We start from the raw sequence: 144,179 nt of genomic DNA on the forward strand, positions 1-144,179 counted from the left end.
GCCCCGCATAGTGCTCCGTACTGTATACAGGGCCCCGCATAGTGCTCCGTACTGTATACACGGCACTGCATAGTGCTCCGTACTGTATACATGGCCCCGCATAGTGCTCCGTACTGTATACAGGGCCGCGCAAAGTGCTCCGTACTGTATACACGGCCCCTCATAGTGCTCCATACTGTATACATTGCCCCACATGGTGCTCCACACAGTATACATGGCCCCACATAGTCCTCCATACAGTATAATGGGCCCCACATACTCCTCCATACAGAATAATGTCCCCACATAGTCCTCCATACAGTATAATGGGCCCCACATACTCCTCCATACAGTATAATGGGCCCCACATAGTCCTCCATACAGTATAATGTGCCCTACATAGTCCTCCATACAGTATAATGGCCCCACATCGTCCTCCATACAGTATAATGGTCCCACATAGTCCTCCATACAGTATACAGGGCCCCACATAGTCCTCCATACAGAATAATGGGCCCCACACAGTCCTCCATACAGTATAATGGCCACAAAGACTCCTCCATATAGTATAATGGCCACAAAGAGTCCTCCATACAGTATACATGGCCTCACATAGTCCTCCATATAGCAAAATGGGCCCCACATAGTGCTCCATACAGTATAATGGGCCCCACATAATGCTCCATACAGTATAAAGGGCCCCACATAGTGCTCCATACAGTATAAAGGCCCCACATAGTGCTCCATACAGAATAATGGGCCCCACATAGTCCTCCATACAGAATAATGGGCCCCACATAGTCCTCCATACAGTATAATGGCACCACATAGTCCTCCACACAGTATAATGGGCCCTACATAGTGCTCCGTACTGTATACATGGCCCCACATGGTGCTCCACACAGTATACATGGCCTGCATAGTCCTCCGTACTGTATACATGGCCCTGCATAGTCCTCCGTACTGTATACATGGCCCCGCATAGTGCTCCGTACTGTATACAGGGCCCCTCATAGTGCTCCGTACTGTATACACGGCCCCTCATAGTGCTCCGTACTGTATACATGGCCCCACATGGTGCTCCACACAGTATACATGGCCCGCATAGTCCTCCGTACTGTATACATGGCCCTGCAAAGTCCTTCGTAATGTATACATGGCCACGCATAGTGCTCCGTACTGTATACAGGGCCCCGCATAGTGCTCCGTACTGTATACACGGCACTGCATAGTGCTCCGTACTGTATACATGGCCCCGCATAGTGCTCCGTACTGTATACAGGGCCCCGCATAGTGCTCCGTACTGTATACACGGCCCCTCATAGTGCTCCATACTGTATACATTGCCCCACATGGTGCTCCACACAGTATACATGGCCCCACATAGTCCTCCATACAGTATAATGGGCCCCACATACTCCTCCATACAGAATAATGTCCCCACATAGTCCTCCATACAGTATAATGGGCCCCACATACTCCTCCATACAGTATAATGGGCCCCACATAGTCCTCCATTCAGTAAAATGGGCCCTACATAGTCCTCCATACAGTATAATGGCCCCACATCGTCCTCCATACAGTATAATGGTCCCACATAGTCCTCCATACAGTATACAGGGCCCCACATAGTCCTCCATACAGAATAATGGGCCCCACACAGTCCTCCATACAGTATAATGGGCCCCACATACTCCTCCATACAGAATAATGTCCCCACATAGTCCTCCATACAGTATAATGGGCCCCACATACTCCTCCATACAGTATAATGGGCCCCACATAGTCCTCCATTCAGTAAAATGGGCCCTACATAGTCCTCCATACAGTATAATGGCCCCACATCGTCCTCCATACAGTATAATGGTCCCACATAGTCCTCCATACAGTATACAGGGCCCCACATAGTCCTCCATACAGAATAATGGGCCCCACATAGTCCTCCATATAGTATAATGGCACCACATAGTCCTCCACACAGTATAATGGGCCCTACATAGTGCTCCGTACTGTATACATGGCCCCACATGGTGCTCCACACAGTATACATGGCCTGCATAGTCCTCCGTACTGTATACATGGCCCTGCATAGTCCTCCGTACTGTATACATGGCCCCGCATAGTGCTCCGTACTGTATACAGGGCCCCTCATAGTGCTCCGTACTGTATACACGGCCCCTCATAGTGCTCCGTACTGTATACATGGCCCCACATGGTGCTCCACACAGTATGCATGGCCCGCATAGTCCTCCGTACTGTATACATGGCCCTGCAAAGTCCTTCGTAATGTATACATGGCCACGCATAGTGCTCCGTACTGTATACAGGGCCCCGCATAGTGCTCCGTACTGTATACACGGCACTGCATAGTGCTCCGTACTGTATACATGGCCCCGCATAGTGCTCCGTACTGTATACAGGGCCCCGCATAGTGCTCCGTACTGTATACACGGCCCCTCATAGTGCTCCATACTGTATACATTGCCCCACATGGTGCTCCACACAGTATACATGGCCCCACATAGTCCTCCATACAGTATAATGGGCCCCACATACTCCTCCATACAGAATAATGTCCCCACATAGTCCTCCATACAGTATAATGGGCCCCACATACTCCTCCATACAGTATAATGGGCCCCACATAGTCCTCCATTCAGTAAAATGGGCCCTACATAGTCCTCCATACAGTATAATGGCCCCACATCGTCCTCCATACAGTATAATGGCCCCACATCGTCCTCCATACAGTATAATGGTCCCACATAGTCCTCCATACAGTATACAGGGCCCCACATAGTCCTCCATACAGAATAATGGGCCCCACACAGTCCTCCATACAGTATAATGGCCACAAAGACTCCTCCATATAGTATAATGGCCACAAAGAGTCCTCCATACAGTATACATGGCCTCACATAGTCCTCCAAATAGTATAATGGGCCCCACATAGTGCTCCATACAGTATAATGGGCCCCACATAATGCTCCATACAGTATAAAGGGCCCCACATAGTGCTCCATACAGTATAAAGGCCCCACATAGTGCTCCATACAGAATAATGGGCCCCACATAGTCCTCCATACAGAATAATGGGCCCCACATAGTCCTCCATACAGTATAATGGGCCCCATATAGTCCTCCATACAGTATAATGGGCCCTACATAGTGCTCCGTACTGTATACATGGCCCCACATGGTGCTCCACACAGTATACATGGCCTGCATAGTCCTCCGTACTGTATACATGGCCCTGCATAGTCCTCCGTACTGTATACATGGCCCCGCATAGTGCTCCGTACTGTATACAGGGCCCCTCATAGTGCTCCTTACTGTATACACGGCCCCTCATATTGCTCCGTACTGTATACATGGCCCCACATGGTGTTCCACACAGTATACATGGCCCGCATAGTCCTCTGTACTGTATACATGGCCTGGCATAGTCCTTCGTAATGTATACATGGCCCCGCATAGTGCTCCGTACTGTATACAGGGCCCCGCATAGTGCTCCGTACTGTATACACGGCACTGCATAGTGCTCCGTACTGTATACAGGGCCCCTCATAGTGCTCCGTACTGTATACACGGCCCCTCATAGTGCTCCGTACTGTATACATGGCCCCACATGGTGCTCCACACAGTATACATGGCCCGCATAGTCCTCCGTACTGTATACATGGCCCTGCATAGTCCTTCGTAATGTATACATGGCCCCGCATAGTGCTCCGTACTGTATACAGGGCCCCGCATAGTGCTCCGTACTGTATACACGGCCCCGCATAGTGCTCCGTACTGTATACAGGGCCCCGCATAGCGCTCCGTACTGTATACAGGGCCCCACATAGTGCTCCGTACTGTATACACGGCCCCTCATAGTGCTCCATACTGTATACATTGCCCCACATGGTGCTCCACACAGTATACATGGCCCCATATAGTCCTCCATACTTTATAATGGGCCCCACATACTCCTCCATACAGAATAATGTCCCCACATAGTCCTCCATACAGTATAATGGGCCCCACATAGTCCTCCATACAGTATAATGGCCCTACATACTCCTCCATACAGTATAATGGGCCCCACATAGTCCTCCATACAGTATAATGGGCCCCACATAGTCCTCCATACAGAATAATGGGCCCCACATAGTCCTCCATACAGAATAATGGCCCTACATACTCCTCCATACAGTATAATGGGCCCCACATAGTCCTCCATACAGTATAAAGGGCCCTACATAGTCCTCCATACAGTATAATGGTCCCACATCGTCCTCCATACAGTATAATGGTCCCACATAGTCCTCCATACAGTATAATTGGCCCCACATAGTCCTCCATACAGTATAATGGCCCCACAAAGTCCTCCATACAGTATAATGGCCCCACATAGTCCTCCATACAGTATAATGGCCCCACATACTCCTCCATACAGTATAATGGGCCCCACATAGTCCTCCATACAGTATACATGGCCCCACATGATGCTCCACACTGTATACATGGCCCGGCATATTGCTCCGTACTGTATACATGGCTCCGCATAGTGCTCCGTACTGTATTTGACGCGCCCCCTGGGCCGTGGGGTACCCGGTGCCGGGCCGGTAGATGCCGGGGGATGTCTCAGTGGCGGTGACCCGGTCCGTGATCCAGGGCGGTCAATAAAAGGGGTTATGGATAGGGGATTTATAGTGTTTTTATACAGTTCGTGACGCCACCTGTGGAATGCGGCTAAAGGGAGCCGCCGCTGCGGAGCAGGTCCTCTGGAGCTGATGTTACTGCAGCAGGGATGGTGTGGCTCTCCACAGGTAGAGCTTAGTTCCAGGGCAGTGTGGATGTTGCAGGTTGTGCTGGGCGTTGTAGTTCAGGGGTTGATGGTGCAGCAAGAAACACAGAGACAAGGAAGTACAGTCCCAGGGTCTTTACTGGTGCTGATTAGACAAGCCGGGACTAGGGTACTGGCTAGAAGTGGAAGTCCGGGCAGCCTGGAAGCAAGTAAAGAATCCTCCTTGCCAGGTGAAGTTGGAGGCCTTCCCTTTCCACTAATCTCTTTGGCCCTGCTGCTTGTAGCTGTGCTGTGGCCCTCGTCCCTGAGTGCAACGTTTCTGTGCTCACCCGTATGGCAGGCAGCTCGGGCCTTGCTGGTGCGTCGCTCCCTCGTGGCGGTGCTGGGCCCTGCGGTGCTGCTGAGCCTCCGGGCGTCTGATGGGCCAGGAGACCTGCAATCTCCTGCCCTCCGGTTTCTGCGGCTGGGCCTTCAGTGCCCCACAACCTCGGACTCCGGTGTCCGGTTCTTCTGTGCGGTACTTCTGGGGTGAGCTGCCGCACAGCTCCAGTCCCCAGCTCTTCTCTCCTCGACGTCCTCTCTTCAACCCCTCACACTAAGACTGACTAACCCCGCCCCCAGATCCCAGTTGCCAAGGGGAGTGGCTCCCCTTGCTGGTCTGGAGCCAGGAAAGTGTTGCATGTTTAGTATCCCTGACTAGGGGACCCCTGCTTGCTTCCAGGCATGGCATTACCTCTTTTGAGGGAGGCAATGCCACTGTGGCAACCGGACCCCTGGGGTGCCACATATTCATGGCCCCACATGGTCCTCCACACAGTATACATGGCCCCGCAGAGGAGAGTGGCTGCGGCAGTATTAAGGCGATGGCTGACGGCCGGGTGGCCCAAAACCTCTGCTGGAGGACCGGCCTGGGGGGCATTTGCCCCTCTGCCGCCCAGCCTGCCCCTGCACATAACACACAGGTATAATGGCTGCTGGGCTTCTCCTCACCTCCATGTTTGCATTAGGTCACTGATCCCCTCACACTCTCCGGTCAGCTCTGCCCCTTCTCTTCCCTCGCTCTCACCTCATTGGCTGCTCTGCAGACATTTTCCTCTTCTCAGTCAGAGCAAGAAATGGCGGCTGCTGTCATCTTCTCCTCACAGTTATCTCTCCACCTTGTGAGTGACTACAACCTCCTCCTGGCAGCAGGCACTGACTCCTGGCAGCCGGCACTGACTCCTCTGTCACATCCCCCAGTGCTGTATCCTGTGTGTAATGTTACTGTGCAGAAATATTCAGTTTGGCGCTTTTTTAGCTGTCATGCATCAGGGGAAGAAATCTACCTGAGCCACGAACCGGACTGGAGTATATATCGGCCTTACAGGGAACGTGTCATGTCCGAAAACACTCTGATGTGTAAATATATATACAGTCATGGGCGAAAGAGTTGGCACCCTTGAAATTGTTCCAGAAAATTAAGTATTTCTCAGTTGCAATTCCACATGTTTTGTTATACACATGTTTATTTCCTCTGTGTGTATTGGAACAACACAAAAAAAAACAGAGAAAAAAAGGCAAATTGGACATAATTTCACACCAAACCCCAAAAATGGGCCAGACAAAATTGCTGACACCTTTCCAAACTTGTGGGTAAACAACTTTGTTTCAAGCATGTGATGCTACCTCAAACTCACCTGTGGCAAGTAACATGTGTGGGAAATATGAAAATCACACCTGAAACTAAATTAAAAAGGGAGAAGTTGACTCAATCTTGTATTGTGTGTCTGTGTGTGCCACACTAAGCATGAAGAACAGAAAGATGAGGGAAAAAAAGTCCCATCTCCAGAGATCTTGATGTTCCTTTGTCCACGGTGCGCAACATAATCAAGACGTTTACAACCCATGGCACTGTAGCTAATCTCCCTGGACATTAACGGCAGAAAAAAATGGATGAAAGGTTGCAACGCAGCATAGTACGGATGGTGGATAAGCAGCCCTAATCAAGTTTCAAAGAAATTCAAGATATCCTGTGGGTTCAGGGTGCATCAGTGTCAGCGCGAACTATCCGTCAACATTTAAATGAGACCCAGGAGGACCCGACTGCTGAGACAGAGACATGAAAAAGCTAGACTGGGAAAGCATCTTGTGGACAGATAATATAGAGTTTTTTGGTAAAGCAGATCATTCTACTGTTTACCAAAAACGGTATGAGGCCTACAAGGATGAGAACAATATAGAGCTTTTTGGTATAGCACATGATTGTACTGTTTACTGAAAACGGAATGAGGCCGGAAAGAACACAGTATCTACAGTTAACTATGGAGGAGGTTCAAAGATGTTTTCGGGTTGCATGTGGAGGCTAATGTAGAGGAATTCACCATGGGGGTATCATACTGTGTTTAGGGGGCACTTTTATTGGCATCATACTTTATGGCGGTAATGAAATAGGAATCTAGGACTTCAGCAGGAGGAAAATTACTATGCAAAGGCTGGAAAGTTGTGAGATCTGCTCTTCTGTGACCCCGACAAAAATTAAATTTTTGTTTTTCTTTTTTTTTGAGGGGGTGGGGGCAATTAGAACTTCTGTTATGGGGCTTTATGATTTCTATGTACGCCCTTGTATATATGAGTTTTTTAACAGCTGAAGAGCTGGTGGGAGGCTGTGCACATATCTCCTTCCCACTGTGTGGTTCAGTGGGTAAATATGGAACCTTTGGATTCATTCAGTGTTTGGTGTGTCTGGACATGAGATCTCCAGACCTGTGCTCGTGTTAAAAAGAACTGAACTGTGTGTTTTTTTCCCAGAGTGGGCGGATCCCTGCAGCCACACAGACTGTACTGTATGCTATTTTGTTTTTCCCATTATGCCAGAAGGGCTGTGTTTATTTACTTAATTCTGCACTGGTTTATGTAGTAAGTTTTTAAAGTGTACAAGTAATACAGGAATCACCAGTAACATTATACACAGGAGCTCTGTATGTAGTGCATAGTGTACAGGTAATACAGGGATCACCAGTGACATTATACACAGGAGCTCTGTATATAGTGTCAGTGTACAGGTAATACAGAGATCACCAGTGACATTATACACAGGAGTTCTGTATATAGTGTCAGTGTACAGGTAATACAGGGATCACCAGTGACATTATACACAGGAGCTCTGTATATAGTATCAGTGTACAGGTGATACAGGGATCACCAGTGACATTATACACAGGAGCTCTGTATATCGTATCAGTGTACAGGTGATACAGGGATCACCAGTGACATTATACACAGGAGCTCTGTACGTAGTGTATAGTGTACAGGTAATACAGGGATCACCAGTGACATTATGCACAGGAGCTCTGTATATAGTGTCAGTGTACAGGTAATACAGAGATCACCAGTGACATTATACACAGGAGTTCTGTATATAGTGTCAGTGTACAGGTAATACAGGGATCACCAGTGACATTATACACAGGAGCTCTGTATATAGTGTCAGTGTACAGGTAATACAGAGATGACCAGCGACATTATACAAATGAGCTCTGTATATAGTTTCAGTGTACAGGTAATACAGGGATCACCAGTGACATTATACACAGGAGCTCTGTATATAGTGTCAGTGTACAGGAAATACAGAGATCACCAGTGACATTATACACAGGAGTTCTGTATATAGTGTCAGTGTACAGGTAATACAGAGATCACCAGTGACATTATACACAGGAGTTCTGTATATAGTGTCAGTGTACAGGTAATACAGTCATCACCAGTGACATTATACACAGGAGCTCTGTATATAGTATCAGTGTACAGGTAATACAGGGATCACCAGTGACATTATACACAGGAGCTCTGTATATAGTATCAATGTACAGGTAATACAGGGATCATCAGTGACATTATACACAGGAGCACTGTATATAGTGTCAGTGTACAGGTAATACAGGGATCACCAGTGACATTATACACAGGAGCTCTGTATATAGTGTCAGTGTACAGGTAATACAGGGATCACCAGTGACATAGACAGGAGCTCTGTATATAGTGTCAGTGTACAGGTAATACAGGGATCACCAGTGACATTATACACAGGAGCTCTGTATATAGTGTCAGTGTACAGGTAATACAGGTATCACCAGTGACATTATACACAGGAGCTCTATATATAGTGTATAGTGTACAGGTAATACAGAGATCACCAGTGACATTATACACAGGAGCTCTGTATATAGTGTCAGTGTACAGGTAATACAGGGATCACCAGTGACATTATACACAGGAGCTCTGTATATAATGTCAGTGTACAGGTAATACAGGGATCACCAGTGACATTATACACAGGAGCTCTGTATATAGTATCAGTGTACAGGTAATACAGGGATCATCAGTGACATTATACACAGGAGCACTGTATATAGTCTCAGTGTACAGGTAATACAGGGATCACCAGTGACATTATACACAGGAGCTCTGTATATAGTGTCAGTGTACAGGTAATACAGGGATCACCAGTGACATTATACACAGGAGCTCTGTATATAGTGTCAGTGTACAGGTAATACAGGGATCACCAGTGACATAGACAGGAGCTCTGTATATAGTGTCAGTGTACAGGTAATACAGGGATCACCAGTGACATTATACACAGGAGCTCTGTATATAGTGTCAGTGTACAGGTAATACAGGGATCACCAGTGACATTATACACAGGAGCTCTATATATAGTGTATAGTGTACAGGTAATACAGAGATCACCAGTGACATTATACACAGGAGCTCTGTATATAGTGTCAGTGTACAGGTAATACAGGGATCACCAGTGACATTATACACAGGAGCTCTGTATATAGTGTCAGTGTACAGGTAATACAGGGATCACCAGTGACATAGACAGGAGCTCTGTATATAGTGTCAGTGTACAGGTAATACAGGGATCACCAGTGACATTATACACAGGAGCTCTGTATATAGTGTCAGTGTACAGGTAATACAGGGATCACCAGTGACATTATACACAGGAGCTCTATATATAGTGTATAGTGTACAGGTAATACAGAGATCACCAGTGACATTATACACAGGAGCTCTGTATATAGTGTCAGTGTACAGGTAATACAGTGATCACCAGTGACATTATACACAGGAGCTCTATATATAGTGTATAGTGTACAGGTAATACAGGGATCACCAGTGACATTATACATAGGAGCTCTGTATATAGTGTCAGTGTAAGGTAATACAGAGATCACCAGTGACATTATACACAGGAGCTCGGTATGTAGTGTCAGTGTATAGGTAATACAGGGATCACCAGTGACATTATACACAGGAGCTCTGTATATAGTGTCAGTGTACAGGTAATACAGAGATCACCAGTGACATTATACACAGGAGTTCTGTATATAGTGTCAGTGTACAGGTAATACAGAGATCACCAGTGACATTATACACAGGAGTTCTGTATATAGTGTCAGTGTACAGGTAATACAGTCATCACCAGTGACATTATACACAGGAGCTCTGTATATAGTATCAGTATACAGGTAATACAGGGATCACCAGTGACATTATACACAGGAGCTCTGTATATAGTATCAGTGTACAGGTAATACAGGGATCATCAGTGACATTATACACAGGAGCACTGTATATAGTCTCAGTGTACAGGTAATACAGGGATCACCAGTGACATTATACACAGGAGCTCTGTATATAGTGTCAGTGTACAGGTAATACAGGGATCACCAGTGACATTATACACAGGAGCTCTGTATATAGTGTCAGTGTACAGGTAATACAGGGATCACCAGTGACATAGACAGGAGCTCTGTATATAGTGTCAGTGTACAGGTAATACAGGGATCACCAGTGACATTATACACAGGAGCTCTGTATATAGTGTCAGTGTACAGGTAATACAGGGATCACCAGTGACATTATACACAGGAGCTCTATATATAGTGTATAGTGTACAGGTAATACAGAGATCACCAGTGACATTATACACAGGAGCTCTGTATATAGTGTCAGTGTACAGGTAATTCAGGGATCACCAGTGACATTATACAAAGGAGCTCTGTATATAGTGTCAGTGTACAGGTAATACAGGGATCACCAGTGACATTATACACAGGAGCTCTGTATATAGTATCAGTGTACAGGTAATACAGGGATCATCAGTGACATTATACACAGGAGCACTGTATATAGTCTCAGTGTACAGGTAATACAGGGATCACCAGTGACATTATACACAGGAGCTCTGTATATAGTGTCAGTGTACAGGTAATACAGGGATCACCAGTGACATTATACACAGGAGCTCTGTATATAGTGTCAGTGTACAGGTAATACAGGGATCACCAGTGACATAGACAGGAGCTCTGTATATAGTGTCAGTGTACAGGTAATACAGGGATCACCAGTGACATTATACACAGGAGCTCTGTATATAGTGTCAGTGTACAGGTAATACAGGGATCACCAGTGACATTATACACAGGAGCTCTATATATAGTGTATAGTGTACAGGTAATACAGAGATCACCAGTGACATTATACACAGGAGCTCTGTATATAGTGTCAGTGTACAGGTAATACAGGGATCACCAGTGACATTATACACAGGAGCTCTGTATATAGTGTCAGTGTACAGGTAATACAGGGATCACCAGTGACATAGACAGAAGCTCTGTATATAGTGTCAGTGTACAGGTAATACAGGGATCACCAGTGACATTATACACAGGAGCTCTGTATATAGTGTCAGTGTACAGGTAATACAGGGATCACCAGTGACATTATACACAGGAGCTCTGTATATAGTGTCAGTGTACAGGTAATACAGGGATCACCAGTGACATTATACACAGGAGCTCTATATATAGTGTATAGTGTACAGGTAATACAGAGATCACCAGTGACATTATACACAGGAGCTCTGTATATAGTGTCAGTGTACAGGTAATACAGTGATCACCAGTGACATTATACACAGGAGCTCTATATATAGTGTATAGTGTACAGGTAATACAGGGATCACCAGTGACATTATACATAGGAGCTCTGTATATAGTGTCAGTGTAAGGTAATACAGAGATCACCAGTGACATTATACACAGGAGCTCGGTATGTAGTGTCAGTGTATAGGTAATACAGGGATCACCAGTGACATTATACACAGGAGCTCTGTATATAGTATCAGTGTACAGGTGATACAGGGATCACCAGTGACATTATACACAGGAGCTCTGTATATAGTGTCAGTGAACAGGAAATACAGGGATCACCAGTCACATTATACACAGGAGCTCTGTATATAGTGTCAGTGAACAGGAAATACAGGGATCACCAGTGACATTATACACAGGAGCTCTGTATATAGTGTCAGTGTACAGGTAATACAGAGATCACCAGTGACATTATACACAGGAGCTCGGTATGTAGTGTCAGTGTACAGGTAATACAGTGATCACCAGTTACATTATACACAGGAGCTCTGTATATAGTGTCAGTGTACAGGTAATACAGGGATCACCAGTGACATTATACACAGGAGCTCTGTATATAGTGTCAGTGTACAGGTAATACAGTGATCATCAGTTACATTATACACAGGAGCTCGGTATGTAGTGTATAGTGTACAGGTAATACAGTGATCACCAGTTACATTATACACAGGAGCTCGGTATGTAGTGTATAGTGTACAGGTAATACAGGGATCACCAGTGACATTATGCACAGGAACTCTGTATATAGTATCAGTGTACAGGTAATACAGGGATCACCAGTGACATTATACACAGGAGCTCTGTATATAGTGTCAGTGTACAGGTAATACAGGGATCACCAGTGACATTATGCACAGGAGCTCTGTATATACAGTGTTTCTGGTGTCCTTCGACAGCTCTTTGGTGTCTTCACCATAGTGGAGTTTGGAGTGTGACTGTTTGAGGTTGCGAAAAGGTGTCTTTTATACTGATAACAAGTTCAAACAGGTGCCAGTACTACAGGTAATGAGTGGAGGACAGAGGAGCCTCTTAAAGAAGTTACAGGTCTGTGAGAGACAGAAATCTTGCTTGTTTGTAGGTGACCAAATACCACCAAAATTTGAAAAAAATTTCTTTCCAAATCAGACATTGTGATTTTCAGGATTTGTTTCTCATTTTGTCTCTCACAGTTGAGGTCTACCTATGATGTCAATTACAGGCCTCTCTCATATTTTTAAGTGGGAGAACTTGCACAATTGGTGGCTGAGTAAATACTTTTTTTCCCCACTGTAGTGTCAGTATACAGGTAGTACAGTGATCACCGGTGACATTATACACAGGAGCTCTATATATAGTGTCAGTGTACCGGTAATACAGTGATCACCAGTGACATTATACACAGGAGCTCTGTATATAGTGTCAGCATACAGGTAATACAGTGATCACCAGTGACATTATACACAGGAGCTCTATATATAGTGTCAGTGTACCGGTAATACAGTGATCACCAGTGACATTATACACAAGCTCTGTATATACAGTAATGTCAGTGTACAGATAATACAGGGATCACCAGTAACATTAAACACAGGAGCTCTGTATATAGTGTCAGTGTACAGGTAATACAGGGATCACCATTGACATTATATATAGGAACTCTGTATATAGTGTCAGTGTACAGATAATTCAGGGATCATCAGTAACATTATGCACAGGAGCTCTGTATATAAAGTACAGGTAATACGGTGGTCACCAGTGCCAGGCACAGGAGCTCTGTATATACTATATAGTGTAAGTGTACATGTAATACACTGACTCACCAGTGATGTCTCTAGGTGAAGTCCTTCATCTTCGCTTTTCTTCTTCATCTGGCACAGACCGCCATCACTTCTTCCAGCCAGGACTCGTCTCTGCAGAAAATAACACAGTTATCAATAGCTGATCGCTTCTAAAACACATTCCCCACTTTTTCTCGACTTCTACACTACACCAGATGAAGAAAAAAGCAACATAGTGCCGCCCTGCACAGTAACAGGACCTCCCTTTTGTTCCTCCCCCCATGGAAAACAGTTTCCTAAAAAGAAAATTATATTACAGAAGTAATAATGTCCCTAATTGGACCCTAAAGTAATTATGTTCCCCACTTTCCACCATAAACTAATAATGTATGTTTCTCAATCTGGCCCCCAAAACAGTAATTAAGTCCCCCAGCCTGGACCCCATGTCCCTTGTCCAGCCTGGTCCCCCCACATCCCTTGTCCAACCTGGCTCCCCACCAGGGCCGGCGTCAGCACCCGGCGCACCCGGGCAAGTGCCAGGGCCCTGAGTAGGCCCACTCGCCGACGGGCACCCCACCGCACTATGGGACCCGTGAGCAGAGGAGAGCGGTGTCAGCGCCTGCTCCCCCCTGTTTGCTCAGGGCCCCGGCAGCCGGCAAAACAACACTTACCTCTCACCGTGCCTCCGCAGCAGCTCTGGTCTCTTCCGTGTCCTCTGACTGTGACGTCTCAGGTCAGAGGGCACGGTGACGTCTTTACACCGCGCCCTCTCCGGTGGGGTGACATAATGCATGGGGCATTATAAGGGGGGTGACATCCGGCATGGGGCATTATGTGGGGGGAACAGCCTGCGTGGGGCATTATGTGGGGGGAACAGTCTGCATGAGGCATTATGTGGGGGGAACAGCTTGCATGGAGCATTATGTGGGGGCACAGCCTGCATGGAGTGTTATATGGGGGCCAGTATTCTGCATGGAGCATTATATGTGGGCCAGTATTCTGCATAGAGCGTTATATGGGGGCCAGTATCCTGTATGGAGCGTTATATGGGGGCCATTATCCTGTATGGAGCATTTTATGGGGGCCAGTATTCTGTATGGAGCGATTCGTCTGTTTCTGAGCCATTGTGGAATTTACAATAGATATCGGTCATGTAATGTAAGAAGTGAAATCTTTGGCATTGTACTATATATATATATATATATATATATATATATATATATATATATAATGTCTCTGCTGTATCTGTGCATCATGAATCGTGGTATATGTTAAAGGGACCCACTGAGACTCTTTCGCCCAGGGCCCACAAAAACCTGGAGCCGGCCCTGCTCCCCACATCCCTTGTCCAGCTTGGCCCCCCATGTGTCCATCCTGGCCCTCCCCCCATATATCCATGCAGGCCCCAATGTGTCCAGCCTGCATCCCTCATATATCCATGCTGGCCCCCATGTATCCAGCCTGCCCCCCCATATATCCAGCCTGGCCCCAATGTGTCCACCCTGCCCCTCCATATATACATCCTGGCCCTGATGTGTCCACCCTGCGCCTCCATATATCCATCTTGGCCCCTATGTGTCCAGCCTGCCCCCCCATACATCCATCCTGGCTCCCATGTGTCCAGTTTGCCCCCTATATATCCCTCCTGGCCCCATGTGTCCAGCCTGTCCCCATATATTTATCCTGACCCCCATGTGTCCAGCCTGCCCCCCCACATATTCATCCTGGCCTCCATGTGTCCAACCTTCCCTCCCATATATCCATGATGGCCTCCATGTGTCCATCACCCCCCCCATGTGTGAAGAATATTCCAGAATAATCACATGTGCCCTAGTTGTCAGGTTTCCAGGCACAGCGTAACCTGACTCCCAGCTGTAAGAGACAAAGGAGGGGGGCTTCAGTGTGAGTGTCCCTCTGTAGCTGTGAGCTGAGCCGACAGGCAGGCTCCCTGCCATGAAACTTTCCTTTGTTCACTAACATGTGCGGTTTTGCTAAGGTACTATATTTCAATACCGAGTTGTGGGAGAATTATATGTCCCAGCTCTTCACAAAATGGATTTTCTAGCTCAGCGGGAGATAGCGAATGCCAGACTGCATCCTAGCGTGTAGGGACGAGGAGATACACGTCCCAGCCTTTTGGAACCTCCTAAAACCAGTGTGTCTGGTTTCCACACATAGCTGGGGCCCGGCCGGGTCCGTTGACACCAGAACCGGTTCCCTGGGACCTTCCAGTAAGAAGCTATGGGCCACTTTAGTTCTTGGAGTCCCTTAGCTATGAAGGAAGGAACGGGGGGGGGAGACGACTTGGGGTTGAGCTGGGGCTGGGAGTGGGAGTTCCCAGAGAGTTTTAAGGGCTCTGCTGCCAAAAGCCTATTGTCTTTTCCTGGGGTAGCTTGTGACATCAGGTCCTGTGGGAGAAGTCCAGCAACCAAGCAGGACCCACAACCTTCCCCATGTGGCCGCCCTTCACCCAAGCCATGCTTTCCATCTACTGGTAACTGACTTTAAGATCTATTATGCTTGATGTACCATGCTTTTGTATTTGTAACTCTGACCACTGTATATGTATAACCCTTATTTATATAGTAGATTGTTTAGTGAACCCTTATGGCGATTAAATATATAATTTAATCTTGGGCTGTTCTTGTATCTCGATCCGCGAACCCTACGTCTGTTGTTCGGTCCAATGAATGCGCTACCGGGCTGGTTTCTAGCCCAATATAAGTCTGTTATATCAAATAGAAACTGATGGCAGCTCTATCCAGGCCGACAAGGCTCTGCTTCACTGGAGTAGTGAAAGAGCCTGTCAGCCTGTTAGAAGTGTGGGAGAGTGTGGAGCCACGTCAGCGTCTGAGTGGACCACCTTGTCCCACTCCCTGGTGCCGCTCTGTACCCATGTGGACAGGAGGTGATGATGTAGAACTGTGCCGATCTGTCCTTATGCGTCCTTGAGGGGGTGTGGAACGTCACGTTGGTGCAAAGGGTAGATCCGTATCACGTGCTCCATCTGACGTAGTGTGACGTGAGGCGGGGTGTGGATCCACCGGAAGAAGCGGCGACAGCGGGATTCTGCGGGGTCACCTGGTGCTGTTTCTTCACATCATGTGTCCAGCCTGCCCCCCATGTGTCTACCTGCCCCCCATATGTCCATTCTACCCCCCATGTGTCCAACCTGCCCCCCATATATCGGTGCTGGCCGCCCATGTGTCCAGCCTACCACCCCCATATATCTATGCTGCCCCCCCCCCATATATCCATGCTGGCACCCCACGACCTAGCAGAGGCCGGCGGCTGACTTGAGTGAGCACGTTGCAGCCGGCGCATGACAGTGACGTCATACGCCGGCGATGTCAGTTTCATCGAGACATACGACGTGGTGGTTCAGGTAATGAACGCTGTGTGCGCATGTCCCTGCATATGCTCTGTCTGCGCTTTTAAAGGGCCCGTGCCCTTAAAATCCGCAGGCTTTTGTTTAAAAAATTCTTCTTCCCCCTCTCGTCTACAGCAAGCGCCCACCAGGGATTTCCCAGATACTCCGCCAGGCCAGTCCGGCCCTGTTGTTGCTAAATAAAATGTACTTACAAAAACTAAAGGTTCTTAGCGCATAAATTGGCCAATTCATGTATGCCCATCAGCCATGCAAAGGTCCCCATCCTCACTCCCAAGAAGGGAATGGGAATAGGGACCCATCAAAAGGAGGTCGCCTTTCCGAGTTTTCATGTCTTTTCCATTAAACAAAAGTAAAATATTTCCTATCACGTCACATCTGTGACTAATGACACTTCTAAGCAGTGGCCCTTCAGCATTTTTAGAGTTGATTGCGGCACTAAATATACGTATCTTCATCCAGAGAGCGTATTCCTGGACATATCACAGCTCCGTAGTTGTCTTTTAGGGAGTTGTAATAAGGATTTGTTCGCTCAGATTTCACAGTGCACGATCAGGGACGCCAGCTCTGCAATTCTGCCCCCAGCTAGGGTCAGACCTGTCAATCAAAAAAGGAGGAGGAGGAGCCTCTATCTTCTCGTGTCTGACATCTACTGGTGGAAAACTGAAACTTCTTATACCAATGAGTGCAGACAGTCCGGCCTTCTCCTCAGTGTTTGTGATCTGAGTGCTGTCCACGTTTTCCAACTGATGAAGGTCGATGCTGTGTCAGACACCAAGGATCATGCTGGTCGGCTGAGAGACCTAGTGAGTGACCAAATCCTGCGGAGGATGACGAGAGCTGGAAGATGGCTGACAGCGGTGGTGTAGAGGCAGTGTAATAGTAAGGCACTAGAGGGCTGTCCAGTCACAAGATACTGAGGATTATCAGTATTAGATTGTTGGGAGTCCAACACCCGACAGCCCTACCGACAACCCTGTACAAATCCCACAGCAGTGCTGCTGGAGCACAAGTCGCTGTATAGCATACCTGCTGGTAAGACACGCAGAGCATCGCAGCTATGATAAAAAGATGTTATAAAATGCAGACATCGCAGCTATGATGGAAAGATGTTATAAAATGCAGAGCAGCGCAGCTTTGATGGAAAGATGTTATAAAATGCAGATCACTGCAGCTATGATGGAAAGATGATATAAAATGCAGAGCGTCGCAGCTATGATGGAAAGATGTTATAAAATGCAGAGCATTGCAGCTATGATAGAAATGTTATAAAATGCAGAGCATTGCAGCTATGATAGAAATGTTATAAAATGCAGAGCATTGCAGCTATGATAGAAATGTTATAAAATGCAGAGCATTGCAGCTATGATAAAAAGATGTTATAAAATGCAGAGCATCGCAGCTATGATAGAAAGATGTTATAAAATGCAGAGCATTGCAGCTATGATAGAAAGATGTTATAAAATGCAGAGCATCGCAGCTATGATAGAAAGATGTTATAAAATGCAGAGCATTGCAGTTTTCGGGGTAAGGGATCTGTTGTCGCAGACCTATCTGCGTACCCATACTGAACCCGGTCCACCCTCAGTGTCTACAATGAGAATGTAAACATCAGAACTGCACTGCGGAGCAATAGAAGAAGGCCTACGGGTCTGACGAATAACACTTTACACCATGTGAACGGCCGGGCGTGTGTGCGACACTTACCTGGGGAAGGTATGGCACCAGCATGTTCTATTGGAAGAAGACAAGATGGCAGAGGCAGCGTGATGGGTCGTGTGGTTGTACTGCTGGACATGGACCATAATCAGAGTCAGCAGAAACCCTGAAATCTATAATATCGGACGACAGCACGTCGCGTGTTCCTTTAATCTGCCTGCCAGAGTTCTCCGCACGTGTATAGGAGCAGAGACTGTACTCATCTTTGCTCTTTTATTTACCTCGTTGAGTACAGACAGAATAAAACAACGTTTCTACCATACAGGTCGTCCTTCATGTAATAGGTACAAATAGATAATTGGCATATATAAATAAGTCACAGTCTTGTATAGAAAGGGCACTGGGGTGACAGAGGGAGACCTCTTCCTCTGTCAGCCACTTAGGTGGCGATGATCATGGAATTGGATAGATTAAGTTGTCAGGACCATGGGAAGCGCCAATCTAGCTTGGCTGACAGTGTTCACACCTTACATCTGTCACTAATTTTACAATGCAGCCCCACAAAAGTTCTTGTGTATCGGACTTAGCCCCTCAGTAACCACCCTAGAAAGGGCATGCCAGAAGTCACCAGGGTTTTAAGATTGTGCACACAAGAGACCAGATGAGGTTTTGTCTGTTGCTATTGCTGTTTATACGTAGGAGGGGAATATGGTGTTTCACCTGCTGCTGACAGATTATTATTATTATTATTATTATTATTATTTTAAACCCCGGACAACTATGGACAGGCTGTTTAGCTCGACATTTTTAGACAATGTTTTTTGCTTTTTTGGGCGGTATACCAGAAAAAAAGTTGATACGGTTGTCAACTCTGATCACAGATGGAAATCTTTCTTGTTTCTTCAGTAAGATATCTTCATGTTGGGTTTGTAGCCTTCAAGTTTTCTTATTTCTTCCTCCTCCTCTTCAGAAAATTCGTTGCTCCATATGCTAGAAGAGAAGAAGACCCCTCAGTATTAGTGGCTGTGACTTGTGGAGAAATTATTTTACACATCTCAGATTAGTCAGTGAGATGGCGAGTCTGTACAATCTTGTATTTTTCTAGAACTGTTGGCATTGGGAGATTTATTATTACAATGACAACATTTTCCTAAAGGTCACATAGACATTCATTATAGTTGCTACCGTTTTTTCCCCAAAAAACAGACCTACCCTGAGAATAAGCCAAAGCATGATTTTCAGAATTTTTGAGGATGCTCGGAATGTGCCGTACATCAAATATAAGACCTAGTTACACTTTATTAAAAAAAAGTCAATTTAAATGGTGTCTCGGCAGCTGTACATGCAAAAATGTAGAATTAATTGGCAATAGAAGGCAGAAGGACAGATGGATCCTTCACCAAGGAAAGCAGACACCCCAAAGGAATCCCACTCAAAGGACACCACCAAACCCGAAACAATAAAGGTTGGCAAGTCCCAGGCTCTCATACACAGATTGGACAGTCCCGCTAACGTCACTCCACTCTCGAGCCTATTATATTAGAGTGTTGTGGCTGCTTCCGGTCAACCGCTACACTTGACTACAGTGGAACACCGAAGACAAGGGACCTGACGGCACGTAACGCACCTGTGGCAGGGGTGACACCTGCAGGACTGCCCGATCTGTGTGTGAAAGCCCGGCATTTGCCAACCCTTTCTGTTTTGGGTCTCATGTGGTCTTTTGAGTGTGGTTCTTTGGGGGTATCTGTTTTTCTTGGTGAAGGGTTTATCCACTATTTACAACGGTACAGTATCGTATGTAAATAGATGAACACCAAATATACTGTACCGTACTGATATTTTGATCCCCAGAAAACATAACAAAATAAGACATCCCCTGAAAATAAGCCCTAATGCATCTTTTGGGCAAAGATTAATAGAAGACCCCGTTTTATTTTCGGGGAAACAGGGTAGTTGAGTCTGGGTCTTCTTGGCGACAACATTCTCGCTGCACTGTGCACACTGCATGTATGGAGTGGACTCAGGAGGTGAATCTGCTCCATGCAGCACCGGCGCTTGCTGTGGTATACAGCTGGCACCCAAGGGTATGTTATGCTGGTTAAATAGTTACTCTCATTATGTGTGTTCAGGAATGAACCGCTCCTCAGCCTCCCAGGTTCCTGCTCTCCTGTAGGCGGTGCGCTCTTGATGATTAATAGCTCAGACCACCGCATGGCTGTGCCGCTGCTCCGGACTGTGCACTATCCATGGTGCAAGCAGAGGCAGCATTGGGTCTGAAGCCTTGGAGGAGCGCAGAGTCCCTGAAGTTGACCGAATCCCATGATCTGACCGAGGAGGTGCATGCATGATCTGTATCAAGGACATTGTAAGTGCTGCGCTCCCTTGACCAGTGACCCGGAAAATGAGTACCAAAGTATAAAAATAAAGATACGTGAATGGGGCGCTCATCACTTAGCATTAAAATTTGTTTATTGCAATTCATTAGAAAACAGGATGTGAGCCAAAAATGGTTAATAGCCATTTCATGAAAAAAATCAGGCTTCCCCTGAGCCTCAGAGGGGTGAGTGCTCCATTCTTCTATCTTTTTCTTCTGGTGAGCATTACCCATACGATGTGGTTGCAATTGAGTCTATGAAGTCGTATATGATTACCGCCTTGTTGTGCACAGTGTGAACAGTATCACTCCATCTCAGTCCTGTACACGTCTCTTATACTCGCACGTCTCTGTCCAGTACACGTCTCTTATACTCGCACGTCTCCATCCTGTACACGTCTCTTATACTCACACGTCTCCGTCCTGTACACGTCTCTTATACTGGCACGTCTCCATCCTGTACACGTCTCTTATACTCGCACGTCTCCATCCTGTACACGTCTCTTATACTCGCACGTCTCCGTCCTGTACACGTCTCTTATACTCGCACGTCTCCGTCCTGTACACGTCTCTTATACTCGCACGTCTCCGTCCTGTACACGTCTCTTATACTCGCACGTCTCCGTCCTGTACACGTCTCTTATACTCGCACGTCTCCATCCTGTACACGTCTCTTATACTCGCACGTCTCCATCCTGTACACGTCTCTTATACTTGCACGTCTCCATCCTGTACACGTCTCTTATACTCGTGCGTCTCTGTCCAGTACACGTCTCTTATACTCGCACGTCTCCATCCTGTACACGTCTCTTATACTCGCACGTCTCCGTCCTGTACACGTCTCTTATACTCGCACGTCTCCGTCCTGTACACGTCTCTTATACTCGCACGTCTCCATCCTGTACACGTCTCTTATACTCGCGCGTCTCTGTCCAGTACACGTCTCTTATACTCGCACGTCTCCTCCTGTACACGTCTCTTATACTCGCACGTCTCCATCCTGTACACGTCTCTTATACTCGCACGTCTCCGTCCTGTACACATCTCTTATACTCACACGTCTCCATCCTGTACACATCTCTTATACTCGTGTGGTGCCCCTGAGGGTTCGACCGCAACAGGGATGCTGCACTTCTGTAGTGGAGTGTAGTGTTCCTCCTCTGAGGTAAGAACAGTGTGATGGTCAGGACCCAACTTCCACATCCAACACCACACTTCTCCACCATAGGGGGCTAGAATGCACTAGGTGCTGACTCTACTGGAATCGGGAGACTGGGGAACCAAGAGTTAAGGGAACCATTTAGTGGGTGAGGGTGGAGGACTTTAGTGACACTTAATAATTCATAATTAATACCCAGCCATCTTGGTCTTTGGTCCTTTGTCCCTTTTTCCTTTTCGACTTATGATGGTTCTTTGACTGTGCTACTGTGACCTCCTACCCTGGACGCGGATCCTGTGTGGGCCCGCATCGGATGGAGACACAGCCCTTGTACCTTGGCCTTGGGGCGAGGGGCAGGCTGCAGATAATGAATGTCTCAGCCAGGTCAGGGTCCATGACCAAGAAGGCCCGGAGCTTTAGAGTGTAACTCCACCGCAAATGGATTCCAGGCAGGATGCAGACGGAGCGGTATACGCCACCTGTCCTCGCTATGCTGATCTATTCAGAGGGAGTCCGGCTGCAAGAGGGGTACTGGCCCCCGACACCCGACCTGGCTACTCCACGTCCTGGTCGGGAAAGCCCGGTATTCCCTGAGGATCCCACCGGGTAACAGAAGGGGCGGAGCTGCCACCCGTGCCCTTTTTCTGAGAGGAGTTCAGAGGGAGACCCGGCCTATTTACACACACAGACAGGAAAGGACTCGGTCTGTAGTTTAGGAACACTCTGGTGCGGGGTCCTGATCGAACACTGGACTTACTCGGAGATTGTCGGATCCCCGACCCTGGTGACCGCAGAACTCCGCGAGGAGCAGGGAGTCGCCTTCCTTCTGCCATCTCTTATGTGAGTAAAGCCTTGGAAGTTCACCCTTATGGCCTCCGGACTCTTTATTCTGCGCCACACTGCACTATGCAGAGACTTCCTTTACTACTATCCCCTACTCCCTTCCATCCTGTCTCTCTGCCCTGAGGCCTTGCTCCGCCTGTGGGGAGTAGTAACAACGATGGCCGCCATACCACCATGCCTCAGCGGACTGCAGCGGCGCTGGTGGCCTTCACCAGGTGCCACAGGTGGCGTAGTCGAAATCAGCCACTCAACCCGGATAAGCCCGTACCATCCTTTTTTAATTGTGATGGCCCTGGGCACGGAGCAGGTCCGGGCCACGGCTGCACCCCAACTCTCCATCAAAGGACCCGACTCCGAGTCCCCCATCTCCCAGGGTAAAAAGGGGCTTTCGAGTAGAGGCGTCACAAACTTGGCGTAGTCGACAGGATCGCGTGCCCGCAGCAAAGGAAGGAATTACCCATTGCTACCAGGTACTGTGTGCCTTACACCTTTGACTTTCGTTTTTCACTTAAAATGGCGCCCGCCCAAGAAGAACAGGCGCCATAGTGCTGTGAAAAGACGGTCTTCAAACACCTCCCATTGTGGGCTGGGCTCCCGCATGGTGCCAAAAGTGCGATCTGCCCCTTCCATCAGAGACTGTCCGCGGGGTAATGCCCGTCAAACCGGATGGGCTGAATGAAGGCGGGCCTGTCAGCAGGCCGCACAGGAACCGCCCCGAAAGAGGAGGAAGGAGAAAAGTAACATGGTGCAGCCATTGCAGTTGGAGGTTGGCAATCTTCGGGAGCAGACATGGACGCTTCTGGAGCGCAACCTACCGAGCCTTCTGAACCCGGTTCAGGTCCTTCACCCGGCAGGGAGCGAGGCGGCAAGATCTTAACAGCGGGAGAATTGGAGTTTCTTCACCAGGAAGCCCCGGGTCTTATGCGGAGACAGATAGAGGCCCAGGAGGCGGCGACGGCTGCGTGGCGGGAAGAAATATTGCTGCGCATCCGGGCCCGCCGCCAAGGAGCTGAAGCCCAGGCAGACGCGGTGACAGAGGTCGCGAGCGGCCCAGAGGCGGGTGAGTGTGCTTCCCCTGCCCCAGCTGCTGAGCCTACCGTACTCATGCTGGACCTCATGACCGAATATCTCCGGCCTGGCGCGGTCACCTGGCAGCAGGTCTTTGCTCCGGAGCTGCAAGAGGCAGCTATCGGTGGGGACCTGCGATGCCGCCCTACTCTCAAATCAGACGTACCTGAAGCTGCAGAGGTGTCCACCGGCTCCAACCCGGACTGGTCCACACTTGCAGAGGACCCGCAGCAGCCTCTAATGACACCGCCTCCTGCACCGACAGTCACCTGGCCGGAGGCCGAGGAGTGGGCCTCGGACAACCAGGGGGGGGACCTGATGGGCTTCCCCCAGGAGACCCGGGCTGAAGCACAGAGGAGGAGTGAGCGGTGCCGTGAACAGATCCTCCAACTCGCTCGGGAGCAACGCCAGAGGGAGGTTCGCTGCGAGTGCCTCGAGGTGAGGGCCAAAGCTGCCAAGTCCCGGGTCCGACAGGAGGAGGCAACCCGTCCCAGTCCCCGTGTGGAAGGGCAAGTCGTCCGCTTCCACCATGAGGCGGGGTGGGGATTCATCAGGAGTCCCCAGTACCAGGACGACATCTTTGTACGCCGGCGGGATGACGAGCCGCGCTTGTAGAAGGGACACCCTGGCCAGAACCTCTTCCCGGGCGATGTAGTCACTTACTCTCGCCACCATGGGGTGCGAGGGTGGTACGCCCTGGATGTTCACAAAGTGTCCGGGAGCGACGCCCCCTCGCGCTCAGCCTCAGGGGATCGGTCAGCCTCCGTCGGGAGGAACGAGCCTTTTCCCAGGAGGGAACCCGAGATCTAAGCAGCCCCGGCGGTTGTAACCTGTTAAAAAGTTAAAATGTTGACATTTATGTTTTGATTTTTCTATCCCTGGTTTCTGGAGACATTGGTCCCTGCGGACTGGCAGCAGACAGACTCCCTTCCTGTATATAGTTTGCATCTCTTTAGGTGCTCCATATTGGTTTTATATAAAGCCGCGTATATAATTCTACCTCAGACCTCAGAAGAAAAACCTGTCAGGGTGGTTCTCTTGGAGGTCCAACTCGGGATCTACATGCCCTGCAGCCACCCCAGGGCCCATGTTGGGGGTTTGGGACAGGTCCCTCACACTTCTGAACTGACTCTTCGTCCTTACACTTTAACCCGTCTGTCTGCATATTAATGTCTCTGGAAAATGCTAGCACTTTTATAATTTTATACTTTTGCACTTTTATAATGTTATGTCATGTTTGCAACGTTTAAGAAAAAGTGCCTCCCATAAAGGGAAGATAGTTTGTTGTTAAAATATAAAAGAAAACTTTGTAGGTGTTACTCTTTTGCAGCCCACGGACGTGCTGTGTTATACCAGGGGGGAATGTGGCGCCCCTGAGGGTTCGAACGCCTCAGGGATGCTGCACTTCTGTAGTGGAGTGTAGTGTTCCTCCTCTGAGGTAAGAACAGTGTGATGGTCAGGGCCCAACTTCCACATCCAACACCACACTTCTCCACCAGAGGGGGCTAGAATGCGCTAGGTGCTGCCCCTACTGGAATCGGGAGACTGGGGAACCAAGAGTTAGGGGAACCATTTAGTGGGTGAGGGTGGAGGACTCACATTTTAGTGACATTTAATAATTCATATTTAATACCCAGCCATCTTGGTCTTTGGTCCTTTGTCCCTTTTTCCTTTTCGTCTTATGATGGTTCTTTGACTGTGCTACTGTGACCTCCTACCCTGGACGCGGATCCTGTGTGGGCCCGCATCGGATGGAGACACAGCCCTCGTACCTTGGCCTTGGGTCGAGGGGCAGGCTGCAGATAATGAATGTCTCAGCCCGGTCAGGGACCATGACCAAGAAGGCCCGGAGCTTTAGAGTGTAGCTCCACCGCAAATGGATCCCAGGGAGGATGCAGACGGAGCGGTGTACGCCACCTGTCCTCGCCAACCTGATATATTCAGAGGGAGTCCGGCTGCAAGAGGGGTACTGGCCCCCGACACCCGACCTTGCTACTCCACGTCCTGGTCGGGAAAGCCCGGTAGGCCCTGAGGATCCCACCGGGTAACGGAAGGAGCGGAGCTGCCTCCCGTGCCCTTTTTCTGAGAGGAGTTCAGAGGGAGACCTGGCCTATTTACACACACAGACAGGAAAGGACTCGGTCTGTAGTTTAGGAACACTCTGGTGTGGGGTCCTGATCGAACACTGGACTTACTCGGAGGTTGTCGGATCCCCGACCCTGGTGACCGCAGAACTCCGCGAGGAGCAGGGAGTCGCCTTCCTTCTGCCATCTCTTATGTGAATAAAGCCTTGGAAGTTCACCCCTATGGCCTCCGGACTCTTTATTCTGCGCCACACTGCACTATGCAGAGACTTCCTTTACTACTATCCCCCTTCCATCCTGTCTCTCTGCCCTGAGGCCCTGCTCCGCCTGTGGGGAGTAGTAACAACGATGGCAGCCATACCACCATGCCTCAGCGGACTGCAGCGGCGCTGGTGGCCTTCACCAGTTGCCACAGGTGGCGTAGTCGAAATCAGCCACTCAACCCGGATAAGCCCGTACCATCCTTTTTTAATTGTGACGGCCCTGGGCACGGAGCGGGTCCGGGCCATGGCTGCACCCCAACTCTCCATCAAAGGACCCGACTCCGAGTCCCCCATCTCCCAGGGTAAAAAGGGGCTTTCGAGTAGAGGCGTCACACTCGCACGTCTCTGTCCTGTACACGTCTCTTATACTCGCACGTCCCCATACTGTACACGTCTCTCACCGTAATTCCTTTATCCTGCAGTCTGGACTGGACAGAGCCTCCATCAAGTCACTGAAGTAAGGACCAGACAGACGGTTATCAGACAGGACAAGTGTCTTCAGAGACCGATTATTGTTTATTGCAGACATCAGGTGGATGCAGGCCGTGTCGGGTAGATCATTACCAGCCAAACTGTTGGAAGAGGAGAAGATATAGGTGACCAGTTCAAAGAGTATATCCCAGCTTTCAGTAAAATCCACAAATGTCATCACTAGAATTCATTTCCTTTGCGTGTGATGTAAAAAATAAGGGGGCCCTCACCTATCAAGAAAATTGGTGTTTACATAGAAGTAGATATATTAAATTATGGTATAAATTTTCCTAAGGCTTCATTCAGACAGACATAATTTATATGGCCGCAAGACCCAGGCTCTATAGTTTTCAAGTGAATCTACATAGATCATTATAGAACCGCGGGGTCAGTGTAATATCTTCTGTCTCCCTGTACCAAGTCTCCATCCTCTACATTCTCTGTTTGTCTAGTTGCCATCCGGCCTCTACAGCCTTCGGTACTCCAACCTCACTACATCAACGTCATCTGTCTGTGCTATGACGGCTCGTTCTGCCCGTGCTACGACGGCTCGTTCTGCCCGTGCTACGACGGCTCGTTTTGCCCGTGCTACGACGGCTCGTTTTGCCCGTGCTACGACGGCTCGTTCTGCCCGTGCTACGACGGCTCGTTCTGCCCGTGCTACGACGGCTCGTTCTGCCCGTGCTACGACGGCTCGTTCTGCCCGTGCTACGACGGCTCGTTCTGCCCGTGCTACGACGGCTCGTTCTGCCCATGCTACGACGGCTCGTTCTGCCCAAGGCTTTGAGGACTCACCTCACCAGATTAGACACAACACCAGGACTCTGTTTAAATTTACACCAGCACATATCCATAGGCTTTAATAGCCAAAATTTAGAGAAATGTTCCCAACTCATATTTCACCTGTATGCTTCATCCAGGTGGTGTTATTCTTTTGGAACTAGAATTACAGTGTCTGTCACCCCCAGAATGTGATTTCAACTATTTATACAGTCTTATAGCGGGACTTAGCCCCTAAAATAACCTCAGACCTGCAACACAGATTTTACTTTTTTAGTTGGACAGAAAAATGCTTTAGAGGGCTCGTCGGTGCACCCTTGGTGTGGCCAAAGGCTCAGTTCACTATTCCTTCACCTGAATCAACAAAGCCACGCACCTCCTCTTAGCGTCTCTGACAGCGCTCCCTGGCCCAGCGTCAGCTCTGCATGAATTCAGTCTTCGGTCCTGGACTGACACTGCAGGAGTTGAGCTGTGGTGCTCATACAGTGACAGTGCAGGGCGCTCTCATCCCTTTCTCCATTCGCTATTGTGTGATCCATGTGCAGTGAACAGGCACTACAGACAGAGAAGGATGAGAGCGTGCCACCATAGCCGTGTTATCCATTCTGCTAATGATCTAACAACATCCTCCATAGTCTAAACTTACCATCTCCAAGACTTTTCTCGTGCTGCACCAGCTGTCTAGAATGTGATACCCCAGACAATCGGGGTTATTTCCAGTGTAGCATGTGTTTTCTGACAAATTGTAACCAGGGTCATTTCTGGTATGGTTTCTATATGTTGCCTCTGGTTTGTAAAGTGCTGGTGTATATGTTGGCTCTATATAGAGTATTACTATTCTGACATTTCTTACATCCTCCGTTACACAACGTAGAGGAGTGATGTGAGGAGAGGAGACAGTCAGAAGACAGTCAGATATTATTAGAGACATCACATAAAAGTAGAATAAGATCCATGTTTAACCTTGTGCCCACATGTCCTGTACACTTCTCATATACTCACTCCAGTTTTTTTATCACGCAGGTTGGAAGAGCCGCCATCAGGTCACTGAAGTGAGGACCAGACAGGTGGTTATTATACAAGATGAGGGTCTTCAGGGACTGGTTATTCCTTATTCCAGATGCCAACTGGGTGCAGGAAGTGTTTGGTAGATTATTCCTATCCAATCTGTAGGTAGAGAAAACGTAATGTGGATGACACATCTACATAGCGGTTGTAGGAAATACGTAGAGTGTGAATGTGGAGGAAAAATGTTCCGACTGTGAGAAATATTGGACCCGGTGAGGAACATTAGAACATTCATTTATTAAAGTGATTATCCAGTGAATGGATAGATGATAACTTGCTGATCGATGGGGACATGCACCGATCAGCGGTTTAGGGAATTATTATCCTCGTTACAAAATGGCTCGTCAGTTCGGACACATGACAGCCATGCCAATTCATTCTATATAAGTCTGCCAGAAAAAAGCTGAGCGCAGCACTCGGCAGCCCCTCAGGAAATGGGAGCGAGGCCGCACCAATCTAAGTAGGTCCCAGCGGACCCCGCTGATCAACAAGTTATCACCCATTTTTTTGATAAGTGATAATTGCTTGCACCAGATAACTAATTTAAGGATGGGAGTTTGAAACATACTTTAGTGTAGAAGATACTTTACATATAATAGTTTTTTTTATCTACTGTATAACTTTTACAATTCTCTAATTTTGAATATACTTTTGCACGTAGGTATCAGTTTCTTCTCTTCCCTCTCATCGGGTGATGTGTCTTCGCTTCTTCAAGGGCTGTTTTTTTGCATAATGAAGTGACTTTTTCATTTTACTATTTTTGTGCTGCGTTCTGTAACCCTGCCTCTCTGCGACTTCAGGACGCAGATTTGATGTTTACATGGTGGTAACTTTGGAATACTTTTAAAGTGACTGTGAAGATTTTTTCTGATACCTTGTTGTGATGATACATCTTATAATCTTAATCAGCCAGACGTTTAGATTTGTTAATCCAAGAGAAATACACTATTATCTTTGTGTTGAATTGTAAATGTATGTGTATTTCTGTGGCTGGTCAAGAAGGACAGACCAGTATTTGTATAACTCTGATTATTGTCTCCTCGTGGGTCATATATTTGTTAATATGCTAATGACTTATTATACTAAGCTAGCTAGATGTTTATTTACAAAAGCCCCCTACTATTCCAACTATGTAAATAGATTAGCTCAAACAATGAGACCTGAGCCCTGTGAGTAATGCCCTCCCTAACCCTTGTCCTGTGGATGTGTACTTAAAAAGGACATATGGTTTTGTAGCAGTCAGACTTGAATCAAGGAGAATCAAAAAGACATTTACAAGGAGAAACAAAGATCAGACTCTCGTCACACCATCAGCTTGATAGTATGGCTTTACCCAAAGAGACACCGAATTGGATTCTACATTATTCCAGCCCAAGGGTGTATGGCCCTGACTGAAAAGATACGGATCTGCTCCACTGACCATCAGAGAGCCCATGGATACATTTGGGAAGACCAGGTTGGGACGATGAAGTCACCGGGCCCTATGGATATGTTGTTTGGGGTTGCCAGGTGGGACCCTCTGGTCACCAGGAACCCATGAAGACATTCGGAGAAGCCAGATTGGGACCAGCTGGTCATCTGGCTCCATGTAAACTCTTGGAGAGGTTAGGGTGGGACCCTTGGGTCTCCTGGCCTTGTACCTCGATGGACTGCTAGCTTACTAAGCTTCCTGCTACCTTCTATCTGTGGGGGCCCGCCAGAATCGTGGCACCACTGGTTGAGATAGTTGGCCCTGGAAGTCCCAAAGTCACAGCTGTTCTATCCCAGGCGGGCGGAGAAGGAAGGGTGAGACTGTAATGCTGTACCATCTTGGGTATTTGCTGGGACTGGTCTATGTGTTTATTGTCCGTTTTGTGGATCAATAAAGTATTTTCACACTGTTTTACCCTCACTCTGTGCTGTTTGAGTAATACTACGCCCATGGAAGACCCGGGTCTTCACACTTGTATTTTATGGTAATACAAAAATTAGGTTGATATGATCAAGATTATTAAATGAGAAATTGAAAATTTCACAAAAATACTGAAAAATAAGGCAATTTTCAAAATGTGAAATGTTATTCCCTTAAAACAGATAATGAACTATTTTCCTGATATTTACTGTACATGTGGCTTACATTGGCATTGTTTTTATACTTTTACATTTTGGTGACATTAGATATCTGGTAAGTTTGGCATACATTTTTTAAAGCTTTTTAAAGTTTACAAGAAACATTATTTATTTTTTTTAATTAGGGACAAATTTACTTCTTAAGTGGCTTTGAGAGGCCGATACAATAGTGGCCCCCACAGAACACCCCATCTGACACAGGGCGTTCTTTAAAGGGGCTGTTTCCTTTTTCGAAAGCTTTTCTGCAGCCAGAGACCGGAGCAGCGCTGGAGACTTACCGGGAGGATAAGAAAAAGAGGTTGCTGTTTTACCACAAGCTGAGATTTTGGAGAAAAGTTTTCTTGGAGGAGACAACCCTTTTAAATATTCAAAGGAGAAATTATGATGTTTCTTAACCCTCCATGTTTTTCACAGTAATTAAAACAATGTGAACTAAAAATTTAAACATTTCAATTTTATTAAATTTTATTCTATTTTTCTGTAACACAGCGGACCAAACCCGAAGAAACACGACTCAATAGCGTTACATTAGTTTGAAAGACATCCCATCGGGTGCTACTGGACTCACACGAGGGCCTCATAAATCATGGAGAACCTTTTGGGGCCTTCTTTTTATTAGGATTTTCTGCAGACGCCATTTCAAGTTGACTTGTGCTGGATACTAAAGTTAAGTTTATTGTCCACCAATTTCCTCCAAAACTGTTTCAGTGGCAGTTTTACCCAGTTTTTTACTTTTTAGAATAGATTTGCCATCTTTATTTCCTTGGAATATATCTGACCCCCATGTGATTGACTACAGGAACCTGACTGATGTACTGGAATGAGATCCTCAGAGCCACTGTCCCCAATGTGTCTCCATGTGATGCGGCTCCTCCGGGTCTCTGATCAGACTCCATGTATAAAAGTGGAATAGCAATAATAATAGCAAAAGATGACATTTCTTACATCTCCATAACATGTCATAGTGAAGTGATAGAAGAAGACACAGTCGACATTAGAAGATACATCACATAACAACGAGCAGTCAGTAGATTATCCATGTATATCTTGTCCTCAAATGTTTCCGTCCTGTACACGTCTCTTACACCCGCACGTCTCCATCCTGTACACGTCTCTTATACTCGCACGTCTCCATCCTGTACATGTCTCTTATACTCGCACGTCTCCATCCTGTACATGTCTCTTATACTCGCACGTCTCCATCCTGTACACGTCTCTTACACCCGCACGTCTCCATCCTGTACACGTCTCTTATACTCGCACGTCTCCATCCTGTACACGTCTCTTATACTCGCACGTCTCCATCCTGTACACGTCTCTTATACCCGCACGTCTCCCTCCTGTACACGTCTCTTATACTCGCACGTCTCCGTTCTGTACACGTCTCTTATACTCGCACGTCTCCATCCTGTAGACGTCTCTTATACTCGCACGTCTCCATCCCGTAGACGTCTCTCATACTCACACGTCTCCATCCCGTACACGTCTCTTATACTCACACGTCTCCGTCCTGTACAGGTCTCTTATACTCGCACGTCTCCGTCCTGTACACGTCTCTTATACTCGCATGTCTCCGTCCTGTACACGTCTCTTATACTCGCACGTCTCTGTCCTGTACACGTCTCTTATACTCGCACGTCTCCGTCCTGTACACGTCTCTTATACTCGCACGTCTCCATCCTGTACACGTCTCTTATACTCGCACGTCTCCATCCTGTACACGTCTCTTATACTCGCACGTCTCCGTCCTGTACACGTCTCTTATACTCGCACGTCTCCATCCTGTACACGTCTCTTATACTCGCACGTCTCCATCCTGTACACGTCTCTTATACTCGCACGTCTCCGTCCTGTACACGTCTCTTATACTCGCACGTCTCCATCCTGTACACGGCTCTTACACTTGCACGTCTCCATCCTGTACACGGCTCTTATACTCGCACGTCTCTGTCCTGTACACGTCTCTTATACTCGCACGTCTCCGTCCTGTACACATCTCTTATACTCGCACGTCTCCGTCCTGTACACATCTCTTATACTCGCACGTCTCCATCCTGTACACGTCTCTTATACTCGCACGTCTCCGTCCTGTACACGTCTCTTATACTCGCACGTCTCCATCCTGTACACGTCTCTTATACTCGCACGTCTCCGTCCTGTACACGTCTCTTATACTCGCACGTCTCTGTCCTGTACACGTCACTTTTACTTACTCTAATTCCTCTATCCTGCATTCTGGACTGGACAGAGCCTCCATCAGGTCACTGAAGTGATCACCGAAAAGTCGGTTATTAGACAGGACAAGTTTCTTCAGGGACCGGTTATTTCTTATAACAGACGCCAGCTGAATGCAGGCAGTGTCGGGTAGATCATTACTGGACAAACTGTAAGAATAAAATAAGATGTTGGTGTCATATCTACAGAGTATAAACCATAATTGAGTTCTCTTGTGTGATAGGTGTCATGAGTCAAGTGACCTAAGTGTCAAAAAGACCAGCAAAGGTTCTGAGGAATATTAGACGGTGGTATCATGACACGTGATCAAACTTGGGATAATTCAGTTTTTGAAAAGCAAAAGCTTAGTGATTATGTTATTACTATGGGGAAATGTAAGACTGGACAGTGCTGAGTCCTTTGTAATGATCTCTTTATACCTAGGCCTGCATTGATTGTCCTTTTCTCGGCACATGACATCAGTGGTCTGATGTTATTGGTGTTGATACGTCCCTTATAAAGCCAGTTGGATCATTCTTAATGATTGCTGATAGCAGCAGGGAGAGCAGAAAAGTGATTGGGTTTAGTGTCTGAAGTGTATATGGGCATTCTGGCATTAAATCCAGTGGTTTCATAAAGAAGAGTCAAGCTCCATCTACTTACCATAATATAAGCAAATATTGAACCAGTTTGTCAAACAAGGTGTGAGAAAGAATTAGTGCAACACAAAGGGAAGAGGGAAAGGGAGCCCAGACCCTAGGGAAAGGGGGGGGGAGTGGAGACCTCCTAGGTTGATCTAGCGTCACCCTGTCTCCCCTAACGTCCCTGTATTGGCTCTTCACCAATCGCCGCACGCGTGCGTCACCCTGTCTTTCCCTGGCGTATAGCTAAGGCTAGGGAAGGGAGGAGATGAGCACTAATCGATCTCCACTAAACACTATAGACAACAAGGGTGGACAAACATGGGAAATAGCTTAGCTTTAGACGAATCCAGACAAATGCGCACATGTCCTCAAGCTCCAGAGAGGACAAAGTACTGCTCTTGCTAAAGCCTTCACATGTAGTAATGAATATCGCCGGTACCTCCCTCCAGCAGGTATTTATACACCCAGGCAGGGTGCTAATTAGTCAGAGGGAGGTAACCGCTGGGTCCTAGAGACAGCCTCTAAGAAGTTGTCTGTAATGCCAAACGTAGAGATCTCCTGCAACCAACTGCAGGGCGACTGTCTGTCACCTCTGACACACCCGTGACACTGTTGGGTCCAGAACTTGAATGTAATTGCAGTCATGACTTTGTGCTGTTATATATAGCACCATCTAGAGTTGCATTATCAGGTCGCTGCAAGACCAGAACGGCGGTGTCGGCTATGTAACCTAACTTTTCCTTTAGCCTTCTGGTGCAAGTCTTGGCTGTAGCAATGTATGTTGCAGAGAAGAACACCGTATTTATGAGAGGTCTCAGCTATTTTCACAGGCCTGTAGATCTCACCCTCAGAAAGACTGTAGTGTAGGAAAATGCATTCTCCGTGAACGTTTGAAAATCCCTGATAGTCTCTTCAAGGGCAGAGATGCACAAAGTCTGGGAGAAGACTGAAATTCAGCTTCCATTGCCTGAACGATCAACGTGCAACAGACGAGCGTGGACAGACCGCACCACAGGTCCAAAGGATGACAAAGGAGACCAATTAAGCAGATAATGGCTCCATAAGAAGAAATCAAGCCAAGTATGGGCTGCGTGAAACGGAGAGTGGTAAGTGTAGGCCACAATCCCTGGATGCAAACCTCTATCGGTAGCAAAGCACAGAAGAAAGAGCCTTCATGCAAAATTACACTTGGTGGCTTCCACCTGAAGATGCATCCGATGAAGCTGAAATTGCCTCTTATCGCGACAAACACCTCTGAAAACTCATTTAGCTGAAACTAATGAATTTTGCTTGTTAATATCTAGTCCTAGCTGCGGAGATAGAACATAATGTCAAATATTTAAAGTACATCAATATTTTGGGAAAAGGAAGAATATCGTTTTCTTATGCATGCGATAAAGCACTTAAACGGGTTTTCCAACGAACAAATAACATTTTAATCAATAGATCTTGGCATAATAATAAGTTTCACAATTGGATTTATTAAGAAAAACAAATGTCCCTGTGCTGAGATAATCTTATAAATGTGCCTCTGCTGTGTACTGTGTAATGCCTGTGTCTGACCGTGCAGGAACATGGTCTGATCATACCACAGCTCCTGGACAGGAGCCAGAGTTACCAGCAGGTGGGAGACAATCATCAGTGCTCCTGTGTGGCAACCGCTGAATACTGATGTGGCCGTGTACTAAGGTCCATGGAAATGGTTTGCTCATCTCTAATATATTTGTGTATTACTATGTCATTTTTGGTCCTACGTGTAGTATGTTTGCTGATAAATGTGATGCGACTCCTCCTGGTCACTGATCAGACGGTATATACAATAGCAGAATAGTAATAATAGCAGGAGATGACATTTCTTACATCTCATTAAATGTCATAGAGAAGTGATGTGAGGAGACGAGACAGTCAGACATTAGCAGAGATGTCACATAACAAGGAGCAGTCAGAAGATTATTTCATAATCATAACAACGGTGCGGAGCAGAAAATATAATAAATCCATGTATAATTTGTACAGGTCTTTGTCCTATACACGTCTCTGATACTCGCACATCTCCATCCTGTACACGTCTCTTATACTCGCACATCTCCGTCCTGTACACGTCTCTTATACTCGCATGTCTCCGTCCTGTACACGTCTCTTATACTCGCACATCTCCATCCTGTACACGTCTCTTATACTCGCATGTCTCTGTCCTGTACACGTCTCTTATACTCGCATGTCTCTGTCCTGTACACGTCTCTTATACTCGCACGTCTCCGTCCTGTACACGTCTCTTATACTCGCACGTCTCCGTCCTGTACACGTCTCTTATACTCGCACGTCTCCGTCCTGTACACGTCTGTTATACCCGCACGTCTCCATCCTGTACACGTCTCTTATACTCGCATGTCTCCATCCTGTACACGTCTCTTATACTCGCACGTCTCCGTCCTGTACACGTCTCTTATACTCGCACGTCTCCGTCCTGTACACGTCTTATACTCGCACGTCTCCAACCTGTACACGTCTCTTATACTCGCACGTCTCCGTCCTGTACACGTCTCTTATACTCGCACGTCTCCATCCTGTACACGTCTCTTATACTCGCACGTCTCCGTCCTGTACACGTCTCTTATACTCGCACGTCTCCGTCCTGTACACGTCTCTTATACTCGCATGTCTCCGTCCTGTACACGTCTCTTATACTCGCATGTCTCCGTCCTGTACACGTCTCTTATACTCGCACGTCTCCATCCTGTACACGTCTCTTATACTCGCATGTCTCCGTCCTGTACACGTCTCTTATACTCGCACGTCTCTGTCTTGTACACATCTTTTATACTCGCACGTATCCGTCCTGTACACGTCTCTTATACTCGCACGTCTCCTCCTGTACACGTCTCTTATACTCGCATGTCTCCGTCCTGTACACGTCTCTTATACTCGCACGTATCCGTCCTGTACACGTCTCTTATACCCGCACGTCTCCATCCTGTACACGTCTCTTATACTCGCACGTCTCCATCCTGTACACGTCTCTTATACTCGCACGTCTCCATCCTGTACATGTCTCTTATACTCGCACGTCTCCGTCCTGTACACGTCTCTTATACTCGCACGTCTCCATCCTGTACATGTCTCTTATACTCACACGTCTCCGTCCTGTACACGTCTCTTATACTCGCACGTCTCCATCCTGTACATGTCTCTTATACTCACACGTCTCCGTCCTGTACACGTCTCTTATACTCGCACGTCTCCGTCCTGTACACGTCTGTTATACTCGCACGTCTCCGTCCTGTACACGTCTCTTATACTCGCACGTCTCCGTCCTGTACACGTCTGTTATACCCGCACGTCTCCATCCTGTACACGTCTCTTATACTCGCATGTCTCCATCCTGTACACGTCTCTTATACTCGCACGTCTCCGTCCTGTACACGTCTCTTATACTCGCACGTCTCCGTCCTGTACACGTCTTATACTCGCACGTCTCCAACCTGTACACGTCTCTTATACTCGCACGTCTCCGTCCTGTACACGTCTCTTATACTCGCACGTCTCCATCCTGTACACGTCTCTTATACTCGCACGTCTCCGTCCTGTACACGTCTCTTATACTCGCATGTCTCCGTCCTGTACACGTCTCTTATACTCGCATGTCTCCGTCCTGTACACGTCTCTTATACTCGCACGTCTCCGTCCTGTACACGTCTCTTATACTCGCATGTCTCCGTCCTGTACACGTCTCTTATACTCGCACGTCTCCATCCTGTACACGTCTCTTATACTCGCATGTCTCCGTCCTGTACACGTCTCTTATACTCGCACGTCTCCATCCTGTACACGTCTCTTATACTCGCATGTCTCCGTCCTGTACACGTCTCTTATACTCGCACGTCTCTGTCTTGTACACATCTTTTATACTCGCACGTATCCGTCCTGTACACGTCTCTTATACTCGCACGTCTCCTCCTGTACACGTCTCTTATACTCGCATGTCTCCGTCCTGTACACGTCTCTTATACTCGCACGTATCCGTCCTGTACACGTCTCTTATACCCGCACGTCTCCATCCTGTACACGTCTCTTATACTCGCACGTCTCCATCCTGTACACGTCTCTTATACTCGCACGTCTCCATCCTGTACACGTCTCTTATACCCGCACGTCTCCGTCCTGTACACGTCTCTTATACTCGCACGTCTCCATCCTGTACATGTCTCTTATACTCACACGTCTCCGTCCTGTACACGTCTCTTATACTCGCACGTCTCCATCCTGTACATGTCTCTTATACTCGCACGTCTCCGTCCTGTACACGTCTCTTATATTCACCGTAATTCCTCTATCCTGCAGTCTGGACTGGACAGAGCTTCTATCAAGTCACTGAAGTGAGGACCACTCAGATGGTTATTACGTAGATCAAGTTTCTTCAGTGATCGATTATTCTTTATTATAGATGCCAACTGTATGCAGGAAATGTCTTGTAGATTGTTCTCAGACAAACTGTAAGATAAGAAGATGAGATGTGGGTGACTTGTTTTTAAAGCCTTAGTATGCAATCTGAGCATTATGAATATGGAGAGAAAATGTCTCATTAATGTGTCACTATCTTCATAAATGTCGTCAATCCTGTGTGTGGTGGATGTCAGGACTGCCGGTTGTTGTATGATGTGTCCACTCACATGAAATTCAATGTTTTAGAATTTCAGATCACTGGGTAATGTCCTCACTTTATCACATGTCTTAAACCAGTTATTATTGAAGCACATGTAATGAACAATAGACGTAAAGCTGATGGAGGAACTTGTCACCGGTCATCAGTGGCAGGGCTGCCACCAGGAATTTCAGGGCCCCATACTGGCAAAATTTTCGGGCCCCCTTGTGACTCCATCCAGGCTCCACTCCAGCTCCTCCTCAACAGCTTGAACCTTCCACAATCCCACCGCCCACTCTTGGAAAAACTCCACTTCTGCACCACATCCTCACCAATCACACATTAACAGTTCCCATCGAACACCAGATCACATACATAGCCATCAGTTTTTGTTTTGGCCAAAAGATTTTTTAAGCCGCCACCACGACAAGGAGACTCTTCTGGCCGGGCCCTACTCTACTCTAACCCGTTAAACATTTCTTATTATAACCAGTACTCTTTTTAGGTATATTTTTATTTATTTTTCTTTAAGGGAATGTGTCAAATAAATTTTTTAAAATGACCAATAATATCACACACAAGGGACAAATACTGTCACGCCATAGCCGGACCACATATTATGACCACATAGTGACAGAATAATAAAACATACAAGGAACAAATACCTCCACACTGTGACCAGACCTCATATTACCACCACATAGTGACCGAATACTGCAATACTGATCATTATTAAAGAAAACATAATACTAATATTACAATAAGTGCCATAATACACAGGAGCTCTGTACATAGTATACAGTGTGTAGTGTCAGTGTACAGGTAATACAGTGATCACCAGTGACATTATACATAGGAGCTCTGTATATAGTGTCAGTGTACAGGTAATACAGGGATCACCAGTGACATTATGCACAGGAGCTCTGCGCATAGTGTCAATGTACAGGTAATACAGGGATCACCAGTGACATTATGCACAGGAGCTCTGCACATAGTGTCAATGTACAGGTAATACAGGGATCACCAGTGACATTATTCATAGGAGCTCTGTATATAGTGTCAGTGTTCAGGTAATACAGTGATCACAAGTGACATTATACACAGGAGCTCTGTACATAGTGTATAGTGTACAGGTAATACAGGGATCACCAGTGACATTATACACAGGAGCTCTGTATATAGTGTATACTGTACAGATAATACAGTGATTACCAGTGACATTATACACAGGAGCTCTGTATATAGTGTATATTGTACAGATAATACAGTGATCACCAGTGACATTATACACAGGAGCTCGATGCCATCATCGCGTACACGCCGCCTCCAGCACGTCACCGAAGAGGCGGACGGACTCCCTTGGAGCTGCATGGCCATCGGGCCATGAGAGTTCTAAGGCTGAAGCTCCCTGAGCTGAGATGTACGCCGCCTGTGGCACTCCAGCATGCGATACCCCAGGGCCCTGTGAACAGAAGCACGAGGGGGGCTCCGGACCGGGCCCCCGCTCCTTATTGCTGTTCACTGGGCCCCATACAGCAGTAAGGGCAGTAATGCCCTTAATGGCGGCCCTGATCAGTGGTTGACAACTCTCCTTCCTCCACTATTTGTTGTAGGTCTCAGTACATTCTGTGTTCTCCAACCTGATACAAACTCTTACTGACCATGTGGTGCTGTGTGTGATGTGATATTGCAGAGCTTTCTCCCTGATAGAGGAATAAAGCAGGACTGGGTGTATTCTGTGATGCAAGGCTGCACAAGTACGCACCCTTTATGAGTTGTTCACGACTGCACCTGTTTCTATTAAGAATGACACCCAACGAATCTTATTGACCTCTATGGTGGTTTGTCAGTTTCTGCTACATATAAGAAATTTTTTCTCAGCCCATGTTTTCACTGACAATTTCCCTTCTATGTTATTTTGTCAATCTGGGGAAAATGTATAGGAAAAAAAACACATTATAGAGACAATGTGTAAAAGCTGTCTATAGATATGAATGTGGTTGTTTCATTTTTCCAAAATCCTCTAAGAAACGAAAGCCTGAATTTGACTAGTTAGCATTAGCACCTTCATCTCTTTTTTGTGTGTTTCTTTAGGCCTTATAAAAGTCCCCTCAGTGTCTCAGATCCTTGTCGATCTAGTGTTTCCAGCGCTGGTCATATATATTGTTCCAGCAGGACTGTGGTTGGGGGAATTTGGTGTGGAAATACTTGACCAGAACCGGAGAGGCCGGATCTCAACCCTATTGATCACCAACAGTAGGAACTAGAATTGAGATTCTGAGCCAGCTACTCTCATCCGTCGCCATGGTCTGACCTCACCAATGCTCTTCCTACAGACACTTCCAAATTCATACAGACACCTCCAAAATCTTGTAAAAATCCTTCCCAGACAAGTGCAAGCTGTTGTGTTTTGTTCTAGCAACAATTGGAAGAGTTGGGAAGGGAGAAACCCAATATTAACGTCAATGGATATAGAGGTGGATGTCATAAAAGCTCCCGCAGGAGTAATGTGTAGGTGTATCAATTCTTTTATCCCCATCCCAATGTGTGTATGTATACATGTATATGTATGTATATATCATATGAACACATACACTCGTACTATAAATTAACATTTTACCTCAGACTCTGGACATTATGTAATGCTGGTGCAAGTCTTTCTAATCCTTCAATATCTAAGGAACATCTGGTTAGATTGAGTTTTTCTATGTTTGTGCAGGTTTTCAGAATAAATGCTAACACCGTGCAGTCTAGAGATGACATGTGAACATAAGAGAAGTCAAAACTTGTGTACAATTTTAGTGATTCCCACACCAGAGCCTTATTCCGTGTTTCATACAGATAGAAAAATGTATTGAGAAGACGTCGCTTCTTGTCTTCACTTTTCTTCAAGTTTTGTTCTTCCATAAATAAGTCCTTCACCCAAGTGATGACATCTATGGAGGCCTGAGCTGCTTGAGGGTCCAGATATCCAGCTAGAAATGACCTGGTGGAGCCATCTGATAGACCACACAGGAACCGGAGGAACATTTCACCGCGACCATCAGAATACGATCTGGCGTCTTTTAGTGATTTCTGTAACTTCTCAGGAGAATAATCCACATAATGCACCAAGGCGGAGAAGAATTCCTGCACAGTGAGATGTAAGAAGGAATAGGCCACAGGTTCATCCGATTCCATCAGAAAACTTGATAAAAGCTTTGACTTCTTGTCCACATGGAAAGAATCCAGATCTCTGTCATCAAAAATAACCTGGTGGTTCATCACCCCATGTTCTGCCATCCACCCGATGGACCTCAGGAGCTGCTGAGCGTCACTTTTGTGCAGACTGTGATTGGACAGGATGTTGGCGATAAATATGGCAAAGAGTTGTGTCACAGTTCTGGGTAATAATGACACCGGCTGATCACTACTTGTGTCCTGGAAGCTTCTGGATAACACTGTACAGATGATCCAGCAGTAGGACGGGAGGTAACAGAACGTGTACAATGTCTCATTCTGCTTCACGTAACTAAAAGCCTTTTCTGCCTGTTCACTTTTAGAGAAGAAATTTTCAAAGTATATCCTTCGTTCTTCTGGAAAAAATCCAATGATTTCAACTACCCTATGGAAAACACTACAATCTATAGATGCCAGTGTGGTTGGGCGACTGGTCATCAGAACAGAACAACCTTTCAGAAGAGACTTTCTCACCAAACTAACGACAATCTGACCACAAGGTTCGGGCAGTTTAGGATGAGAGCACAAGTGACGGGATGTGAAATCCATTGTATGAAGACTTTCATCTAAGCCATCAAATATAAAGAGAAGTTTCTCTGGATCCTGTAAGATGTTCCCGAGCTGCGGAGCCAGATATGGGTACTGATGAAGGATCAGGGTCTCCAGACTAACATTATCCAGTCTGTTCAGTTCCCGAAATTGAAAGAAAAAGACAAAGGAGAATCTTTGGTAGAAATCGCCCCTCACCCAATCATAGACAAACTTCTGCATCAGGGTGGTCTTCCCTACACCGGGCACACCGCTCACCATTACCATATGGGGCACAACTCTGGATCGGTGACACCAGCGGAATAATTTGTTTGGAAAAATGCGTTGGAGTTCAATTTGTTTTTTCTTTAAATATTTCTCATGTTTTACACCACTGTGTATCAGCTCATTCTCAGAGCGTTCCCTAAAGTGATCAGTGGAGGCAATGATGAGGTTCACATAACGTGTACAGAATGGAAAACTTTCTTCTCGCTGATTACATCCCGGAGATTTGTTCTCTACAAGTGTTTTCGTTTTTTCATGTAAATGTTGCTTGTGAAGTTTCTGGACGTCTATAGAAAAAAAAAAGATGGAAAATAAGGAAGCTGAAAAAAAATTAAGATTTTATCCAAAATCAGTAACCACTTTATTATTGTTTGCGCCCATTTTTGTGATCAGAGATGTATTTTATCCGCTGGACTGGATATGAAGAAATGGAGGCGATTCATAAATGGTGCAGTTTGCAATAGAAGTGCACACCGTATAATAGCAGAATATATTGGCCACATGTTAGGTGGGCCGTGCATTTACACTAATTTATGTATCAAAATATAGTGCACATCTTAAAGACATTAGTGCTAATTACATTTATTTTTCTATACAGTTTATTAAAACTTAAACTATGTGTAAAAGCTGTCCAAACCTCATGATAAAATTGGCATAAAAAGTGTGGTACAATTTTGAGCACTTTACGACATAATTCCAGATCATTTTTCTTAGTAAATACATTTCTTCCTATGCGTGTCTTTCTACAAAGTTAGAATTAAACTATGATGAGATATCATTCTGTTATATGTGGTTGACATATCCATAGCCTTGACCAGACATGTGCCAGAAGAATCATTTGGTTACAATACAAGAATCCAACAAAGAAAATACTTTTGTTTTAAACATCTTTTGTTTCTACAAGATTTTGGATGTTTCTATGGGAATTTTGGCCATTCATCCAGATGATCAGTTGTGAGGTCAGACACTGACGTTAGACTAAAGGACTTGCACCTATTGGACATTTATGGCTTATCCTGCTGATTTGCCATAAATATCCCAGATGGGACAACTTCAGGTTTAAGATTGTGGAGATTCCTTTAGTCTGACCAGGTACACAATTATGGAAATGATTCATTTACACACAACAAAATTCTGCCTAAATTTGCACAAACAAACCAATGACCCACATTTATTACATGTTTTACACACTTTTTTTGTCAACTCCCACAAAGCATGGCCTACCCGTACTCTAAAACTGCCGAAATTTGGTGTAACTTGGTTGACCAAAGTAAGCCAAGTTAAAGATGGTGTAAACTTAGAATAGAAAAATATTTAGATTTGAGAGTCCTCAGTGGTTGATACCTTTTAATGGCTAACTGAAAAACTGAAAAGATGGTAACAAATTGCAAGCTTTCCAGGCTACTCAGGCTTCTGCATCAGGCTAGTATAACACAAAATGTGAAGAGTCACATAATTATACACAGTAAGACACAAAAATAATGCAATAGATAAGACAGGTGATGAAAAGCAGAGTTATTATAGAAGAGAAACAGTTCTGGCTATAAATATTTTAGCAGTTAATAGATAGGAGTGTGAAGGTTTTATTGTCCTGTGACTAGGTCCAGTGTTATGATGGCCTCACAAGTCTGAGGGGCACATTCCTTAGTTGATGTCAAATGACATAAATCCATGCGACACACTCATTACTGCTCTGAAAGTGTTAAAGGTCATCATCAGTTTATATTCTGAGATTCTTCGTTCTCTTTGAGATTTGAAGTTACCTTTTAATACCAGTAATTTCATGTCTTTTATGCTATGATCAGGGGAACAAAAATGCTTGACTACAGGCAGATCTATTCTTTTTTCTTTAATTGTGTGGCGATGATGATTCATCCTTGTCCTAAGTTTTTGCCCTGTCTCCCCTACATAAAGACCCCCGGCTGAACATTTGGTACATATAATTAAGTACACTACATTGGATGTGATCCAGCTGAACGTACCTGGGATCTTGTAGTCCTGATGTGACACTCAACTACTCCTGTACTGAAATTAACTTTTTGGACACCATCATCAAGCTACAGAACAATGAAATAGAGACATCCTTGTACCGGAAACCAATCGACCGTCCTACATACCTTAAATGGGACAGTTTCCATCCAAAACACATAAAAAAACTCTATTGTCGTCTACAGCCAAGCCATCAGATACAATCAGATATGTTCCAACCATATGGATAGAGACAAACACCTTGATGGCCTCAGAAAGACCTTTTTGAATCAGGGCTACCATCCGAGAACAATTGAGAACCAGATTACAAGAGCCACCAGAATATCAAGGAATCATCTCCTACATTACGAAACTAAACAAGAAAGCAACCGGGTGCCTCTAGTAGTCACCTACAATCCAAATCTGGAGGCGCTAAGGAGAGCTGCACGGAAACTACAACCCTTACTACAAAAAGATGCCTGATTACAATCCATATTTCCAGACCCCCCACTTCTGTGTTTCAGGCAGCCCCTAAATCTAAGAAGCATCATTGTCAGAAGCTCCCTGTCATCTCCACCAGCTACAGGAACCTTTCCTTGCAACCAGAAAAAATGGAAAACCACAGACAAGATAAAGATCCCCAACTCACATCAGGACTACAAGATCCCTGGTACGTTCAGCTGTATCACATCTAATGTAGTGTACTTAATTATATGTACCAAATGTCCAGCTGGGGGTCTGTATGTAGGGGAGACAGGGCAAAAACTTAGGACAAGGATGAATCATCATCACCACACAATTAAAGAAAAAATAATAGATCTACCTGTAGTCAAGCATTTTTGCTCCCCTGATCACAGCATAAAAGACATGAAATTACTGGTATTAAAAGACAACTTCAAATCTCAAAGATAAAGAAGAATTTCAGAATATAAACTGATGATGACCTTTAACACTTTCAGAGCAGGAATGAATGTGTCGCATGGATTTATGTCATTCGACATCAACTAAGGAATGTGCCCCTCAGACTTGTGAGGCCATCATTACACTGGACCTAGTCACAGGACAATAAAACCTTCACACTCCTTATTTATTAACTGCTAAAATATTTATAGCCAGAACTGTTTATCTCTTCCATAATAACTCTGCTTTTCATCACCTGTCTCTTATCTATTGTATTATTTTTGTGTCTTATTGTGTATAAATATGTGACTCTTCAGATTTTGTGTTATACTATGCCTGATGAAGAGACCTGCATAGTCTCGAAAGTTTGCAATTTGTTACCATCTTTTTAGCTAGCCATTCAAAGGTATCAACCACTGAGGACTCTCAAATCTAAATATTTTTCTATCTACTGGCTAACACGGTACAAGAATATATGTATTTTCCCCAACTTAGAATAGAACATTTCTAAGAATCTACTATATAATTGTCTTATCCCGTCTGTCTGTCTGTCTGTCTCTCTATCTGTCTGTCTGTCTGTCTGTCTGTCCTGGAAATCCCGGGTCGCTGATTGGTCCGGCCGCGGCCAATCAGCGATGCGGCATTTCTGAAAAACATGGCGGCCGTTAGCGGCTCATGTGCGGCACGGAGGTCAGCGGCGATGCAGCCGGGAGATGCAGCCGGCTACTCGCAGTATAAGTCCCCCGACCGCAGGCGCCGCTGACCTACATGCGGCTATCGTCGGGAGATCAGCGGCTACGGCCGCTTATCTCCCGAGGACAAGTGTGACGCCCCTCCCCTCCTCTCCCCTCCCCTCTCCTCCCATCCCTCCCCCCGCTCGATCAGGACCCCGGCACCCGGCATCATTCTTACCCCTCCCCTCCCCTCTCCCCTCTCCTCTCCTCCCGTCCCTCCCCCCGCTCGATCAGGACCCCGGCGTCATACTTACCCCTCCCCGTGCCTCCGCAGCAGCTCCTGTGTCTTCCGCTGATGCTCTGTGACATCTCAGGTCAGAGGGCGCGGTGATGTCTTTACACCGCGCTCTCTCCTGACCGGTCACAGCGCACAGCGGGAAGATGCCGGCTACGCTGGAGTCCAGAGAAGCAGCTGAGAAGAGAGGTGAGTATTGGATTTTTTTTTTTTTTTTTTTGTATGGGGCCATAGGGGACCTGCGTGGGGCACTATGGGGGGATGGATATACAGGGGATATGACTTCCTGCATGGGGCATTATATGGGGGGAGAGGTCACATCCTGCATGGGGCATTATATGGGGGAGAGGTGACATCCTGCATGGGGCATTATATGGGGGGAGAGGTCACATCCTACATGGGGCATTATATGGGGGGAGAGGTCACATCCTACATGGAGCATTATATGGGGGAGAGGTGACATCCTACATGGGGCATTATATGGGGGAGAGGTGACATCCTGCATGGGGCAATATATGGGGGGAGAGGTCACATCCTGCATGGGGCAATATATGGGGGAGAGGTGACATCCTACATGGGGCATTATATGGGGGAGAGGTGACATCCTGCATGGGGCATTATATGGGGGGAGAGGTCACATCCTGCATGGGGCATTATATGGGGGGAGAGGTCACATCCTGCATGGGGCATTATATGGGGGAGAGGTGACATCCTGCATGGGACATTATATGGGGGGAGAGGTCACATCCTGCATGGGGCATTATATGGGGGGAGAGGTCACATCCTGCATGGGGCATTATATGGGGGGAGAGGTCACATCCTACATGGGGCATTATATGGGGGAGAGGTGACATTCTGCATGGGGTATTATATAGGGGGAGAGGTGACATCCTGCATGGGGCATTATATGGGGGGAGAGGTGACATCCTGCATGGGGCATTATATGGGGGGGAGAGGTGACATCCTGCATGGGGCATTATATGGGGGGAGAGGTGACATCCTGCATGGGGCATTATATGGGGGGAGAGGTGACATCCTGCATGGGGCATTATATGGGGGGGAGATGTGACTTCCTGCATGGGGCATTATATGGGGGGAGAGGTCACATCCTGCATGGAGCATTATATGGGGGAGAGGTGACATCCTACATAGGGCATTATATGGGGGAGAGGTGACATCCTGCATGGGGCAATATATGGGGGGAGAGGTCACATCCTGCATGGGGCATTATATGGGGGAGAGGTGACATCCTACATGGGGCATTATATGGGGGAGAGGTCACATCCTGCATGGGGCATTATATGGGGGGAGAGGTCACATCCTGCATGGGGCATTATATGGGGGGAGAGGTCACATCCTGCATGGGGCATTATATGGGGGAGAGGTGACATCCTGCATGGGACATTATATGGGGGGAGAGGTCACATCCTGCATGGGGCATTATATGGGGGGAGAGGTCACATCCTACATGGGGCATTATATGGGGGAGAGGTGACATCCTGCATGGGGCAATATATGGGGGGAGAGGTCACATCCTGCATGGGGCAATATATGGGGGAGAGGTGACATCCTACATGGGGCATTATATGGGGGAGAGGTGACATCCTGCATGGGGCATTATATGGGGGGAGAGGTCACATCCTGCATGGGGCATTATATGGGGGAGAGGTGACATCCTGCATGGGACATTATATGGGGGGAGAGGTCACATCCTGCATGGGGCATTATATGGGGGGAGAGGTCACATCCTGCATGGGGCATTATATGGGGGGAGAGGTCACATCCTACATGGGGCATTATATGGGGGAGAGGTGACATTCTGCATGGGGTATTATATAGGGGGAGAGGTGACATCCTGCATGGGGCATTATATGGGGGGAGAGGTGACATCCTGCATGGGGCATTATATGGGGGGGAGAGGTGACATCCTGCATGGGGCATTATATGGGGGGAGAGGTGACATCCTGCATGGGGCATTATATATGGGGGATGTGACTTCCTGCATGGGGCATTATATGCGGGGGATGTGACATCCTGCATTGGGTATTATATGCGGGAGATGTGACTTCCTGCATGGGGCATTATAAAGGAGGGTCGGGAGACATATGCTAGAATACCCGATGCGTTAGAATCGGGCCACCATCTAGTACCCTATATTTTTCAAACAGTGTGAGCCAGTGATAAGTCTGGCGCATTTTAACCGTAACGCTATTGGGTGATTTGCTCAAGGAGCGCTGTTTTAGCAATTTTGGTGCTGCTGGCGTTCATGTGACCTTATGTAACATCGGCGCTGCAGCAGATCAGTGGCTGCTGATGGGCTGCAGCCATCACGGTTCCAACTGACGGAAGTGTTAATATTGCAGCGCTCGTGTAACCTTACAGTGTCACATAACAGCGTCAACATTCTAGAAGAGGCATTGCTCTGGGAAGTGAGTGTGATTTTTATTTTGTATGGGGCACTGTAGCATTTAAGTAGTGAGCAATCCCTTTAGCATTGTCCAGCCTTTAATTTGTACTATCCAAAAGTTAGACAGCGTAAGTAGATCTGCCCCAATGTGGCTTAAAGAAGTCTCATTTCTGGTGGGAAACCCATTATCCTACCATTAAGCCAGTATTTGTGTATAGAACACAAACTCTGCCCACAGTCAATTGTATTGGTTTAGGTTATTGGCATATGTGACGACACAGCATTTAATCTTAATTATCCAGACCTCTACTTTCAGTAGGCCAAGAAACATTGACTATTATTCATGAGCCTGAATGTGGACTCTAGAATTTAAGTGTTTTTCTTCTGGTAGGTCAAGAATCATAGACTATTGTTTGAACGTTTGACTATTGAATTGTTGTTTCTGAATTGATGAATGGCTGCTGTTTGCCTCTTATATCAGCTCCTACAGTTTATTGTCTGCTATCTTTGCAAGACAGGAACGTAGCGTCATTGAACAATCAATGTTTGTTAATATGTTGATTGACTATTGTGTGGGTCCTTGTGGCTTGTTGACCTGCAGAGCAGTGAAGGGCAAACTATGCAGATTGATTAAATACTCAAACAATGAGAGTTAAACTCATCCCACCTTCCCCCTGACATGTGGATGATGACCTGAACCACAGATGTGGGTATAAAAAGGGATTTCTATCATTCTGCAAAGGGGAATTAGAGGAAACTCTACAAAACAACAGCCAGGAACATTCTACAGGATAGTTGCCAGGACACCATGGCTCCATCAAGAGGGACACAGATTTGACATTCTACAGAATGCCAGCTTAAGGGACCATGGCCCTGGCTAGAAGAATACAGATCTGCTCCATTGACCATCACTGAACCGATGCAGATGTTTGGGGAAGCCAGGATTTGGACCCACCCATCACCTGCCCCCATGGAGATGTTCGGGGAAGCCAGGATTGGGACCCACCTGTCACCTGGTTCCGTGGAGACATTCAGAGAAGCCAGGTTGGGACCCTCTGGTCACCTGGCCACGTGCCTCAATGGATTGTCAGCTTCCTAAGCTTGTCGTTACCTCCTCTCTGTGGGTGCCCGCCCAAATCGGTGTGCTAATATTGGGGGGTAGTCGACCCTGCAAGCCCTGAAGTCGAAGTTGCTCTAATCCCGGTGAGTCAGCGGAAGGCTGAGACTCTGTAATTTTGCACCATCTTGGGTATTTTGCTGGGACTTTTCTGTTTGGTGCTTCAATAAAGTATTGCTACACTATTTTACTCCCACCCTGTGTAGTCTGAGAGGTATTATGCCCAAAGGAAAGGAGAGCGGGCATTCAGTGGGATGAGCCCTGGTCAATGCGGTCTCAGGACAGCAGACGAGAGCACCCACTGACCTCCCGTGTCTCCACTGCATCTATGAGAGTTTTTACTATAATATGTGCACTTACCTTTCAGTTCTGAGGAAAGTTGGTATCCATGTTCATCCAGTTGGATTTGCTCCACCAGAGTGTCACCTAATAAGAAATAAGTTATGAATGATTTCCTAGTGCGGCATGTACAAATAAAATACTAATACGGAATGGAGTCTGGTCCATCACCCATAGGAATATATCCAAAGTCGACATCACACAAATACCAGCGCTCCTGACTCCTCGCTCCATTCTTTGTACTCCATCAAGAAAAACGACTGAATCAGGATCAGTCAGCGCAAATATATTCTATATCTCACGTCTCTTGCCACCAATGTGGAAATGACACTGTGCTATCAGGGGCGAAGACTCGTTGCTAATGAAAGACCTACATTTGTTCATCCACGATGTGCTACACATCTACAAAAAAAGCTAAACAATGTAGTAATGTGGCAACTCAGCACGCTTGTCACCAATATCGATAATATGAGATGTTCTCCAGTGGTAGTAATCCCTACGCACTGCCATACTTCTGTCTACAAGGTGATATATTATATTTAGAATTCTGTAGAAATATGAGATATTAGATTATACTTACTACAATACATTACAGGGATTGGCCTTTTTCAGAATTTTCCCTCTCCATCCCCCACTTCAACTTTGCAATGCACTTGTATTTGTGAGCCTTTTTTCTCAGTCTTCTGGAATGCGGTCACGTGAGCCGAACTCCACTGTTGTGATCTGGATTATATCACATTAACAAATCACATGGATCTCTGGATTTCTCAAGCTTACAGCCATGCTTGGCATTAGAACGTCACCAGTTTTGGGCCGGGCATACATCCCATCTCTATATCACTATATCCCTCTCTATATCAGCTGCTGCTTTAGCATTTCCCTGCACCTATTAGGACTGTGGGGCAATCTCTCAGGTGGTGCGCTCATGGTGACATTGTCATTCTTCTGGGTTCGAACTCTTGAGCTTGTGTTTTGTGGTCGGCTTTTCTTTCCACTGAGCTACAGCAGACACACCTTTTCTTTGGGTGTTTTGATTCTGCTATTCTGGCTGCAGTCTGTTTAGCTTAAACCAGATGTTTTTATTTGTCTGTCCTATCACCTTTCAGGTGCGGCTTTATATTCTTTCCCCCAGCTGGCATTTCCTGCTGGTAATAGCTTTCATTTGGATGTTAAGCCATTCTTCTGTAAGTCAAAACCAGTCAGAGAAATTCCAGCTAGAGTTATCTTTGCTGTTTCTATTGTTTACTTGCAGCTACCTTCTGTTTGTTGTTAGTAAGTAAGTAGCATATTCTCCAACAGTTTGTATTCTTCACTTTACTCACTCTAGTATCTTTCCTTTTTCAGCACACTTTTCCTTTTGCAGGTAGTTCACACTCTGCTCTACCCTCTAGGTCTTTAGGAGGAATGTGAAGCGCTCAACTGCCTTTTAGGCAGTTTAGGTCCAAGCCGCCATCTTGTAGTCTGTGGTTGGCTATCTCTGCTCACACAGGAACCACCAGGGACTGCGGGGTAAGGATCTCTAGTCTGTACAGGAACCGGCAGGGTCAGTTGCAGTTTTTTTAGTTTGTTACCTAATTTCCAGAGTGAGTTGCTACTCAAGCATAACAGACATAATGTGAACCTGATTTCTACTTCATCCAACCTCACTCAGCTGCAGTGGACAAGCAACCTAAGTTTTATGTTTCATCTTCCATAAAAACTTGGCTGCTTCAGAATAAGTCTGAATGTACGACTGATACAAATGCAGCAACAGCTGTGGAAGAGATGGTGGAAACCAAGTAATGTGCTTATGACGTACGGCAAATATGAGACTCTTCTTTCAACCAGCAAAACCTGTGCATTGGTCAGAAAATTTATCAAGTACACATGTCCGCTTTCTTAATTTTTCTTTAAACCTCGACGTATCCGGAGCTGAATGTGATGCAAGATGTTAAACAGAAAAGTATAAAGGAAATCTGATAGATGTTTTACGAAAGTCATCAGTTGGCCGTCTATAACCCATGAGTCCCATGTTAATATATTTTTTGTGGGTGCTACAGCATCGCATTTAATTAATACCAGGATACATTGGTGTACCATAACGTAATTCAAGAAAAGCTAAGGGTGCAAACGTCATTGGTATTTATCTGAAGACTTCCAAGGAGACGAATGTAAGAGCTACTATGTGAATCCTTTCTTCCGACAATAGAAATAATCCTCTATGTACGTGCCCCTCTCTAAATCACTGATCCAGTGGAAATCATCATTATTGAGGTCAACGTGAGATATAAAAACGCCAATTTCATAACTAACGTGTGATACAAATGTTACCTTTATGATGGAGCTCATCTAGTACGGCGTGAAGCCCGGGGGATCCATAACTCCTCCGTAAGACATAAAGACTGACCCACAATCTGATCACGGCTTCTCTTCCTTTGGAGAAGATATCCTGTAGTAACTCCCGGGCTAAGGTCTTTCTATCATTTTCTAGAACTTGGTATTTCTAGAAAAAGGAAAAAAGTCACAAATAAGGTTCATTTTACAGAAATAGGAAAAGGTTAGCAAAGTTATTTCAGGGATGTAAGTCTTCTGTATATTGTCCTGGCCCAGAGAAAGACAAATATATGGAATAGTGGAACAGAAAATCCTTCCTGAATCCACAAGTAACAATCAGATTATTTCCCAGTATCTATTGACAGCAGGATGGTGACATGAACAAAACTGTTCTGATAACACATGGGATACATGTATACAGCACCGGCAGTTCTTGTCTCACCTGGACATCAGGGGTATTTCGAGACTGCAGTTCACCCAGAAGTAATCGAGGACTCAAGTTCTCCACAATGTGGAGCAGATCGTCCTGGAAATACTCATGTATCATCCGCAGGGCATGGTGTTCATACTGACAAAGCTGCCGGTAAAACTCCTGCATCTCATCATCTAGGAAATTAAGGAGACACAAGAATAAAATCTTCTAGAAGCTGCAGAAGACGGACGGCATTTTATGTAGAATATTCCTGTCCTGGATCGTCGTAGAAGAATCCACTAATGATGAATCCACAACCACCGAGAATTTACAGGCACAATGAGGAGAGACTTTTTTTTCATATTTTAGATTGAGTATTTCACACAACTGTAAAATTTCAGCAAAGTCACAACCGTTTTGGAAAAATCGCTGTGACTTTGCAGCTACTACAAAAAGCTCTTTAGAAAGTCAATATTGGCTTTTATAATTGTGGCTTCCAGCAGTTGGCATTAGAGTTCCTCCTCTGTGAAAAGGCTATTTGTATAGGTAAAAAGTAAAGAAATGTAAGTACATCAGAAAGATGGAGATACCTAAGCAGTCATTGTATCTCTCTAGACAGAGAAGTTCCTCCATATTGTAAGCTCGACACAGTCTTCTAACTTCACCCATCTGATGCTAACTTCAACTCAAAGTAAAGAAAACAATATTGAAGTATAAAAAAGGGTATGATCATAATATATAAGAATATTATAATCTACAACAGGAGGAGTAGGAGTCTGTGACGCTTAATATGTGCATTTGATCACATAAATATCACATGAGAGATGAGCTATAGCAAATCAGAGGGCAAGATCATCAGGTCTCAGGAAGTTGCTTTCTTGATGGCAGAACCCTCCTCCTCTTCCAATATAGTCAAGATGTGTGGAGTCACCAAGCAACAATAAGATGAAGGAGAAACGGAAGGGAATGCGGACGGGAGAAGAAGAGAAAGAGTGACAAGAATAAAGGCAAGAACATAGGGCAAAGAGGGAATTACTCCAATCTCAGGCCCTGTCTGTACGGGTGAAAACCTGGCAACGTACCTAGCCATGACAACCATCTAATGTGTATTCATTTCTGATATTCAGTTGGAGAATGTCGGGTTAGAACAATGAGGCCTGTGTAATTTAGGCCAACTGATACTTTTGTTTTTTTGGGAGCTAAGCCCAAGATGGAGAACATATGCCCACTTGGCAGATCGAAACATACTTGTGTAATGGGAGACTTTGAGAAATTGCTATCAGCTGACATTGATGGTGTAGATGGCACAGTGGTATACGGTATTTATTGTGTTGTGCTGACTAATATTGGAGCGGAAGAGACTAAATAATATCCTGTCCTTACATAGGGCAACATAGTATGATAATAGGTCCACTTTGATTGAGGGAGATCTCTACTCGAAAGCAGTTTCTAGAAGCATCTCTCCCTCTGGAAGGGCCTATCCTGTCGTGAATTACACCAACCAGTGATGTGAATAGTTTTTTGATTGCTGCAGAAAGAAATGACAATAATCTCTTGAGACCTGTGGAAGTCTCACTACTTTAGTCAAGAAGGATGGATTTAGCTTGAGTGGATGTCATCTGATATTACGTGAGGTCCTTGAAGAGAAGGAGCCTGTATTTCTCGCACTCTAAATACTTTTTAAGATTACTTTACAGGAAGGAATTTGATGGCTCCTTTTATGGGTTCAAATGGATGTTTTGTCCTTTAAGAAAGCACAAACTTTGGACAGATTTGGATGTGAAGGATCCAGTTAAGTTTCACGACAACATGGGGACATTTTTTTTCTAAATATCCCAATAAAGGGTAACTTTTTGGCTATAAGAATGGCAATGAATTTAGCGGCAATGTATATTATCTAGAGATCCAACTATGTTACTAGATCTTACTAGAAAAGATCTTATCTTCTTTGGAGCCCATGAGGTGTTCTGAACATTACTTTGAGGTTACCTCAACCCATCGAAGCTCCACGCCAAGTTTCTTTTGATGGGCACCTTCCTGCTCCTAGCGCCCATGTTCTGTCATTTCACCTGGCTGTCACAAATTGACAGCAGCATTTAAATGGTTAACAGCAGCGATCGGAGCTCGGCTACGTCCATGGCTGTTAGATACAATTGCCAACTGTGTGACATAGCCGGCATATACTCTTTGTGGGACAGGCTTAGCTCCTGCGCTCTATCCACACATGCAGACCCCAGAGCAAAGCTTTTTAGGTTTTAGTTCATTACCAATATCCGTGACTTTACATAGGTAATGGTGGTGTCTGTGTGACATGTTAATGTAATTTCTGATTGGGGGCCAATGCCCAAGTTGGGGTGGTAATTGGACACATCTATGTAATACTTTCCCAACTTTTCTCATTACTTTGGGTCAGGTAGTGTCATAACCACACAACTTGTTCTCTGTGTGAGTTCGTCGTTTCCACTGGCCAGTTTTTACATGAGCAAATAGGAACCATCGAGAGTGGACTGAAGAACCAAGTGGGGTTTTACTCGTACAACCCAAAACTGAGAATCATTACTCAACAGCAGTTATAACATTGTTGCATGAAGGTAGGAAAAAAAGATGATGAATCCTTACCATCACTGGGAGTTATTATACTCATTCCTGAGATCACTGAAAAATTCCCTGCAAGATAAAAAAAAAGGAAACTTTTAGAAGCAAAAATAAGATAAAAGACATTTTTCCTCTCCCTGTATGAGAACATATTTAGTCCATAATTTCTGATAGTGAAAACCTCCAAGGAAACCTATCAGATGATTCATGCTCCCTAAAGCACCAATTTCCAACCTATCAGGTATGCAACATCCAGGCTCATATTCCTATCCAGCCGCCACACTGATGTCTCTCGCTGTGTAATCAAGAAAGAAGGAATTGTGTGGTGTTAAGGTACCGTCACACTAAGCGAAACTACAGCGATCCCGACAACGATACGACCTGTCAGGGATCGTTGCTGCGTCGCTATGTGGTCGCTGGTGAGCTGTCAAACAGTCAGATCTTCCCAACGACGCAGCAACGATGCGGCGACCCGTAACGATCTGTATAACGATGCACGCCTATGTGTTTCTGTGTCCGAGTCGTCAACAAGGTCGTTGGTAAGGTGTCAAACACACCGATGCATGCTACCCTGCGGGACCTCAACGATCAAAGAAATGGCCAGACCATTCCGACACGACCAGCGATCTCACAGCAGGGGCCACGTCGCTGCTAAGTGTCAAACATAGCGAGATCGCTACTGAGGTCGCTGTTGCGTCACAAAACTTGTGACTCAGCAGCGATCTCGCTTAGTGTGACGGGAGCTTTAGAATGGGTAGATGTGGACAACCTTCCCGAGGGGTCAACCCGCACCAAAAGGTCCAAATAATGGAGGGCTGTTTCTAACACAGTTGCTGTAAAGGTACGACCCCATGTATTCAAATTTAATTCTTCCACAAACAGATGCCTCCTCTTTAGTCCCTGACCACAAAAAGAAGAGAAGCGTTTCATTGATGATCTCTTCTTTTTGTGGTCAGGGACTAAAGAGGAGGCATCTATGTTTGTGGAAGAATTAAATTTGAATACATGGGGTCTTACCTTTACAGCAACTGTGTCAGAAACAGCCCTCCATTATTTCGACCTTTTGGTGCGGGTTGACCCCTCGGGGAGGTTGTCCACATCTACCCATTTTAAACAGGTTGATGTTAACAGCTACCTTTGCTTTGACAGTGGACACCTCCCTAGATGGGTCCAAAACGTACTATATGGCCAATACTGGAGGATAAAAAAAAACTGCACTAATAATTCTGATTTTGCCCTGGAGGCCAAAATCCTCAAAAGGTTCAGGCTAAAAGGATATCCACAGAAATTACTGAGTGATGCCTTTCAGAAATGTAGAGCATTATCTCAAGAGTCCTGTATCAAAAAAAAACAGCTCCGTTCCCAAGACAGTATTGTTAAGAGTACGACTTCGGCCAGTGATAAAAACCCTGATGACGCTACTGAGTTGAGTAACTGCAGCCTGGTGACTACTTATAACCAGTCTCACAGGAACATCCAGAAGTTACTAGACAAATTCTGGTTTATCCTTAAGAGCGATCCGGTCCTCTCTAGGCACCTTCCTGATGAACCAAGGGTGGTGTTCAGAAGGGGTAAGAACCTCCGCAATATGGTGGCTCCTAGCAATACGCTATGTGAATCCTCTCCAACCCAACCTATCGGCATGGGCAATTTGATCAGTGGTTGTTTCTCTTTTGGGTCCCCAAAATGCATGTGTTGCCAGAGTATCTTGAGTGGTTCAAAGACTTTCTCCTCGAATACCACTAGCAAAACATATACCATTAGACAATTTTTAAACCGTCACTCCATGTTCGTGGTATATCTCCTTGAATGTACGTGCGGCCTACAATACGTGGGCCGTACAATACAGGCCATGCATGCACGGATGAATAAGCATAGGTCTAACATTCGTAGTGGTTTCCTTCTACATAGCGTTTCTAAACATTTTTCTGTGGCGCATAATAAGGATCCTACTGACTTAAGGCTTAAAATTATTGATCAGATTGCTGAAACCACGACTGACCGCTTGGGTCGTTTAATCGTGAGAGTTATTGGATTTTTAGATTGGGCACTCTGTCCCCTGAGGGCCTTAATTTAACGATTGAGAATGCGATTCATTAACCCTATTTCTCTCTTGGTTCTTATTCACGCATTACTAGTTTTTATTGATTTTTTTTTATATTTTATTTATAATCCCTGCTTTTAGTACATCATGACACTATTGGGTATACTGTGGCATCTTTTATCCTCTTTTTTAACCTTTTGATCTAATGTAGTATTTATATTCATATTTATATGATATTCATTTCTTCTACTTCTTTTTTTTTTTCTTCCTGTTTTGTATTTCCTGTGTTGTCATAATTGTTAGTGTCCTTTGATTGGTGCACCTACCCTATATAAAATGGTTGCTCTTTCATTTGCTCTCTAATCTACCTGAGGAAGATAGCTTCTGCTATCGAAATGCGTCGTGGCGTTAGAGAGCGTAGTAAACAATAAAAGGTTTGTGTGTTATAACCTAATCCCCTGTCTAGTTGTTCTAGCGCTTCACTAACACCGCACAATTCCTTCTTTCTTGATTGCTAATCTCCCCTGTGGAGAGCAGTGGAAGCTGCTCTGTTTACAACTAGCCTACTACAGGACCTGCCGTGTTGTCATTGTGGAATGCCCACTTCGGTCACACGGTCCTGGTCATGTGACCGCTGAAGCAGACAGAAACTTCCTACAGCAGTTCCTGCTAAGCTGTGGTCATCTCACAGACTCCCACCTGGAAGCGTTTTCCCTTGTTGTGCGGGGCTCCTTTGCACAACAGGACCAGGTGAGTGGTCACTACATCTCCCCCTTCATCCCCCCCCCCCTCAAACCTCAGGCTCTTCACCATTGGCGCTACAACTGCTTTTGTTTTCCATCTCGCTGTGTAATGGTTGCCAATCCTTTGGATAAAACAATATTACTTTATCATGCTCACCCACATAGCTCTCCACAGGACTACACCACCCTACACCTCTGTCCGCACCCTACACACACTCACCGTTCTGCTAATAATCTAATCCCCCCATACACAGATTGCTTACATTCAGCCGACAGCATTTTCAGCAGGATTTTCTCCACGCAATGTACCGCATGTTGTGATACCCCTGGCAAAGATGGACGTGAAGAGTGAGATGCTGGTGTAGTAGTTATCCAGGTAAAGGTGGTACCTCTGGAGCAGCAGTGGGTACATCACATCCTACACAACTTTCCCTCTTACAGAAGTTGGATTACGGGGATTCAATCCAAGTGTCTTCCCTTCATAAATTCTAAATCTGTGCGTGTTCCTTGTTCTAATATCGCACTGTTTGTTCACTACTGTTCCCTTTTACTGCGCAAGTATTGTCAAAGTCAGAATTTAAGCCTTCCCTTGAAGTGGATTAGGGACTCATTTATGTAGAGGTCCCTTTAGGAAATATATAAAATTTGTTTTTTACATGATTGATGATCAAATGTGGTGTCCTACCAGGGAGGCTGTATCATTGTTATAATGCCCAAACCTTCGAATTGCTTTCAAGAGTGTCTGGGTCATTAGAGTGTTATGTTGAGTTTTCTCATTCCAATATTGCAGAATTTCTGTCTTTTTCAATATCTCCTGAAAGGTGGTAGTTGCACAGGTCCTGGACAGGAGATATGTGTCACCAAGGTGGTGTGAAGCCCGGAAAAGCAGGCTCCAGCACAGACAGTACTGAAAAGGTTTTTAATGGGCCCGGATTTTGAGACTGGTTTTAGGAATGGCCAAAGGAGCTGGGTGGGATTGTCAGTTCCGATATCTCCCCTTCCAGGCTTTGAATGGCCTATTTAAGGCAGATCAGCTGCCTCAGTCGGTGTCTGTGAGTGAGAGGCAAGAAGACCCCTTTCCGCTGTAAGAGTCTGGACCTTATTCTGACTGGGTGAGCCCATTCTATGTTATGGATAACTTTGTTTTTCTTTGCTGGGTCTTATGCTGAAGAAAAAGCTGTTTGTTTTTCTTTATGCTGGAAGACTATGAACTTTAAATAAATCTTCCTGTGTGAACAAGACGCAGATTGGTATATAACTTACTGTAGACTGAGAAAAAATATCTGCACTCTGAAATACAAAACATTGAATCTAGAAAATTGGAACATGCTCTACTGCCATAGAAAATAGGTGAACGCTATAGTAAGTACATATGAAATATAGAAAAATGGAACTGCAATATTGCTACAGAAAAAAATGAAGGTACTTAGCGCATAAATTGGCCAATTCATGAGAGCCCCACAACCAACGACAAGGCGTACCTTATTGTTGGGGACCTAACCTGATATGACACCTCTGGATTCAATATTTTGAATTTCAGAGTTCAGCTATTTTTTATTAGTTTTATTGACTCAGTTATTATTTATTATAATGGCATTTATTCCAAAAAAAAAAGCAAGTACAATAATCTTCAACAATACAAGACACTGACTGTTACAGTAGGAGAGAGGAACCTGCCCGCGAGGGCTCGGTGTCTGCAACTTGTCCTATCTTGCACCTGTACACACTAGTTTGAATGTCCCGGTCAGTTTTTTCTGTTTGCAGTAAATTCCTTCTGACCTGAGCACTCCTACACCCATCAGCCTAAGGCAGTTTTAATTAGCTGGATCCTTCCTGCCCTATAAATTGCAGGCTTTTCAGCGCAGGAGAGGTATTATATCAGGTTAGATCCCCAACAAAAGGGTACACCTTATCGTTGGAAGTTGGGCTGTTATGAACTGGCTAATTTATGCGCCAAGTACCTTCATTTTTTATGTAGCAATTTGTTCTGTAGCAATATTGCAGTTCCGTTTTTCTGTATTTCATATGTACATATTATAGCGTTTACCTATTTTCTACGGCAGTAATGCAGTTGCAATTTTCTAGATTCAGTGTTTTGCATTTCAGAGTGCAGATATTTTCTCTTTAGTTTTATTGATTTAGTTGTCGTAGCTTGCACCTGTCAAATCGCATTCCTGAGCTGCCGATAAAATCAGAAATCTGAGTCTTGTAATTTTAGCGAGATGGTGTCCACATGGGATCACTCGCTGGGGGCTTTGTGGCGTCTTGATGACGGTTCGTCCTTGTTGGATGAGAAAGAAATTAGAAAAAAAGTAGGATTGTCTCCTCAGTTTCAGTGTTGGAGGCAAGAAAGGCGTATACCTCCAGGGCTATTTTATTTATTTTTTCCATGGGGGTGGTGTACTTGTGCCCGACTCATAGTCCCAGCAGAGGATAGCTGAATGTGAGAAACCATTGGCATCTGCACTGTCTCTACTGTGTGGACCAGCTGCTGACCAGAAATAGTTGTGGGGTCATGTAGGACTTGCAAGCTCGCCACTGCAATAAATAGTGTAGGAACTTCCAGGAACCAGAAATAGACGAGCAGGAGAATGCAGATGTACGTTACCACTCATACACTCATATCTGTACGATAGATCAGGGAAGGACACATTTTCAGCAACGTGTAGATAATATTTGTGGGAATGTCATGCATTTAACTGGCAACCGTATCAGACTGCGGAGCTCCTGCACACAAATCAGAATGTAAAATCCATAAAAAATGTCCGTGTGAATTTACCCTGAGCGTTTTTAATGAAGATTGAATTTGTTAATTTTTTTTTTAAGTTCTATTAAGAGAAATAAAAAAATTAAAAGCAAAACAAACAAAAAAACACTCCTGCCCCACAATTACATCACATATTAAAGCAGAGTTATCAATACCGTCAATTCTTAAACGGAGGGCCGGCTCCAGGTTTTTCTGGGCCCTGGGCGAAAGAGTCTCAGTGGCCCCTTTAGCACATACCACGATTCATGATGCACAGATACCGCAGAGAAATATAGGTATAGTACAATGCCAAAGATATCACTTCTTACATTACATGAGTGATATCTTTTGTAAATTCCACAATAGCTCAGAAACTGGAGAATCGCTCCACACGGTATACTGGCCCCCATATAACGCTCCATACAAGATACTGGCCCCATATAATGCTCCATACAAGACACTGCCCCCCCCCCATATAATGCCCCATACAGGGTGTCACTTGTCCCCCCCATATAATGCCCCATGCAGGATGTCCCCCCCCATATAATGCCCCATGCAGGATGTCCCTTTCCCCCCCATATAATGCCCCATGCAGGTTGTCCCTTACCCCCACCATATAATGCCCCATGCAGGATGTCACCCCCCCATCTTTATAATGCCCCATGCAGGGTGTAACCCCCATATAATGCCCCATGCAGGATGTCACTCCCCTCTTTATAATGTCCCATGCAGGATGTAACCCTCATATAATGCCCCATGCAGGATGTCACCCCCCCCTTTATAATGCCCCATGCAGGATGTCACCCCCCCATATAATGTCCCATGCAGGATGTAACCATCATATAATGCCCCATGCAGGATGTCACCCCCCCTCTTTATAATGCCCCATGCAGGATGTCACCCCCCCATATAATGCCCCATACAGGATGTCACCCCCCCTCTTTATAATGCCCCATGCAGGATGTCACCACCCCCCCATATAATATCCCATGCAGGATGTAACCCGCATATAATGTCCCATGCAGGATGTCACCCCTCATATAATGCCCCATACAGGATGTCACTCCCCTCTTTATAATGCCCCACGCAGGATGTCACCCCCCCATATAATGACCCATGCAAGATGTCACCTCCCCATATAATGCCCCATGCAGGATGTCACCCCCTCATATAATGCCCCATGCAGGATGTCACCCCCCCCCATATAATGCCCCATGCAGGATGTGCACGGCTCGCGCAGTGAGAGCTTAATGGCGCGCGCGGGATTGACAGTGTGCATGACATGGTTTGAAAATGGGCGCCTAATCAGAGGTACAATTAGTGAACACCGGGAGATTAGTGTGTGTGTCTATGTATGTGGGAGATGTTCCCATTTCTTCATATGCAGCACTGACTGAGCGTCTGGTGAGAATGATTGATGTCCTCTCCAGTTCCCCTGATGAACCCTGGTGATTACCAGGGAGAAACGCGTTGGGACGAGATATGAGGGATCATCAATGATAAGTGTTGCTCCCTATATACTTATACAATATCAGACTGTTTGGGTTGGAGGGGGGCATGTAAATATAATGAATCGGGGGAGCGAGAGGTACAGAGTGGGGGGTGTTGAGGATACAGGAGTGTGACTGATAATGAATTGGGGGAAAGAGTACAGGTGCTAATTAGTTTATATATTTATTGAATGGGGAAAGTGGCTATTTATAGTTAGTGGGGGCACAGTGGTGGATTACAATTTATATTTAGAATGGTGGGTTGCATAATAACTAATTTTAGATTACTGGTGGGTGCACGTCTGTATTCAGCTATGTAGTGTAGAAGTTGGGGAAAAAGTGGGGAATGTGCTCTGGAAGCGATGCTCTAGATAACTGTGTGTTATTTTATGGCAGATACGAGTCCTGGCTGGAAGAAGTGACAGAGGTCTGTGCTGGATGAAGAAGAAAAGCAAAGATGGAGGACTTCAACTAGAGACGTCACCGGTGAGTCAGTGTGTTATCTGAACACTGACACTGTACACTGTATACTATATACAGAGCTCCTGTGTATAATGTCACCAGTGATCACTGTATTACCTGTACACTGACACTATATACAGAGCTCCTGTGTATAATGTCACTGGTGATCACTGTATTACCTGTACACTGACACTATATACAGAGCTCCTGTGTATAATGTCACTGGTGATCACTGTATTACTTGTACACTATATACAGAGCTCCGGTGTATAATGTCACTGGTGATCACTGTACACTATATGCAGAGCTCCTGTGTATAATGTCACTGGTGATTACTGTATTATCTGTACACTATACACTATATACAGAGCTCCTGTGTATAATGTCACCGGCGATCACTGTATTACCTGTACACTGACACTATATACAGAGCTCCTGTGTATAATGTCACTGACGATCACTGTATTACCTGTACACTATACACTGTATACTATGTACAGAGCTCCTATGTATAATGGCACTCATGGTAATATTAGTATTGTTTTTTTTTTATTAATGATCAGTATTGTAGTATTTGGTCACTATGTGATGGTAATATATGATCTGGTCATGATGTCGCGGTATTTGTTCCTTGTATGTGGTATTATTTGTCATTTTAACAAATATATGTAACACATTCCCTTAAAAAAAAAAAAATATGACTAAAAAGAATATTGGATATTTTAAGAAATGTTTAATAGGTTGCAGTAGAGTAGGGCCCGGCCAGAAGAGTCTACCTTGTCATGATGGCTCCTTTAAAAAATATTTTGGCAGACACAAAATCTGATGGCTATGTATGTGATCTGGTGTTCAGTAGGAACTGTTAATGTGTGATTGGTGAGGACGTGATGCAGAAGTGGAGTTTTTCCAAGAGTGGGTGGTGGGACTGTGGAAGTTTCAAGGGGTGGAGGAGGAGCTGGGGTGGAACCTGGACGGAGTCTCAAGGGGGCCCAAAAATTTTGCCAGTATGGGGAACTGAAATTCCTGATGGCAGCCCTGGCTATTCCCATATGAATATGAATTTTGTCCCCTCATGTTGGGGAGGCTTTTATTAGGATACTAGATGGTGGCCCGATTCTAATGCATCGGGTATTCTAGAATATGTATGCGGCCGACAGCGAAGCAGTGTTTAAATGGGTTGTGCACTACTTTAAATTAACCCCCCAATGTATCCCCCCGGGGCCCCTAATGAATTTTGTAATTACGTCATGTTGTCAATACTGCTTGTGACAACATGGCTGACCACGCACAGCCAGCACGTAATTCCCCCGGCTGCAGCCGGCTCTTGCTTCCGCTTACAGCACGACTATTTGCGCCTGCAGCCAGGGGTCTCCTGTTCCGCGTCCCACGGTGAATGACGGGCTGTGGGCGGGGTTTTCCCCCGGCTGCATCGCCGCTGGCCTCCATGCGGCTACCGTCGGGAGATCAGCGGCTAGGGCCACTGATCTTCTAACGGCAAGTGTGAAGGGAGGACCAGGGAGCGAGGCCGCCAGTCGGGGTACTTCTGCTGCGAGCAGCCAGGAGAAGCGGTGTTTTAAATTTCGCGCCAGTATCGCTGATTGGTCGTGGCCACCGGCCGCGACCAATCAGCGAACCGTGTTAGTGAGGACCGGGGAGCGGCGCTGCCTGTGTGGGTACTTCCGCTGCAAGCGTCCGGGAGATGATCGGCTAGTGCCGGGCATCGCCGCTGACCTCCATGTGGCTACCGTCGGGAGATGAGCGGCTAGGGCCGCTGATCTCCTGATGTCAAGTGTGAAGGGAGGACCGGGGAGCGGCGCCGCCTAGGCCGCCGGTCGGGGTACTTCTGCTGCGAGCAGCCGGGAGATGACCGGCTAGCGCCGGTCATCTCCCGGCTGCATCGCCGCTGACCTCCATGCGGTAGATGATCCGCTAACAGCCGCCATCTTGTTCTGAACTCCCATGTCGCTGATTGGCCGCGGCCGGACCAATCAGCGACGCGGGATTTCCTGGACGGACAGACAGACGGGATAAGCCGATTATATAGTAGATTAGGATTGATATGGTGGGATAGGGCTTGTTCAGGGTTTCTAGGATGAGACGACACGGTGCGGGGGTGCCATATTGCGTTATTGATCTAGGGTGCCAACCTCCGCTGCTAGGTAGGAGATTTATTTAGGGGTACATTTGATGGAAAGCTTTATCTTTGCTTCTAACTACCTTCTACCTACACTACCAATGGAGATTTGATTGTGGCTATTGTGCCGGGCATAATGAGTCTCCCTCTTCTACTCCTTCCTTTGAGTTTGTGTTTTGGGGTATTGTTATCATTTGTTCGAACTTTTAATTAATATTTATAAAGTATATTTTTTAATTAGGGGATTATTTTGCTATGTGAGATATTTCTTGAAATCCTCCAGATACAATATTTCTAGTTAACGGATTTCACCTATTGCAATCTATTGGGTAAAATCCACAGCAGATACAGAACAAAATTTGCAACAGAATGTGTGGGCACGCGTGATTGCGTCACCATAGAAAATCATCAGGGACACGATCAGCTGAGAACAGGAATGAACTTTTAAACCATAAAACTATTTTTCACCTTTTTATTAATTGAAATTAGGTGAAATACCCGCCAGCAGCCACGGATTAGCTGGATGTTTTATGCCAAGAGTTCCCAATGCCTGGCAGGGCTCAGCCTCACACATTCAGTATTTGGTCAGTATTTTACATCAGTATTTGCAACCCAAAACAAGGAGTGGGTGATAAATGCAGAAGTGGTGACTTGTTTCTATTATACTTTTTGTCAGGAAAACGACACTTGGTCAGACCTTGAAGCCCTCTGGCGCCCCCTTATCCTGCTGGTCAGACACGGTATTAACCGAGGATAAGCAACAGGGTGCAGCTGCTCTAATTTATGTCGACTACTGCGGCACGTGATGTGACAGGACGTATATATACCACCAGTTCCTTCCAGGAACGTATATATACCTCCGACCAGCCACCCTCAAACCACAATATCACATAAATACTGGTATACCGCCACCACCGATCGCTTAACAGGTGGATCGGGTACCCGTTAGGTAACGTGAATTAGCGGGTGAGGAACGTGTTTGCTCGACATAGGACAAGAAGAACGAAGCTGGTAAATAATAATGATTTACTCCCGAAAGTGGGTAGTGTTTACAAAAGATATACAAGATATTATAAAAGAGACAATTTACATATATGCATAAACAGTTATTAAAATAAAAGGGATAAGTAATAGCAAAACTGCGCCACAAGGTGATGGTCTCAGATTCTGTGGGGGGGGGCGGCTCCCCGGAAATTAGATGTGATTCTTCCACGCAGCGAGGAGCATGCGTCTGATGTCCCGGGGCAGGAATGACTTAAAAAATGGCCGTTCTGGTTTTTAGTACGGGGCCAAAACATTAGGAGACACCCATCGTGTTTACCTCACTCGGGGGCTCGGTTTTGTGAACCCACCCAGCTGCATAGGACATAGAAATCCCACAGATTTCATATCTTGGTGTGGGGGGGTCCCACATCCAAGATGGAGACATCATGTTTGCCGTCATCAATATTCATGAAGATGGATATTAAATATGATATCTCTATGACTCTCAGAAGCTCAGAATCCATTTTCCGGGCTTCCGGTGGTTTCTCAGTTATGCAAGATATACTATTATAATTGGAAAAAAGGTGAGCATTCCAAAAATGTGGTCCCTGTGTTTGTGACCGTCATGTGCATTATTAAAATCGACATTAAACGTTTGTACACTTAAACAATAGGGTTGGAGGGAAAAATCCAGGGTATTAGAAAGCTTGCTGTGGGCTGAGGCTTTATGGCGCTCATAAAAATTCCTGAGGTTTGGGAGAAAGCAACAGTGAGTTCTATGTAAAACTCTTACAAATGGACTGGGTTTGGGTGGGGGGGGGGGTGGAGATTTAAGACCTCTCTCATTTTTAAAACTAGGACACAAATACATTTTGCCTGACACTTTTCCTCTGATTGTTCCTCTCCTGATTTTTGCTCACAAATACTCATGTAAAACACTGACCAAATACTGAACGTGTGAACGTGGCCTTAGACAAACATTGTTTTTCTGCAAATCACACAGAGATATACAAGTATACAATCATGAGAATTACTGTGGTTTACTAGAATTTACTATAACTTCTATGGTTTTACGTATCAAGACATAATAATAAACATCTAGTCCTTAGAAGGTTTTAAAATTTGGCAAGTACATACAACACATGAATAACAACACATGACAAATGATGCTCTGTCATTATTTATCACAAAGTAGGTCAAAATGCAGAATTATTGGGTGAAAAATTAAGTACACCCTTATTGCTTCTATAGGAATTAAGAGGATAAGTAGCAGCCGGATGCTACTAATCAAACACCCTTGATTAATTATTCATAAGCAAGTGTGAGCACTTCCAGAAAAGCAGAAGTTTTGGCAGTTTGTCAACCTGGAGGATTCAGCCGTGTATTAGCACAAACGCCAAGGAGGAAAGATATCAGCAATTATCTTAGGTAAGCAAAATTGTTGCTGCACATCAACCTGGGAAGGGTTATACGGTAATTTCTAAAGAATTTGGAGTCCATCGCTCTACAATGAGGGAGATTATTCACAAACGGAAAACCTGATAATCTTCCCAGGAGAGGATGAACCAGAAAATTCATCCCATGGTCACAACGGTCTGTGCTGAGAAATTGAAAAAATAAATCAAGAGCTACAGCTTAGACTATAAAGGCCTCAGATAGCTCGCTCTTGATACTGTCCAGATGAAATGTAGTTTTCCTGGTATACTCATAAAGGAGAAGCTTGTAGGCAATGAATTCATAAAAAGATTGTTTATCAATAGGTTACAAAGTCAACGCGTTTCGAAATTATCCAAAAATTCTTCCTCAGGACATAAACTTTTTGATGGACTGGGTTGGACTGACCGCTGTATATGCTAGCTTTTGAAAAAAGCCGCCAAAAGCAAAGAGCACATGTCATGTCAAAGTTCGACTCTGGTGCGTTGGAGTGATGTCACATAGAAAATTACATATATCACACAAAACTAGATAAAAATGCATCATTAGAAGCAGATTAAACAAGTATGTCTTGTTTGGAAGGATTGCTAGGAGAAAGCCTAGTCTAACTAAAAAAAAAGAACATAGCAGCACAGCTAATGTTTGCAAAATCGCAGCTAAATAAACAAGACTTCTGGAATAATGTCCTTTGGAAAGACAAGATCAATGTGGAGATGTCTGGATATAATGCCCTGCGAACAAATACAGCATATCAGTACAAACACCTCATACCAGCTAGCGGTACGGTGGAGGAGGGGGAATGTTTTGGGCTTGTTTTGTAGCCACAGGACCTGGGCACCCTGCAGTCATTGAGTCACCTTTGAGCTTCTCTGTATACCAAAGTGTTCTAGAGTCAAAGGCTAGGTGATTCATGAAATGAATTAGATTAATTTGGAGGTTGATTTTTTATCTCCGGCCTCTCTTCTTGGTGGAGCGGCCATGGTAGGAGGAAGAGGAGAGCTGCTGAATGCAGTGAGTTGGCGGATCTGCTGAAATCTTAGCAGGAACTGTGTAATGAGAGCCAAGGGACGCAGGAGAGAACTAGCAGGAGTTGAGGAGTGCCACAGCTGTGGGTGGCTGTCTTGATCGGTCCCACAGACATTGCTTCTATTGACCCCCTAACAGCTAAAGTACAGCTCAGAAGCCTGATGAAGGGCATGGAGAGCAGTAAGTAGTGGTTGCATCTCACTAAAATATTTTCTGCCTCCTGTATTCCTCAGTAACTTTTGTTCCTCTGTGTGTAAGAGGATTAATAACTCTTCCTCCCCTCCTGCACCCAGCTTCTTTATATACTTGAGCAGTCTGACCTGTGCAGAAGGAGAGGTACAGATAAACCTTCTCATGTGTGCCCCCTTCTCACCTATCCTCCATGCTCCCCATAAACTGCAATACAGATTTTTCCTTGCCTCTTGCCTGCCACCTCCATCCCCCTTCCTCTGCCTGACCAATCCTAAAAAGAAATGGTGTGACATTGTAGGAGGTGGAAGCGTTGCCCACGTCTTTCCTTAAAGTTATGTAAAATGATGATGTTTGAAATGTTTAACGATTAATATTGTTGGTGATATAGTTGTGTACTGCCCAGCACTAGGTAGTAGACAGGAATAGTTGGAGTTAATAGTGGGACTAGCCCAGGGAGAGGAGCTAAGCATTGGCACAACAGAGAACTTGGTGGTAATGGGTCAGATAGGGACAAGCCTGAAGCAGTAGCAGATCTTAGGTGTGTCTAAGAAGCAGAACCGTATGCAGTCGGTGTCCTGTGGTAAGAGAGACTGATCCTGCTAAGAAGCTAGTCACAGTCCGGAGTCAGTCGAGAGAGAGAGAGAGAAAAGTAACAAGTATCGGGGTCTACGGCAGGAAGACTAGTGGGATGGTCCAGGGTTGTCTGTCAGTCAAGAAACAGGATGGAGAAGGAAGGATAAGCGAGAAAAAAAGGTAATGCCCCAATGTCAGGGAAATATTAAGAAAATATTAAGAATTTCTCCCAAACCCCTCTTGCCTCTCACCCCTACCTTATCACAAGAGAAGAGATGACAATCTAAAGTGGCCTCTATGCAAATTAACACACACCTGAGAAGGGCCTTGGAAGCAAATGCTGGCACATTAGGTGCTACCAAACCCAATTAACACAGACCGGCGACAATTGACATCTAGCTGTTGAGGCTTGATTCCCAGGACGTCAAAGGGAATTTAATAGAGATTCCCAGGACGTCCGGCACCAATACGAAATATGGAATATCTCAAGTTCCATAATTCTGCTAATAATGGGACCCATATTCTTAGTGACAGTGTCAGCTAGGGAACAATATGGATATTTTTCCGTCGCTGTAAGGGGGAGCGGTAATGCAAAAGTACCAGAATAACGGATCGCAGCTATGCCATGCGTGGTCTCTAAAGAAAGGTAAATTCATAATTGAAAAAATGGCGTTGCTTGCAAGCTTCTGTGAGCAACCAGGGATAAGTTATAGTGGAAGTTAGATATTTAAAAAAAAACGAAGGGTGGAGCCCGAACGCACATGATGTCATCACAGGGGTGTGTTGGCCGTTCTCCCACTTTGGCATAAAAGAGCCAACTGAAGATTGATCCATATTCATTGCCAGGGGGGTAGAGATACTATAAGCAAGGGATTGTGTTCGATAACACTTAAATCAAATTGGGGAGCCCCTCCTCCAGCTATAGTGATTTGTCTCTGTGAACTCTATAGTAAGTTTCTTCTGTAATCATGTTTATTTTATGTTACTGTCTATTCTGTACTGTAAATGTCCATTTGTAAAATCTTTGTATATTTTTCCTAATCACTGCCTCCCTTTTGGATTAAATATAAAATTTAATAGCTCTGTTTCTTTAGCTCTGTAATCATTCCCTCCCCCGAAGCCATATATGCTACCAGAAAGCTGGCATCCGGCCAGGCCTGTATTATAGTTCAAAAGCGGCCGGTGGTGGCGGCGGCGAATAATATTAATTGGGCTATCGTGAAGCCGGTAGTAACCGTACGGGGTTTGTACACATATTCTACGTGTTGGAATCTGGAGGTGTGCGCCATACGCTTTCTGCTCGCTTGCCGATAGCTAAGTAGTGAGTAGTGTTGAGCATTCCGATACTGAAATATCGGGTATCGGCCGATATTCGCGGTATCGGAATTCCGATACTTTTACAATATCGAATACCGGAATCGGAAGTTCCCATAATGCCTGCGCTCTGCAGTGTCTCTGAAGGATGACAAGCAGGATGGCAGCGCTCAGCTGCGATCCAGCCTGTCATCAGAATGCCATCCCAGCGTGAGAGAATTCTGCTGATTGTTTAAAAGCCGGCGCGCGGTAAAAAGCCGCCGGCTTTTAAACAATCACACAGCCCCATACTGCTTCCCCGCAGCCTCCCACCCCGATCCTCCGCTCCCCTCGCCACCTCCCATCCCGATCGTAAGTTAGGACCGGGCGGGGAGCCCAGCACCAAGGAGCGGGGAGTGAAGGACCCGGGCGGGGAAGCCGGCAGTGAAAAGACTTCACCGCCGGCTTTCCCGTTCTGTGCTGCGCTTTCCCGCCGGTTATTTCAAATGAACAGCTGAGGTATCAGGTGATGCTGATCAGCTGTTCATTTGAAGTCGCCGCGGTGCCCTCAGAGGGTTCATGTGAGTTCATGCTTGACTGCATGAACTCACATGAACTTTCCCACGGCCGCACAGGTCAGCCACACCTCCCAGACCATCAGCCCGTCATGATTGGTGTGTGCGGGTGTCTGTGCGTGTGTCTGCGAGTGTGTGTGGGGTGTCTGTGCGTGTGTCTGCGAGTGTGTGCGGGGTGTCTGTGCGATGTCTGTGCGATGTCTGCGAGTGTGTGCAGTGTCTGTGCGATGTCTGCGGGGGTGTGTGCAGTGTCTGTGCGATGTTTGCGAGTGTGTGCAGTGTCTGTGCGATGTCTGCGGGGGTGTGCGCGGTGTCTGTGCGATGTCTGCGGGGGTGTGCGCGGTGTCTGTGCGATGTCTGCGGGGGTGTGCGCGGTGTCTGTGCGATGTCTGCGGGGGTGTGCGCGGTGTCTGTGCGATGTCTGCGGGGGTGTGCGCGGTGTCTGTGCGATGTCTGCGGGGGTGTGCGCGGTGTCTGTGCGATGTCTGCGGGGGTGTGCGCGGTGTCTGTGCGATGTCTGCGGGGGTGTGCGCGGTGTCTGTGCGATGTCTGCGGGGGTGTGCGCGGTGTCTGTGCGATGTCTGCGGGGGTGTGCGCGGTGTCTGTGCGATGTCTGCGGGGGTGTGCGCGGTGTCTGTGCGATGTCTGCGGGGGTGTGCGCGGTGTCTGTGCGATGTCTGCGGGGGTGTGCGCGGTGTCTGTGCGATGTCTGCGGGGGTGTGCGCGGTGTCTGTGCGATGTCTGCGGGGGTGTGCGCGGTGTCTGTGCGATGTCTGCGGGGGTGTGCGCGGTGTCTGTGCGATGTCTGCGGGGGTGTGCGCGGTGTCTGTGCGATGTCTGCGGGGGTGTGCGCGGTGTCTGTGCGATGTCTGCGGGGGTGTGCGCGGTGTCTGTGCGATGTCTGCGGGGGTGTGCGCGGTGTCTGTGCGATGTCTGCGGGGGTGTGCGCGGTGTCTGTGCGATGTCTGCGAGTGTGTGCAGTGTCTGTGCGATGTCTGCGAGGGTGTGCGCGGTGTCTGTGCGATGTCTGTGGGGGTGTGTGCGGTGTCTGCGGGGGTGTGTGCGGTGTCTGTGCGATGTCTGTGGGGGTGTGTGCGGTGTGTGCGGTGTCTGCGGGGGTGTGTGCGGTGTCTGCGGGGGTGTGTGCGGTGTCTGCGGGGGTGTGTGCGGGGGTGTGTGCGGTGTCTGTGCGATGTCTGCGCGGTGTCTGTGCGATGTCTGCGGGGGTGTGCGCGGTGTCTGTGCGATGTCTGCGGGGGTGTGCGCGGTGTCTGTGCGATGTCTGCGGGGGTGTGCGCGATGTCTGCGGGGGTGTGCGCGATGTCTGCGGGGGTGTGCGCGATGTCTGCGGGGGTGTGCGCGATGTCTGCGGGGGTGTGCGCGATGTCTGCGGGGGTGTGCGCGATGTCTGCGGGGGTGTGCGCGATGTCTGTGCAATGTCTGCGGGGGTGTGCGCGATGTCTGTGCAATGTCTGCGGGGGTGTGCGCGGTGTCTGTGCGATGTCTGCGGGGGTGTGCGCGGTGTCTGTGCGATGTCTGCGGGGGTGTGCGCGGTGTCTGTGCGATGTCTGCGGGGGTGTGCGCGGTGTCTGTGCGATGTCTGCGAGTGTGTGCGGTGTCTGTGCGATGTCTGCGGGTGTGTGCGCGGTGTCTGTGCGATGTCTGCGGGGGTGTGCGCGGTGTCTGTGCGATGTCTGCGAGTGTGCGCGGTGTCTGTGCGATGTCTGCGAGTGTGTGCGGTGTCTGTGCGATGTCTGCGAGTGTGTGCGGTGTCTGCGGGTGTGTGCGCGGTGTCTGTGCGATGTGTGCGGGTGTGTGCGTGCAGGCAGACATAGGCCGATGTGACACTACTACTCCCATCGGCCTATGTCTGTCCCCCGTCCACTCGTGCCAGCAGGATCAGCTCGATGGGAGCAGTAGTTCCCATCAGCCTGTTCCTGCTATTTAAATTGCCCTACTGTGTCCCCAATAAATGTTAAATACATGTCATTGGTGGCCAGTGGTTACCTACAATAAATTAGTTCATACATTACCTGTCCCCGCCGATCGCCACCTAAAATAAAGTAAAAAATAAAAAACTACACCTATACTCACCTAGACACCTAATTCCCCGAAGCCATCGATCTCCTGTAATAAAATATAAAATAATAAACCACAACCTTATCCTTACCCCTCCGTAGTAGTCCACGAGTGTCCCACGATGATCTCCAGTTTAGAGCAGCCACATAGAATGTGACCGCTCTGAACCGCTGCCGCCGCTAGAATGACGGGGCCGTAAGGGTTCACCGGAGTTCAGGCAGCGCTGCTCCGGTTAGCTGCTTTACGGCCCTGCTGTATCGTGAGAAATTCCCACGGTACAGCAGTGCCGTAAAGGAGGTCTCCGGAGCTGCGCTGCCTGAATGCACTCCGGTGACCTCAGTCAGTGGCTCCCGCTGCCGGGAGCGGACGTGTTCCCGGCAGTGTGAGCTTACAGCAGCCATGCACAGCTGTCACCATCTCCAGATGTGACAGCTATGCATGGGAGATCAGCGCAGGAACGTGGACAGGTAACTATTTTTTTTTAGTAAACTAAGAATTAAATAAAATGGTGTGGTTTATTTCAAATAAATTATTTTTTTCTGGGTGTAGTGTGTTTTTTTTCTTTTTAACACTTTGTAGGTTAGTAATGGGGGTGTCTTATAGACGCCCATCATTACTAACCTGGGATTCATGGCAGCTGGCGCTGACATGAACCCCAGCCCTATTACCCCCTGCCACCAGGGCAGCGTGGAAGAGCGAGGCTAAGTGCCAGAGTTGGCGCATCCCATGGATGCGCCATTTCTGGGGCGGCTGACGGCTGGTGTTTCTAGCCTGGGAGGGGGCCAATATTCATGGCTCCCTTCCTGGGCTATTAATATCAGCCCCCAGCAGTCTGCCTAGCCTTTGCTAGCTATTAAAATAGGGGGGACCGCACGTCATTTGTTTTTAGGGGTCTCCCATTTTAATAGCTAGTAAAGGCTAGGTATTCAGCTGGGGGCTGATATTAGTAGCCTGGGAAGCTCCGTGGGTATTACCCCCTTCCCAGGCTTCAAACATCTGCCCCAGCCATCTGCTTAACCTCCGCTAGAGCCTAAAATTATGTGGGATCCCACGCCAATTTTTTTTTTTAAATAAATCCTTTATTTTAACACTAAATGACATTTGAGGAGTTAATAAAGATGCAGTCCCTAAATTATTATTTATTTTTTAATTTTTCACAAAAATTTTGACGTGGGCTTTGCCATATTTTTGTATGCCAGCCAGGTACAGCATCCAGCTTCTATGAACGCGCCATTTTCCGGGGTGGCTGCGGACTGCAATTTGCAGCGGGGGGGGGCCCCAGAAAGCTTGGGTCTCCCTGCGCTGCAGATTTCATCCCCCAGCTGCCTGCTGTACCTGGCTGGACACAAAAATAGGGAGAAGCCCCACGTTTTTTTTTTTTTAATTATTTCATGAAATTCATGAAATAATTAAGAAAAAAAGGGCTTCCCTATATTGTTGTGTCCGGCCAGGTACAAATAGGCAGCTGGTGGTTGTGCGCAGCCCGTTCCTGCCTGCTGTACCTGGCTGGACACAAATATAGTGCAAAGCCCCACGTCAATTTTTTTTAAATTATTTCAGGAAGTTCATGAAATAATTAAAAAAAAAATTGATGTGGGGCTTCGCCCTATATTTGTGTCCAGCCAGGTACAGCAGGCAGGAACGGGCTGCCCCCAACCACCAGCTGTCTATTTGTACCTGGCCAGACACAGCAATATAGGGAAGCCATTTTTTTCTTAATTATTTCATGAATTTCATGAAATAATTTAAAAAAAAAATACGTGGAGCTTCGCCCTATTTTTGTGTCCAGCCAGGTACAACTAGGCAGCTGGGGGCTGGAATCCGCAGCGCAGGGAGACCCAAGCTTTCTGGGCCCCATCCGCTGCAAATTGCAGTCCGCAGCCGCCCCGGAAAATGGCGCGTTCATAGAAGCGCCATCTTCTGGCGCTGTACCCAACTCATCCAGGGCCCTGGTGCAGTGGCTCACTGGGTAATAAAGGGGTTAAGGCCAGCTTGGCATTATCAGCTGGCCCTAAGCCCGAAATTCATGGGGTCACGCCAATATTAGACATGACCACCATGAATTTCTAGTAAAGTATTTAAAAAAAACACACCACCCAGAATAAAGTCCTTTAATTGAAATAAAGACAATTCTTTATTGTTCTAAATTAAACCATACTTACCATCACGCCCATTCCAGCTGAAGCCAACGATCTCCTGCAATAAAAGAAAAATAATAAACCAACATCATCCTTACCTTTCCATGGTTCCCACGACAGCTTCAGCTCTGCTACATCGAGATGACAGGTTGGACCGTAGCAGAACGCTGCCATCCAGCCTGTCATCCCGCAGACACTGAGAAGCGCAGGCTTGCTTGCGCTCCTCAGTGTCTCTCTGTGACGTCATCCAGATGAGCCGAGTTCATGTCCAATGAACTCAGCTCACCTCATGCACGTCACTGACAGCGTGGGAAAATTCTCCTGCACTCAGCGCTTCAGCGTGAGAATTCTCCCACGCTGTCAGTGACGTGCATGAGGTGAGCTGAGTTCATTGCACATGACCTCACCTCATGCACGTCACTGACAGCATGGGAAAATTCTCACGCTGAAGCGCTGAGTGCAGGATAATTATCCCACGCTGTCAGTGACGTGCATGAGGTGAGCTGAGTTCATGGTCGGCTCATCTGGATGCCGTCACAGAGAGACACTGAGGAGGGCAAGCATGCCTGCGCTTCTCAGTGTCCGCGGGATGACAGGCTGGATGGCAGCGTTCTGCTGCGGTCCAGCCTGTCATCTCAATGTAGCAGAGCTGAAGCTGTCGTGGGAACCATGGAAAGGTAAGGATGAGGTTGCTTTATTATTTTACTTTTATTGCAGGAGATCGTTGGCTTCAGCTGGAATTGGCGTGATGGGAAGTATGGTTTAATTTAGAACAATAAAGAATTGTGTCTTTATTTCAATTAAAGGACTTTATTCTGGGTGTTTGTGTTTTTTTTTTAACTTTGACTATGGGGTTAGTAATGGGGGTGTCTTATAGACGCCTCTCCATTACTAACCTGGGCTTGATGTCAGCTGGCATTATAAGCTGACATCAACCCCAACCCTATTACCCCCTGCCACCGCTACAGGGCAGCGTGGAAGAGCGAGGCTAAGTGCCAGAATTGGAGCATCCTATGGATGCGCCATTTCTGGGGCGGCTGACGGCTGGTGTTTCTAGCCTGGGAGGGGGCCAATATTCATGGCTCCCTTCCTGGGCTATTAATATCAGCCCCCAGCTGTCTGCCTAGCCTTTGCTAGCTATTAAATTAGGGGGGACCCCACGTCATTTTTTTGGGGGGGTCCCCCATTTTAATAGCTAGTAAAGGCTATGTATTCAGCTGGGGGCTGATATTAGTAGCCTGGGAAGCTCCGTGGGTATTACCCCCTTCCCAGGCTTCAAACATCTGCCCCAGCCGTCTGCTTAACCTCCGCTAGAGACTAAAATTACGGGGAACCCCACGCCAATTTTTTTTTAAATAAATCCTTTATTTTAACACTAAATGACAAGTACAGTAATCAACACTGTCACTGTACTTCTTATATATGTGATTGACATGTTTCTATCTATCTAATCTGTGTGTGATTCTCTATTCCTTCTATTCTAAATTGTCGGGTACCGATGCTGAATTGCCGGCCGGCTTTCTTAAAGAGACGGTGCATGTGTAGCAACCCGAGGACTCGGCTGCTACAGGGGTATTGCACCTCAAACCAGAGGTGTGGTATTCCACTCCCGGGTAAGGATGGAGTGTGGGACCGAGCTCAGTAGCTGCATGCACTACACTCATCCCATTTCCGGGGGACAGAACAACGGTACTCCCACTAGGTAGATGTGCAGGTACGACAGCGTCTGTCCCTGGCTGGAGTGGGAGGGGGGGGGAGGAACATCCCAGTAGTGTAGGAGCAGACAGGGGAGGGACTCTGGGCATAGGAAGGAGCCCATTGGGTGCTAGTCACCTGGGCTCGGGTGTCAGAGGGAGTATAAGAGGTGGGCACCATCTTAAGACAGGGTCTGTTCTGAGGGAGAGTTCAGCCAGAGAGGGCTGACAGGTAGCTGTGGCTCCGGCTGGGCCCAGCTCCAGGGCCAGGCCTGAAGCGCAGAGAAAGAGGAAGAAGAGGAAAAACCCAGTGAAAGGCCCAGAGACACAATTAGAGGGAACCCTGAGATCCCACAAGTGAACTAAGACGGGTGAAGGGTTGGCAGAAGAGGGTACCGGATCCCAAACTGGTAGAGGCAAAACATCCTTAGCCAGGAACCGGAGGTCGTGGACAAGTTTTGGCGCGACCCCTCACCATATCCACCAGGAAGGCAAACCACGCATAGGGTCAGGGAAGCCGGGAAAGGTTTCGCCACCAAAAGACCCGAGGGAGCCGGACAAAGGTGGGTCCCTGGTGAGGACGGCCCGTAGGAAGGAATAGAGGGGAGCTCGGGACCACGCTCTGGAACTGCCTGGGGGTTGGCCGAGTCCCGCACCTGGTGGACGCAGCACGGCTCGGGTGGTCACTGCTGGCCAAAGTGACCGGAGCAACACCTGTGAGTAAAAGCCTTGAAACTGCACCACACGTCTCTGAGCTTCCTTGCTGCACCATCACTACCACTATCATCCACATCTGCTGCCCTGAGGCCATACCCCTCCCGTTGGGGGTTATACCATCCACGCTGCACATCCGTACCACCGGCCTCAGCGGACTGTCCTGCAGCGGCGGCTTCATAGCCGCATTCAACGGGTGGCGTAGTCGAACATTCTAACATCTACTGCTATACTCAGCCACACAGTTTGACTCCCTGGGCACGGACCGGGTCACCGCCACGAGACTACTACCCCCATCTGATCCGGCTCCGGGTAAGCCCCCGTGCGCGCGATGCCGCACGACACAGCAGGCCCAGGGGCGCGTCAACTTTGGCGTAGTTGGCAGGATTACGTGCCCGCAACCGACGGGTACTGCGTGCCTGAAGAAAAGTTCACATTTACCGTAAAAAGGAGTCTCCCGCCAATTCCGGAGGGTCCCCGCCATCGGACGCCATCTCGGATCGTTTCCCGCCGTTTGCCCGCCATCTGCAGCCTTTTCCCGCCATCCACGGAGTTTCCCGCCATAAAGAGACGATTCCCGCCATCTGAGACGATTTCCCGCCCTGGCAGAGCGGACGCCATTGTGGGAGTGCCAGAGGGTGGCAAGAGGCCACCTCCCATCGTGGGCCAGGTCCAGGAATGGCGCCAAAAGCGGAAACCGCCCCCACCAGCAGAGACTGCAATGATAGAAATGTCCATCAGTGTGAGAGGGCTGCCCCTGGAACTGACAATCACTAAGTTGCCCCGGGACCACCCTCAATGGGGGTGGATACAGAACAAAACCAAGAAGATGGGTGCGGCCTGGAGGAGTCTGGACAGATCGCACCCGGAGATGGAGGGAGAGTCGATCAGCACCGACCCTGTGGTCCGGAACATGTTGCAGGCTGCCACCCCGGAAGGCCTGGTGGAGATCCTGGCACAGCTCCCCAGAAATCGGGAGCGTGCACAGACCGCGCTGGAGGCCTTGGCCCGGAAGATGGCCCCGGTACAGCAAGAAGCGCTGGCCGAGTGGAGGAGAGAGATGGTCCAGCAGGCTGGAACCCGCCAGCAGAAGACGCCACCCGCAACGTGGAGCATGTCTGCCCCTGAGGATGGTGCAGGAGGAACGGAGGCAGGAGACGACGCCGCAGAGGGAGCCGCAGAGATGGAAGCAGGTAATGGGGAAGTCATCACCCCGTGCCCAGTAGCCGCAAGCCTGCCCCAGCTCCCCGTCGCAGAGCCCGAAGTTCCACTTACCGCGCCCGTTGCCGCACCGCCGCTGCTTCCAACTAGGCCTCAAGCGGCAGGAGCCGCGGTCGTGCCCTCTGTTACGCCACGCCCCTTGACCCTGAGCGCGGCAAAAGAGGAAGTGCCCCCGGCCTGGTTGCAGGGCCGAGTACCCCCGGGCGCCGCAGTCTCCACAGCGCCCTCTACCTTCACAGCGCCACCGTCCTGGTCGCAGGGCCGAGTACCCCCGGGCGCCGCAGTCTCCACAGCGTCCTCTACCTCCACAGCGCCACCGTCCTGGTCGCAAGGCCGAGTACCCCAGGGCGCCGCCGTCTCCACCGTACCCTTCACCTTCAGAGTGCCACCGGCCTGGTCGCAAGGCCTGGTGAATCCGGGCGCCGCTGCCCCCACCGCGCCCTCAACCTCTACAGTGCTGCCCCTGGGTGAAGACATATTCACGCAGCACACTTGCCCGGATGGGCAGTCCTTCGTGTGGCCACCGGAGTACGTCAACCCCCGACTCCGGAAGGAGTGGCCCAAGTGTGAGCCTCTGATCCCGGCTCCGGCGCCCGCCAACATTGTCCCGCTCCCATTGGAAGAGGCCCAATTTGCGTGGGACCCCACCGGCGAAGACCTCATGGGGTTCACTCAAGAGACCTGGGCGGCCGCAGCCCAACGTGAGGAGTGTTGCCGACGACAACTGGAAGTCTTTCAGAGGGAACGGCGAGAGAGGCGGGTCCGCGAGGAGCGGCTGCAGGTCCAAAGCGCGGAGCAGAAAAGCCGGACCCGACGAAACCGCCGTGCGGCCCACGGTCCCCGCGCCACCGGGACTGTAATAAAGTTTCAAATGGAGCACGGCTGGGGCTTTATCCGGGATCACAGAACCCCCGGTGATGTCTTTGTTACCCGCAGGGATGTTGAGAGCCACCTGCCGGAGGGACACCGAGGACGTGACCTTTACCCGGGTGATGAGGTCACCTTCACTCGGCACCAGTGTGCCAAAGGACCATACGCCCTTCACGTGCACCGGCTGACGGAGGAGGAGTTGCAGTATGGGGAAGATCAAGAGGACCCGGACGGGTCTGAAGACTATCCTCAGGAGGAGCCAAGGAGAAGACACCACTACTGAAGGGAAGTAGCCCAAATAAAGTACTGTAAATAGTTACCCGTAAGGGTACTTGACATGCTGCTAATCAGAGTATGGTCCCCGTTGGGACTAGTGTGGAACTGTTTAAAGGAACTGTTTCCTGTGTGCCCCTATCCATTACCAGGCTGAGGACTGTGAGCAGCCATTCCCCTATTCCCCACTGGCCGAGGACTGAGAGCGGCCATACCCTGTAAATAGTTGCGCTTCCTAAAGCGCCCCTTTTGGTTTTATAAAGAACTGTTTTTCTCTAGTGACTGTTGCACTTTACCCGGTCACAAGTTGTATCGTGGCCGGAAGAACAAGAACATTTTATATAAAAGAGTTTTATATAATATAAGAAGTTACCCGTAACGTTATATTTTCTGATAATGTTTTTTAGAATGTTTTATATGTTAGTGTGTACTTTAAAAATTTTGTATGTCTAAATGTCTTTACTCTTTTCCAGCCCGAGGACGTGCTGTGGTTTACCAGGGGGGAATGTAGCACCCCGAGGACTCGGCTGCTACAGGGGTATTGCACCTCAAACCAGAGGTGTGGTATTCCACTCCCGGGTAAGGATGGAGTGTGGGACCGAGCTCAGTAGCTGCATGCACTACACTCATCCCATTTCCGGGGGACAGAACAACGGTACTCCCACTAGGTAGATGTGCAGGTACGACAGCGTCTGTCCCTGGCTGGAGTGGGAGGGGGGGGAGGAACATCCCAGTAGTGTAGGAGCAGACAGGGGAGGGACTCTGGGCATAGGAAGGAGCCCATTGGGTGCTAGTCACCTGGGCTCGGGTGTCAGAGGGAGTATAAGAGGTGGGCACCATCTTAAGACAGGGTCTGTTCTGAGGGAGAGTTCAGCCAGAGAGGGCTGACAGGGAGCTGTGGCTCCGGCTGGGCCCAGCTCCAGGGCCAGGCCTGAAGCACAGAGAAAGAGGAAGAAGAGGAAAAACCCAGTGAAAGGCCCAGAGACACAATTAGAGGGAACCCTGAGATCCCACAAGTGAACTAAGACGGGTGAAGGGTTGGCAGAAGAGGGTACCGGATCCCAAACTGGTAGAGGCAAAACATCCTTAGCCAGGAACCGGAGGTCGTGGACAAGTTTTGGCGCGACCCCTCACCATATCCACCAGGAAGGCAAACCACGCATAGGGTCAGGGAAGCCGGGAAAGGTTTCGCCACCAAAAGACCCGAGGGAGCCGGACAAAGGTGGGTCCCTGGTGAGGACGGCCCGTAGGAAGGAATAGAGGGGAGCTCGGGACCATGCTCTGGAACTGCCTGGGGGTTGGCCGAGTCCCGCACCTGGTGGACGCAGCACGGCTCGGGTGGTCACTGCTGGCCAAAGTGACCGGAGCAACACCTGTGAGTAAAAGCCTTGAAACTGCACCACACGTCTCTGAGCTTCCTTGCTGCACCATCACTACCACTATCATCCACATCTGCTGCCCTGAGGCCATACCCCTCCCGTTGGGGGTTATACCATCCACGCTGCACATCCGTACCACCGGCCTCAGCGGACTGTCCTGCAGCGGCGGCTTCATAGCCTCATTCAACGGGTGGCGTAGTCGAACATTCTAACATCTACTGCTATACTCAGCCACACAGTTTGACTCCCTGGGCACGGACCGGGTCACCGCCACGAGACTACTACCCCCATCTGATCCGGCTCCGGGTAAGCCCCCGTGCGCGCGATGCCGCACGACACAGCAGGCCCAGGGGCGCGTCACATGAAAACACTATTATTTTTTTAAAGAAATCCTTTACACTAAATGACAAGTACAGTAACCAACACTGTCACTGTACTTCATATATATGTGACTGACATGTTTCTATCTATCTAATCTATGTGTGAAGCTCTATTCTTTCTGTTGTAAATTGTCGGGTACCGGTGTATGCGCTGATGAATTGCCGGCTTTTCGCGTAATACATTCTACATTATTCTTAGTTGTTTTACTTCATGTAGAATTAACCTACAAGGAAAGAAAGGGTTTATTTTCATTCCGATATTAGTGTCCCATTGACTTGCATTGGTTTCCGGTATCGGAATCGGCGATATCCGATACTTTTTGAGTATCGGTCCGATCCAATCCGATCCGATATTTCCTGATATCGGAAGGTATCGCTCAACACTAGTAGTGAGTAATAGGGATCGTGTGCTCGCGAATCCCTGCTCAATCCTGACAAAATCCTGACAGAGTGACGGGAACGGTGAGATATTGTGTGATCTCCCTGGTGTCATCTCTGTGCGTCCCTGACACCCCGTGAGGTGGTACAGAGGTGTCAATAAAGCGGAAAGCTAAGTAGCAGCCAAATTGGCATAGAAAACTCCCCTGAGGGGTGAAGGACGCAAAACCGCGGGAGGTAGTATTTGACTCTTGCTTGCTGGATGAGGAGGCTCCCAGGATAGAGTGCTGGGCTGTGTTGAGGCAGAAGAGCTAAGTGAAGTGGAAAGCGAGAGTGACTCCACGAAAGGGAGGAAGAAGTGTGTGATAATGTTCCAGGTAAAAACAGAAATGTCCATGAAGGTGAATGCCTATTATTTGCTGTACATAGTTCCTCAAAAGTTATTGTTCAGTAAAAATACTTTTATTTATGAACTATGGCCTCTCTCATTGAACTTTACAAAACCTGGTCCTAGGTGGCCGAAACCAATGTCACCATGCAGTCTGCAAGGGCGTATCACCATCACAGCTAAAGTCCACACACCCATCCAGGAACCCCATTTTCATGAAGTGTGCCAGAGCCTGAAGCATGAGTACCTCGCCCACGGCTACCGCCTCACACCATGTTACAACATCATGATCAGAAATGCACTCCAGATGTGAGCTAGAGATTAGTGTTGAGCCACCCCCGTAGTGTTCGAGTTCGGTTCGGTTCGTCGAACACCCGTGTGTTCACCGAACTGTTCGTCGAACTGTTCGTCGAACACCTTCGAACACCGTTAAAACCAATGGCAGGCAAACAAAAACACATAGAAACACATAGAAAACACCTTCAAAGGTGTCCAAAAGCTGACAAACTGCTCAGAAGACACAACTAACACATGGAAAAGTGACAAGTACATATAGTCATGCGAAAAGAAAAGAGGTGGAGGAGTAAAAGGAGGGGGAGACACAGATATAGGCATGTCATGCCCTTCTAAAATCCAAAAAGTGAGAAGCCGAGACGGCCAGTCCGCTCCTGCCCGTGCCACCTCCGTGTCGCCGGGTTTGTGCCAGAGCCGCGGTGAACCCTGACGGCCAGCCCCCCTCTCCCAATACTGGTGCCTGTCCGCTGGTGGGTCGAGAGAGCCCCCCTGTGGTGGAGGCAGCTCTAAGCTTTTTAATTTAAATTGTCCCTCTAATTTGAATGAATACACTTTAAATCTATTTACAAGGATCTATTGGAGGGCAAGTCTCATGCCAGCAGCCGCGTAATTCCAGCTCCAGTAGCGTCCACTAAAGCTGCTGCAGTTAAAAAGCTTTTATAAGGATCGAGCTCGGCTGTCCACCGCAAGGCATCCTAGTGCCAGTCCCAGCCCCTATGCCTTGGGGTGCCTCCTGATGCTCTTCACTGAGTATCCCGTGGTCCCGAAGCATTTCCTTTGAAAAAATTAAGTGTCCAAACTACAGGTGGTGTAGCTTGCTTAACAGCCGGGATAATCCGCTGACTAGCAGACACTGCTACTAGGCACAAAGTATTTCCTGGGCTAGATGCAGTTAAAAATTTGTAATTAGATACTCTCGTTGGATGCTGAGAAAGCATTCCATAGAGTCTCCTGGCACGCCATATATGATTCTCTTAAAAAGCTTGGGGTGGGGGTCTAGGGGACCCTTTTATAGCCAAAATCACGGCCCTGTATCACAATACGTCACCTAGGCTGAAGATAAATGGAACTGTAGCACCGAGGGCTCGGTTGCTACAGACGTATTGCACCTCACCCAGAGGTGTGATATCTCACTCTCAGATAAGGATGGAGTGTGGATCAGGACCCGACACCTGCATGCATTACACCACATTGCCGTGGGGCAGGGCGACCAATATGCCCCTGAGATGGGCACGACAGTCCCTGTCCCTGGCTGGAGTGGGGGGAGGGAACACTGAGGAAGGGGAACCCTGCAGTGCAGGAGCAGGGAGGAAGCAGTTCCTGGGTGCATTGAGAAGGGAGTATAAAAGGTGGGCACCATCTTAGTTCAGTGCAGAGAAGTCTGAGCAGAAGTGGCAGGGAGCAGGGGCTCTGCATGAGCTCTGCTCCGGAGGCGGGCCTAGTAACAGAGGCCCAGGCCTGCAAGAGGGAGAAGGAAGGAAGAGGAGCGGAGAAGGCTCCAGGAACGAGGAATGAAGGGATCCCAGGGGTGCGGACGGGCGAGTCGCCACCGCACGCCCGAATCCACCTGCGTGGAGGGGTCAGGCCAAAGGGGGAGACCGGTCCCCGAACTAGTGGAGGCAGGAAACGACCCTCAGCTAGAAACCGGAGGCTCTGACATTTTATGTGGCGCAGCCCCTTGCTCCACCCGCTAGGAAGGCACCACATAGGGTCAGGGAAACTGGCGCCAAGTTTACCAAGAGGAGGCCCGAGGCAGCCGGACAGAAGTGTTGGTAAGAAAGGCCAGACAAAGGACACACAAAGGGGGTCCTGTGAAGCGCTCCAAAGTTATCTGGGAGTTGTCTGAGCCCCTCACCTGGTGAGCACAGTACGACGTGGGCAGCCGTTACCTGCAGACGTGGTCTGGATAATAAGAACTGTGAGTAAAGGCCCTGAACTGCATCACTGACTCCGTGTCGTTACTGCTGCTGCCCTGCACCATCACCCCCATCCTCCGCATACACTGCCCTGAGGCTATACTCCTCCCGTGGGGAGTTATGCTACGCTCTGCTGCACCCACAACACCAGCCTTAGCGGTCTGCCCTGTAGCGGCGGTTCACTCTGACCGCAATCCACGGGTGGCGTAGTCGGACATTTAAACATCAAAACCACATAAATAGTTCCGCCACTGGTTTGACCGCCCTGAGCCACGGAACCGGATCGCCGCCACGAAGACTACAACCACCAGCATCCACCAAAAAGGGTCCGGCTCCGGGTGTCCCAAGGCCCAGGGGGTGCGTCAGAACATTTTCATCACCTTTCACAATCACCAATGGGACAAGGCAGGGATGTCCTCTGTCCCCTCTCTTATACATCCTAGTGACGGAGCACCTGCTCTCATCAATTCGCCATAACCCCAATATTAGGTGGATTGAGGTGGGAGGCACCGAGTACAAGTGCTCTCTATTTGCTGATGATGTCCTAGTATATATCACTCAATCACATATATCCATCCCTGCTGTTATGGCTGAAATAGATCACTTTGTTACATGGTAAAATTTTAAAATCAATGCAGCGAAGTCTGAGGCCCTCGATGTCTCCCTCCCTAAATCCATATAGGATTCCATCCAGTCCAACTTTCCCTTTGCCTGGCCCTCACAGGGTATCAAATACTTAGGAATTCCTATTCATAGAGACCTCTCCCATCTATGTTATCTTAATTTTGGGCCCTTTATTGAACAATTCCATACAGACCACGGTTGGCAAGTTAGAACTGTAAGATTCACTACGTGAACCACTGGTGTTTTGTGGAAAAGCACATGTACACCGCGTTCCAAATTATTATGCAAAAAGTGTTTAGGAGTGATAAGGGAAGAATTTGTTTGTTTGTCAGTTAAACTCATTGATGGTGATGTGTGTCAGGGCTCTTTATATCACTGTAAGCAATTGGAGACACCTGTGCTAATTAGTTTGGCAGGTGTGTCCAATGAAAGGCAAGACTACTTAAGAAGGCTCTCTCACATTATTAAGCAGCCTACATTTTCTGCCAAAATGGGAAAGAAAAAGGATGTGTCGGCTGCTGAGAAGCAACAAATTGTGGAGTGTTTAGGTCAAGGCATGACTACAATCAACATTGTGCGATGATCAGGATGAAGTGTCTTGGCAATCAAGAAGTATGTAGCTGATTCACAGTACACACGTGTGCGTGCTGATAAGGGCAAATTGAGGACTCTTTCCTACAGGCAATTACGTCAGGTTGAAAGAGCAGCGGCAAAAAAGCCTTGTCATAGCAGCAGACAAGTTTTTGAAGCTGCTTGTGCCTCCAACGTCCCCCGAACAACAAGATGCAGGGTCCTTCAGAGGTTTGCAGCTGTGCATACGCCATCCTGTCGACCTCCTCTATCCACTTCACACAAGCAGAAACGGCTCCAGTGGGCCAAACATTACATGAAGACTGATTTCAAAACTGTTTTGTTCACGGATGAGTGCCGTGCAGCGCTCGATGGTCCAGATGAATGGAGTGGAGGATGGCTGGTTGATGGACACCCCACGCAAACACGGCTACAGCGCCAACAAGGAGGAGGTGGAGTAATGTTTTGGGCTGGAATCATGGGGAGAGAGATTGTCGGCCCCTTTAGGATCCCTGAAGGCGCTAAAGATGAACTCCATAATGTATGTGGATTTTCTCAAACAGCACTTCCTGCCATGGTTCAAGAAGAAGAACCGTGTATTTCACAGCAAGATCATTTTTCTGCATGATAATGCACCATCTCATGCTGCACATAAAACATCTGCATCTCTGGCTGATATGGGCATAAAAGGGGACAAACTTATGGTGTGACCCCCATGCTCCCCTGACCTCTACCCCATTCAGAACCTTTGGAGCATCATTAAAAGGAGTGTCTATGATGGCGGGAGGCAGTTCACATCTAAGCAACAGCTCTGGGAGGGTATTCTGTCCTCATGCAAAACAATTGAAGCAGAAACCATCCAAAACCTGACAAATTCAATGGACGAGAGAGTTCAGAAGCTCCTTTCGAACAAGGGGTCCTATGTGAAAATGTAACATCACCTAGAATAAAGTTTTGAGTTGAAAACTGTTTGATTTCAGTTTCTAACAACCTGCTAATGCTTATAATTTCAAAAATGACCATTTTTTTGGTCTTTATTAAAATGAAAAGGTTGATCGAAAAGTTTGGGGGATCTAAGAGTGTGGCAACCCAGTAGTCATGATTACTTCGAATTCTGACAATATGAGGGTCATGCTGCAGGTAGTGCAGCAAGAAGGCACTTATGTGTCTTGCGCATCTCGGAGCCCCAAAATTATTTTCCGGGCTAGATGCAGCTAAAAATTATTTTTAATTTTAAATCTGGTGAAGCTTATTATAGATGGCCTAATAGGATCAGTGCTGCACACTGCTACAAAGCCCAAATTATTTTCCAGTCAAGATACAGATAAACATGATTAGTAATTTGAAAGCTTAAAACGGTTGGTAGGGTGATTTTAACCAATCATCAAGCTTTTACTCTCCCCAGGATGACACAGGGGTAGAAAAGTCGTTTCGGATCCATGATTTGTTCATCTTTATGAACGTGAGTCTGTCTACATTATCAGTGGAGAGCCGCGTGCGCTTATCTGTCAGCACACCACCAGCAGCGCTGAACACACGTTCAGACAGAACGCTGGCTGCGGGGCATGACAAGATCTCCAAGGCGTAAGTGGCTAGCTCCGGCCATTTATCCAGATTGGAAGCCCAAAAAGAGCAAGGGTCCAGTGACACAGTCATGGCTTCAATGTTTACTTGGAGATACTCCTGTACCATCGTCTCTAGGCGTTGACTATGTGTCAGACTTCTTGTCTCCTGTGGCCTTGCAAAGGATGGGCTAAAAAAGTGGTGAAATGATTCCGCAAAATTGATGTTACCAGCAGATACTGTGGTTCTGTTACGGTTTGAGTGCTGAACACTTGACGGTCCCACGGTTGGCAAGTTGGAACTGTGAGATTCACTACGTGCACCACTGGTATTTTGTGGAAAAGCACATGTAAGATTCTGCAACAGTCTCTGCTGATACTCCTGCATGCGTGCATCCCTTTCTATGGCAGGAATAATTTCTGCAAATTTACTTTTGTACCGGGGATCTAATAGTGTGGCAACCCAGTAGTCAGGATTATTTCTAATTCTCACAATTCGAGGGTCATGTTGCAGGTAGTGCAGCAAGAAGGCACTCATGTGTGTTGCGCATCCAGGAGCACCAAGTCCCTGTTGTGTTGGTGGCGAGGTAACAATCATGCTTCCTTCCTCTGTCCTCTCCCCCCAACCTCGCACAACAGAAATGTGATCAAGGTCTCCCTCATCTGATGAGTCTTCCATCAGTTCGTCCTCCACTTCTTCCTGGGCTCCTGCACCTTCCTCACTAGTTTGGCTGCTACCATGCGCCCTGGTAAAACCATCTCCCCCACCCTCACATGCCTGCCGCCTTGGTGCTGCCGACCGTCTGGACCTTGCAGATGTTAGCCCTTCCGCATACAACTCCTCCTCCTCTACTTCCTCCACCTCCTCTTGTGCCACCACTTGACTCCGAATTCTGTTTAACATGTGCTCCAGCATGTAAATCACCGGAATAGTCATGCTGATAATGGCATCGTCAGCACTAAACATCTTCGTCGCCATTTCAAAACTGTGCAGAAGGGTGCATAGGTTCCTGATCTGAGACCACTCCTCCAGCGTGATTTGCCCCACCTCTGAATCTCGTTGGCCCAGGCTATACGTCAGAACGTATTGCACCAGGGCTTGTCGGTGCTGCCACAGTCGCTGCAACATGTGCAGAGTTGAATTCCACCGGGTAGGCACATCGCATTTTAGCCGGTGAAGTGGCAGGCCCAACGACTTCTGTAGAGATGTAAGTCGCTGAGCTGCGGGATGCGAACGGCGGAAGTGAGCACACAGCGACCGTGCCCTCTGCAGAAGGCCATCTAGTCTGGGATAGTGGGCTAAAAATTGCTGGACAACCAGGTTCAACACGTGAGCCATACAAGGCACGTGTGTGACATTGCCCCGGCGAAGGGCCGCACCCAGGTTTGCAGCATTGTCGCACACGGCCTTCCCTGGTTTCAGGTCCAGTGGAGACAACCATTCATGAAATTGGTTCTCCAGAGCTGACCACAACTCCTCAGCTGTGTGACTCACATTTCCCAGACATTTCAATGTAAAAACCGCCTGATGACGTTGAGCCCTACTGCCAGCATAGTAAGGAGGTGTGCAGGATCCCTTCTGCGCAGTTAGAAAGCTTGTGGCATGACCAGACAGGCTTTGGGTGCAGGTGGAAGACCGAGAGGAGGTTGAGGAGGCAGAAGCAGTGGAGGAACTTTGACATAAAGAGGATTGACGCACAACTCGTGGGGACGGCAAGACTTGGACAGCAGCCCCTTGTCCTGCTGTCACCATAGTTACCCAGTGACCAGTCAGCGACATGTAACGCCCCTGTCCATGCCTACTCGTCCAAGTGTCTGTGGTGAAATGCACCCTGTCACACACAGAGTTTCTCAAAGAAGCGGTGATATTGTGTGCGACATGCTGGTGGAGCGCAGGCACACCTTTCTTTGAGAAGTAGTGCCGACTGGGCATCTGGTACTGGGGCACTGCGACGGACATAAGGTCTCGAAAATCCTTTGTGTCCACCAGGCGGAAAGGCAGCATTTCTGTAGCCAAGAGCTTGCAGATGGTGAAATTCAACCTCTTAGCTTTCTCATGGCTAGGAGGAAATGGTCTTTTACTTGTCCACATCTGAGGGACCGAGGGCTGGCTATTGTGCTTAGACGGGGTTGATAAGGGTGTCCCCGGCAAACTGCCGGTCTGTGAGGAAGATGCAGGCGGACATGTTAGGTTGCCTTGATCCAAAGGTTGTGCTATCGATGTCGGACAGCGCTCAACACCAGCTGGTGTTACCACCTCCAAAGAAAATGATGACCTGCCAATCACGCTGGCTGTTGCGGGTAAAGAGGTGGCAGGTCTGCGCCCCAAAACAGGTGTGACTGCTGTCCCCCCAGTCACAGAGGATGAAGAGGCCGCGGATGCACAAGATATGGCAGACGGTGGTTGGCCCGGCCGGCTAGGCCGCATTGTAGCACACTGAGCTTCCCACTGCAACTTATGCTTCATGTCCATGTGCCGGTTCATGCATGAAGTACTCAAACTATGTATTTTTTGGCCTCTACTTAGCTTTTGCTGACAAATGTTACAGATAACACGAGTTGGGTCATCTTTATCGATCTGAAAAAATGCCCAGGCTATGCAAGGCTTAGCACCCATGCGACCTGAAGAGCCACCACGACTTGTGGTGAGAGGCAGAGTTGTGTTTGAGGATGCAGTTGTTGACGTGCTTCCAGTACTACGTCTCTGTCCAGGAAGGCGCAACCTGACCTCGTCGTCACTAGCATCTTCCTCCACCTCCTCTGCTGACCTCATCTCTTGGCTGACTGTGGGTTGACAGTAAGTGGGATCTCCGACCTCATCATCATCACCCTGTGCGTTATCACACCCGTCGTCCTCAGAGCCAACCTGTTCCTGCCCTGACAAAAAACTAAAGTTGTCGCTCCAATCAGGTATTTGAGTCTTATCATCGTCTTCCTCATTGTCTCCACCAACAGGAGTTACAGTTTGGGAATGAGGGTCTACATTATGGTCAGAACCTTCTGCGTCTGGTCCTGGATCCGACTCATAAAGATTCTGGGCATCAGTGCAGATCATTTCCTCGTCTGGATTCACAGAAGCGCTGGAGTCGACCTCTGATTCCCAGGCTATAGTATGAGTAAACAGCTCTGCAGACTCAACCATCTGTTCTACCTCATACTCAGACGGGCAGCTGGAGATTTGGGAGCTGTGAGGAAGCAAGTGCGATTTGGGTGACACCTTTGAGGACTGGAGTATTTGTGATGTTGAAGTTGATGTGGAGGAGAGCCCACTTAAAGGAGCACTTGATATCCGTTGAAGCACCTGCTGTTTTTGTGCCTCATCTGGAATTTGTAGCGATTGGCGTGGCCGTAAGAAAGGGATCTTATCACATTGTCCGCTAAAAGAAGTAGACATTTTAGTTTGGCTGGAAGATGGTCTTTCTTCTGCACCTACCCCACGGACACAACCTTTTTTCCCCTTCCCAACACGCCTATTCCTCTTTCCACCAGCAGCAGGCCTTTTTCCACTCATTTTGGTGGTTAACTAATTCACAACTCTGGAGTTGTTTGCACAAAAAAACAATGGATGGTAACCGAGCAGAGCTGAGTGGCCAAACTGTGGTATTAGGCCAAAACTATTGGCTGGGTTAGATGCAGAAAAAAATTATTTTTAATTTGCAACCTGATGGAGGTCAGTATAGATGGACTAATAGACCAAGTCCCACACACCGCTAGAAGCCCAAATATTTTTTCAGAGCTAGATGCAGAAAATTTTTTTATTCAATTTGCAACCTGATGGAGGTCAGTATAGATGGACTAATAGACCAAGTCCCACACACTGCTAGAAGCCCAAATATTTTTTCAGAGCTAGATGCAGAAAAAAATTATTTTTAATTTGCAACCTGATGGAGGTCAGTATAGATGGACTAATAGACCAAGTCCCACACACTGCTAGAAGCCCAAATATTTTTTCAGAGCTAGATGCAGAAAAAAATTATTTTTAATTTGCAACCTGATGGAGGTCAGTATAGATGGACTAATAGACCAAGTCCCACACACCGCTAGAAGCCCAAATATTTTTTCAGAGCTAGATGCAGAAATTTTTTTTATTCAATTTGCAACCTGATGGAGGTCAGTATAGATGGACTAATAGACCAAGTCCCACACACTGCTAGAAGCCCAAATATTTTTTCAGAGCTAGATGCAGAAAAAAATTATTTTTAATTTGCAACCTGATGGAGGTCAGTATAGATGGACTAATAGACCAAGTCCCACACACTGCTAGAAGCCCAAATATTTTTCAGAGCTAGATGCAGAAAAAAATTATTTTTAATTTGCAACCTGATGGAGGTCAGTATAGATGGACTAATAGACCAAGTCCCACACACTGCTAGAAGCCCAAATATTTTTTCAGAGCTAGATGCAGAAAAAAATTATTTTTAATTTGCAACCTGATGGAGGTCAGTATAGATGGACTAATAGAACAAGTCCCACACACTGCTAGAAGCCCAAATATTTTTTCAGAGCTAGATGCAGAAAAAAATTATATTCAATTTGCAACCTGATGGAGGTCAGTATAGATGGACTAATAGAATGATGCTATGCCCAAAAGATTTTACTTCACTAGGTGCAGTAAAAAAATTGGTATTCTATACACAGGTGTTATATCTTGCAACACAGATAGGCTACTCCACTGACTAACACACTCTGCAATAGGCCAAAAAGGATTAGCTTTGCTAGATTCAGCCAAATGCTGTGAAAAAAACTTGCACAGCACTGGCACAGACCTGCCTGGCAAAAACTGATAGGAACTGATGTAACCTAGTCCTGAAAAGGACTCCAATTACAATTAGTCTTTACTCCCACAATCTATCTATTTAAGAGCACAGACCTGCTTGATAAAAGTCGTAGGAAATGCTGTAACCTAGTCCTTAAAAGGACTGCAATCACAACTATTCCCTACTCCCAAGCTATCTGTAGATTTGTGCGAAAATTGGCTTGAAATTAACAAGGTATAGCGCACACAGCAACAGCGGTGCCGTCTAACACGCAGCTGCAGCAGTGAGAAAATGGTGGCGACGGGGAAAATGGCTTGGTCTTATAGGGCAAGGACATGTGACATACACTGCCAATGACACATGCCCTTGCTTGTGTGAAAAAAAGCACTTCGCTCCGTGTGTGCGCTGCTGATAGGCTGACAGATTGCACCTCCCCACTGTAAATGCGGGAAAGAGAAAAAAAAATGGAGATCTTCATTGTTCCTGCAGAGATCCATCCCCTGCCCCTCCCCCCACCCCGCTGTACACTCAAACTGCGTATTAACATTAATTTTCATCATTACTGAGAAAAAATCCAGTTATGATTTTGGTGCACGCACAGTTATCGAACATAACCTCGAACAGCTGAATTCTTCTCAAATCGTTCGTGTTCGCCGAATGGCTCGAACACCGCCCAAAACAGCTCGAATTTGAGATTGGCGAACAGTTCGAGTAGAACAACGCTCATCTCTACTAGAGATTTCTGCTATAATTTCTGCCTCTTTTTCCCATAGATTATTATTGTACTTATTGTATTATGTCTATGCCCTCCTATTGTACCACCCATCAAAATTAAAAATAAATAGATTCAAATCAAAACTTAAGATGTTTTTAATTATTATTGTTTTTTTTTAATTGTCCAGCTGTACTCAATCCCAAAAGCTAAAGCTTGGCTGAATTGTAGCAGTACAATGTTCTCAAGCACACCATCAACTCTACATCACAAGGACTGAGAAAGAGAAGAACCGCGCGGCTGAAATGTCTCAGTCAAAGTCCAGACCTCAACCTAATAGAAATGTTGTGGCGAGACCATAAGAAACCTGAGCATAAACTAATGGCCACACACCTCAATGACCTTATACAATGATGTAAAGCTGAGTGGGGCAAAGTCCCTCCAGAATGATGTGAAAGACTGATAAAGTCATACAGGAAACATTACTAAGTTATAGCTGCTAAAGGTGGTGGTAGAAGAAACTGATTAATGGGGTGTACTAAATTTATAAAGCTCTGCTACAGGATATAGAAGCTGAATGAGCAGCAGCTTCCTGTAGTATCAGCACTGTGTCTGCCGACCTCCTCCTGTAGTATCAGCACTGTGTCTGCAGACCTCCTCCTGTAGTATCAGCACTGTGTCTGCAGACCTCCTCCTGTAGTATCAGCATTGTGCCTGCAGACCTCCTCCTGTAGTATCAGCACTGTGTCTGCAGACCTCCTCCTGTAGTATCAGCACTGTGTCTGCAGACCTCCTCCTGTAGCATCAGCACTGTCTGCAGACCTCCTCCTGTAGTATCAGCATTGTGCCTGCAGACCTCCTCCTGTAGTATCAGCATTGTGCCTGCAGACCTCCTCCTGTAGTATCAGCACTGTGTCTGCAGACCTCCTCCTGTAGTATCAGCATTGTGCCTGCAGACCTCCTCCTGTAGTATCAGCACTGTGTCTGCAAACCTCCTCCTGTAATATCAGCACTGTGTCTGCAAACCTCCTCCTGTAGTATCAGCACTGTGTCTGCAGACCTCCTCCTGTAGTATCAGCACTGTGTCTGCAGACCTCCTCCTGTAGTATCAGCACTGTGTCTGCAGACCTCCTCCTGTAGTATCAGCACTGTGTCGGCAGACCTCCTCCTGTATTAAAAGGACTGTGTCGGCAGACCTCCTCCTGTAGTATCAGCACTGTGTCTACAGACCTCCTCCTGTAGTATCAGCACTGCCTGCAGACCTCCTCCTGTAGTATCAGCACTGTGTCTGCAGACCTCCTCCTGTAGTATCAGCACTGTCTGCAGACCTCCTCCTGTAGTATCAGCATTGTGCCTGCAGACCTCCTCCTGTAGTAGCAGCACTGTGTCTGCAGACCTCCTCCTGTAGTATCAGCACTGTGTCTGCAGACCTCCTCCTGTATTAAAAGGACTGTGTCGGCAGACCTCCTCCTGTATTAAAAGGACTGTGTCGGCAGACCTCCTCCTGTAGTATCAGCACTGTGTCTGCAGACCTCCTCCTGTAGTATCAGCACTGTGTCTGCAGACCTCCTCCTGTAGTATCAGCACTGTGTCTGCAGACCTCCTCCTGTAGTATCAGCACTGTGTCTGCAGACCTCCTCCTGTAGTATCAGCATTGTGCCTGCAGACCTCCTCCTGTAGTATCAGCATTGTGCCTGCAGACCTCCTCCTGTAGTATCAGCACTGTGCCTGCAGACCTCCTCCTGTAGTATCAGCACTGTGTCTGCAGACCTCCTCCTGTAGTATCAGCACTGTGCCTGCAGACCCCCTCCTGTAGTATCAGCACTGTGCCTGCAGACCTCCTTTTGTAGTATCAGCACTGTGTCTGCAGACCTCCTCCTGTAGTATCAGCACTGTGTCTGCAGACCTCCTCCTGTAGTATCAGCACTGTGTCTGCAGACCTCCTCCTGTAGTATCAGCACGGTGTCTGCAGACCTCCTCCTGTAGTATCAGCACGGTGTCTGCAGACCTCCTCCTGTAGTATCAGCACGGTTTGCAGACCTCCTCCTGTAGTATCAGCACAGTGTCTGCAGACCTCCTCCTGTAGTATCAGCACAGTGTCTGCAGACCTCCTCCTGTAGTATCAGCACTGTGTCTGCAGACCTCCTCCTGTAGTATCAGCACTGTCTGCAGACCTCCTCCTGTAGTATCAGCATTGTGCCTGCAGACCTCCTCCTGTAGTATCAGCACTGTGTCTGCAGACCTCCTCCTGTAGTATCAGCACTGTCTGCAGACCTCCTCCTGTAGTATCAGCATTGTGCCTGCAGACCTCCTCCTGTAGTATCAGCACTGTGTCTGCAGACCTCCTCCTGTAGCATCAGCACTGTCTGCAGACCTCCTCCTGTAGTATCAGCATTGTGCCTGCAGACCTCCTCCTGTAGTATCAGCATTGTGCCTGCAGACCTCCTCCTGTAGTATCAGCACTGTGTCTGCAGACCTCCTCCTGTAGTATCAGCATTGTGCCTGCAGACCTCCTCCTGTAGTATCAGCACTGTGTCTGCAAACCTCCTCCTGTAATATCAGCACTGTGTCTGCAAACCTCCTCCTGTAGTATCAGCACTGTGTCTGCAGACCTCCTCCTGTAGTATCAGCACTGTGTCTGCAGACCTCCTCCTGTAGTATCAGCACTGTGTCTGCAGACCTCCTCCTGTAGTATCAGCACCGTGTCTGCAGACCTCCTCCTGTATTAAAAGGACTGTGTCGGCAGACCTCCTCCTGTAGTATCAGCACTGTGTCTACAGACCTCCTCCTGTAGTATCAGCACTGCCTGCAGACCTCCTCCTGTAGTATCAGCACTGTGTCTGCAGACCTCCTCCTGTAGTATCAGCACTGTCTGCAGACCTCCTCCTGTAGTATCAGCATTGTGCCTGCAGACCTCCTCCTGTAGTAGCAGCACTGTGTCTGCAGACCTCCTCCTGTAGTATCAGCACTGTGTCTGCAGACCTCCTCCTGTAGTATCAGCACTGTGTCTGCAGACCTCCTCCTGTATTAAAAGGACTGTGTCGGCAGACCTCCTCCTGTATTAAAAGGACTGTGTCGGCAGACCTCCTCCTGTAGTATCAGCACTGTGTCTGCAGACCTCCTCCTGTAGTATCAGCACTGTGTCTGCAGACCTCCTCCTGTAGTATCAGCACTGCCTGCAGACCTCCTCCTGTAGTATCAGCACTGTGTCTGCAGACCTCCTCCTGTAGTATCAGCACTGTCTGCAGACCTCCTCCTGTAGTATCAGCATTGTGCCTGCAGACCTCCTCCTGTAGTATCAGCATTGTGCCTGCAGACCTCCTCCTGTAGTATCAGCACTGTGTCTGCAGACCTCCTCCTGTAGTATCAGCACTGTGTCTGTAGACCTCCTCCTGTAGCATCAGCACTGTCTGCAGACCTCCTCCTGTAGTATCAGCATTGTGCCTGCAGACCTCCTCCTGTAGTATCAGCACTGTGTCTGCAAACCTCCTCCTGTAATATCAGCACTGTGTCTGCAAACCTCCTCCTGTAGTATCAGCACTGTGTCTGCAGACCTCCTCCTGTAGTATCAGCACTGTGTCTGCAGACCTCCTCCTGTATTAAAAGGACTGTGTCGGCAGACCTCCTCCTGTAGTATCAGCACTGTGTCTACAGACCTCCTCCTGTAGTATCAGCACTGCCTGCAGACCTCCTCCTGTAGTATCAGCACTGTGTCTGCAGACCTCCTCCTGTAGTATCAGCACTGTGTCTGCAGACCTCCTCCTGTAGTATCAGCACTGTGCCTGCAGACCCCCTCCTGTAGTATCAGCACTGTGCCTGCAGACCTCCTTTTGTAGTATCAGCACTGTGTCTGCAGACCTCCTCCTGTAGTATCAGCACTGTGTCTGCAGACCTCCTCCTGTAGTATCAGCACTGTGTCTACAGACCTCCTCCTGTAGTATCAGCACTGCCTGCAGACCTCCTCCTGTAGTATCAGCACTGTGTCTGCAGACCTCCTCCTGTAGTATCAGCACTGTCTGCAGACCTCCTCCTGTAGTATCAGCATTGTGCCTGCAGACCTCCTCCTGTAGTAGCAGCACTGTGTCTGCAGACCTCCTCCTGTAGTATCAGCACTGTGTCTGCAGACCTCCTCCTGTATTAAAAGGACTGTGTCGGCAGACCTCCTCCTGTATTAAAAGGACTGTGTCGGCAGACCTCCTCCTGTAGTATCAGCACTGTGTCTGCAGACCTCCTCCTGTAGTATCAGCACTGTGTCTGCAGACCTCCTCCTGTAGTATCAGCACTGCCTGCAGACCTCCTCCTGTAGTATCAGCACTGTGTCTGCAGACCTCCTCCTGTAGTATCAGCACTGTCTGCAGACCTCCTCCTGTAGTATCAGCATTGTGCCTGCAGACCTCCTCCTGTAGTATCAGCATTGTGCCTGCAGACCTCCTCCTGTAGTATCAGCACTGTGTCTGCAGACCTCCTCCTGTAGTATCAGCACTGTGTCTGCAGACCTCCTCCTGTAGTATCAGCACTGTGCCTGCAGACCCCCTCCTGTAGTATCAGCACTGTGCCTGCAGACCTCCTTTTGTAGTATCAGCACTGTGTCTGCAGACCTCCTCCTGTAGTATCAGCACTGTGTCTGCAGACCTCCTCCTGTAGTATCAGCACTGTGTCTGCAGACCTCCTCCTGTAGTATCAGCACGGTGTCTGCAGACCTCCTCCTGTAGTATCAGCACGGTTTGCAGACCTCCTCCTGTAGTATCAGCACAGTGTCTGCAGACCTCCTCCTGTAGTATCAGCACAGTGTCTGCAGACCTCCTCCTGTAGTATCAGCACTGTCTGCAGACCTCCTCCTGTAGTATCAGCATTGTGCCTGCAGACCTCCTCCTGTAGTATCAGCACTGTGTCTGCAGACCTCCTCCTGTAGTATCAGCACTGTCTGCAGACCTCCTCCTGTAGTATCAGCATTGTGCCTGCAGACCTCCTCCTGTAGTATCAGCACTGTGTCTGCAGACCTCCTCCTGTAGTATCAGCACTGTGTCTGCAGACCTCCTCCTGTAGTATCAGCACTGTCTGCAGACCTCCTCCTGTAGTATCAGCACTGTGTCTGCAGACCTCCTACTGCAGTATCAGCACTGTGCCTGCAGACCTCCTCCTGTAGTATCAGCACTGTGTCTGCAGGCCTCCTCCTGTAGTATCAGCACTGTGTCTGCAGACCTCCACCTGTAGTATCAGCACTGCCTGCAAACCTCCTCCTGTAGTATCAGCACTGTGTCTGCAGGCCTCCTCCTGTAGTATCAGCACTGTGTCTGCAGACCTCCTCCTGTAGTATCAGGACTGTGTCTGCAGACCTCCTCCTGTATTAAAAGGACTGTGTCTGCAGACCTCCTCCTGTAGTATCAGCACTGTGTCTGCAGACCTCCTCCTGTATTAAAAGGACTGTGTCGGCAGACCTCCTCCTGTAGTATCAGCACTGTGTCTGCAGACCTCCTCCTGTAGTATCAGCACTGCCTGCAGACCTACTCCTGTAGTATCAGCACTGTGTCTGCAGACCTCCTCCTGTAGTATCAGCACTGTCTGCAGACCTCCTCCTGTAGTATCAGCATTGTGCCTGCAGACCTCCTCCTGTAGTATCAGCACTGTGTCTGCAGACCTCCTCCTGTAGTATCAGCACTGTGTCTGTAGACCTCCTCCTGTAGCATCAGCACTGTCTGCAGACCTCCTCCTGTAGTATCAGCATTGTGCCTGCAGACCTCCTCCTGTAGTATCAGCACTGTGTCTGCAAACCTCCTCCTGTAATATCAGCACTGTGTCTGCAAACCTCCTCCTGTAGTATCAGCACTGTGTCTGCAGACCTCCTCCTGTAGTATCAGCACTGTGTCTGCAGACCTCCTCCTGTATTAAAAGGACTGTGTCGGCAGACCTCCTCCTGTAGTATCAGCACTGTGTCTACAGACCTCCTCCTGTAGTATCAGCACTGCCTGCAGACCTCCTCCTGTAGTATCAGCACTGTGTCTGCAGACCTCCTCCTGTAGTATCAGCACTGTGTCTGCAGACCTCCTCCTGTAGTATCAGCACTGTGCCTGCAGACCCCCTCCTGTAGTATCAGCACTGTGCCTGCAGACCTCCTTTTGTAGTATCAGCACTGTGTCTGCAGACCTCCTCCTGTAGTATCAGCACTGTGTCTGCAGACCTCCTCCTGTAGTATCAGCACTGTGTCTGCAGACCTCCTCCTGTAGTATCAGCACGGTGTCTGCAGACCTCCTCCTGTAGTATCAGCACGGTTTGCAGACCTCCTCCTGTAGTATCAGCACGGTGTCTGCAGACCTCCTCCTGTAGTATCAGCACAGTGTCTGCAGACCTCCTCCTGTAGTATCAGCACTGTGTCTGCAGACCTCCTCCTGTAGTATCAGCACTGTCTGCAGACCTCCTCCTGTAGTATCAGCATTGTGCCTGCAGACCTCCTCCTGTAGTATCAGCACTGTGTCTGCAGACCTCCTCCTGTAGTATCAGCACTGTCTGCAGACCTCCTCCTGTAGTATCAGCATTGTGCCTGCAGACCTCCTCCTGTAGTATCAGCACTGTGTCTGCAGACCTCCTCCTGTAGTATCAGCACTGCCTGCAGACCTACTCCTGTAGTATCAGCACTGTGTCTGCAGACCTCCTCCTGTAGTATCAACACTGTCTGCAGACCTCCTCCTGTAGTATCAGCATTGTGCCTGCAGACCTCCTCCTGTAGTATCAGCACTGTGTCTGCAGACCTCCTCCTGTAGTATCAGCACTGTGTCTGCAGACCTCCTCCTGTAGCATCAGCACTGTCTGCAGACCTCCTCCTGTAGTATCAGCATTGTGCCTGCAGACCTCCTCCTGTAGTATCAGCACTGTGTCTGCAAACCTCCTCCTGTAATATCAGCACTGTGTCTGCAGACCTCCTCCTGTAGTATCAGCACTGTGTCTGCAGACCTCCTCCTGTAGTATCAGCACTGTGTCTGCAGACCTCCTCCTGTATTAAAAGGACTGTGTCGGCAGACCTCCTCCTGTAGTATCAGCACTGTGTCTACAGACCTCCTCCTGTAGTATCAGCACTGCCTGCAGACCTACTCCTGTAGTATCAGCACTGTGTCTGCAGACCTCCTCCTGTAGTATCAGCACTGTCTGCAGACCTCCTCCTGTAGTATCAGCATTGTGCCTGCAGACCTCCTCCTGTAGTATCAGCACTGTGTCTGCAGACCTCCTCCTGTAGTATCAGCACTGTGTCTGCAGACCTCCTCCTGTAGTATCAGCACTGTGTCTGCAGACCTCCTCCTGTAGTATCAGCACTGTGTCTGCAGACCTCCTCCTGTAGTATCAGCACTGTGTCTGCAGACCTCCTCCTGTATTAAAAGGACTGTGTCGGCAGACCTCCTCCTGTATTAAAAGGACTGTGCCGGCAGACCTCCTCCTGTAGTATCAGCACTGTGTCTGCAGACCTCCTCCTGTAGTATCAGCACTGCCTGCAGACCTACTCCTGTAGTATCAGCACTGTGTCTGCAGACCTCCTCCTGTAGTATCAGCACTGTCTGCAGACCTCCTCCTGTAGTATCAGCATTGTGCCTGCAGACCTCCTCCTGTAGTATCAGCACTGTGTCTGCAGACCTCCTCCTGTAGTATCAGCACTGTGTCTGCAGACCTCCTCCTGTAGTATCAGCACTGTGTCTGCAGACCTCCTCCTGTAGTATCAGCACTGTGCCTGCAGACCTCCTCCTGTAGTATCAGCACTGTGCCTGCAGACCTCCTTTTGTAGTATCAGCACTGTGTCTGCAGACCTCCTCCTGTAGTATCAGCACTGTGTCTGCAGACCTCCTCCTGTAGTATCAGCACTGTGTCTGTGTGGCACCCTGCTACCACAGGTACCACAGGACCCAAAAGGGTGCATGGATGGACTTCTCCACAAGAGGCCCTCACTACAGACAGACACCTCCACCCTTCCACCTCAGACCACCAGAGGGAGCCCTGTTAGGAATATATATATGAAGGGTGGAGTTAGGCAGTGAGTTTTTAGTCAGAGAGCAGTCTGAGAGCAGCATGTGAGCTACTGTGTGTGTTGAGGGCCCCGAGTGTGGCCGGGGCAAGAGGAGAGAGGAGTTGAGGGGGCAGAGGAGCATCACAGGCTCACCCCAAGATACAATCCGGACACCGGGTCCCCGCCTACAGGGTTCTCTACACCCAGTAGGGACAACCTGCATACCAGGAGGCTTCCAGACCCCTGGTCATCCTGAAGTGACCATCAGTAACAGGACTAGGAACCATGAAGGCCCCGGCGTCCAGGGATAGTGGTTGCCAAGGAAAAGTCCTACTACCAAGCGGTCAGGTGAGAGAGCAACACAACATAGAAGCTAGGCCAAGTTCCAGGCGGGCCAGAAGCTTAGAGAGGGGAAGAAACGGATCAGGAGGCCTTATACCCGCTCACTGGGGAGAGTACTGAAGTCCACCCTTCCTAGCAAGTACCCTTGACCATACCTGCCGTTACACCAGTAAAGGTACTGAAGCGAATCCCCTGTGTGTGTCCGTCATTCCCCCTGATCCGACCGGGCCATCTCTCACCTGCATCCCATCTATCAACTCTGCCCCGGGGGCCCGCTCCGCCTGTGGGGAGCAGAAATGTGGCACCCTGCTACCACAGGTACCACAGGACCCAAAAGGGTGCATGGACGGACTTCTCCACAAGAGGCCCTCATTACATGCAGACACCTCCACCCTTCCACCTCAGACCACCATAGGGAGCCCTATTAGGGATATATATATGGAGGGTGGAGTCAGGCAGTTCAGTCAGTAGTTCAGACAGAGAGGAAGTCTGAGAGTGTGCTGGCGCTGAGACCAGTGAAGGGGCAGCACGTCTGCTGCTGTGTTCTGAGGGCCCCGAGTGTGGCCGGAGGCAAAGAGGAGAGGAGAAAGGAGTTAAGGGGGCAGAGGAGAATCACAGGCTCACCCCAGAATACATAATCCGGACACCGGGTCCGCGCCTACAGGGTCCTCTATACCCAGTAGGGGCAACCAGCATACCAGGAGGCTTCCAGACCCCTGGTCATCCTGAAGCTACCAGCAATAACAGGACTAGGAACCACGAAGGCCCCTGCGTCCAGGGATAGTGGTTGCCAAAGAAAGGTCCTACTACCAAGCGGTCAGGTGAGAGAGCAACACAACACAGAAGCTAGGCCAAGTTCCAGGCTGGCTAGAAGCTTAGAGAGAGGGAGACACGGATCAGGAGGAATATACCCGCTCACTGGGGAGAAGTCCTGAAGTGCACCCTTCCTAGCAAGTACCCTGGACCATACCTGCCATTACACCAGTAAAGGTACTGAAGCGAACCCCCCTGTGTACGTGTCCGTCATTCCCCTTGACCTCTCCATCTCTCACCTGCATCCCTTTCATCAACTCTGCCCAGGGGGTCTGCTCTGCCTGTGGGGAGCAGGAACATCCCAGCTGCCATTTCATCACCCCCGGAGGTCTGCAGCAGCGCCGGTAACCATTACCGGAAACCACAGGTGGCGTCACGAAACAAACCATACACTAAAAATTCCTTTTTCAAGAGTGACCCTAGAGTACGGGCCCGGGAGCCGACTGCCGTGACATCCTAAGCAAGGTAAAAGGCCCGGGTACCGAGTCCCCTATATCCCCCTGGGTGACACATCTCTCTTCCTGGCGTCGCGAACAGGATTTCGTGCCCGTTGCCACCGGGTAATGTGTGCCGTAACTGAATTGTGTTTAAACTGTGGTGAACATCGCCGCCATTACCGCGCCGCCGCACGGGAAGAAGAGGGGCGTAACCGCGGGAACCAGAGAGGAGTGACTGCTGGTAGCGCGCGAAGCCCAAGCCCCGCCTCGCGCCTCGACGCCGAACCAGGAAGCGTCAGGTCCTGGAAAGAGACCGTCACCTGCGGAGCTGCGGCCTACCCAAAAAAGAAAGAGGAGGTAGGCTACGGTTTACTAGGGGGGCACAACCATGGCCAATGACCAGCAAAACGCCGGAGCACCAGTTAACGCTCCCGATGTTCAACTCGCGCCCGGCGCTGCTCAGGCCAGAGCGGCCGCCCCACCAGCAGGGGTCGTGACTCAGTTAATACCCATGGCCCTGCCGTACATCCCCGGAGCAAAATGGCTTCTCCAGTATAACGGAAAACCAGACACCCTGTCTGGATTGAAAAGGAAAATATGCGGTGTACTGGATATGTACTCAGTGACTAGTAAGCAGAGAGCCGCTGTTGTGCTGGGGCAATTGACTGGTGCCGCAGAGAGGGAAGTTGAAACCTGGCCAGCCCCAGACCAGGAATCAGTATCCATTATATTTAAGAGACTGCAAACTGTCTTTGAAAACCGCACTGAGACAGATCTCTGGATGAGGTTCTACCACTGTATCCAGAAACCTGAGGACAGTATCCGGGACTATGCCTGGCGTTTACAAGAGGCTCTGCGGGCCCTGAAACGGGTTAGTCCAGCCAGCATAAAAGATGAGAACAAAATGCTGACAGAGCAATTCATCCGGGGGGTTGAGGTCCCAGGAGGAGAGCAGAACCGTACAGTGGTGGTCCTGAGATCATCCAAATGCCACCTTTGACGCCCTGAAGGACATGGCTATTAAGGGTCAGCAGCCCCTGGAACCATCAGATACTGCTATCCAGCGATACCATGGTGGGGCCACCCCAGAGCCCGCAGCACCCACTGCTTCTTCATTAACGGCTAAAACAAAGATGCAAACAGTGCCCCCTAACGAGCTGGACAGCCTGTGCTCTGAAGTGCGTCAGCTAAGTAAAACCCTGGCCACTGTCCTGAGCATCCTGCAGCTACAGACGGAGCCCGAGCCGGAAGGAAGGATCCTACTCGCCGACTGTCCTGAGGATGTCCCCTGGATGAGGAGAAGAAGAAGGACAACGCCACCCCGTGGAAGGACCAACATCGCCCTCCAGGAGACTTCATCTGGTACCGTTGCCACAAGGCAGGCCACACACCGCGCGGAACTGTCCTTTAAACGGGCAAACCCTGGGGCCAAGGGCCGACACCCAGGAGTAGATCAATCAGGCCCATCAAGCTGGTACGACCGGTTTGTAGGAGGAAGGCCTTTCCTGTCCATCGTGCTGGACGGTATAGCAACACCTGCATTACTGGACACCGGCTCACAGGTAACCATCATACCTGATGTCCTCTACAAAAGGTATTGGTCCATAGATGAACTCCACCCACCAGCCCCGAACCTCTCTGTGTATGCCTCTAACGGCCTTCCTCTTAACCTAGTAGGGGTTAAGGACGTGATAGTGAAGGTGGGGAGAGTAGAACTATAAGACCAAGGACTAATTGTCATAGAATCTAACCCTGGTGATACCAATCCATATATGATACTTAGTACAAATATTGTTGGTAACTGTTTGGGAGAAGTGTTGTTTTTACTCCAACAGATTGCTGACACTGCCAAACGATGGCAGAGGACGGTGCTCCAGAAAGAAATTCGAGCCCTCCTGTACCAGCAACAGGTAAAGCTAACAGGTGGTGAGATTGGTAATGTACGGGTGACAGACCCGATACCCATTGTGATTCCCCCGATGAGTGAAATGCTGATTTGGTGTAGGGCAGCAATAGGTCTCAAGGGACAGAACTACCAGGCGGTAGTGCAGCCCATTAGCTCAGAGCACAGACCTACACTACTAACTGCTAGAGGGGTAGTTGATGTACGCAATGGAAGGGTACCTGTACATCTCCTAAATCGTGGGGAGGAGAAAGTAAAGTTGCCAAGATACACCACTGTTGCCAGACTGTATACTGTGAATAATGATGCCATACACACAGCGGAATCCTTGACCCCACCAGACACAGTGGAGGACAATGACTCCGAAGCTCAGCTGGAGGATTGGTGTCAACAGCTCCATGTTGGAACTGACGCCACTCCTGTCCATCAAAAACACGGTGTCTACAGAGTGGTTCAGGAATATGAACAAGTGTTTAGTAATCACCCACTTGATTTTGGAAGGGTTAAAAGGGGTACAACACCACATACCCACCGATAACCATCCACCCATTAAGGAGCGTTACAGACACGTACCACAAGAACATTACCAAAACGCCAAGGAAATGTTGCATGACATGAAAAAGGCAGGGGTAGTAAGGGATAGCTGTAGCCCCTGGGCAGCTCCAAAGGTTCTGGTCCGAAAGAAGGAGGGTAGCATGAGGATGTGTGTAGATTATAGACAAATTAATCGAATAACACATAAAGATGCATACCCTTTGCCCGTATAGAGGAATCCCTGGCTGCACTAAAATCTGCCAATTACTTCTCCACATTGGATCTCACTAGTGGGTACTGGCAAGTTTCTGTTGCTGAGGAAGACCGAGAGAAGACAGCCTTCACCACTCCAATGGGATTATGCGAGTTCAACAGTATGCCGTTTGGGCTCTGCAACGCCCCCAGGACGTTCCAGAGGTTGATGGAGTGTTGCTTAGGACACCGGAACTTTGAGACAGTGCTGCTGTACCTGGATGATGTTATCGTGTACTCGAGGACGTATGAAGACCATCTAAAGCACCTGGCGGAGGTATTTGAGGCATTGTCCCGGTATGGGATGAAACTAAAACCTTCCAAGTGCCACCTGCTCAAACAGAAGGCTCAGTACCTGCGACACGTAGTCAGCTCAGAGGGAGTAGCACCAGACACGGAGAAGGTCACTGCCATCCAGAAGTGGCCTGAACCGAGAAACATTAAGGAAGTACATCAGTTTCTGGGACTGGTCGGGTACTACAGGAGGTTCATAAAGGATTACACCAAAAAGGCAGCACCTTTACAAGATCTCCTGGTAGGACAGTCCAAGAGAGGTAAAAGTCCCCCATTCCATTGGGGTAAGGAACAGGCTGAATCCTTTGCAGAAATGAAGGAAGTCCTAACTGGTGAAGAAATCCTGGCTTACCCTGACTACAGAGAGCCTTTCCTGTTGTACACTGACGCCAGCAACGAGGGACTGGGAGCGGTGTTGTCCCAGGAGCAAAACGGCAGAGAGAAGGTAATTGCCTATGCCAGTAGGAAGCTTTGCCCTACTGAGAGGAACCCGGAGAATTACAGTTCCTTCAAGCTGGAGTTCCTGGCCTTGGTCTGTGCTATCACTGAAAGATTCAAGCATTACCTAGCCTCAACTAAGTTCACAGCCTTTACCGACAATAATCCCTTGACTCACATGGAGACAGCCAGGTTGGGAGCCATGGAACAGCGTTGGGTGGCAAGACTGTCGAATTATCAGTTCACAATCAAGTACCGGGCAGGTCACAAGAACACCAATGCTGATGCCCTGTCAAGAATGCCCCACCAGTCGGACACCGAGGATGAAGTGGATGATCTTGAAGAAATTGAACTACCTGCTATCCACAGAAGCGGAATGGTCCACGAGCAACACGCCTCCAGAAGACGTCATGGTAAGACGTTAAATCCTCTACCTCATCACAGCTGGAAGGAGACCCAGGACAGTCACCCGGTTGTCAGCCTCATCAAAAGACTGATAACCCAAGAAGGTTCTCACCTGGAGAAGGATGCTCCCCCACAAGCCAAACACCTGTGGAATGAGAGAAGCCGGCTGTTCATCTACAGAGAGAAGCTGTGCCGAAGGTATGTCAACCCCAAGACCCATGAAATGGTGTGGCAGATTGTTGTACCTAGGACAGATATCCAGATGGTGTTAGAGGCCTACCACGACCAGGCAGGTCATTTTGGCTGGAAGAAGCTGGAAACTCTGCTGAAGGACCGGTTCTTTTGGGTTGGAATGCGGAGTTCCATAGAAAGGTGGTGCCTGAATTGTGGGCCCTGTAGCCTCAGAAGGAAAGACTACAGCAGCCAGAAAGCACCCTTGCAGTCTATCAAAACTACCCAACCCCTGGAGATTGTCGCTCTGGATCACGTCAAACTGTCACCCAGCAGATCAGGCTATTCCTATGCCCTGACCATGGTGGATCACTATTCCCAGTTCCAGGTGGTAGCCCCTGTCAAGGATCTGACAGCAGAAACTGCAGCAAGAACGTTCCAAGACTACTTCTGCAGACCCCATGGATATCCGGACAAGGTGCTCACAGATCAAGGCCCTGCTTTCGAAGCCGAGCTATTCAAGGAATTCTGCCACCTGTATGGATGCAAGAAGATCCGGACTACGACATATCATCCGCAAGCCAACGGTATGTGCGAGAAAATGAAAAACATCGTTATAGACCTGTTGAAAACCCTACCTTTGGAAGAAAGGAACCAGTGGCCAGATAAGCTACCTGACCTAGTGGACCTGTATAACCACATACCTGTGAGTTCTACTAATTGTACCCCAGCGTACCTCATGAGAGCAAGACCTGGAAAATTGCAAATGGACCTGAAGCTCGGAATGGTAGAACCTGCTGCAGATACGTCCACTGCAGACTGGGACACAAGTCGGCAAGAGCAGTACAGGAAGGTACAGGCCTGTGTCGAAGACAGTCTAAACAAGGTGAGGGAAAGACAAGAACATCAGTATAACAAGAACCCACCAGCAGAACCCTTGGCACCCGGAGAGATAGTGCTAAAGCGGAAAAGAAGAGGTCACAAGCTCGATGACCAGTGGGAAAGAGAGCCCTACACAGTGTTAAATTCCAAATTCGACAACACCAAAACTTGCCTGATCAGCAAGGATGGAGGTAAGACAACCGCAACAGTCTCAAGAGACCACTTGAAATTGTGCCCAGGTCTACTGAAGACACCGGAGGAAGAAGCACCTCTTGTAATACCGGAGAAACCCAAGGAAGATGTGCTTCATACAGTTCTAGGAGACTTCCCTGCGGACTGGCCTCAACTTGATGGAGCAGTTATTATACCAGTAATACACTTCTGTCAACCACCAGAAGAGCCTCCACCACAAGAAGAACCTGTGAGCGCCCTAGAAGAGCCTGCTCAGGAACAGGAAGATTCCCCAGTAAGAGGAGGATCACTCATTGGAGCAGAGCCTGAAGGCCCAGTAAACAGTGTACTTGCCAGTCCCATAGAGAGATTGAGGCAGTTTTATAATCTACCCCCACGTAGATCTGATAGGTTAACAGAGAGTGCATGCACAGACACCAGTATCACCCCAGTGCTACAAAAGTCCACACGCAGCACACAAGGCCAAATCCCTGCCAGGTATAGGGAATAAATACAAAACACCTACCGTGTAAATAGTTACCCAGTTGGGTATTGCCTACTGTTATTTATTGTGTGAACTGAAAATAATGTGTTCATTTAGTTACCCGTAAGGGTATAGAGACTGTAGGTTATGGACGGTGAATAACTGAAAAACTTTCTGTTGTACATAGTTGCACTTATCAAAGTGCCCCCTTATTTGTTTCATAAAAAGAGACCACAGAACAAAAACCCGTTTGGCGTGGCCGAAGATGTGGTTCAAGACATGGATCACTTATGCCCTGTAGCCACGCCTAGGGCCTACGTTGAGGGTTTTCAGGCGGGTCCCTCATGCTACTCTTGTTACACCTTCGTCAGTGAAATGGACACCTGGTGACGGGACTTACTGTAACATTGTTATTGTTACTTTTTGTTACCTGTTTAAAATACTTCAGTCTAGGAGTACTCAATTGTACTAGGGGGGGATGTGGCACCCTGCTACCACAAGTACCACAGGACCCAAAAGGGTGCATGGATGGACTTCTCTACAAGAGGCCCTCACTACAAACAGACACCTCCACCCTTCCACCTCAGACCACCAGAGGGAGCCCTGTTAGGGATATATATATGGAGGGTGGAGTTAGGCAGTGAGTTTTTAGTCTGAGAGCAGCACGTGAGCTGCTGTGTGTGTTGAGGGCCCCGAGTGCGGCCGAGGCAAGAGGAGAGAGGAGTTTAGGGGGCAGAGGAGCATCACAGGCTCACCCCAAGACACAATCCGGACACATGTTTATTTCTGTTAATGTTGATGATTATGGCTTACAGCCAATGAAAACACAAAGGGAATTATATCAGTAAATTAAAATAATTAGCAACAAACACCTGCAAAGGCTTCCTAAGCATTTAAAAAGGTCCCTTAGTTTGTTTCAGTAGGCTTCATGACCATGGGGAAGACTGCTGACTTGACAGATGTCCAGAAGGCAGTCATTGACACACTCCACAAGGTCCCAGAGTCTGTAGGAAGAGTGGAGAGGCCACAATCCAAGCTGCTTGAGGTCTAGTGTGAAGTTTCCACAATCAGTGATGGTTTGAGGAGCCATGTCATCTGCTGGTGTAGGTCCACTGTGTTTTATCAAGAAAAAAGTCAGTGCAGACGTCTACCAGGAAATTTTTGAGCAGTTCATGCTTCTCTCTGCCGATAAGATTTTCGGAGATGGAGATTTCATTCTCCAGCAGGACTTGGCCCCTGTCCACACTGCCAAAAGTACCAATACCTTGTGTAAACACAACAGTATCACTGTGCTTGATTGGCAGCAAACTCGCCTGACCTTAACCCCATAGAGAATCTATTATAGAGAATCTATGGGGTATTGTCAAGAGGAAGATGAGAGACACCAGACCCAACAATGCAGACGAGCTGAAGGCTGCTATCAAAGCCACCTGGGCTTCCATAACACCTCAGCAGTGCCACAGGCTGATCCCTCCATGCCGCATTGATGCAGTAATTGATGCAGAAGGAGCCCCGACCAAGTATTGAGGACATTTACTGAACAGACATTTCAGTAGGACATTTCGGATTTTAAAAACATTTTTCAAGCTGTTGTTATAAAGTATTCTAATTTACTGAGATAATGACTGTTGTGTTTTCATTGACTGTAAGCCATAATGATCAATATTAACAGAAATAAACACCTGAAATAGATCACTCTGTTTGCGTGGCGCCCCTGAGGGTTCAGTCGCCACAGAGGTACTGCACCTCACCCAGAGGTGTGGTATCCCCTTCTCTCAGGTAAGGAGGGAGTGCTGCACGGAACCCCAACACCCGCATTCAACACTACACTGCTCCAGGCCGGCTGGAGGGGCAACATGCAGAGTGCAGCTGCTGAGCCCTGACCCTGGCTGGAGTGGGGGGAATCCAAAGGTAGGGGGAACCAGTAGTGGGTGTAGGTGAGGAAGTAGTTAGAGGGAGCACTTTAGTAGGAGTATAAATTGGGAAGCCATCTTAGGGTGGCAGTTCAATTTGGTTCTAGGGAGCTGTTCAGAAGAACAGCTCGGGACAGTTCAGAAGAACAGTCCGGGAGCAGAGTCTCATTAGGAGATCTGCTCCACACGTAGGGCCAGGTCAGAAGGCCCCGGAGGGGAGCAGGGAGTAGGCTCCGTTCTAAGAAAGGATCCCAGGGGGTACGGCGCGTGCAGGACGGCACCCGTACGCCCCGCATCTGTCAGAGGACAGAGGGATCGCAGCCGCATTCTAGTCCCCTGAGGGTCAAGCAAGTCTGTGTAACTCCGACGGACAAGAGAGACTTCAGAGCACCCGAACAGGACTGAGAGTGGGCAGCACAGAGCAGGAGGGAGAAAGACCAGTGTGAAGACGGTCAAAATAGGAACACGAGAAGGTGGGGTTCTGCCAGGTATTCCCAAGCTGTCTGAGGAAGGATTGAACTCCTGCCCGGTGAACGCAGCGCGACGCGGGAGGCCTTCACCTGTACAGTGCACCTGTGGACTGTCTGAAGAATTGTGAGTAAAATCTTGGATGACTGCACTGTACTGCCTCCGTCCATTCTTTCATTGGCGCCATTTTTCCCCCTGCACTACAACTCCCAGCGCAACCCACGCTCTCCCACTACCCTGCCCTGAGGCCTGCTCCACCTGTGGGGAGCCGTCCCATCATAGCTGCCCTAACATCTGCCTCAGAGGACTGTTGCAGCGCTGGTGATCCTCACCAGACACCACAGGTGGCGTCACAAACTTTCTAAAAATAAAACCCCCCTTTTGCACTGACCGCCCTGGGTCATGGACCGGGCCAGCCACCGTGATATTCCCCGCCAACCGGCGTCCAGAGGCCCGGCTGCCGAGTACCCCACGGCCCTGGGGGCGCGTCATTTGTAATGACTCTATATAATATATGAGTTTCACTTATTGTATTGAAGAACTGAAATAATTTAACTTTTTGATGATATTCTAATTTAGTGAGATGCACCTGTATATGTCAGGGAGCATTATGAGGTTAAGGCCAAGTCCCACACCATCATTAAAATGCACTAAAGGGACTGAAATGATGGACCGATTTATTACCTATTTTGTTTTTTTTGTTTAGTTTTAGTGTTTTTATACAGCTTTTTTTTTATTATTTGTGACAAATTCTTCTTTTAATTTAGGCTTTTTTTTATTATTTCATGTGTTTGCTTCTTTTTTTTCTATATGGTTTGTTGCTGTGAGAGGGATTTGGGCTTTCCGGATGTTTTCAGCTGATTTTTCACTTGTGACTTTTTTTTTTTTTAAAGTCAGTATAGTTTGCAAAAATGTATTCCGTCCCTGATTTTTTTTTGGGGGGGGAGGGGTGGGGGCACATCTCACTCAAATGATTAAGGTTTCAGGAAGAATTTTCAATTTGATGCATTTTTGCAACTTTTTGTTGGTGCTAAAAAGTAGCAGAAACTGTTCTGGCGGTCAGGAGAGCGTAGGGTACGGGGTTTCGGGTTCAGTGACTGCGGCTTGTCCTTTATTCCTGACTCTATACACATCTAGGCCATGTTCACACCTTCAGTATTTGGTCAGTATTTTACCTCAGTATTTGTAAGCCAAAACCAAGGAGTGCGTGAATATTGCAGAAGTGGTGATGAGTTTCTATTATACTTTTCCTTTGATTGTTCCTGGTTTTGGCTTACAAATACTGATGTAAAATACTGACCAAATACTGAAGGTGTGAACGTGGCCTAACAGAGAGATGAACGTCTTCTATGAAAGCCGTGCAGCTTCAGAAAACAGTGTAAGGAAGGGAGGGTGGGGCGCCATTGGTTTGCAGCGACCTTTACTTCCTTTCTAGCGTCTTGCATGCTGCCTTACACTCCCCTCCTATGTCTCCCACCATAAATATGAAGGCTCGGTCTATCATGGAGGTTTACTTTCATGGGAAGGAGCAGGATGGTTTATCTCCGGCACAAGCTTTGCCAGATCCTGTTTTTCCTGCTGTCTGGGCACAGTTCACATTAGACCATGGACTTACAAACATTAATCTAAGTAAACAAGTAGAAGAGTAAGTGTCATCTCACCGCCCAGCGGTCTGCAGGACTTCGCTGCTGCTCCTCTCCCGGCTCCCAGCTCTTTGATATCCAAAGTAAAAGGATTCTTTCCAATCTCCGGGTCAGCGTAAGATTAAAGACGTGAAATGTTTCCTTAGAATCCCATTAATACCCTCGTCCCTCCGTGCCCCTATATACATATAGGATCGGCCGCATGTTTCCACTCCAGCCCCTGTTTAAGTATAAAGTAACTCAGCCTGTGTTCGTGTAGTGTGGAGGAGGAAAGAGAGGAGGAGTGATCGCCCTCCATCCTCATTACCCTGTACATGTGTGTGCAGAGCGAGATGCTCACACTTATCAGCTAAATCCAGCACATCAGAGGCGTAGCTAGGGGTTTGGTTCACGGGGAGGGAGCCAAACTTCTTAGTGGGCCCCTAACCATGTAAACCTGATTAGAACTATAGTGGCGCACCCAGATGGTGGATGTAGGAGAACCTCAGCAGATGACCGCGCTGTTACTGAAAATAATCTCTATACAAAGACCAGCACTGCTATTAGAACATATAGAAATTACAGCACTGTTATAGATAGTGGCTTACAGCTGACATTCTTTCTGATGGAATAGTTAATAATAATAATCTTTTTATTTATATAGCGCCAACATATTCCGCAGCGTTTTACAATTCAGACAATTTACAGACATTATTGGCACTGTCCCCATTGGGGTTCACAATCTACATTCCCTATCAGTATGTCTTTGGAGAATAGTTCACTTTTCCTGACTTTTCCATCTGGCCCAGACCGACATGACAACTTCTCCAGCCAGGACTCGTCTGCAGAGATTACAACAAAAACACATCTGACTTCTCACATATCCAGCACCGTCGCCATCTATCCCCAACCGGCACAAACGCCTCATTCTGCTGATACCCCAATACTGAGCCTCTGCTGCCGTATATGTGCCTATTACTGCACCTGCTGTGCGGTACTGTGTGCCCTCTAGATGGTAAAACAAACCTCTACAATATTTATTTATGTAGCACTAACATATTCTGCAGCACCTTACAATTAAGATGCCTCTTTAAATAGCCTCCATATAGTATAATGTACCCCATAGTCCTCTATATAGTATACTGCACTCCCCATAGTCCTCTATATAGTATACTGCACTCCCCATAGTCCTCTATATAGTATAATACACCCCCAATAGTCCTCCATATAGTATAATGCACTCCCCATAGTCCTCGATATAGTATAATGCACTCCCCATAGTCCTCTATATAGTATAATACACTCCCCATAGTCCTCCATATAGTATAATGCACTCCCCATAGTCCTCCATATAGTATAATGCACTCCCCATAATCCTCCATATAGTATAATGCACTCCCCATAGTCCTCCATATAGTATAATGCACTCCCCATAGTCCTCCATATAGTATAATGCATTCCCCATAGTCCTCTATATAGCATAATGCACTCCCCATAGTCCTCCATATAGTATACTGCTCTCCCCATAGTCCTCTATATAGCATAATGCACTCCCCATGGTCCTCCATATAGTATAATACACTCCCCATAGTCCTCCATATAGTATAATGTACCCCACAGTCCTCGATATAGTATACTGCACTCCCCATAGTCCTCCATATAGTATAATACACTCCCCATAGTCCTCCATATAGTATAATGCATTCCCCATAGTCCTCTATATAGCATAATGCACTCCCCATAGTCCTCCATATAGTATAATGCACTCCCCATAGTCCTCCATATAGTATAATGCACCCCATAGTCCTCCATATAGTATAATGCACTCCCCATAATCCTCCATATAGTATAATGCACTCCCCATAGTCCTCCATATAGTATAATGCACTCCCCATAGTCCTCCATATAGTATAATGCATTCCCCATAGTCCTCTATATAGCATAATGCACTCCCCATAGTCCTCCATATAGTCTACTGCTCTTCCCATAGTTCTCCATTTAGTATACTGCATCCCATAGTCCTCCATATAGTATAATGCACTACCAATAGTCCTTCATATAGCTGTCACGGGTGTGTCAGAGGTGACAGACAGTTGCCCTGCAGTTGGTTGCAGGAGATCTCTACGTTTGGCATTACAGACATCTTCTTAGAGGCTGGCTGTCTCTTGGACCCAGCGGCTACCTCCCTCTGGATAATTAGCTCCTTGGCCTGCGTATATAAATACCTGGTGTGTCTGAGAGGGAGGTGCCGACGATATTCATTACTACTTGTGAGGCTTTAGCAAAAGCAGTACTTCGTTCTCTCTGGAGCTTGAGGCCGTGTCTGGAGTCATCTAAAGCTAAGCAATCCCCCCTCCTTGTTTGTCTACCCTTGTTGTCTATAGAGTTTAGTGAAGATCGACTAGTGCTCATCTCATCCCTTCCCTAGCCTTAGCCATACGCCAGGGAAAGTCAGGGTGAGGCACGCGTGTAGCGATTGGTGAAGAGCCAATATAGGGACGGTAGTTGAGACAGGGTAACACTAGACCAGACTTGGAGGTCTCCACTGCCCCCTTTCCCTAGTGTGTGGGTTCCCTTTCCTTCTTCCCTCTGTATTGCACTTAGTCTTTGTTACACGCACTCCGCTAGGTTCAGATAGGAGCGAGACAGGTTACATGAATTCTTTGGAACCCTGGGGGACCCGTTACTCAGGGCGACCATAGACCATGTGCTGCAGCTTCTCTCAGGCACACAGGGGTATTGACCCTCAGGCACAGACACGTAGGTTGTTTCTCTTGCTGACCAGACACACTTGACAAGAGTCCTCAAAAATGGTAGAACAGTAGCATTTAATAAGAAGCCGCATGGCCAGTGTAAGTTAAGTCTTATGAGCTACAGGCTCCAGTGACAAACAGTACAGTTTCCTTAGCAGCACAGCAGTTCACAGTCTTCCCAGTAGTACAGGACAGCACAGTTCTAATGCAAAGGCGCATTAATGAACACAGCATTCTTTATAGCACAGTGAGATGGAGGGGGGGGGGTTGCTGAGGGGGATGATCCCTGTGACACCATTTCTTCCAGTCCTTATCTTTCTGCCTGACAATACTCTGCACTGCTAGTTCAGGAACTCTACCTGACCTGTGCTTAGCTTCACTCCTGACTTGAATCCTTTTCACTTGCAAGGGCGCTTCTGTGAGATACAGAACACACACACCACCTTTCTCTTAGGCTCCAGCCAGACAGTAAACAACTTCACCATAATCCCTCTGGAGCTCTGCTAAACCACTCCCCTTCTCCTGTGACTGTGTTAACCCCTCTAGTTGCTGGATGCTTCTGGAGCACAACACTTCCCGTCTCATGTGCTTGTGTTACTTCTTATCGTTGCTGAATGCTTTTAACCCCTTACTGGCCTGGGGCGTTTTAGTATGCTCCAGGCCATCACCCCCGGTTCAGTGAGGGCTCCGGCGCTGAGCCCGCACTGAACCGGGCACATGTCAGCTTATTCTTACAGCTGGCATGTGCCCGCAACAGCCACGGGTGGAATCGCGATCCACCCGCAGCTGTTAACCAGTTAAATGCCGCTGTCAATCTCTGACAGCGGCATTTAACATCGCTGCGCCAGAAGAGCGGCATTAGCCCCTCCCATCGGTGACCCCATCACATGATCGCAGGTCACAGGTGTAGGCATGACAACCCGGGGTCTGCAGCAGACCCCTGTAGTTGTCATGTCTCGCTTGCTATGAGCGCCACCTAGTGGTTGACGCTCATAGCACATGAGCATTTCTGCTACACAGAGGCGATCTGCTCATTGCCTCTGTGTAGCAGAACCAATCAGATATCTGCAGCTTCTAGTCTCCTATGGAGACTATTGAAGCATGCAGAAAGTGGAGAAAAAATATTTTCAAAAATATGAAGAAGATAAAAAAAAATAAAAGTTTAAATCCCCCCCCTTTCGCCCCATTCAAAATAAAATAATAATAAAAAAACCCTACATGCACACATTTGGTATCGCCGCATTCAGAATCGCCCAATCTATCAATATAAAAAAAGAATTAATCTGATCAGTAAACGGCGTAACGAGAAAAAATTTCTAAACGCCAGAATTACGTTTTTTTTGGTCGTCGCATCATTCAAATAATATGCAATAATGGACGATCAAAACATCAGATCTATCCCAAAATGGTATCAATAAAAACGTCAGCCCGGCGCGCAAAAAATAAGCCCTCACCCGGCCCAAGATCCCGAATAACAGAGACGCTACGGGTCTCGGAAAATGGCGCCATTTATTTTTTTTTTAGTAAACTTTGGATTTTTTTTTCACCAATTAAATAAAAAAGAACCTAAACATGTTTGGTGTCTACAAACATGTAATGACCCTGAGAATAATAATGGCAGGTCAGTTTTAGCATTCAGTGAACGTGGTAAAAAAAAAAAAAAAAAACAACCGTGGAATTGCATTTTTTTTGCAATTTCACCGCACCGTAATTTTTTTCCAGTTTTCCAGTACACAATATGGTAAAACCAGTGATGGGGTTAAAAGTACAACTTGTCCCGCAAAAAATAAGCCCTCACACGGCCATATTGACCGAAAAATAAAAAGGCTATGTCTCTGGGAAGAAGGGGAGCAAAAAGGAAAGGAAAATGCTCCGGTCATTAAGGGGTTAAAGCAGCAGCACTACTTCTGCATGTCACACTCTGCAACAGCACTACTTCTGCATGTCACATCTTTCCCACACCTGGCATGACAATAGCATCATGCACTCCCCATACGCCTCCATATAGCATCATGCACTCCCCATAGGCCTCCATATAGTATAATGCACTCCCCACAGGCCTCCATATAGTATAATGCACTCTCCATAGTCCTCCATATAGTATAATGCACAGCCCATAGGCCTCCATATAGTATCATGCACTCCCCATACGCCTCCATACAGTATAATGCACTTTTCATAGTCCTCCATATAGTATAATGCACTCTTCATAGTCCTCCATATAGTATAATGCACTCCCCATAGGCCTCCATATAGTATCATGCACTCCCTATAGGCCTCTATATAGTATAATACACTCCCCATAGGCCTCTATATAGTATAATACACTCCCCATAGGCCTCCATATAGTATAATGCACACCTAATAGGCTTCTATATAGTATAATGCACTCCCCATAGTCCTCCATACAGTACTGTATAATGCACTCCCCATAGTCCTCCATATAGTATAATGCACACCTAATAGGCCTCTATATAGTATAATGCACTCCCCATAGTCCTCCATACAGTACTGTATAATGCACTCCCCATAGTCCTCCATATAGTATAATGCACACCTAATAGGCCTCTATATAGTATAATGCACTCCCCATAGTCCTCCATACAGTACTGTATAATGCACTCTCCATAAAAAAATACAATACTCATCTCTCCTTCTAATTCCCCCACTGCTCCGAGCACCCGCACATCTCAGCACAGCAGGCACCATGAAGTGACGTCATCTCGCCCGTTGTCAGTGTCTGCGTCAGTGACATCAGACGCAGAGGGGGAATGATGGGAGAGGAAGCGTGACGCTACATCTCTCATCATTGCTTTCTACTGTATCGGCATCCAGCTGATATAGTTGAACTTGCAATAACGGGCTGGAGCCCGGGCCTCCCCGCTCACGGACCCCACAGTGGTTGCGTGGTAGTGCAGGGAGATCGAGTCTCCCTGCTCTACCGCAGAGTGCAACTCTATCGGCGAAACATTGATACTGTTAACAGTAGCGTAGGTCCGGGTGGCTGCCTCCTCTGTCCCCCCCAAGGTAGCTACGCTACTGCACCACAATACAGGAAATCTGCTTTTACATTTGACCCCTTCCCAATGTGGGATGTAATAGTACGCCCTATGTCGGGTCCCCATGTATATTGTGAGCTTTGGTTCTGAGTCTGACAGATGCCGGCGGTGATACATTGCTGCTATCTGCCTATGGCCACGTTCACACTTTCAGTATTTGGTATTTTACATCAGTATATGTAAGCCAAAATCAGAGGAAAAGTATAACAGAAACACGTCACCACTTCTACAGTATTCACCCACTCCTGGTTTTGGCTTACAAATACTGATGTAAAATACTGACCAAATACTGAATGTGTGAACGTGGCCTATAACTGCAGCGACCGGCGCTTGCTCCAGTCTCTGCTGTAAAACCAGTTACATGCTCCTATCAGTTGCTGACAGCGGCATTTAGGGCTCATGTAGATGTCCGTGCAAATTGGTCCAATCCCTTACCACAATGCACGGACTGACCGCGGCTCTCCCGACCGGAGAGTGACCGCTTCATATATTTCTATGAGGTTGTCGCTAGGTCAGTCCGTGCATTGCGGTAAGAGAAGTGAAGTGATTGCCGATGCGGTCGTGCACAGGCTTCCATTGCCACATGCTGAAGGTCCTCATTACTGCCATCTTAGTCTTAGCTCCCGGTTGGGCTTTGTAAGAAGCCATTATTTTTCTGTATATTGCAATACGTAGAAAAAGATCAAAGAATCGCTGATTTAAGTCCTCTAAAAATTAACAAAAAAAAAATGAAAAATTCAAATCACACCATTTTCCTTGTTAAAAATAATGAGAATATATTTGGTATTCTAAAATTTGTAAAAGTCTGATTTATCAAGGTATAAAATTAATTAATCCGTATGGTGAGCGCCATAAAGAGGAAAAAAATCAAAACACAAGAATTGTGGTTTTTTGGTTCTCACATCGCCCCTTAAAAAAATATATATATATATATAAATATTGGTATCAAAAACATCATCGCTATAAAAAAAAAAAATAATAAAATAAAAAAAAAAGAAATCGCCTCGCTCCATCGTTGGAAAAAATATGTTACTGGGCGGTCTCCGAAAATGACAATAGATCAAATATTTTATTTATTTTTACAAATCTTTGATTTATTTTTTACAGAAGTTTAAAATGAGAAATACAAGTAAAAATAAGAAGAAACGATGTCCAGAGCCACTGAAATACTAGTCTGGTTCTGCCGGAATCGTCCTGAACTGGAAATTCATGGATCATAATCGTTGAACGCCGTATAAGCTGCCATACATGCGTGCTGCTATACGCCTAGAGTGCTGGAGCGGGGCACAGTGAGCCCACCTGAGCATGCAGGGGTCCACGTGAGCCATATGCAGGGGCGCCTTCATGTGGTCCACAACAGGACTGCACATGCTGAGCCTGTGAATAGCCCATGGCCTCTGTATCCCCAGCTCGCTGACTATTTGCTGAGTATTACTGAACGCTCCACCACCTGCGGGACACAGCCTTCTGCATGCTGGTGGTTGTAGTGTCACAACAGGCAATAAATAAGTTAACAGAACCTATTTCCCTGTAACCCACAGAACGAGCATCTTCCTACACAATAGTGAGGTATTCCAGATAGGTGATCACTTCTGGATCTGTGGGGTCCGACCGCTAAGACCCCCAATCAGTCACCAGAACAGGGCAATTCTGTATTGAATATATCTTTAATCTTCTCTCTCTTAAACAACGAGATAAAACCCATAAAGTGCTATTCACATATACAGCAGATCTCCATTACTACACAGGTAGTGGGGACAGAAGTGAAGGACTGCCACGTGCCTCTGCTTTCTGTTCAGGCCTCATTTATCACTTGTCAAAGTTATGAAGAGCCCAAAATGTAGAAACCAACTACATTTCATGTTAACTGCAATTTTTTTTGTTTTATAGGAAGAAATAGTGGGAATTCTCTGAAGAAAAAATGACAAAGTGTTTAGTTCCTCACTTTTCTTCCGGTCACACCTAGGTTTGAAATCTGCTGCTTTCTTATCTCTGGGGCCATAAAGAAGATAAGTAACCTGATGTACTGATAAGGGAAGCAGGTCACCCCACATAGGACTGTATACTGATGACTGTATCTGGGTAATAAAGCAGATGTCTGTGTCACACATGCATGTGTGGCACCCCTGAGGATTCAGTCGCCACAGAGGTGCTGCACCTCACCCAGACGTGTGGTGTCTCCTTCTCTCAGGTAAGGAGGGAGTGCTGCCCGAGACCCCAACACCCACATTCAACACTACACTGCTCCAGGCCAGCTGGAAGGGCAAGATGCATTGTGTTTTCCTGCTGAGCCCTGTCCCTGGCTGGAGTGGGGGGAACCCAAAGGTACAGGGAACCAGTAGTGGGTGTGGGTGGAGGAAGCATTTTAGGGGAGCACCATTGTAGGAGATATATAATGGGAAGTCATCTTAGGGTGGCAGAAGAGTTGAGTAGGTCAGTCAATGAAGACAGTCTGGGAGCAGAGCCTCCTTAGGAGCTCTGCCCCACAAGTGGGGCCTAGTGCTAGAGGCCCAGGAGGGGAGCAGAGGAGGAAGGCTCCGTTCTATTGAAGGGAGCCCAGGGGGTACGGCGAGTGCAGGACGGCACTCGTACGCCCCGAATCTGTCAGAAGACAGAATGATCAGGCCGCAAGAAGGGGACCGGCCCCTGGACCAGCCGTGTTACTCCAGGTCTCGGCTGGAAAAACCGGAGGCTTCTGGCTTTTATAGTGCAGTTGCCAAAGCCTCATCTTAGTCACCGTGAGGGTCAAAGAGGTCCGGGAACTCCAAGTTGCCCAGAGGGACTTCAGAGCACCCGAGCGGGACTGTGAGTGGGGAAGCGCAGGGCAGGAAGGAGAAGACCCAGCGTGAAGTCGGTCTAGAGAGGAACACAAGAAAGCGGGGCTCCGTCAGGTGCTCCTAACCTACCTGAGGAAGAGCTGAACCCCCGGTCTGGTGAAAGCAGCGCGACGTGGGAGGCTGGCACTCGCGCTGTGTATCAGTGGAACATACATGAGAACTGTGAGTAAAGACTCGGATGACTGCACCGCACTGCCTCCGTCCATTATTTCAGCTGCGCCATCTTTCTCCCTGCACTACAGCGCCCAGCACATCCAACAAATATCTACACTGCCCTGGAGCTAGCTCTTCCCGTGGAGAGCCACACCATCCCTGCTGCAGTAACATCAGCTTCAGAGGACCTGCTCCGCAGCGGCGGCTCCCTTTGGCCGCATTCCACAGGTGGCGTCACGAACTTTATAAATCCCCTATAAATAGAAAAAACCCCAACTTTTTATTGACCGCCCTGGGCCGCGGACCGGGCCAGCCACCGTGATATCCCCCACCAGCATCCATAGGCCCGGCTGCCGAGTACCCCCACGGCCCAAGGGGCGCGTCAAACTTGGCGTCATGAACAGGATTTCGTGCCCGTTACAACGAACAGGATTCCGTGCCCGTTGCGACTGGGTACTGTACGCCTTAAAGAACTGTGTTATGTTGTTGAATATGGCACCCGCCCCAGAAGAACGGGCGCCATTATGTGCATGATCAAAAACAACAATATGGAACCTCCCATCGTGGGCCGGGTCCCAGAATGGCGCCAAAAGCACACCCTGCCCCTTGCAACAGTGACTGTCCGTATAGATGTGTCCGTCAAGGCAGGGAGGACGTCACAGGGAGTGACCGACAGCAGGCTGCCATGGGACCGCCCCCGAAAGGGGAGGAAGAGAGAAGGAATGGAGGCAGGGTGTGACCTTAACAAGTCTAGACAGACCGCACCCGGCAGCCAGCATGGACGGAAGCGAGGATCCAGACTCCGCCTCTGGCCTGCATCAACAAGTAACCCCCCTCACGCTGGAGGGGGAATCAAGTAAACTGTCCCCGGAGGATACGGAATTCCTCCAACAAGAGATCCTGGAGCTGAGCCAGCAGGTGGAACGGGCCCAACAAGCAGCGGTCACCAGGTGGAAGAGCGAGCTGCTAGAAAAGTTAGTAGCTCGGCGGCGGCCAGCACCGGATACCAGCGGCAGCGCTCCAGCCCCGGCGGAGCCAGAGGAGCACCAGGAGGCCGTATACAGCACTGGAGCAGGTAGGAAGAGTTCCCCTGTCCCGGGCGCTGCAAGCGCCAACCTGCTCCTTGGCCTCCTACGCCAGCACTCCCCGTACCCCGCCATGTACTCCCTGGAGCAGCTGCTCAGCCCGGAACCTCCACCCCCGGGCACTGATCCTGAGGAACTCCTGCTTGGTTCCCTCCCGGAACCTCCACCCCCGGGCGCTGAATTCAAAAACCTTCTGCTCGGTTCCCTCCCGGAACCGCCACCTCCGGCACCCGAGTGGGTGTATAGCGCGCTGTCTTTTGATTGGTCTGCCCGGTTTGAGGACCAGCAGCCGTGCCCGCTACTCCCGACACCAGCGTCCCCGATTGCCTGCCCCAGCGGAGAAGAATTTAGTTGGGACAACCGGGGGGGGGACCTGATGGGGTTCCCGCAGGAGACACAAGCTGAAGCCCTGCAGAGAAAGGAGTTCTGCAGGCCGGAGCTCCAACAGCTGGAGAAGGAGCGGCGCACTCGGCGGGCGCGTTGTGAGCGGTTAGAGGCCCGGAACAAGGCCACAAAGGCTCAAGCCCGGCAGGCGGAATCTGCCCACCCCAGCCCCCGTAAAGAAGGACTTGTAGTAAAGTTCGACTTGAAGGCTGGGTGGGGCTTTATCCGCGATCCCAATTTTAACCGGGATATTTTCGTGAACCGGCGGGATGTTGAGCCCGAGCTGGAACAGGGCCATCCCGACTGGAACTTGTACCCCGGTGACCGTGTCACTTACACTCGACACCACGGGGAACGCGGGTGGTATGCCCTCCAGGTGTACCACGTGATTGAGGAAGGAGAGGACACGCCCGAGCATTTCTTGGCTGATGAGCCGGCTGGGTCCAGCAAAAATCAAGAGTACCCCAGGCGGGGACCCCACTACTAGTACAGTAGGTGGGACTAAACTGTAAATAGTCACCCGTAAGGGTACAAAAATTTAAAGTTGTTTATGTGTGCATAATTACCCGTCAGGGTATACAGACTCCAGGCTGAGGACTGTGAGCAGCCGAGAACTGATATTGTATATAGTTTTGCACTTCTTAAAGTGCTCTCTATTGGTTTTATAAGTGCAAATGTGTCACCCTGGCCTGGATGCCACAAGTTTAATAAAGCTGTGTCTGAGAGCAAGGGGGAGGTTCTCTAGTCAGGGGAACATTAGCATGCAGTACCTCCTGTCTCAGGCCAGTAGGGGGAGCAGGCTGCCCCTATAAAAGCTGGAACTGGGGGCAGGGTTAGTGAGAACTTGACGACCTGTCTCAGGACTGAGACTTGTCCCAGAGCAGAGCAGGGACAGACAGTTGTATTGCACCTAAGAGGAAGTGTGGCAGGAGGAGAGCCACAAGCCAGAGACAAGAGGCGAAGAGAGCCTGTCTTGGCAGATAACGGACTTAATTTACCAGACTTTGGTATCTGAGGCTGGGAGGATTCCACATCCCCCAGCAGATAACTAGTCCGCAGGGGACTGTATATTCCTTGGCCTAAGAAGCCTGGAGGCCCTGCCACAACAGAAGGGACCAGCACAGCCGTACCAGGCCGGGAGCAGAAAGGAACCCACGTCGCAGGTCATACAGGCGAGAATACACGGAGAGCTCGGAAACGTGGGCTGTTACCCTATAAGGAGGAGATAGCCAGAAGGAGCGCAGAAAGCACGGTAGGCCTACACCATCACCCTGACCAGGGCCAATTTCCCAATTGCTCTCAGACATCCAGGTCCCCTCCTAGCCGGGACTGTTTATGGGTCAGTTTACCTGTTCTAGTAAAGACCCTGGACTGCAACCTGTTGTCTGTGTGCTCCTTTGCGCCTCCAGCACTACCGGTACTGGGACTCTCACCACCATCACTCCCACCATCCATTATACTGCCCTGGGGCCGCACTCTTCCCGTGGGGAGTCACACTACCCTAGCTGCACACCTCATCAGCCCCAGCGGTCTGCATGCAGCGGCGGTTCCTAATAACCGCAATCCACGGGTGGCGTAGTCGGACATAATCATCAGCACATAACGGACTACCACTGGCCTGACCACCCTGAGCCACGGAACCGGGTTGCCACTACTACCCCCATCGTTCCCCTATTGCCCGGATCCGAGTGCCCCACGGCCCAGGGGGCGAGTCACAACCAAGTGACCTCAGAACAAAAACCCGTTTGGCATGGCGGAAGACGTGGTCCAGCACCAGGATCACTTATGCCCTGCAGCCACGCCCAGGGCCTACGTTGAGGGTTTGCGGACGGGTCCCTCATGCTGCTACTTTTGCACCTGTTTGAAAAGGAAAATGGACACCCAGTTACAGAATGTGCTGTAACCTGTTACAGAATGTTATTAAAAATGTTTTATAGTGTAATGATGACCTGTAACGTTTAAAGAGAAGTACCTCCCATAAAGGGAAGAAATGTTTTTGTTACAATCTTATATGAGAATGCATTCTAAAAACTGCATGTCTAATATACCGTGTTTTGCTCAGTTCCAGCCCGCGGACGTGCTGTGTTTTACCAGGGGGGAGTGTGGCGCCCCTGAGGGTTCAGTCGCCACAGAGGTACTGCACCTCACCCAGAGGTGTGGTGTCTCCTTCTCTCAGGTAAGGAGGGAGTGCTGCCCGGAACCCCAACACCCACATTCAACACTACACTGATCCAGGCCGGTTGGAAGGGCAAGATGCATTGTGTTTTCCTGCTGAGCCCTGTCCCTGGCTGGAGTGGGGGGAACCCAAAGGTAGGGGGAACCAGTAGTGGGTGTGGGTGGAGGAAGCATTTTAGGGGAGCACCATTGTAGGAGATATATAATGGGAAGTCATCTTAGGTGGCAGAAGAGTTGAGTAGGTCAGTCAATGAAGACAGTCTGGGAGCAGAGCCTCCTTAGGAGCTCTGCCCCACAAGTGGGGCCTAGTGCTAGAGGCCCAGGAGGGGAGCAGAGGAGGAAGGCTCCATTCTATTGAAGGGATCCCAGGGGGTACGGCGAGTGCAGGACGGCACCCGTACGCCCCGAATCTGTCAGAAGACAGAGGGATCAGGCTGCAAGAAGGGGACCGGCCCCTGGACCAGCCGTGTTACTCCAGGTCTCTGGCTTTTATAGTGCAGTTGCCAAAGCCACATCTTAGTCACCGTGAGGGTCAAGCAGGTCCGGGAACTCCAAGTTGCCCAGAGGGACTTCAGAGCACCCAAGCGGGACTGTGAGTGGGGAAGCGCAGGGCAGGAGGGAGAAGACCCAGCGTGAAGTCGGTCTAGAGAGGAACACAAGAAAGCGGGGTTCCGTCAGGTGCTCCTAACCTACCTGAGGAAGAGCTGAACCCCCGGTCTGGTGAACGCAGCGCGACGTGGGAGGCTGGCACCCGCGCAGTGTATCAGTGGAACGTACATGAGAACTGTGAGTGAAGACTCGGATGACTGCACCGCACTACCTCCATCCATTATTTCAGCTGCGCCATCTTTCCCCTTGCACTACAATGCCCAGCACACCCAACAAATATCTACACTGCCCTGGAGCTAGCTCTTCCTGTGGAGAGCCACACCATCCCTGCTGCAGTAACATTAGCTTCAGAGGACCTGCTCCGCAGCGGCGGCTCCCTTTAGCCGCATACCACAGGTGGCGTCACAAACTTTATAAATCCCCTATAAATAGAAAAAAAATACCTTTTTATTGACCGCCCTGGGCCACGGACCGGGCCAGCCACCGTGATATCCCCCACCAGCATCCATAGGCCCGGCTGCCGAGTACCCCCACGGCCCAGGGGGCGCGTCACATGGAGTCTGTATGGTCTTCTCATGTTTGGGTGGGTTTCCTCCGGATATTCTGTCTTCCTCCCAAACTGCAATAGACATAAGCTTAGATTGTGAGCTCCAACAGGGACTGATCACATAGTAGGGCCATACTCAGTCTTCCTGAACCTTGAATGGAGCAGGAGGGTGCAGATGTGGCCCCTACTCCATTCATTTACCGCTAGATCACCCTCCCAGGACCTCCGTTCTAGGAAACTAGGTCCCAGCAGTTGGACCTTACCATTCATACATCTATAATTTATCCTGTGCATAGGTGATAAATGGTTGACTTGGAATAACTCTTCTAACTTGGCCAAGCGCAATAAATTTACTGCAAGGCAATCTATCAGGAGCAGGTCAGGTCCCGGATTGTTGGACATAGTTGAGGACCCTGGGGTGAAAACAGTTGATTTCTTACCACTTCAGTCTTCTCTTTTGCCAGCTCAATAAGGGAATAGAAGCATCACTAATGTCCACTCTTTTTTTTATAGAACCTGGCAATCACACCATTGTTGGACGTCTGCCCAGCAGAACAGAGATCTGTCAGTAAAAAAAGTAAAAAACATAATTTTTGGCCTTATATGCCTATTGAAGGTGGGCATTAAGACGTAGTCAACAAGGCTATGGTTTAACTATACACCAAGAATATTGGTCCAAAGACTGCATGTAAAAAATGGTTTCGAGATTCATTGGTCAATTTATAGTAATCGTGCAAATCAACCCAGTCACTTTCAGTCTAAAACTTCTTTTTACTCTGAACTGATGTGGAAACCTGTATAGAAAGTTTTAAAAGAAACTGAAAAGGTTTCACACATTTGCCAGTTTTGATCAAATCAGAGAGTCGATCAATCAGAGACAAGAGCACACAAAACAGAGTGAGTGTACGGGCTTGTCTGGTCCTCAGATGCCCAGTCACAAGTTTTTATTACAATCACAGAGATAAGGAAAAGGGAATAGCTTCACATTACCTAAGGAGGAAAATATTGTAATTGGGAAAAGAAAGTATTATAATTGGAAATAACAAAATCGTAAATTTAGGAAACTGATGCAGATGTCCTTGAAACTAAAACTAGCTCTGTCCAATTAACTATACTTTTAAAAACAAGAGAAAGCTTAACACATACACCTCTATATAACATACAGTGCCCTGTGTTAAGCTTTTATGAATAACACTTATAAAGCTAATATTAAAATACAAAATTATCAAAGATGAATTGTCTAGATAATAATAAAAGCAAAGTATAAATATTTACCATAACAGAACATTTAAGAACAATAAATGTTCCTCGCCAATCAAGTCTTCTTCTGCTTCTGATTTTCATCCAAATGTGGAATATCAGATTAACCAAATCTTGGAGTGCAAGAAAGGTCGTAGGAAACTTCTGTACTTTCTAGACTGTAAGGGATGCAGTTCTGAAGAGAGATGATGGGTTACTAGGAAAGACATTAGTGCCGCAAGATTGCTCAAGAAGTTTTAGGCCAAGCATCCTCTCTTTTATGACGAACTCTTCTAGAAGTTGAGCTAATCGGAGAAGTACTGTTACTTACCTCTGCAAGCTGCAGTACGAGGCTGTCTTTCTTCTTCCAGGGCTCCATCTGATCCTGTGAATGTCGGGTTATCAGGGTAACCAGGCATGCACCTCTGATGTCGCGCTTGTACACTCGGGTGGAGGCACACTGCCTGAGTATTTAGGTAATTTGAAATTTGCCTCCACCACACTGCTGGTCTCTGCTGTTCTCTACATGTGTCCACCCACCAACAAAGCAACAGTGGCACTGGTTGTCCTCCTAGCCACCACTCCCATTTACATTTTTCTGGTTATTAATCCTATATTAGTGCCCACTTGCTACTCCACTGCCAGAAACTGCTGTGTATCTAGATTTTGGTTATGTATGTTGATAATTTCTGGCCTACCCCACTCTACTTTTGCCCAAATTTTTGGTGTTATGTAAGGGGGAAGACCGGGGTGTAATTACTTTCAGAGCAAGGGATCCAGAACTGCCGGGGCCATGCCTCTGGTTGCAGGGGGAAGACAGACTGCAAGCACAGGAGTCAAGTGACTGGGAAGCTGGGGGCGTGTCCAGAGGGAGAGCTGGGAGCTCAGGTGACTGGGGAACTCCTGGTGTGGCTAGAGAGAGGAAGAGATGAGGACGTTTGCGCGGGAAAGCGGAGCTGGGTCCTGCTCAGCAGAGCAGTGTGAGAGGGTCCAGGTGTTATGATCTGCAACATAAACTAAGGAAAGAATGGTGCAGCACCCCGAGGGCTCGGCTGCTACAGGGGTATTACACCTCAGACCAGAGGTGTGGTATTCCACTCCCGGGTAAGGATGGAGTGTGGACTAGGGCTCGTTTAGCTGCATGCACCACACACACCCCATTTCCGAGGGACAGCTCAACGGTGCTCCCACAGAAGTGCAGGCACGACAGCTTCTGTCCCTGGCTGGAGTGGGGAGGGGGAGGAAAACCCAGTGGTGTAGGAGCAGCTAGGGGTGGGTCTCTGGGCATAGGTAGGAGCCCATTGGTTGCTAGTCACCTGGGCTCGGGTGTTAGAAGGAGGTATATAAGGTGGGCACCATCTTAGAACAGTGTTCAGTGCAGTCGGGGAAGCTCAGTGTGAGGAGAGCAGAGAGGGAGCAGCAGATCAGGCTGGGTGCTGCTCCACGGGCAGGCCTTGTCAGGAGGCCGGGGCCTGAGAGAGAGAGGAGAAGGAACAGAAAGGAAAGTAAGAAAGGAACAGGAACACAGAGAAAGGCCCAGAGACACGAGGACAGAGAGAACCCTAAGGACCCAGGAGACTGCGGGTGACGGGTTGGCAGAGCAGGGTACCGGGACCCAAATTGGTGGAGGCAACAAATTCCTCAGCCAAAGACCGGAAGTTGTGACCACATCTTGGTGCGACCCCTCACTACATCTACCAGGAAAGCATACCACATAGGGTCAGGGAAACCGGAGAGAGGTTTCGCCAAGAGAAGGCCCGAGGAAGCTGGACAAAGGTGGGTCACTGGTGGGGACGGCCAGAGAAAGGAAGAGAAGGGAGCCCTGTGCCACGCTCTGGAATTGCCTGGGAGTTGGTCGAGCCCCTTGCCTGGTGGACGCAGCACGGCTTGGGCAGTCACCGCCGGTACCGAGGTGACTAGGACCAGTGAAGAACTGTGAGTAAAGCATTGGAAACTGCAACCACACGTCTCTGTGTTTCATCGCCACTCCAGCACCATTAGTACCGGGACGCTCACACCATCACCCCCATCATCCACACTAGCTGCCCTGAGGCAATACTTCTCCCGTGGGGAGTTATCCCATTCTTGGCTGCGCATACAACATCAGCCTCAGCGGTCTGCAGCGCAGCGGCGGTCCCCACTGACCGCAATCCACGGGTGGCGTAGTCGGACACTTGTTATTACACTAAGACTGCCACTGGTTTGACCACCCTGGGCCACGGACCGGGTCGCCGCCACACGGAGACTACAACCCCCAGCATCCCACAAGAGGCCCGGTTCCGGGTTCCCCACGCGGCCCAGGGGGCGAGTCAATGGGAAAAGCTGTCCCTACAGTAAGACTAAGCTGAATCCCCACGATGTAGCGGGCAGCCTGTTCCTTGGGAACAGACCCGCCTTCGTCCTCGGCTAGTCTGAGCGGAGACCTATAGAATAAAGGGAGGGGTCCCTAAAAGAACTAAGGACTGGGACAAAAATGGGACACCTCCTAACAGAAGTTGTTGCAGAGCAAAAAGACAAACTGACAAAAAGTACTAGAGGTCCCAGAGGACCAAGCAAACTAGACAGAGATAGGCACCGAAGCACCTGGCTAGAGAGACAGGCAAAAAACACTGAAGTTCAGCAAAGCCAGAAGGGCGGAGCTGGAATATATAGGCAGCTGGTCATGTGACCGCAAAACACAAGATAGCAAAAACTAACAGGAGGGTTCTAACACCAGGCTCCTGGCTATAGTACTTGGAGCAAGGGATCCGAGTGCAGTGGACCGGAGGAGTCACGCCGACTGTAGGGAGAAGAGACGCAGGGTCCGTGGAGCTGAGCACGTGAAGTGCCGTGTTATGAACTAGGGGCTCAGCGGGTAAAACCGGAGACTGCCCGCTGCTGCCAGAAGACAGAGCATTGTTTGGGTGGGGAAGCCTGAAGAAATCAACACCGGCTTCAACTGGCAACTGCCTTGTGGAGGACAACAGTCAACTAAAGTGTAAAAAAATGTTGATTACAACCGGTTGGACCCTGCTACATCTAGTTAAACTGTGAACTGTCAGTGATAGACTTTTACCTGCTTTTCCCTTGTTTTTCCCCCATATTTTCCCGTTACTCCCTGTGTGGAGATTGACCCTGTTATCATAAACATTCCCTGTTTATTAACCCCGTATTGGCTGCTCTGTGTTTCTGTGTCACTGCATCTACAGTAAAGTACCCGTGTTACACTTAACACCCATTCTCTTTTCTTTTTCTGTTCAGTCTTTACCTCTATGAAAAATTCCAAGAAGACCAGGTTTCCTATATATTTGACCAGGTCAGGCATGGTGCCAGCACCTGGTGAACCCAGGCAAGTTCCAGTTATAGATGAGCGAATAAATTTGATTTGAATTGAATTCTACTCAATTTTTACAAAAATCCACATTCTTCAAAATGCAGATTTTTAGTAATTCGCTTCCACTCAGATTCAGCAAAATGGCCATTTTTTTGAACCGTAAAGAACCATCAAAAGGTTAAAAAGAAATCTTCATACCCATCTAATGGATCACCTCTCCGACCCCCTTCTCCTGACCATCACCCAATCCCATCCTCTTCCGATCCCTGCCGCTTACACTGAAGTACACAGTGAGTTTACAGTGTCTGGTTCTGATGGGGCCGGGGTGGTTCTGTTGTTGTGACCTTTTGCGCACATGCACAAGACCCTCTTGGGCCTCATCATAGCCGGAAGTTCAGGATCACTGTGAAAGATCCGGGGATTTCAGCGCGAGCTGCGGGGATCAGATGAGGACAGGAAGGGTGAAGATGGTGTAAGGGGGAAAACCGGGGTGTAAGTACTTTCAGAGCAAGGGATCCAGAACTGCCGGGGCTGTACCTCTGGTTGCAGGGGGAAGACAGACTGTGAGCACAGGAGTCGGGTGACTGGGAAGCTGGGGGCGTGTTCAGAGTGAGAGCTGGGAGGTCAGGTGACTGGGAAACTGGTGGCGTGGCTAGAGAGAGGGAGAGATGAGGACTTTTGCAAGGGAAAGTGGCAAGAGAGTTCTGCTCAGGAGAGCAGAGTGAGAGGGTCCAGGCTCTTGGCTCCAGTACTGGGAGCAAGATGCGAGTGCAGTGGACCAGAGGAGTCAAGCCGACTAGAGGGAGAAGAGACGCAGGGTCCGTGAAGTCGAGCACGTGAGGTGCACTGTTATGGACTAGGGGCTCAGCGGGTAAAACCGGAGACCGCCCGCTGCCGCCAGAAGACTGAGCATTGTTTGGGCGGGGAAGCCTGAAGAACGTGTCACCAGCATCAGCTGGCAACTGCCTTGTGGAGGATAAAAGTCAGCTAAGTGTAAAAACTGTCTTTTACAACCAGTTTGACTCTGCTACATCTAGTTAAACTGTGAACTGTCAGTTATAGACTTCTACCTGCTATTTCCCTTGTTTTTCCCCATATTTTCCCCTGTTACTCCCTGCGTGGAGATTTACCCTGTTATCATAAACCTCCCCTGTTTATTAACCCTGTATTGGCTGCTCTGTGTTTCTGTGTCACTGCATCTGACGTGCCCCCTGGGCCGTGGGGTACTCGGTGCTGGGCTGGTCGTTGTTGGGGGAGATGTCATAGTGGTGGTGACCCGGTCCATGACCCAGGGCAGTCAATCAAAAGGGAAATATTTACAGGGGATTTATAGTTTTTATATACAGTTCATGACGCCACCTGTGGTATGCGGCTATTTGGAGCCGCCGCTGCGGAGCAGGTCCTCTGGAGCTGGTGTGAATGCAGCAGCGTTGGTTTAGCTCTCCACAGGTAGAGCTTAGCTCCAGGGCAGTGTAGATGTTGCTATTATGAAGTACCACTCGTGGTGCCATGTAGTGCAGGGGGTGATGGCGCAGCAGCAATAACTGACAGAGACGGTGGGGTGCAGTCTTCAAGGTTTTACTCACAGTTGTCAAGTTCCTCAGGTTGCACTGTACAACTTACAGCCTCCCACATCGCGCTGCGTTCACCAGGCAGGGGTTCAGCCAACCCTCAGGTACCTCCAGAGTACATAGCAGGACCCCCTTCTGTGTATTCCTTCTGGCCGTCTCCCTGCACCTCACATATAGTGTCCCAATTCAGTGACCGCGGACCTTGTCGGGCGACGTTTTCTGTGCTAGTTTAGGGACCGGTCCCCTCTGTGCTACCTGACCCCTCCACTGCCTGGCAGATTCAGGCGTACGGGTGTCCTCCAGCACTTCCCGTACCCCTGGGGTCCCTCCCACATTCCTGGAGCCTTTCCTGCTCCTCTCTCTCCAGTCCTGGGCCTCTCCTCAGGCCCGCCTACTGAGCAGAGCTCCTACAGAGCTCCTGCTCCCAACTCCTCCTCTCACTGAAGAACTGTCTGAACTCTCTCTAGAATGTTCCACCCTCTTTTTATATCACTTCTTTCAATGCTCCCCTGATTTACTTCCTCCACCCATACCCACTACATGGTTCCCCCTACTTTGGTTCCCCTCACTCCAGCCAGGGACAGGGCTCAGCAGGAAGCGCGACACATCTTGCCCTTTCAGCTGGCCTGGAATAGTGTAGTGTTGGATGCAGGTGTTAGGGTCCCGGGCTGTACTCCCTTCCTTACCTGAGAGTGAGATACCACACCTCTGGGTGAGATGCAGTACCTCTGTGGTGACCGAACCCTCAGGGGTGCCACACATCTAAAGTACACGTGTTACAATGACTCCGTGTAAAAATGAAAAGTTGAGGACCAAAGCAATAGATTTGTGGGAAAAATATATATTGATTCATGTTTTACATTTCAGTTTGCATTAATTTCTATGTAGCACCTTAAGGGTTAACAAATCTGCTATGGATCCGGGTGGTGGAACTGACGTGCCCCCTGGGCCTGTGTTGTGGATGCACGTGTGCGGGAGTACCCGGAGCCGGATCGCTGGGGGTTGTAGTCTTCCGTGGCGGTGACCCGGTCCGTGCACAGGGTGGTCAAACCAGTGGCAGTCTTAATAGAATTATGATTGTCTGACTACGCCACCCGTGGATTAAGGTCAGTGGGGACCGCCGCTGCAAGGCAGACCGCTGAGGCCGGTGTTATGTGTGCAGCTAAGAATGGGATGACTCCCCACGGGAGGAGTACAGCCTCAGGGCAGTTAGTGTGGATGATGGGAGTGATGGTGCACGAGCGCAGCAGGAATAACTCAGAGTCCGTGCAGTGCAGTTCAGGGTCTTTACTGGTGTTATAAGGCAGACCCTCCCGGGAGTACTGGTTAGCAGTAGGGGCCTGGTCAGTCTGTGAGCAAGCAGGATCTCCCCTGGCCAGGTGGAGTTGTAGGCCTCCCCGTCTATCTGCACTCTTTCCTGGCTACCTTGCTGTATGCGGGTAGAAGTAGCCCACGTCCCTGAGTATACCGTGTGGTGCTCACCCGTATGGCCAGTGACTTGGGGCCTTCTGTTAGCCTCCGCTCCACGACGGCGGTGCTGGTCCCTTGCTTGTGACCATGCCTCCGGGCTTCTATGGCCAGAGGACCTGGAATCCCCTGCCGGTTGGATTCTGCTGCTGGACCTGGATGTCCCCACAGCCTCGGACTCCGTGTCCGGTATTAGTGTCTCCAGCCAGGGCGAGCTATCTGGCTTCCAGCCCCTGGCTCTCACTCCTGCTCCTACAGAGCTCCTGGTTCTTCCTTTCCCTGTGTCTGCTGTCCTCCAGACCAGACTGCGTCTCTGTCTGGGACTCTCTGACCTAATCCCGCCCCAGACCCAGTTTATAAGGGCAGATTCCTCCCCTCCCAGGTCTGGGCGGGCGGTGTTGCATGCTTAGGGCTCCTGACCAGAGAAACCTCCCACCTGCTCCCAGACATAATATTTCTATTACTGTGGCAACCAGACCCCTGGGGTGCCACATTCCCCCCTAGTAAATTTTACTACTCCGGGAATAAACACATTTTTAAAGAAACATAAATGCAGGGTATAAACAATAATACAATAACATATATACAAGTAGCTTTAGTCTGTAGAGGTCACGGCGTGTCCGTAACCAGGTGTCCATATCACCCAAGGCGAAGTCTTAAGCGAGATAGGGGACCTGTCCAAAGCAAACCGCTTGCGTTGGCCCTGGGCGTGGCTGCAAGGCTGAAGCTAGCTACTTTGGGCCGCAAGGAGGCCACGCCAGACAGGTTTTCTCTTCCGTGGCCGTCTTCGCAAGAGGCACCAAGGTGCAACTATCTACAAGAATTGTTCCGGTTATCCAGCGTCCATAACATGTTAGTCCATAGAAATCTGCAGGGTAACTGAGAAACATAATTAATAACAGGCAACAACAAAAACCATCAACATTTCTCAATAAACCGGTAAATTTACAGTGCATTACTTTATATTCTCTAGCGAGCGGGCATCTGACCTCTAGTGACTCTAGTGGACCTACGGAGCTCACTAACTGGTTCTGCACTGCAGGGTGTAGAGGATGTTATAGGTAAGCTGGGCAGCTGTCTGCGCACTCTTTGGCTCACTAGGGGCACGGCAGGCTCACTACTAGCAGAGGGTTGATTCTCCTGGGCTGCTGGTATGGATTCTTCTGCTTCCTGGGCCGGCTGCTCTTCCAGCTCTACCTGGTCTTCTGAAGGCACTTGAGGGGCTGGCTGGAGAAAGGTGAGGACGGGCACCACGATAGCGTTGTTTACTTGTGTCCAGGACCCGGTAAAGTCTCCGAGTACGGTGCTGATCATTTCCTCCTTTTCCTCTACGGGTTGAGGGTCTTCCTGATCTTCATCCGTGCTTTGCAACTTCTCGGGGCACTTTTTCAGGTGGTCTCTGGAGACAGTGGCTGTGGTCTCTCCTCCATCCTTGCTGATGACGTACACCTTTGGATTATTGTGGCTTGAGGGCAGTACGGTGTACGGGTCCTTTTCCCACTGGTCGTCCAACTTATGGAGCCGCCTTTTTCTTTTCAAGACCTGCTCTCCAGGTACCAGGGGAACAGCGGGAGCATGTTGGTTATAAGTCCTTTCCTGCCTTTCTCTTGATTGACAGAGACTTTGCTCGACGCTCTCCTGTACTTTCCGGTACTGCTGCTGCCGTTCTGTATCCCAGTCTGCCTTTGGCGAGGTGTCCTCGGGTGTCAGGACTCCCATATCCAGGTCAACAGGCAGCTTACCAGGTCTTGCTCGCATTAGGTAAGCCGGGGTACAGTTGGTGGAACCTACCGGGATGTGGTTATACAGGTCCACCAGATCGGGCACTTTCTCAGGCCACAGACTGCGTTCTTCCAGGGGCAATGTTTTTAGTAGATCTATCACCACCTGGTTCATCTTCTCGCAGAGTCCATTGGTTTGGGGGTGATAGGGTGTTGTTCTTATCTTCTTGCAGCCATACAGGTTGCAGAACTCCTGGAAGACCTCCGCTTCGAAGGCTGGTCCTTGGTCCGTCAGCACTTGGTCCGGGTACCCGTGTGGGCGGCAGAAGTGCAGCTGGAAGGCTCTAGCTGCTGTTTGTGCTGTTAAGTCTTTGACGGGGACCACCACTAGGAATCGGGAGTAGTGATCCACGATGGTTAGGGCGTAGACATACCCACTTCTGCTTGGAGCCAGTTTAACATGGTCCAGAGCGACCAGTTCCAGCGGCTGCCTGGTGACGATGGGCTGCAGGGGAGTCCTCTGGCTGGCACGGTCCCTTCTTCTTATATTGCCACAGTCTCTACACCACCTCTCAATGGCTCCTCTCATGCCTATCCAGTAGAACCGTTCACGCAGCAGGAACTCCAGCTTCTTCCATCCGAAGTGCCCTGCCCCATTGTGGTAGGCCTCCAGCACCATAGCTGCGTCCCGTCTCGGTGCCACAACCTGCCAGATCAGTTCATGTGTCCGGGAATTGACCATTCTGCGGCACAACTTCTCCTTGTAGAGAAACAGTCTGCTTTTCTCCATCCACAGTTGCTTGGTCTCTTCCGAAGCGTCTGGGTCCAGGCGGGTGTCAGGCTGGGTCAGCATCTCCTTCACCAGATGGACTGCGGGGTCACTGTCCTGCGTCTCCGCCCAGTTGTAGTGGGGTAAGGGGTTGAACATAGCGGATCGCTGGCCCCTCACACGGTGGGAATACTGGGTAATCCCATGATGGTGGAACGCAGGGAGTTCGACCTCTTCCAGTTCTTCTGGATCTTCCCCTTCGTCCGGTAGGTTTGGCATCCTGGACAGGGCGTCCGCGTTGGTATTAGAGCACCCTGCCCGGTATTTGATCGTGAACTCATAGTTGGACAGGCGGGCCATCCATCTCTGCTCCAGGGCACCAAGTCTTGCAGTGTCCAGGTGTGTCAACGGGTTGTTGACCGTGTACACGGTGAACCTGGAAGAGGCAAGGTAATGCTTAAAACGTTCGGTTACTGCCCACACCACTGCCAGGAACTCTAGCTTGAACGAGCTGTAATTCTCAGGGTTTCTTTCCGTGGGTCGCAGTTTTCGGCTGGCGTAAGCAATTACCCGTTCTCTCCCCTGCTGGATCTGGGACAGTACGCCTCCTAGCCCGATGTTGCTTGCGTCCATGTGGAGGATAAAGGGCTGGCTGTAATCAGGGTACGCCAGGATTTCATCCCCCGTGAGGGCCATCTTCAGCTGGCGGAACGACTCCTCTTCTAGCTTTTCCCACTTGAAGGGCGGCTTCTGGTTTTTGGCCTTCCTGGACTGGCCTATCAGGAGGTCCAGCATAGGAGCTGCCTTCTTGGTAAAACCGGGAATGAATCTTCGGTAGTAGCCTACCAACCCGAGGAACTGCCGCACTTCCTTTATGCTGGATGGTCTTGGCCAGTCCTTAATCACGGTGATCTTGTCAGGGTCGGGAGCCACTCCGTCAGCACTCACCACGTGTCCCAGGTACTGTACCTTTGGCTTTAGTAGATGACACTTTGATGGTTTTACCTTTAGGCCATAGTTTGCCAGGGCTTCAAACACTTCTGCCAGGTGTTCCAGATGGTCCTCATAGGTCTTGGAATAGACGATGACATCGTCCAGGTATAATAGGACCGTCTCGAAGTTCCGGTGCCCCAGACAGCATTCCATCAACCGTTGGAAGGTTCCCGGTGCGTTGCAGAGCCCGAACGGCATACAGTTAAATTCGCTGAGACCCATCGGGGTGGTGAATGCGGTCTTCTAACGGTCCGCCTCTGCTACAGGAACCTGCCAGTACCCGCTAGTGAGATCCAAAGTAGAGAAGAAGTTAGCAGATTTTAATGCAGCTAAGGACTCTTCTATCCTTGGTAACGGGTACGCATCTTTGTGTGTGATACGGTTGACCTTCCTGTAGTCTACACACATTCTCATGGTGTTGTCTTTCTTTTTCACTAAGACTAGTGGAGCTGCCCAGGGGCTACAGCTGTCCCTGATTACCCCAGCCTCCTTCATGTCTTTTAGCATCCCCTTGGCGTGTTGATAGTGTGCAGGGGGTACGGGTCGGTATCTCTCCTTTATGGGAGGATGGTCTCCCGTGGGGATGTGATGTTCTACCCCCTTTACTCGCCCGAAGTCCAGCGGGTGTTTACTAAACACTCTCTCGTACTCTTGAACCACCCGATAGACTCCCTGTTTTTGGTGTGAGGGAGTGGAGTCAGTACCCAAATGCAGTTGCTGATGTAGCACCCTGAGGATTCGGCTGCTACAGGGGTATTGCACCTCAACCCAGAGGTGTGATATTCCACTCCCGGGTAAGGAAGGAGTGTGGAACTGAGCTCAGATAGACTGCATGCACTACATACATCCCATTCCAGAGGAGCAGGCCGACGGTACTCCCACTTAGAAATGTGCAGGTACAACCGAGCCTGTTCCTGGCTGGAGTGGGAGGGGGGTGGTACATCCCATGTAGTGTAGGGGCAGATAGGGGGAGCAGTCTGGGTAGTGATAGGAGCTCATTGGGTGCTGGTCACCTGAGCTCACACATAGAGGGATATATAAGGAGGGCACCAACTTAGATCAGGGTCAGACGCTGAGAACAAGTCAGTTGGAGAGGAGAGAGAAGGAAACAGCAGCCCTGGAGAGAGAGAGAGTGGAGCAGAGAAAGACCCAGAGGGGGAAGACTGAAGGGACCCAAGAACCCAAATTAGAGCACCGGGTGAGGAGTCAGCAAGAGGGTACCGGAACCCAAGCTGGTGGGGGCAAAGACATTCCCCAGCCAGAGACCGGAGACCGTGGGCAGTGTCTGTCACGGTCACCCACCACATTCACCCCGAAGGCACACCACATGAAGGGTCAGGGAACCCAGGGCCAAGGGTGTCCCAAAAGAAGGCCCGAGGGAGCTGGACCTAGGTGAATCACTGGTGGGGACGGCTGAAGAAAGGACAGAGGGAGAGCTCAGGGCCACGCTCTGGACTTGTTTGGGGGTTGGCCGGATCCAGGACCTGGTGGACGCAGCACGGCTCGGGTGGTCACTAGCAGCTGGAGTGACCAGTACAACATCAGCAGTAAGTAAACACCCTTAACTGCACAACCCGAGTCTGTCTTCATTGCCGGCTGCATCGCACCACCACAACCCCCATCCTCTGCGCCTGTCCCCTCTGAGGCTATACCCCTCCCGTTGGGGGTTATCTCACCAAGCTGCGCACCCACCATCAGCCTCAGCGGACCCTGCAGCAGCGGCGGCCACAGTGACCGCATCACAACGGGTGGCGTAGTCGACACAAAAGAACTTTAGTAACATCTGTAAAGCTGCCACATAACACTTAGCTTGACGCCCTGGGCACGGGACCGGGTCACAGCCGCTCGGAGACTACAACCCCCCATCTGATCCGGTGCCGGGTATTCCCCTCAAAAAGGAATATGTCCCAGGGGGCGCGTCAACTTTGGCGTAGTCGGCAGGATTACGTGCCCGCAACACCCGGGTACTGCGTGCCTGAAGAAAAGTGCAAGTTTACCTCAGAAAGAAGACTCCTGCCGGTTCCGGAGGGTCCACGCCATCGGACTCCATCACCAGTCGTTTCCCGCCGATTGTCCGCCATTTCCAGCTTGTTCCCGCCATCTGCAGAGTTTCCCGCCACTGGGCGACGCTTCCCGCCAAAACCGCAGATTTCCCGCCTTGGAAGAGCAGCGGACGCCATTATGGGCGTGCCAAAGGAGGGCAAGAGGCCACCTCCCATCGTGGGCCAGGACAGAAAATGGCGCCAAAAGTGGAAACCGCCCCCACCAACAGAGACTGTGATGCTGGAGGTGTCTGTCAGCGTGAAAGAACTCCCCCTGGAGCTGACAGTCACCGAGTTGCCCCGGGACCGCCCTCGAGGTGGGAGGAGACGAAAGAGAAGAGAAAAGATGGGTGTCGCTTGGAGCAGTCTGGAGCGAGCGCACCCGGAGGCAAGAGGTCTAACAAGGAGTAGCGGAGGAGCTCACCCGGAGATGGAAAGAAAGCAGAACAGCACCGGCCCGCTGGCCAGGAGTCTGCTAGAGACCGAGGAAGGAGGGCAGAGCAGCACCGGCCCGCTGGCCAGGAGCCTGCCGGAAGCCAAGCAGAGCAGCACCGACCCGATGGTCAGGAGCCTGCTAGAGTCCACAACCCCGCTAGGTCTAGCGGAGATCCTAGCGCAGCTCCCCCGAGACCGGGAGTGTGCACAAACTGCCCTGGAGGGCCTCGCAAGGAGGATGGCCCGGGTACAGCGTGAGATACTGGCGGAGTGGGGCCGGGAGATGACCCAGCAAGCAAAGACCAGTCAACGGAGCACGCTACCCTGGAAGAGGAAGCAGACCGCCTCTGAGGATGGCGCGGGAGGACCCAAGGCCGGAGACGGCGCCGAGGAGGGAGCCGAACGCATGGAGGCAGGTAAAGGGGACGCATATACCCCAAGCCGAGAAACCGCCCACCTGCCCCAGCTCCCCGTCGCAGAGCCCGAAAGTCCCCCTGCTGTGCCCGTAGCCGCCAGGTCACCGCCATGGACTAGGCCCCGACCGGAAGCCGCCGCAGCGACCCCTGTGACGTCACGCGCCCCGACCCGGAGCGTGACAAAGCAGGAAGTACCACCAGCCTGGTCGCAAGGCCTAGTACCCCCGGGCGCCGCACCACCAACAGCGCCCCCTACCTCCGCGGAGCCTCCGGCCTGGCCGCAAGGCCAGGTAGCCCAGGGCGCCGCCGTCCTAACGGTGCCCTTCACCTTCCAGGTGCCCCAGGCCTGGCCGCAAGGCCTGGGCAACCCGGGCGCCACCACCACCGCGCCCGCGCCCGCAATACCTAGGGTGCCACACCTGGGGGAGGACCTCTTCGGCCAGCTCACATGGCCGGACGGGCGGCCCTTCATCTGGCCCGAAGGGTACCCTGAGCTGGAGCGGCAGCAAAGACTAGGGCCCTTGTGTGAGCCCCTAATCCCGGCTCCGAAGCCCGTGGCTCGGGTCTCGCCTCCTCTAGCAGAAGCCCAATTCGTGTGGGACCCCACGGGAGAAGATTTGATGGGGTTCACCGGAGAAACTCGGGCAGTCGCCGCTGAGCGTACTGAGTGTTGTCGTCAGCAGCTAGCAGAGTTTAAGAGAGAACGGGAGGAGAGGCGGGTCAGAGAACAACAGGCCCAAATCCGGAGCGCGGAGCAGAAGAGCCGGACTAGGAGGAACCCCCGTGCAGCGCATTGTCCCCGCACCATCGGGACAGTGATAAAGTTCAACCCGCAGCATGGGTGGGGCTTTATTCGGGACCGTAGCAACCGCGGTGACGTTTTTGTGACCCGCAGAGACGTCGAGTCCCACCTGCCGGAAGGTCACAAAGGCCGTGACCTCTACGTCGGAGACGAGGTCACTTTCACCCGGCACAAGTGTGCCAAAGGACCTTACGCCCTCCACGTACACCGCTTGACGGAGGAGGAGTTGCGGTACGGAGAGGAGGAGCCAGAGGACCCGGACGGGTCTGAAGAAACATCATATCAAGAAAGAGCAGGAGGAAGACGCCGTTGAGTGCGGCAGAGCAGGAGCTGTAAATAGTTACCCAATCGGGGTATATAGAAACTGAAACTGTTGCTGCTAAAATAGTCCCCGTTGGGACCAGGGAACTGTTTACCCGTTAACCCCTTCATCCTACAGGCTGAGGACTGTGAGCAGCCATTCCCTACCCTCTACCTGGCCGAGGACTGAGAGCGGCCAACTTTCAACTTCCCCTGTATATAGTTGCGCGTCCTAAAGCGCCCCCTACCGGTTTTATAGAAAACCAGATTTTTCTAAGAGACTGTCGTACTTTTCCCGGACACACGTTGCACAGTGTCCGGAGGAGGAACCAGAGACAAGAGAAGTCTACGAGAATGTTTATATAAAAAGTTTTATATATATATAATGTTTATATGTTTTATATGTTCATATAAAAATTTTGTATGTTTTGGTGTTTTATGTCTTACAGCCCGAGGACGTGCTGTGATTTACCAGGGGGGAATGTAGCACCCTGAGGATTCGGCTGCTACAGGGGTATTGCACCTCAACCCAGAGGTGTGATATTCCACTCCCGGGTAAGGAAGGAGTGTGGAACTGAGCTCAGATAGACTGCATGCACTACATACATCCCATTCCAGAGGAGCAGGCCGACGGTACTCCCACTTAGAAATGTGCAGGTACAACCGAGCCTGTTCCTGGCTGGAGTGGGAGGGGGGTGGTACATCCCATGTAGTGTAGGGGCAGATAGGGGGAGCAGTCTGGGTAGTGATAGGAGCTCATTGGGTGCTGGTCACCTGAGCTCACACATAGAGGGATATATAAGGAGGGCACCAACTTAGATCAGGGTCAGACGCTGAGAACAAGTCAGTTGGAGAGGAGAGAGAAGGAAACAGCAGCCCTGGAGAGAGAGAGAGTGGAGCAGAGAAAGACCCAGAGGGGGAAGACTGAAGGGACCCAAGAACCCAAATTAGAGCACCGGGTGAGGAGTCAGCAAGAGGGTACCGGAACCCAAGCTGGTGGGGGCAAAGACATTCCCCAGCCAGAGACCGGAGACCGTGGGCAGTGTCTGTCACGGTCACCCACCACATTCACCCCGAAGGCACACCACATGAAGGGTCAGGGAACCCATGGCCAAGGGTGTCCCAAAAGAAGGCCCGAGGGAGCTGGACCTAGGTGAATCACTGGTGGGGACGGCTGAAGAAAGGACAGAGGGAGAGCTCAGGGCCACGCTCTGGACTTGTTTGGGGGTTGGCCGGATCCAGGACCTGGTGGACGCAGCACGGCTCGGGTGGTCACTAGCAGCTGGAGTGACCAGTACAACATCAGCAGTAAGTAAACACCCTTAACTGCACAACCCGAGTCTGTCTTCATTGCCGGCTGCATCGCACCACCACAACCCCCATCCTCTGCGCCTGTCCCCTCTGAGGCTATACCCCTCCCGTTGGGGGTTATCTCACCAAGCTGCGCACCCACCATCAGCCTCAGCGGACCCTGCAGCAGCGGCGGCCACAGTGACCGCATCACAACGGGTGGCGTAGTCGACACAAAAGAACTTTAGTAACATCTGTAAAGCTGCCACATAACACTTAGCTTGACGCCCTGGGCACGGGACCGGGTCACAGCCGCTCGGAGACTACAACCCCCCATCTGATCCGGTGCCGGGTATTCCCCTCAAAAAGGAATATGTCCCAGGGGGCGCGTCACTGACACCAGTCCTCCATTGGTTTCTTAGAGCTGTTACCTTCCTCTGGTTGAGATGGAGGCAAGGGTTCCACGGCCTGTACAGAGTTCTGGTTGATGGTGAACAATTTGGCTAGTGTGGCATACCGGGGCAGGTATACTTCTCTCTCCCCGATATTTATGATGCGGACGGGCACCCTTCCATGGCGTACATCGACCACCCCCCGTGCTGTCAAAATGGTGGGCCTACTGTCTGAGTAGACGGGTTCTACCATTGCTTGGTAGTCTCTACCTCTCAGACCAACAGCTGCCCGGCACCAAATCATCATCTCACTTTTCGGGGGCATGGCAATAGTGAACGGGTCACACATTCTCACGCTACCTATCTCACCACCAGATAGTTCCACCTGTTGCCGTTTCATCAGTGCCCGGATCTCTTTTTGGAGGACACGCTGCTGGCTGGAACTGGCGTTCTTGGCAACCTGTTGCAAAATAGGAATCACTTCTGCAAGACAGTTTTCAATTACATTAGTACCTAAGGTTATCTTTGGGTGACTCTCGCGACGGTCAATGTCCACAATGATCAGTCCTTGTGCCGGCAGTTCAACTTTACCGACCTTGATGGTCACCTCTTTAAATCCTATCTGGGGCACGGGCTGACCATTGCTGGCTATAATGCTCAGGTCGTCATCTGGGTAGCGGGTTATGTCTGAGTCATTCCAGTACCGCTTGAAGAGCACGTACGGGATGGTAGTCACCTGTGAACCAGTGTCTAGTAGGGCACTCATAGGAATGCCATCCAGTACCACAGGCAAGACCGGACGTCCCCCTACGTATTTGTCACGCCAGTTCGATGGGCCTGATGATCTTAGGCCTGGGGGTTGGCCCTCTACCCCAGGTTGTGCCCGTTTAAATGACAGTACCTTGCCATGTGTCCGGGTTGATTGCAGCGGCGGCAGATGGGTCGTCCGTCCTCGTTGTATCTGTCGCTGGGTCTTCCTCTGGCTGGTGGGGTCCTCCTCAGTCGGCGCCACGGGACATCCTCCGGTCCGGTTGCCAGCTGGATCTTTCCTGGAGAAGAGACCTGTAAAGACTGCACAGTTCTGGTTAGCGCGGCAACGCTCTTAGTCAGCTCTTGGACCTGATGGTGCAGGTCCGTAGCCGGGTTATTGTTCAAAGCCTGCGCATCAGCTCCCACAGGCCCTGCAGACAAGGGCGCCGCTTCCTGGTGATAAGTGATAGTGTGGCACCCCAGGGGTCTGGTTTCCACAGTAACAGCAATGTTATGTCTGAGAGCAGGTGGGAGGTCTCTTGGTCAGGGATCCTATGCATGCCACACCTCCTGCCCAGTCCTGGGAGGGGAAGAACTTCCCCTATATAAACCTAGGGCTGAGGCAGGGTTAGTGTGTAGAGAAGAAGTAGAGACAGAGAAGAGAAGCAGATATAGGAAAAGAACATCAGGAGCTCTGTGGGAGCAGTGCTATAAGGAGTCAGGGGCTGGCAGCTGCAGAGCTCGCCCTGACTGAGAAGCTATCACCGGACCCGGAGTCCGAGGCTGTGGGGACTAATCTTTACCCAGCAGCAGAAACCGCCCGGCAGGGGATTTCAGGTCCTCTGGCCAAGAAACCCGAAGGCACGGTCACACGCGTGGGACCAGCACCGCCGTCGTGGAGCGGACGCCACTAGAAGGCCCCGAGTCGCCGGCCATACGGGTGAGCACCACACGGTACACTCAGGGACGTGGGCTACTTATACCCGC

General features: G+C 48.7%; 1 protein-coding gene across 1 annotated transcript; it reads right to left on the bottom strand.

Moving 5' to 3' along the window:
• Window positions 1-18,823: 18,823 nt before the first annotated feature.
• On the bottom strand, window positions 18,824-112,488 carry LOC141153976 (NACHT, LRR and PYD domains-containing protein 3-like). The gene is made up of 11 exons (XM_073639307.1): window positions 112,130-112,488; window positions 55,354-55,401; window positions 52,765-52,928; window positions 52,320-52,491; window positions 50,031-50,096; window positions 40,898-42,596; window positions 37,956-38,126; window positions 32,991-33,161; window positions 28,603-28,767; window positions 26,751-26,921; window positions 18,824-19,548 (listed from the first exon to the last, which is right to left on the bottom strand). The coding sequence occupies exons 2-11, from the start codon at window positions 55,376-55,378 to the stop codon at window positions 19,461-19,463; spliced, it is 2,892 nt and encodes a 963-aa protein (XP_073495408.1). The 5' UTR covers window positions 55,379-55,401; window positions 112,130-112,488; the 3' UTR covers window positions 18,824-19,460.
• Between the last annotated feature and the right edge of the window lie 31,691 nt (window positions 112,489-144,179).

This window comes from Phyllobates terribilis, unplaced genomic scaffold (genome assembly GCF_046119375.1).
Source record: "Phyllobates terribilis strain yellow unplaced genomic scaffold, ASM4611937v1 Scaffold_7__3_contigs__length_470593459, whole genome shotgun sequence".
In the NCBI taxonomy this organism is placed as follows: Eukaryota; Metazoa; Chordata; class Amphibia; order Anura; family Dendrobatidae; genus Phyllobates; species Phyllobates terribilis.

Bases quoted from the DNA above. Each gene is read 5' to 3' on its own strand.
- LOC141153976 (XM_073639307.1), bottom strand. From the start codon at position 55,378: ATGAGTATAATAACTCCCAGTGATG. The intron at 52,929-55,353 runs GTAAGGATTCAT...TTAATTTCCTAG, and splicing joins TATAATAACTCCCAGTGATG to ATGATGAGATGCAGGAGTTT. The intron at 19,549-26,750 runs GTGAGAGACGTG...CTTCTCTTCTAG, and splicing joins TGCAGGATAAAGGAATTACG to CATATGGAGCAACGAATTTT.